The 135,600-nt window shown below is 64.4% G+C and overlaps 5 protein-coding genes, 1 non-coding gene and 1 pseudogene across 32 annotated transcripts; 4 read left to right on the top strand and 3 right to left on the bottom strand.

Moving 5' to 3' along the window:
• Positions 1 to 23,687: 23,687 nt before the first annotated feature.
• FAM53A (family with sequence similarity 53 member A) lies at positions 23,688 to 44,317 on the bottom strand. 13 transcript variants are annotated; one of them, XM_039838332.1, is made up of 7 exons: positions 44,162 to 44,309; positions 43,464 to 43,642; positions 43,016 to 43,149; positions 33,760 to 34,066; positions 30,916 to 30,970; positions 29,001 to 29,692; positions 23,688 to 24,493 (listed from the first exon to the last, which is right to left on the bottom strand). In XM_039838332.1, exons 4-7 carry the CDS (start codon positions 33,907 to 33,909, stop codon positions 24,179 to 24,181), a joined length of 1,212 nt encoding a protein of 403 aa, XP_039694266.1. In that variant the 5' UTR covers positions 33,910 to 34,066; positions 43,016 to 43,149; positions 43,464 to 43,642; positions 44,162 to 44,309; the 3' UTR covers positions 23,688 to 24,178. The 13 variants fall into 13 exon arrangements, with proteins under 13 accessions (XP_039694266.1, XP_039694267.1, XP_039694274.1 ...); XM_039838333.1 differs by lacking the exon at positions 44,162 to 44,309 and adding an exon at positions 43,857 to 44,086; XM_039838340.1 differs by lacking the exon at positions 44,162 to 44,309 and having other exon boundaries at positions 29,001 to 29,180; positions 29,442 to 29,692; positions 43,464 to 44,085.
• On the top strand, positions 36,976 to 37,048 carry TRNAV-GAC (transfer RNA valine (anticodon GAC)). The gene has a single exon. It is a non-coding gene; the product is annotated as a tRNA-Val (tRNA).
• LOC120582984 (uncharacterized) lies at positions 37,058 to 37,173 on the top strand (annotated as a pseudogene).
• Positions 44,318 to 49,004: 4,687 nt separating the features above from the next.
• Positions 49,005 to 59,762, bottom strand: SLBP (stem-loop histone mRNA binding protein). 2 transcript variants are annotated; one of them, XM_039838325.1, is made up of 8 exons: positions 59,618 to 59,762; positions 59,394 to 59,510; positions 56,971 to 57,075; positions 54,765 to 54,824; positions 54,331 to 54,468; positions 53,559 to 53,708; positions 52,470 to 52,551; positions 49,005 to 49,851 (listed from the first exon to the last, which is right to left on the bottom strand). In XM_039838325.1, the coding sequence occupies exons 1-8, from the start codon at positions 59,674 to 59,676 to the stop codon at positions 49,735 to 49,737; spliced, it is 828 nt and encodes a 275-aa protein (XP_039694259.1). In that variant the 5' UTR covers positions 59,677 to 59,762; the 3' UTR covers positions 49,005 to 49,734. The 2 variants fall into 2 exon arrangements, with proteins under 2 accessions (XP_039694259.1, XP_039694260.1); XM_039838326.1 differs by lacking the exon at positions 59,394 to 59,510 and having other exon boundaries at positions 59,618 to 59,731.
• Positions 59,763 to 60,888: 1,126 nt separating this feature from the next.
• Positions 60,889 to 66,099, bottom strand: TMEM129 (transmembrane protein 129, E3 ubiquitin ligase). The gene is made up of 4 exons (XM_039838324.1): positions 65,303 to 66,099; positions 63,348 to 63,822; positions 62,566 to 62,725; positions 60,889 to 62,431 (listed from the first exon to the last, which is right to left on the bottom strand). The coding sequence occupies exons 1-4, from the start codon at positions 65,787 to 65,789 to the stop codon at positions 62,183 to 62,185; spliced, it is 1,371 nt and encodes a 456-aa protein (XP_039694258.1). The 5' UTR covers positions 65,790 to 66,099; the 3' UTR covers positions 60,889 to 62,182.
• A 20-nt stretch (positions 66,100 to 66,119) lies between these two features.
• Positions 66,120 to 77,211, top strand: TACC3 (transforming acidic coiled-coil containing protein 3). 2 transcript variants are annotated; one of them, XM_039838323.1, is made up of 16 exons: positions 66,120 to 66,259; positions 67,967 to 68,129; positions 68,288 to 68,427; positions 69,639 to 70,535; positions 71,150 to 71,234; positions 71,444 to 71,600; positions 73,171 to 73,223; positions 73,586 to 73,689; positions 74,064 to 74,151; positions 74,330 to 74,434; positions 75,085 to 75,125; positions 75,237 to 75,280; positions 75,792 to 75,952; positions 76,539 to 76,645; positions 76,729 to 76,849; positions 76,989 to 77,211. In XM_039838323.1, the coding sequence occupies exons 2-16, from the start codon at positions 67,968 to 67,970 to the stop codon at positions 77,052 to 77,054; spliced, it is 2,331 nt and encodes a 776-aa protein (XP_039694257.1). In that variant the 5' UTR covers positions 66,120 to 66,259; position 67,967; the 3' UTR covers positions 77,055 to 77,211. The 2 variants fall into 2 exon arrangements, with proteins under 2 accessions (XP_039694257.1, XP_039694256.1); XM_039838322.1 differs by having other exon boundaries at positions 75,085 to 75,161.
• Positions 77,212 to 118,415: 41,204 nt separating this feature from the next.
• On the top strand, positions 118,416 to 133,389 carry FGFR3 (fibroblast growth factor receptor 3). 13 transcript variants are annotated; one of them, XM_039838308.1, is made up of 18 exons: positions 118,416 to 118,589; positions 118,963 to 119,173; positions 124,221 to 124,490; positions 124,662 to 124,715; positions 126,404 to 126,573; positions 126,690 to 126,813; positions 126,891 to 127,081; positions 128,018 to 128,168; positions 129,382 to 129,578; positions 129,885 to 130,030; positions 130,369 to 130,490; positions 130,579 to 130,689; positions 130,808 to 130,998; positions 131,125 to 131,247; positions 131,333 to 131,403; positions 131,554 to 131,691; positions 131,889 to 132,043; positions 132,082 to 133,389. In XM_039838308.1, the coding sequence occupies exons 2-18, from the start codon at positions 119,065 to 119,067 to the stop codon at positions 132,888 to 132,890; spliced, it is 3,132 nt and encodes a 1,043-aa protein (XP_039694242.1). In that variant the 5' UTR covers positions 118,416 to 118,589; positions 118,963 to 119,064; the 3' UTR covers positions 132,891 to 133,389. The 13 variants fall into 13 exon arrangements, with proteins under 13 accessions (XP_039694242.1, XP_039694241.1, XP_039694240.1 ...); XM_039838307.1 differs by having other exon boundaries at positions 126,401 to 126,573; positions 129,382 to 129,572; positions 129,882 to 130,030; XM_039838306.1 differs by having other exon boundaries at positions 126,401 to 126,573.
• The last annotated feature ends 2,211 nt before the right edge of the window (positions 133,390 to 135,600 follow it).

Raw genomic sequence — 135,600 nt, 5'->3', positions numbered from 1 at the left:
TCCCTCCCCTCTGGGCGTCCTGCGGCCAGGCTGCCGGGAGACGGTGGGGGACGCCAGCCCGAGGACCGAGGCCCAGAGGGAGGCTCAGACCGGGTCCAGCAGCAAGTCCTCGAGGCGACTTCCCGCCAGCGCGCGCAGCTCCCCAGGGCCAGCTCCGCCCCGCCCCCGCCGGCCGGGCTGGAGGGCAGCGGGCCACGGAGCCCAGCGCTGGAGCCTGGTGCCGGATTTGCCGCCGGGCTCCGTGAGAATTCGCTGGGGGAACCGGCCAGCGAGAAGCCTCTCCGCGCCTCGGTTTCCTCGTGTGACACGGCGACAGCATCCTGCCGGTGTGGGGCTGCGGAGAGGGCTGAGCGGACACCGGGTAGAGGACTCGAACCCAGGCCTGCCCACCAGCACCCTCCAGGCCTGCCACGTGACCCGAAAGAAAGGCCGCCGCCTCTGCCAGGGAGCAAAGGGCTCCCAGAGGCCAGGCGCCCTGGCCACACAAGGCTGAGCTGACCAGGTCTGTCGTCCTGGGCTCGGCCACCCGCACAGGCAGCCCAAACCTGGCCTCAGAGGGGTCCAGTCTGGCTTCCTCTGGTGCAGGCAGCCCCCACCACCTCCCGGGACCCCTAAGCTACAGACACGGCAGCCACAACCAGAGCCCCTTCCTCCTTTAGGTGACGCAGGTCACGCCCCCACAGCCTTTAGCTCCCCTGGAGGCCCCCCCCCGACCCTCCCTCCCTCCACGCCTCCTCCCAAACCCCTAGTTCCTGCAGATCAGGCCCCTGCCCCCAGGGAGCGGGCCCTGACTGGACACCCCAAGTCTGACGGCCCCACCAAGAGGGCCCCAACCCCTCAACCAGGCCTGGATGCAGGACTCCATGGGGACCCCCACGGCCCTCCCGCCCAAGCTGCTGGACAGAGACAGGCCCTATAGTGTCCCTGGGCTCGCGGGCCCTCTGCTCGCCCCCTGCCCCTCGGGAACTGCGTCTGGCCCAGCACCCCTCAGGGTCCTCTCCAGGGACGGGCCCCACCGCAGAGCCACTCAGGCACGAGGGGAGGTCTCGCCGTGGGCAAGGGCGGCAGGCAGGACTGCAAACCAGGGACCACTGCCTGCAGATCCCCGGGACCCCCAGGGCCAGACCTGGGCCAGCTTGTAGCACCCCACACCGCACCCCACACTGCTCCCCACGCTGCAGCGGCCCCCCTCACTCCACCTCCTGCCAGCCACAGATGAGCTTCTATCCCTCATTCTCAAGGTGCCATATTCTCGCCTCCAGACTAGCCCCGTCTCAGCCTGGGCTCCCCTGGCCCCACCTGCCCCGTCCACCTGGCCTTCCACCTGGCCCTGTCCACCTGCCAGCCTCTCCTGCCCCTGTGCCTCCCTGGAGCTGAGCCCGCCTCTCCCCCGCCTTGCTGGACCCCTCCTGCATGTGCGGACACCAGCACCAGGCCCCCCTTCCCCGTCCACACGCTCCCGAGAATTCCTTCATCTGTTGCGCTAACAAGCCGCCAATGCCCAGTGCACGCCACAGTCTCACGCTCATAGACACGTGCAGGGGTGGGGACAGGCCGGCTGGGCGGCTGGTGGCTCCGCACGGGGTCTGGGCCCCATGTCATGTGCATGACAGACCTGCGTCGACAGCTGTGCTGAGGCTGACTCGACACCAGGCGATTCGCCCCTTTAAACTACGCAATCGGTGGCTTTTGGTGGTTATTGTGGTAAACACACGTAATACAAAACTCACCATCGTAACTGCTTTTAACTGCAGCTCTGTGGCATTATGTACATTCAGCCACCGGCACCATCTCCCCAAACCGACCCTCCGTCCCCAGCAGACGCTCACTCCCCGTGTCCCGCCCTCCACTTTCTGTCTCTGCGGCCGTGATGACCGGTGAGCGGGCTCACACAGCGCTCGTCCTGTGTGGCCGGCTTACTGCCCTGGGCCAGTGTCCCCCAGGCCCGTCCATGTCGCAGGCCTGCCAGGGTTTCCTTCCTCTCTGAGGCCGAGTCGCCTTCCCCCGCGGGGACGGCCCACGATGGCTCACCCTCGTGCGTTCACGGACACTCGGGTCGCGTCCACATTCGGGCAGCGAACACGCTGCTGTGAGCACGGCGTGCAGCCCCCTCCCCGAGACCCCGCGCTCGCTCCTGTGGGCGGGCGCCAGGAGTGGGTCGCGGGGCGCGTGGCAGGCAGTCCGTGTTTCATTGTTCGAGGAGCCCGCACCCTGCTCCCGCAGCGGCTGCCCCGCCTCGCATTCCCCGACGGCACGAGGCTGCCATTGCCCCGCATCCCGCCAGCCCTCCCGGCCCCTGCCTCACGGTGGCCTTGCCTCGCGGTCTGGGTCCCACTCGCTCGGGTCTCGCCGTGACAGAGAGTGGCCTGGGCAGCCGTGCAGCCATCGCGTCGGTCCGGCCGTTTGTGCCCGGGTTTCTGACAGGCCCCCAGCTCCAGGGCGCATTCCTAACCCGTAAGGGGTGTGAGGCCTGCACCGTCCATCGGAAGTGACCGCTGGCACCTCGGGGAGTGAGGCCCGGGCGACCCGCGGGAGGCGGCCACCGGGACCGAGTCGCCCAGGCCCAGCTAGCACCCTCCCTGCCGGAGAGAGGGCCCCCGCCCTTCAGCGCCCGCATCTGGCCCGAGGGGAGCATTCGAGCTGCCCAAGCCGAACGGCGCAATCTCTCTGTGGAGCTGTGGAGCTGATTAATAATTTGGAAATGAAATCAATATGACTCTGCTTTTCCGGCCTGGACCGTCCCTGTGCACCCAGACATGGCCGGGGCGCTGGCCTGCTCGGACACGGGGATGGGGTGGGGGGCACGGACGGGGGAAGGGTGCCTGCTGACCTGGCCCAGCCTTACCTTACACCGGCTGCAGGGCTGCAGACCCTGGCTCTTGACCTTGGGCTCACCACTTCCAAACGCCCTTTGCATCTCAGTGAGAGGCGGCCGTCCAGCCCTCACATGGCCTTGGCGACAGGAGGCCTTCACCTCGGGGTCCTCGCAGGGACTGCCTGTCCACTGCCCAGGGCCCACCCGCCCCAGGAGGCAGAGCCTGGGTTGTGGGGCTCCCACACCATCAGCCCCAGTGAGCCAGGTCCATGTCCCGAGTCCCCACAGGCTGCTCCCACAGCTCTCACAGACAGCCCAGGTCTGCACCCGCCCCAGGCCGCTCCCGAAGCCTGGGCCATCATTGGAGCCACTGAGCCGGTGGCCACCCACGACGCCCGGCCCTCGCTTCTGAGCCCCCACGAGCTCACTCGTGACCTTCCTCACCAGGTGTCAGGGCCGGGGCCTCACCCACACTGGCCCCCTGCCCTGCCAGGACCCCTGCCAGCCTCCCTGCCACTGGCTTGGCCGTCAGGAGGCACGCGACAGAGGCCGACGTCGCTGCCCTGGCTCAGGCAGCAGCACCCCCTCCACTCCTGTTGTTCAGCCTGGGCCAGCGTGTGGGGACCATGGGGTTCAGGGCTCTGCACCCTCAGAGGCCCTCTCATCGGCCAATCCCAGGCCAGGCCACCCCCATCTGGTGCCTTGATGGCAACGGCCAGTGTACCCCCTACCTCTGTCTGTCCCTGGAAACAGGGCCGCGGGGGCTGCTGTGGCCAGGTCCCCCGTGCCCACCCGCTTGCCCCCAGGCCGCGCCCTGCTGGCCCTGACTGGCGGGGCGTCTCCTGGGGCCGGGCAGCATCCCTGGCTGAACACAGCCTCCTGTGTCCCCCCTGAGCCCTGACAGAGCCGGGCGCCGAGGCCCCGGTGGGCAGCACCGCGAGTCGGCGGCAGAGGCCTGGCTCTCGAGTCCAGGGTCTCGTCCCCGGTGGACGCCGAGGGCCCCGCCGCCCCTGTCGGCCCCAGGTGGGCAGGATGCGGCCGCGGGCACACGTCGAGGCGGTGGCTCTGGCCCAGAAGCTCCCAGAGCCGGAGTTCCTTGACCCGCGTCGGGCGGGGCCGGCGGCTTTATAGGGGCCATTGACCGGCGGCATTGATCCCCGAGAATGTATCGCACAAATCATTTTGCACTAAACTGCGGGATCGATGGAGAAATCTCCCGGAAAATTTATATTAAAGTCTCTGTTTGCCTAAATGAGTTCCCTGCGCCCCATATTGAATATTTGGCTGATGAATTGAATGGGTTTAAATTTGAACATTGCAGACCCATTAAAGAATGAATTCTTAAATCAAACCCTGCCATTTATGATTGAAATGAGATTTCCTCCGCAGTGGACCAGCCACCATATAAATCAGCTGCGCGTTTTATACAGAACCATAAACAAGATATAATTCTTTTAAATACACAACAGGTGCCTTAAATCTTTTGATGCATCTGGTATTTATCTGAAGTGAGGATTGCTGTATTTACACCAGGTCGCATGAGAGCCTCTGACGGCACCGCCCGGTGAAGGTTAAGGCCACGTGGGTCTTGCTGCAAGGACCCTCCAGAGGAGCCACGAGTGGCCGAGCGAGGCCGAGCCCAGGTGCCGCCAGACCCCACGTGTGCTCGGCGCCCCGACACTCATGCACAGACACACAAACACATGTTCACATGTGCCTCACGCAGGCCACACGTACACACACATGCGCACTCCCACACCACCCTTGAGCGTGCACACGTGCAAATGTACACAAGCACACGTGTTCCGAGTGTGCTCAAGTGACCCTCGTGTGCGCACAAGCATGTATGAGTACAGGTGTGAGTGTGTGAACAAGCGTGCATACACTGTAGGTTCATACACGCACATACGTACAGACCTGCACAAATGAGGGCGCAAGCAAGTCACTCAAGCGTATGCCTATATATGTGCTCACACACTCATGTGTACAACTCACACACACGAGCACACGGTGCGGACACACACGCGCTGTCCTGCAACACACGCACGAAGCATGTACAAGGCCAGTGGCCAGAACATGCATGTGCACAGCTGTGCAGACACAGGAACACACCCACGCACGCTCGCCCACGTACAGCACGGTGCTCACGCATGCGCATCTCGCAGCTCTCCCCACACCCAGCCAGCCTGGCCTCAGCACGGCACCTTCTCAGCGCTGTGGGCTCCAACGCTCCCAGCCTGGGCACCCTGGAGCTGCCCGGGGCCCCCCATGGTGGCGCTGTGCCCCCAACCTCCCATGCCGGGTGGGACCTGCACACAGGGCCCTCCTTCTCCCTGTGGCCCCTCCCTCCAGCAGACCAGCCTGTCCTCCTAGAAGAGGCCGCCCGGCACCAGAACCTCCAAGTCCTTAGACACGCCAGCAGGGCACCAAGGAAGGCTTCCTGGAGGAGGTGACTCCAGTGCCAAGCCCAAGGAATGAGCTCAGTCTCCCTCCCTCATTTGGGTCCGGGGAGGGGTTCCAGGCCAGCAAGCACCTCTCGGTGAACCATCCCTATGAGAAGCTCTCTCGGGCCTGTCCATCTGATGGGCCTCTGTTCATGCCCATGGGCAAGCCTCAGGGGTTCCCAGCACTCAGCTCACCATTTGGGCTTGAGTGGGCTTGCTGCCCACCAGCAACAGTGGGGTCCCCTAAGGAGGGACCCGAACCCCTGTCCCGCCAGGTGGTGTGTCTGGGAACATCGGACGGGGAAACTGAGGCTGGAGGGGTGGGTGGGTGGGGACATGGCTCCAGACACTTATCCGGAGGCTGGACCGTCTACCAGAAGGGACAATGACTCAGGGTCTCTCCCATCAGCCCTACTGTCCGCAAGCCCTTCACCAATCCCATCCGGAGCCCACTCCTTCCAGCTCTCCAAATCCCGGAGGACAGTCCCACCGCGGTCCACAGGCAGGGGTGACGCTGATGCCAAGATAAAGCACACGCAGACAGCACGGAAGGAGTCTTGTATGTGGGTGAGATGTGTGCAGGTGTGTGTGTATGTACAGGTACGTTTGTATATGTACCGGTGCATCTGTATGTATGTGTATAGGTATATATATGTACAGGCGTGTGTGTACAGGTGTATGTGTAGATAAGTGTATATGCAGATGCTTGTGTATACAGATGTGGGCGTGTATATGTACAGGTACGTGTGTATATGTACAGGTATATATGTATCTATGTATGTATACAGGTGTGTATGTATAGGTGTGTTTGTACAGGTGTGTGTGCATGTGCAGGTGTGTGTATACAGGTGTGTTTGTACAGGTGTGTGTATGCACAGGTTATGTGCATGTGTTCAGGTGTTTATATGTACATGTATGTACAGGTGTCTGTGTGCACACACGTTTCTGTATATATCACAAGTACAGATGCGCACGTTTTAATGAAATGCTTCTAACTGAATCCACGGTGTTCTCTGAATGGCATCTGGTGACCAAGAAGGTCACAGAAAATCGGTCTTGTGATTCAGCCCCATCAAGAGCCTCAAAGAGAAAACCACGTGATCCCCTCGACAGACGCAGGGAGGGCATTCGGCGAAGTCCAACCTCCATTTGTGGTTTTCGGTTAATTTTTCCAAAACTAGGAGTGAAAGAGGTTGGGTCATTACGTGGAGAAACGCGGTTGCATCTGTGCCTCCGGCCACTTAGAGACCTAGGGAGCGGGGAGGTGGGAGAACCAGAGGGTAAGTGAGCAGGCCGTCTGCATCGGGCTCGCTCACGCAGAGGTCGGCCGACAGGAGCCGCCGAGTGCAAAGCAGACGGTCCCGCCCTGCGTGGTGGCGGACCGCAGAGGGCCAGGCCATCGTCAGCAATTGCTGGCAAAGCCGCGCTGACGGCCACGTGCAATAGAGCCCAGAGCTTGGGGAAACGCCGTGCGTGCGTGCAGCCCCGGGCCCCGCGGGGTCACAGCACCATCTGCGGAGGCAGGGGGCCGCCCAGGGGTCTGCCACCCGGGGACCGGATGAGGGAGACAGCCACGTGGCAGATGCTAATCACGACGTAGGGCAGAGTGGCCCACGCCACAGACGTGAACTTGACGGACACCTGTCCTCGTCATTCGAGGTCGTTGTATTCTGTAACGTCACTGAGCATGGAGTGAGCGGACACTGGCCCCTGCTCCTGGGGGAGCGCAGGGCCGGGTCCCTGAGCCCCTGGCCACCGCCTGCTGGGCAGTGGCCGAGCACAGCCTGTTGAATGAGCGCTTCTGTTTACAGACGCTTCAACACACGCTGCTGGTTCGTGAACACCAGGCTCAGCCGGCAGCGTTGTCACTCAGCCTGAGGACGCTCGGCTGACACACGCATTTTCTCCCAAAGGCACGTCCCAGCCTCCCGCACGTGGGAACACCAGGCAAACTTTGGGACCAGGTTCCGGGGCTGTAAGCAGCGAAATCACCAAGAAAAAGCACAGAAATGCAGGAAACGTGGCACTAAGTAGATGGCTAACAGGACAGGTGTTTACTGTCGGAGCTGAAACAGGGCCGGGGGCCACGGCCCACCCGAGGGGATTTTCACCACGCTGCACACGTCCCAGTGGCCTCGCAAGTGCTGCGAGCAGCCACCGTGGATTACAGATAAAGCCGAGTGAGTAGGGGAACTCGCAGACACAGAGAGTGCCACGCAGTTCGAAAGCCATCGACGCAGAGCAGACAGACCAGGGGAGAGCAAGCGAGGGGGAGGCGCCGGTGCGCTGCCCTTGGGACGCTGGTTTGGGGTTTGGACAGAGCCCCGCTGACTCGGGCTGTGGGCCCAGGGTCCCCCCACCCTCGCCCCGCAGTTGCCCGGGAAGAGGGGGACATCAGAGGCATACGTCGCGGTCACGCGCCTGACTCACACCCACAGCCGAGGCCAGTATTGCTCACGTGGCCACCAGGCGGGCACAGCCTCGTCTGGGGTGTTCCGTTATCACAGGGAAGATGGGAGAACGGATATGGCCGACGGTGACACAAAAGGAAACAAAACACAACACAACAGCAGGAGAAGCCACTGCGCCCACCGGGGAGGAAGCGCCCTGAGCCACGAGCGCAACTCGGCCCCGTGTCTGAGGCGAGTGCCGCCGCCAGGTGGGGCCCGCAGGGCCGGCGGTGCGGGGTGCCCGGCGGTGCGGGGTGCCTGGCGGTGCGGGGTCCCGGGTCCAGTGGCAGGGATGGCATCTGTGAGGCGTGGTTCAAAGGCAGTTCATTATTTCCTTTTTTTAATTTAATTTAACATCCAAATGCAACACCAGAGCCCGTGAGTTTTGATGTGCAACATTCTCAAAAATCACTATTTTCTAAATCGCCCTTAATGATCGGGCTTTTGTTTCCTCTTTGAATCAATGGTTATTTAGGGAAGAAAGAAAGATTAAACTTCCTACGGGCGGCGAAGATGCTCGGCCCGTCAGCTGTCCTCATCGATCCCCACGTGGCTGCGCCGCGGCCGAGGCAGGGCCGGCGTCACGCCTCGCCAGGGAACTGTCTTCGTGGACCATTAGACAAACCTTTTTAATAAATGTTCCTTGAACACGTAGGATCAGGGTCTTCTCGGCGTGGAGTGCGGCGCGCGATGCACACGTGCACATCTGCGGTGAGCGGCCTCTGAGTCACTATTCGAACCCTGTGCACAGACAGCGTGAATGTTTACACCCTCGACCTGGCCCCGGAGCCGTTCGTTATGCTGCGTCCTGGTGGGTGTTTCCCTTTGCTGGCGTCAGCTTTTCTCTAAAACACTTTGACGCTGTACTGTTCAGCACACGAAAGTCGAGACCTCTCCTCTCGTGGATTTTACCTCTGATCGACATACATTTACTTTCCCGCCGTGGTGGGAAATTGTGGGCATTGTTGGCTGCCCACAGACGCTTCGATGCCCTTCTGTTTGGGCCACGGACCTGAATGCGGGCCGGACGTGGAGACCTGCTGCTCCCAACAGAACGAAAGAGACGGGACAATGCGTGGCATCGAGGCCACACGGGCCCCGCGGCTTCTGGCCCGCGAGAGGTTCCCGTGGGAAGGGACGGCCCGTGAGCGAGGCGTCCCAGCACCAGCCCAGCCCCGGGCGAGCCTTCGGCCTCCAGAAGACGGGGCCGGGCTGACAACTTGACTCTGACCTTGTGGGAGCAGAGGTTCCCACATCCCTGCCCCCTAGCAGCTGTGAGATCATCAATGTCCGTCTTTGAAGTCTTTGAAGCTGTTACATTTGGGGTGACTCTCTACCAGCAAAGGGAAACTCCCCCGGCTGAGGACAGTTTGTACTGCACGTCCCTGTGGCTGAGACGCACCGGACAAGCTCCACAAGCTCCCACGGCCTTTATTGGCTCCCGGGCAATCAGGATCCCAGCAGGAGGCAGATGGTGACCCAAGCATCGGGGTGCCGATGGGTGGAGGATCACGTACGGACGTGGGCAGCCCGGGAGGCCCGCAGGCGTGGCTGCGGTGCCTGGGGGCAGGTGGACGAGCTCAGGGCGCATCAGCAGCAGCTGTGTCCCGTGCAGCCGCAGACGGTCACGGCTTCGGAAGCAGACTCAGCCGCTCTGATTTCGCGGGCTGTTTTGCTGGTTGACACTCACTGTCGTGACACTCTGCTCTCACTTCTGGAACATCCCTGCACGCTGTTTCTTATGCCTCCTCCCCGCCCGGCTTCCCTCATTGGCTTAAGAGTTACGTCTTCATTGCTTTCTTATTAGCAGCTTTAAAAGTAAGCGCGCGTCCTGTGTCTTTAAATTTAAATATCGGTTCCATCTGCATTAAAAACATGAACTGGAACCAGATCTTCTGTTTTGCTTCGGTTCTCAGGAGGGCACGTGGCGGGGGGGCCCGGAGCGCATGCGTACTGGGGGATGCCTCTCGGTGTCTCCACGATTTCATCATAATCCTGTCTCCAAATCTTAGGGCTTCTTCACGGATGAAATCGCTGTTTATGCAGAAGACCCTAACCTGGCAGAGAGCTTCTGAGATGGCCCCCCGATGCCGCTCGCACCTCCCTGTCGCTTCCCCCTCTGATGTGGGCGGGACCTAGTGGCTCACTGCTAAGGAGCGGAGCAGAGAGACGGCTGTCACTGTCGCGTCTGGGATGCGGCCATGAAGATGTGGCTTCCATCCCGGGCCTTCCCTCGCTCTGGGATCACTCACCATGGGAAAGAGTTGCCGCGTCAGGAGTGGCCCGGGGGACCGTCCCAGGGGAGCGAGTGCGCAAGCCGATCCTCGCCCACGCAGTGCAGCCATCGGGCGAGCCCACGGCCCAACTGACGGCTGGACCACAGCCCCACGAGACCTGGACTAGCGGCCCCACTGAGCCACGTGCGGATCACCGGCCCCCAGAAAGTGTGAGGTCACGAGTAGCTATAACTTCCGGGGGTAGTTTGCTACGCGGCAGTAGATAACTGACAAACGGAGGGATCCACGAAGCCGCCCCCGAACCAGCTGACGAGCAGGTGGACGCGGGTGTGAGGCCGATGCACGGAAATCCATTCTTTGCTTGTAAGCGAATGGTTAGAACGCGATGTTTTAAAATCTATTTACATTAGCATCAAAAACAAAAGCACGTGGGGCTAAATTTGACAAAACCCATGCAAGACCTCCACAGGGATGACCTAGAGGCACGGAGGCAGATGAGTGGGGGCGCGGACCCCGATGGTGCTCGGGAGACCCGGTCTCGGGGAGACGGGGGCGTAGACTGAATGCAATGCCGATCGCGATACCAACAGCCTGTGTGTGAAACGCGCTGAGCTCTGTGGAAACGCAGGAAGGCTAGAGTGGCCTAAAGCTCTGGAAAGAAAGGGAAACAGTTGGACTTGCTGACACTCTCGGATTCGAAGGCTCCCTGTGCAGCTGCAGTGATCCCGGCGGCGAGGGCCGGACCCGCGGCCCCGCGGGCCGGGACTGGATGCGGACACGGAGCGAGTCTGGATGCGGTCAGTCCACGCCTCCCGGGACACCGGGGCTCTTCCAAAACTGGTGCGGGGACAGCTGGCCCTCACCTCCTGCCTTGCGACACCAAGTACAGAGAGATCCCGCAGCCACACCGAGGAGCCGGAGCTAGAAATCTTCCAGAAAGAAGGGCCACGGGAGGCTCTCTTCACGATTTCGGGGAGCGTTTCAGGGACTTGGCCACAGCGGCCGCGGCCCCGTTGCCGAGCGTCGGGCCATCGCTTAGAAGAGCCGTCCACTTAGGAGTGGCGTCCGCGCGGAGCCCGTGCGGGTGGGGCGCACGCCTGTCTCCCTGAGCCCCCCCCCCGTCACTGAGCATCGCACGGACCGCATTGCGACTCTTGCCACCGCAGCCCTGGCGCAGAACGAGGAGACCCCGAGGAGACACCTGCGTGTCACGCGTCCTCGTCGCGGCGCCCGTCCTCCCGCAGGCTCCCGGACCCTCCTGCTGGCTTCTAGCCCTGGGGGGCCGCTCCCCGGGGCACTGGCTGTACGCTCAGCCCCCGCCCCCCGCGGGCTGAGCAAAGGGGATCAGGGAAGAGAGGGGGGCCCGTGGCAGGAGGGGCTGTGAGCTCCAGGGCCTAGGCCGAGTGTAGGTAAGGGGATGGCCATGCCGGGGCTGGCTGACACTTCCCACGGTGTCCCTGGCCCTCCCGTGACCTCCGGCCTGTGGACATGGGCCGTCTCCGCCCGCGTCGACGCTAGTGGCTGCGGTGGTTCTTCTGCTCGCCCCTCCGGCCATCTGACCTGTGTCAGAGGTCGTGGCCCTGGACTGTGGTGGCCGCCCCACCCGCACCCTCGTGTCTCTGACTCAGGCGTGTGTGTCCCCCGCCCCACACGCTGGGGCCCAGCAGGAACGGCACAAAGCAGGGTCTCTAAGAGCCCTCCCCAGGCAAGGGGAGCAGGGCTGGGAGGGTGCCGGCGAGCAGAGGGCCCGGAGCCGGACGAGCCCAGACGGGCGAGCTGTGGGGAGGAGGCCGCAGCGGGCCCTGGTGCGGAGGACAGTGTCGGCCGGTCCCGGTGGCATCGGAGCCCTTTTCCCCGAGCTGGCTTCTGGTCAGCTGCGCCTCACTGCCTTCTCTCCCACGACCGTCTCGGCTCAGGCCCCCACACCCTCTGCACATATTAGACCCGTCAGCCCCTCATGAAACATCTTTAGTGTCCCACAGCAGACCTTTCCCAAGGGGGCCCGGCCGCGGCCGCTGGACGACACGGCCCTCCCGTGCAGGCCGTCCCGCGGGTCCAGCCTGGGCTCCCACCCTTCAGTGCCCTGGGACAGGGGAGGCCTCTGCAGGGAGCCGTCTCCACGGGGCGGGTTCCCCCTGGCTCCCCACGTGGTGCGGAATTGCACTGGCTGCTCTGCCACCGGACACACCGCCAGCAGCGGGCGAGGCCTCGGTGACAGGACGACCTTTTCTCTGTCAGGGCATGTCCCGGTGTCGGAGTCACCAGAGACCCAGGCACCTCTTCCGGCTCCACCTCCCTGCACGTGGCTTCCTGTGTCAAGGCCGCCTCCCGGTGCGGATGGATGCCGGGGCCCTGGCCATCGCACCTCTGCCCAGGAACAAAACGAAAGACGTGCAAAGGGTAGACGGGGCTTTTCCCAGGTGAGTCGGCTACTTGTTTTCCTCATTTACATCGTCTCTTCGGCTGCAGTCGACATTCAGTATTATTTTATATGAGTTCCAGGAGCATAGCACCGCGGTCAGACGTTTACATAATTTACGGGGCGGCCCCCGACGAACCCCGCGCCCGCCCGGCACTGCCCTTATTGTGCTGCAACTGACTACGTCCCCTGTGCTGGACACTGCAGGTGGCTCTTAAGGAGGCTCCCAAAAGTTCTGCCAGCACGTCATTGGCCAGAATTTAGTCACATGGCCACACCCCGCTGCAGGGAAGGTCGGTGAGCTGGAGGACATCTGTCTTGGCCCAGACCAGCAACAGGCCCAGCAGCTTGGGCAGGGGGCTCTGTGGGGCGAGTCTGCCCCCACGCAGCAGACGACGAGGCAAGGAGCCAGCCCCCTGCCAGACGTGGGCAGCGCCCTCTCCCTGGCTGGCCTGAGGCCTGTGCAGCCTGGAGACACCATGCCAGCTCTGCAGGGACCAGGGGGTGTGGCCTGGGGGATGCCTGTCGCAGCGTCCAGGGGCGATGCCCAAGCCTGTGGTTTGGTGCCCTGGCCGTGAGCTCAGGACACAAGCTTGGCCTCAGGTCACACTGTTTGGACCATGTGACAGTCAGTGCCCAGACCTGGGCGCCTGGGCTGCAGACAGATCTGGCCGGAGTGGCCCCTTCAGCAGGGGAAAACTTCTCAGCCCTGCCACCTTCTTCCGCTGGGCCTCTCTGCATCCTGGCCCTGCAGCCCTCCCCACTGAGCCCAGGGGACGTCCATATAGACCCCATCCACAGGCCTGTGACTCGCCGCAGCTCGGCTCAGCCGCCAGCCCTCCGGGTCCCCACTGGCGGCCACCGCCTTTGCAGGCACTTCAAGCCCCGGCACTCCGACCAGGCTCAAGGTCAACGCGGGCCCATGTGGGGGCCCAGACAGGCCATCACACTCTGCCTGCACTGGCTCCTCTACCCCTCACCCGAAGCCGAAGAGGAGGCACCGGGTTACCCCACGATGCAGGCACAGACACCGAGGCAGCCGTCACGGTCACGCAGCTGGACGGCCCCCCACAGGGGCGCCAGCCTGACGTCCTGTCCCCACGCTGGGAGGCATGGGGTAAGGCGAGTCCCGCCCTTAGAACCAGCCGTCACCAGGCCCCCAGGACAGGGACACAGCTGCAGCAGGTCACAGACCCCCCCACCTCTGGCTCCCAGGACTGGCCGTGGCTCTCGGGAAGGGGGCAGCGGCTCCACTGGCCCGAGGGATGAGGCCCCTCCGCCCCCGCAGTGGCGGGGTCCCTAATTCCCCAGCGGGGACACCGGCGGTGAGGCTGGGCCGCGGGCTCGCCCTCATGTCACTGCGGACGGCTCTGTCCCGTCGGCCACCAGCGGGCGGTTCTGGGGAGTCCGCTGGGTCACCCACCGTCCCCCGCGCCACACGCCTGTCCGGCCCCTCCCGCAGCGGGCGGCGGCCGCGCCGGTGACCTTGTGATAACCCGAGTGCCATCCGTCAGCGGCCGGCCGCCAGGCTCCGGAACACTGCAGCAGCTCATCTGAATTCAAATTACCCCGAGCGGCGCGCGGCGGCGGCGGCCATAACTCAGCCGGGAGGAGGAGCGCGGCCGCCCGCGGGCGGACATCGCCATACATTCCTGGGGCGTCGGACAGGGCTGCTAATGAAAATATCAATCAAAACCGCGGCTGACTTAATGGTCAATTTAAATTAATTAATTGGGGAGGAGAAGGAAGTCGAGGGGGGCAGCAGTGACGGGCTCCGTCCCTGGCGCGCGGTGAGAAGCGTCGTGCCCTGCGGGGCGAAGCCCCTGGCCTGAGACACGGGGCATCCCCTCCCCGGGGACCCCCGGACGCCGAGGGCCCGGGGCCGGCCCCGGCCAGCTGCGGGCGGCGTGCCTGCCGGTCGACCTAGTCACCGTCCGCCAGGCCCCTCCCCGCGCTGAGGCAGGACCAGGGCGGCGCTGGCCGGCGAGGCTGGGCCCAGGACAGAGTGAGGTCGGGTGCGCCGCCCTCCGCCCAGGGCTCTGCTGGGTGCCTGCCACCCTGCCAGGCCTCGCCTCCTCCACCATGAACGGCTGAGGGCCGAGGGCCACAGCAGGGCTCACGCAGTGACCTCCGAGGTCAGGCGCCCTGAGGCCCCTCGGTAGGGTGATGGCCTTCAGCATGCACAGAGCGGCCAGGCCCCCAGCGCGCTGAGGCCCCAGGCTGTCCAGTGTCCCTCTCAGCCATGTGGCTGGGTGAAAAGCTTTGACTGGCCCCTGGCAACAGGACAGCAGGGCTCCAGCGAGACGAGGACACGAGCTCAGGGGCGGTGACGTGACCCCTCTGAGCCCCAGATGTGAGGACCCAGGAGCCGCCCAGTGAACCTCCAGGTGCCAGAGAGGCGTCGGGCTGCAGCAGGATGCGGGTGAACCCGCGTACGTGTTCCCACTGCAGGCCCAGTGGGAGACGGCTTCTGTCCTCAGCATCGGTGACAGAGCCCTACGCACTGGAGGGGAGACGAGGTGGCCGGGGGGAAGGCCAGCAGGATCCGGTTCCCGTGACACTGCCGTTCACGTCACATGACGGCAGAAATCCGTCCTGGGTTTCACCCAGCACCGCCGCCCCCTGCCCAGAAGGAACCCTCATGGACGTCATCCACCCCCCGGGAGGCATCCAGTGTCCAGCCTGTGCAGTCAGGGCCAGTGGAGGCTCAGGTTCAGACAGCGGGGGAGGTTGACTCTGCCCCCAAGACAGGACCCCTATGGCCACACGCCTGGCCTCTGACTGACCAGCGGCATGCGAGGGTGGGCCTGCTTCTCCCACCGGTCCCTGCTGGAGAAGAGCTGGGCCTGCCTGCCCCAGGGCAGAGCTGGAGGCCCTGCCCCTCCTGTGTTGTGTCCAGTCCTGAGGCTGCATGGCAGGCTCCTGACAGAACCAGGAGGCAGACACGCGAGCCCCCAGGCAGACACCAGAGGGCACCCCGGAGCTCAAGAGCCAGACAGGAGCCCCCCGGGGTCTAGCAGTGAGGCCTGCCCAGGACTCACAGCGGCCCACGCTGGGCCTTGGACCCCCAGAGTATAACTCGCCCACCAGCTGTGCTCACCTTGCCAGCACCCACTGCCGAGGTCTCTGCACCTGTCTGTGGGGTGTGCCAGCCCCTGACCCAGGCCCCTACATGCCAGGGTCACCTCTCCAATAATCACGGGGCCAGGGCCTCAGATGAGGGGCACTGAGGGGCCCACCAAGCCCGTCACTCCCAAGTCCACAGTCTGGGTCCGATCCTACCTGTCCTTCAGCTACCTTGAGCCAGGGCAGGTGTTCATGCCGGGCCAAGGGCTGGGAGCTGCAGCAAGGCCTGGGGTGGGGACTGGGGGGTGTGGAGCCCAGGAGAGGGATCTTGGTGGGCCCTCGCCCGCCGCCTCCTCCTCCAGGGCCCCTGAGACCCTCACCCTCCAGCTCCCATCTCAGAAGCAGCCTCTCCTGGGGTCTCATTCAGGGGCTGGCCCTCCCGAGGTTACGCAGCGAGCGAGTCAGCGTGGGACCCAGGGTCCCCGCCCACGGTGAAGTGACCCCAGGGATGCCGACTCTGCTCTGCCGTGTGTGGCACGTCCCCAGACCTCTCCGGGCTCAGGGTCCCAGGAGGGGAGGAGCATTCCGCAGCCCCTGGGTGGGAGGAGGGGTGGCACGGGTGAGGACCACTGTGTCCGTGCAGACCCAGCAGCCCCTGCCACTGGGCAGCCCGCTGCGGGGTGGGGATCCGGGCCCCCACCCCCAGCACCCCAGAGTCAGCGGTGCTGGCCCCGCCCTCTCCCCGCTCCCCAGGATGACAAGCCCCTGCAAGGCCAGGTCTCTTGGGGGGGCCATCTCCACCCCAACCATGCCTCTGGGGTGCCCAGCACCTTTCTGGGGATGGCCCCCGGACGGGCCCCAAGACCCGGCCCGGGCTGGGACGTGGCAGGAGCCACCAGAGGTACTGGGGTGGTGGGCCTGATGGGGGACCCCACCACCACCACGGTCCCTGGGCTGCTGCCCACCCGCCCCCCACCATCAGGCAAGCTGACACCTCAGCCACCCCAGGGGCGATCTTTGCTGCCACCCAGTGGCCTGCGGGGGCAGTGCAGGTGGAGCTTCCCCACGCAGGCCCTGTCATTGGCCTGTCCAAAGCAGGCGAATCTGCAGCAGTGGACTGGTGGCCGTGAGAGGCTGAGAGGGTGGCAGGGTGCACGGGGTGGGCTCCTTCGGAAAAGAGACAATTAGATAGTTTGGATGTCGAGTAATATGTAAAAGTAACATCCAAATCAACAATCCTCTGTACCCAAACTACAGAAAAGACGCTTCCAACGAATGGTAACGCTTAAAATAGCACTAACGATGGAGAAAGCACAGCACGGCCTTCGTCCCCTGGCTGTGGGTCGGCTCTCGCTTGTACCCCAGGGGCTCCTGGTAGCCCGGGGCACCGGCCGTGTGCCGCACCCCCCCCCCGCCCACCTGGCCGTGCCCAGCCCTGTAGTGCCCAGTGAGAGTCTCGTCAGCCCCACCTGGTAGATGTGGACATGACCCCTTGGCCTCATGCTGGGAGTGGCGGGGCCAGTGCTCACACAGGCACCTAAGACAAGCTATCACCCTCTGCAGGTCTGGAGACAGTGCCACGGGGCTTACTTACCAGGTGGCATTGTGGCTTTCTATTCCCAGCTAAACGGGCAGCTCATCAGGGAGGGGCCCGCAAGAAAGGCCCTCTGACCTGGAGGCATCAACCTCAGAGGGGACTCTGTGTCCAGGGGGTACAGGTGGCCCGAGACGCCCTGACCCCCACCTCCTGGCGCTGACGCCAAGTGTGGGCTGCACATGGTGGCTCACTTCCAGCGAATAGAAAGTGGCAGAGGGAACGAATGTCATTCCCCAACCAGGCTCCACAGAAGAGGCTTCAGTCCAGGCCGCACCCTCTTTGCTGCCACGTGTAAGCTTCCGCAGACCGGCCCACGCGGCCAGGGCCAAGCTCAACGACCCCAGAGGAAACATGCACGTCGGGGGGCGAGGAAAAGTCAGTCATCGAAGTGCGAGACGTGGGGACCCCGGACGGCCACGGACAGCGCACGGCAGCAGTGACGTCTCGCGGGGTCGTGGAAACGAAGCTGCCGGCACACGACAGGACGGCAGGACCAAGAGGGGAGGGGCCGGGCTGTCCACGGAGGAAGAGGCCTGGGTGAGCGTCAGACTTCGTGAGGCCGAGTGCCCATCTCAGTGTCTAGGGCGTCACTTATGCAACAGAAACAGGACTAATAGCCTCACAAATGGGAGGAGACAAAAGGGACGGAAATAGTTACACCGGCTGGAAACACAGGAAACGCTCCAGGTAAAAGCTGGAGGTGGGATTCAGAAAACGCTGTGTCTGCTCACCAAACACGGGAGGCCACAGCGAGGTCACATAAAGGGACACAGACGATGGGCCTGTGACATCTGCTCCCGCTTAGAGTGCAGGAGACGTCAGAGCCCCAGCTCCTGCCCTCATGATCGATCGGGAGCCACGAAGAGCGGGCCCCGCAGAGACACCTCAAAGAGCCGAAGTGCAGAGAGAGACCCGGCGGGCGGGGCGGGGCTCAGCCACACCTGCTGGGCGCCTGGCGGCTGCACAGGACACAGGCCACAGGCGCTGGGGGAGCCGCCACGCCCGGCCAACGGCCTGAACTATCGAGTGGCCTAAAGTGCAAAACCAGAGTCCCAAGGGGAGAAAGATGCAGCAGGAAAAACACCTAGCGACCCACTGACCACAGAAGCTACCAAATGGCAACCACCACGCGAGATAAATGAAAACAAAAATCACCCCTGGATGTGTCATGGGCAACGTGTCAAAAAAACAAACATAGAGGAAACCTTCAAGGCCTCCAGGAAAAACAAAAACAAACAAAGAAACAAAAAAAAGGGCGCAGTCGCCAGGAAGCAAGAGCGGCACTTGTGACTTCTCCTCGAGGACAACACGGGCAGAAGATGGAACTGTCTCCTTAAAGACGGACTAGAATTCTGTCTCTGGAGAAACCACCCTTCCAAAATCAAGGCAAAAGGAAGGTATTTTCAGGTAAATGAAAGCTGAACGTTAACTACGTACATAACTACGTACGTAACCACGGTAAATGATAAAGAAGTTTTTCAGGCTGAAGGCAAACGATACCCAATGGAAACTCGTCTACAAGGAGGAAGAAAGGGCATCAAAATTCCTGAACATGGCAACCAAAAGAAAGATGCTGTCCCCCCGACACTATGAGACTAAATAGAATCGAAGCAAAAAGTATCACTAGAGACAAAAAGGGTCAGTTTGTAACTATAAAAGTTTCAGTTCAACAGAAATATATAATAATTTCAAACTTGTGCCGTGCACACCCACGAAACGACAAGAGAACTAGGTAACCGGCCGTCATAGAATCTGACACACTGATCAGTACTTGATCCGTCAGACAGAAAAGTTCAGTAAGGACACGGAGATCCGTACAATGAATGCAGACCCTGCCGACACGTGGAACGCTACGACCACCTCGGAATGCGTGTTCTTTTCAAGCACAGGTGGAACCGGCCACCTGCTGGGCCATGAAGTTTCCACAAATTTCCTACTGCAATACAGGTGAGTTAGACGTCGGCGACAAGACAGAAAACGTAGTCCACCGGCAGACCTCACTCACATCCACGAGGATGGCGGCTCTCAAAACAACGGACACCGCTCCAGGCGACGGAATGTGGAGAAGTCGGAGCCTCGTGCCGTCGGGGAATGCGAGGCGGGGCAGCCGCTGCGGGAGCAGGGTGCGGGCTCCTCGAACAATGAAACACGGACTGCCTGCCACGCGCCCCGCGCCCCACTCCTGGCGCCCGCCCACGGGAGCGAGCGCGGGGTCTCGGGGAGGGGGCTGCACGCCGTGCTCACAGCAGCGTGTTCGCTGCCCGAACGTGGACGCGACCCGAGCGTCCGTGAACGCACGAGGGTGAGCCATCGTGGGGCGTCCCCGCGGTGGAAGGCGACTCGGCCTCAGAGACAGAAAGTAGAGGGAGGGACACGGGGACTGAGTGTCTGGTGGGGACGGAGTGTCGGTTTGGGGAGACGGTGGTCGTGGCTGCACGGCAATGTGAATGCATTTAACACCGCAGAACTAGACACTTTAAAATGGTTACGATAGGACATTTTGTGTTACGTGTATTTTGCCACGATAAAAAAAAAAATGAAGACGGGTCCTTAGAGAGGCAGTTAAGTCGAACAAGCTCACCGGGGTGGCCTGGTCTGACGGCGTGTCCTTCTAAGAGGAAGAAATTAGGACAGAGACAGGCGCAGGGGACAACCACGTGAGGACACAGGGACAGGGCAGTGTCTACACGCCCAGGACAGAGGCCCCGTGAGAAACCAGCCCGCCGCACCTGTGTCTCGGGCGCCCAGCCCCTGGGACGGGAGAGAGCTGTCGGCCGCCTGAGCCCCGTCTGGTGCTCATCACAGCGCCTTGAACATGAGCACAGAGTAAAGGAGAAATACCACACGATCACCCTGGTGGATGAATAACTATAACACAGTTCAACATCCACTCATGACTTTTTATAACGGGCTGACTAGGATTAAAACTGAACTTCCTGTGTTTAGACATGTGGCGGTCACCAGCTGGGCTCCTCATTTTCCAGGTGAAGCAAGGACCCGGAGCCACAGGACCAGCCCCACCAAGGCCACCCCATGGGCTTAAAGGTGTCTCCCTGCCCTGTTAACGAGCCGTCTTGGCCATGCAGACCCAAACAAGGGATGTAAGGTCAGGAGCATCGGTCCCCTCTGGGGACCCAGGCCCACATCGGGGAGCTGGGCCTGGCCCTTCCCAGAGACCCAGGATCAGGGGGATAGACCTGGAATGAAGACAAGAGCCTCTCACCGCCGTGCTGGACCAGGCAGCATTCACTAGAACATTCCACACACATGTGCACACACGCATGTACATGTGCGCACAGAAGACACGTGCATGCACACGCCTCCACTGCCATGTGAGCACACATGCACGTGCACAATCACATGTGGGCACATAGACACGTGTGGGCGTGCGTGCGCTGTGCTCGTGGGCACATGCACGTGTACACACACATGCACACATGCGCGTGTGCCTTGCTACGTTCCAAACGGCAAGACATTGACAGGCCTCCTCATTTAAAGCAATACGGGGAACCGAGAAATTAACAGAAGGACCTAAGAGAGAAGCCATGTGGTTCGCAAGCCCAAAGACCCTCTCCTAAGTGACTTCTTGTCAGAGAGCAAACAATAGTGGCTCATTCACAGCCACACATAAAAAGAGGCCGCACGTCCGCGGAGCCCACGTCAGCGGGAGTTGGCGGAGGATTCACGGCCTTAAATGTTTTTATCATCGAGCAAGAGACTGAAAATAAATGAATTAGACGTTCGACACAGGAGGGGAAACAGAACCATAAAGTAAACGCACGGGAGGCCGGAGAGAATGGAGATAAAGGCGAATTAATGAATTGGAAACAAGAGGAATGGGAGCGGCAGTCAGTAAATCCGAGAGCTGCTCCCCGAAGTCAATGAGATGCGCCAGCCTCCGGCCGGCCAGCGCCAGAGACGCCAGGCGCCAGCGAGGGCCGCGGCCGGCGGCAGAGCCGCCGAGACGGGAAGCGACGAGTCAATACGCTGGGTATTCCTGATGAAACCGAAGATTTCCTACGACGATATAAATTACCCAAACTAGAGAGGTGCGAAGCGCTAGCCGTAACCGCAGGAAAACAGAATGAGGGGGGCGGCTGGGCATCGGGCACCGTCGGGAGGGCCACGCTGCCGCAGCAAGGGGCAGCGAGGTCAGCAGCCAGGGAGAGTGGGGCAGGGGCTCGGCACCCATGGGCCGGTGGCCTCGTGAGGGGACCAGGGTCTTGTCCTCGGCCATCCAGAGCGCTGGGGTGAGGGAAGCCAGGCGGGGCTTGCCCGTGACTCTCCTTCATGCGAACAGGACCCCCGTGTGGGGTCAGGTGGAGCAGAGGCGGGCAGGGACGGGCGGGCAGAGGCCGGCCCGGGGCTCCCCCACAGCTCGGCGGCGGCAGCGCCCGGGCCGGTGTCCCGCCCGCGAGTGTCCCGCTGCCGCTGTGTCTCCTTCGGTGACCCGGTCACCGCCTGCCCCGCGCTCTCCTCTCCGGTCGGCTCACGCGCTGTTTTCCCAGGAGCTTGTCATTTCCCCAAGTTCCTCACGCTGTCCCTCGGTCGTCATGGTCTCCGCGGCAGCCTGGGCTTTGTCCCTGTGCCAGCCGTACAGGTCGGTCGAGGACGAGGCGGTGGGTGTCCTCGCCCCGGCTGCCGCCCGCGCCTCTGCTGTCCGCAGGCCTCTTCCCATGGCTCTGCTCTCGCCGCAGTCAGGGCTCAGCAGAGGACGTGTCTGTGCCGGGATGAGGAGGGGGTGGGAGAGGGGACTACCTGGCAGAGGCCACGGTGGCCCTCGGGACCCACTTACCACCTGGCCCTTCCCGAGAGTCTGCTGGCCTCTGCCCAATGTCCCACGTTGGACGCCCAGGTCACGAATTTCTCACTTTTATTTGTCCTAATGTGGCCGTTCAGGGATGCGAACGCCCCGCCCGTGACCGCTGCGGATGCCTGACTGGCTTTAACGTTCATTTTTCCCATCACTCAGTTCCAAGTAGGTTCTGACTGGCATTTCCTCCTTGACCCGGGAGCTATACAAAAACTCTCCAAACTTCTAAACACAGGAGGCTTCATTTGCCATCTTTTAGTTACTGATTTGTGCTGACAAAACATGGTCTATACGAAACCAAGCTCTTGAGAATTCCCGGCACACCCGTTCTGGCCTGTGGCGGCCGGTGTGACGCCTCCGCGTGCTCCTGAGCGGGTGCGACCCCCCAGCCGACAGCAGCCGCGCCCAGACCGCCGCGCGGCCTGCTCCACGTCGCTTGCTTTCAGGTTGACCTGACCAGCTAAGCGTGGAGAGAGGACCGTCCGAGGCCCCCACTGGACGGCAGGCGAGGGGACTTCTGCCCATGTTGCTGTCCGTTTCTGCGGCAGAGTGTAACTTCCAAGCGTCCCTTCTGCAGCCTGGGGAGTTCGCTTCCCGCCTGCACCCCCACCTCCCGCCACCTCCTGGCCTGCCCACCGCCCTCTGGGCCCCTACGCCATGACACAGGCCCTGCTACCAGAATGGCCGTCCCAGGAGGCTCTCCAGAGGGCCCGACACCACCATGACGCCCTCCGGGCCCCCGTCCCAGCTCCCCGCTGTCCCAGAGGCCACAGGTGGGCAGTGCCCTGCAGGCCCCCACAGCTCTGCAGCCTGCCATCTCAAGCACTACTGGCCCCCACCCCGCAGCCCAGAGCAAATCGCTGGGTGGTGACCATTAGTGACACAGGCACCTGCATGGAGCCCATCTCCAAAAAGTAACCCAAATACAAGCTGCCAGTGCAGAGCCTGGCACTTTGTTGAAGGTCCTGTGCAGGGTCCCAGAAGGGAACCACCCCGCCCCCCACCAAGGACCCCCAGGTGGTGGCTCTGCGGTACAGGTGACAGGTTCAGGTTCGGCACGACCCCAAAGGGCCCTCTGCTTCTCAGGTGCCCACAGGCTCCTGTCCCGCTCGAGGCCCACGATGGACCGCTCGCGATGCCACAGGGCTGAGGACGGGGGCAGCTGCGCCCGGTCCGGGGCCCTCGGCACCTCCCATCTTTCCTCCGTGAATGAAACCGCCATCCAGGCGGCGCCCGAGTGGGCCCGCACCAGTGACTTTAACTCCCGCTGACTGACGGGACCCCAGAATGCTCTGCGGCAGGAGGGAGGCGCCCAGCACACCCGGCCTTGTGCCTGGTGCTGCCCCACACGGACACGGCTCCCTGCCCCGGGAGCCCGCCAGGCTCTGAGCCACCCAGCCCTGGGAACACCAGGGCCCCAGGACGATAGCCTGAATTTTAACTTCAGTTCTGCGGGATGTGCCACACCAGGCACTGCTGAATTTTGCCCTGGGGCACAGGGGTGGCCTCAGGGCCACCAGGCGGCTGTGCAGGGCGGGCCTGGCAGGGTGGGGGCCAGGGGCTGGGCCTCAGGAGGACCCATCTGGGAAACCATGACAGTGGTTTATGCAAATTTTCTCAGGGAAAAAAAAAAATCAAGAGAATTTCTCCAAAGATTACTAATGTTTCCTGTTGCTGTCACAAATGCTTTCCTCTCACCCAAAGCTCCTAGGTCGAAGTCTTTAGCAGAAACCCCTGTGGTGTCACTGAAACGAGCAAGGAAAAGCAGGGGAGCCGTCCGTCCGCGCGACGCCAAGGCCAGCGGGCTGGCTTTACACCTGGAGACGGAACTGACGCGCAGAGGTCACACGTGCAAAGCAAATGCCTTTTATTGAAGCCACAGAATGGATGCTTCCAGGACCGCTGTCCTCACGGCCCGGCCGGAAGCCCCAGGTCCTGCACGCCCTCCTCGGCCAAAGAGCGCCAGCCGGCGGCCCCGCGGCTCGGCCCCGCTCCACACAGCAGGCAGGAAAACAGGTGGCAGGCTGGCCGGGCAGCGCACGGGATGGCCGCGGCTGCGGAGGGCTCGGGCCTCCGGCGCCCGAGGCCGTGTTCTGAGCAGCTGAACAGTGCGCGGCGCCCACCCCGCACGCAGGCGTTCCCCAAGGGACTGACCCGCACCACGGCCTGTGCGCGCTCCTGGCCGACACGGCGCCTTCTGAAAATCCATCTCCAAACAGATGCTTCGACCAGAACTGTAAAAGCCGTGGGAACGCAAGGACTTCTTTAGGGACGACCGAACCCAAATCACACTGACATTTAAGATGACACGTCTGCACCCGACGGCCGCTGCCCCCCTCAGTTGTTCTCGATCTGCTCCAGGTCCAGCTCGCTGCGGTCCAGAGGGAAGACGCCCTCCTCCCCGGCACTGTCCCAGTCACTCAGGTCCCCGCTGCTCCCGCCCTCGCCAGCCACCGGCCCCCCAGAGGCCCACGGGCCGGGGCTGGTGGGATGGGGCCCGGGACACGTGCTCAGGGAGCTAGAGCCAGAGGTGACAAGACCCGTGAGGCCATGTGGGTCACGTGGGGAGGACACAGCCGTCTTCACTCCGGTGTCATCCTCATCTTCATCTTCGTAATCGAGGGAGCAAAGGCTTTTCGAGTTTTTTAAAGTCTGCAACAGAAAAGACACAGGCTTCAAGCACCCCAGGAGGGTTCACGGGCGGGGGCGTCCTGCCGGCCCTGACAGGTCTCCGAGTCACATAAAGCGCCCCCTGTGCCCTGAGCCTCAGCCAATGCCTTCCCTCAGGAAGGCCATCTCAGAACCCTGGGCGTCTGCATCCTGGGCCTTTCCCCAGGTGGCCAACAGGCCCTGCCACTACCTGTTGGGCACCCACGGGAGACCCGTGTCCTGGCCCCACCCGGACCACCGCGCCAGGCCGTGGGTGCCCAAACCCAGAGCAGAGACGCCAGGGACTAGAGTGTGGCGGGTGCTCGGGAAAGGTGGGCCGGGAGGGTGCCAGGTCCAGCTCCAGCTCCCGCTAGGTGAGTCCCGTGTCCCCCACCTGTGTCCAGGGCCCACCTCACCCAGCTCTGTACCCTTCCCTCCCCAGCCCCCTCTCCCAGCAGCTATTCACACACGAACATGCTCGAATCTTTCTCATCTCAAAACACCCGAGGCAGACGCCACACACGGGGCCTCCTCTCCCCCTCGGAACAGCCTCCCCGCTGCGACCGGCTCCCCAGATGGGCCACGGCCACCCCAGGACCCCAGCCAACCTCCCCCGCACCGGTGAAGACATGGGTCCCCAGGCTCGGCTCCAGCCCTGCTCCCCCAGACCGGAGCTCACCCCTCAGCTGCAGTCAAGGCCCACCTCTCGGTGACACCTCTCCCTGGCTGTCCCACAGGGGCTGAGGCCTGGAAGACCACCCAACCCACCTTTGGGGTGGCTCGTCCCAGGCCGTGCGGCGGGAGTGGGCCCCGGCCACAGCCCCTCATCACAACCAGGGCCATCGCCCCCCACGCCACCCACAGCGGGCTCCGCACTCCTGGTCCCCACTGCCACGCCTCTGCCGCAGCAGCCTCCCACCTGGCTCCGCCTGTCCAGGTGTCACCTCGGCCTCCGGCCCTGGGTCACACACACCCTGCCCCAGTCACATCGCCACCTTGCTCGGACCTTCTACAGGGAGCGTGCTGACCAGGGGTGTGGCGATGCACGTGGTGACACCAGCCATGGGGACGGCCACCCCAATGCCCAGGCTTCAGTTCGGTGCCCACACACGGACACACCTGCGCTAACAACCGCGCAGCCGCCAGCCCCCGACCACCTTCATCTGGAGCACGGGACGCCCCTTCTGGCTGGAAAACTGCCTAGAAACAGTCCCACAGGGCGCCACGGCCAGCCCACGCCCCCGGGGGACAGCGATGCTCCCGGCCGGCTGTGTGGCTCTGCGACAGACGGCGTGGCCTCGTTCCCACCGCTCTGCTTCTTTACTCTAGCAAGTGAGACTCTTTGAAAAGTAAAACACTAAAGAATCACATCTTTAAAGATCCTCCTGGCCACCCGTTTTGGCCACAAAGTGAGGGTTCACGAGATCATTTCTTCTTCATTCAAATCCACGTGGGTTTGGCACGGCCGGGCCTAAGGTCAGGGCTGTGCCCGCCGCCTGCTGGAAGAGCCCAGGCAGACCCGTGGCCCCGCGGGCCGCCCCATCACTCCGCGGGCTGCGGCCGCCACCTGGGTCCACATGTGGATGGCGATGAGCCCACAGCACAGAGGGCCCAGGTCCGCACACGCGGGCTAACAGGGCGTTGCGTGTCCTTTCTTAACCACTGCCTGTGATGTCTCCTTGTGATTCACACAAGTCGAACCTTCTAAGCCAACGGCGGTCACCTGACAGGTGAGGGCAGAACCACTGAGGACAGGTCACCTACAGGCCACGGCTGTGTGGCCTGTGTGTGACAACAGCAAGCTCAGGCCGTCTGTGAAGGACACAGCCGCGCCGGGAAGCGCGCACGCAGAGCCCCAACCTGCAAACGCGGCCCAGACGGGCGTCTCGCCGCCTCCCACGGACACGCGCCTCCCGCCGCAGGAAGCTACGATGACCTGCCCTGGGGCCCAACCTGACATGGTGGCCCCTGTCACTGGACACTACTGGCTTCTGCTACCGTCTCTCTGGTTTGATAATGACCTGCATGTAAGCAAATGTATGGGAAATAATTTTTCCAAAATCAAAGATCAAGACTTGAGTTCTTAATGGTAGAGGATCTTTCAACTCGTGTGCAAACGGCTGTCCCATGGGATGCTGGGTAAGAGCACCGCTGACCATCCCCACCACCCAAAGCCAAGTTAACACAGAGACACCCGAGCCAGCAGATCCTGAAAACACTACGCAAACCCTCCCATGAGCCACCCTGAGTCCCCTCCAACAGCGTCCAGGCCTGGCCGGCCGCCTGCATCCGCCTCTAGCCAAGGCGTCCACTCTCTCCCACGAGCTGCACAGCCTGCTCTCAAGGAGCACAGCTTCGGCCGGTTCCGAGACCATGCGAGAGGCTCGCGCAGCATCTGTGCTCGACCGGAGCTGGCCAGCTGCCATCAGCAGCCGCTCCCAAAGGCCAGGGCTGAGCAGGAGCCCAGAGCGGGGCCCCCAACTGCCCACGAGCACCCGCCATCCAGCACACGTGTGCACTTGACCAACAGGGCTCCAGATCCACCGGCCATAAGCGGCTCCATGGAGCCAGCCTGGCTGACCCCAGAGCACCTTCCTCGCCCAGCCAAAGGGAGAGGACCGGGCCACAGAGGCCTGAAGGGCTCGGTGGACCCACCCTGCAGTGGGACAGAGATGGCCAGAAGCGAGGGCACCTGTGTGCATCCAGTGGACTCGTATGCAGGCAGATACACCAAGACTCTCCCAGGTCCTCCCTGCCTCCTGCAGGAGGGCCAACGGCCCCACCAGGCCCCCTCCTGAAGCCTGGCTACGCCCCCGTGTCACTGGATGACGGAGGAGCGAGGCGGTGCCCGGCACCCCTCACACGCACGCACTTCCAGGGCCACCTCGCTGCAGCGGGCGACTGGGCTCCCGCAACACCCTGCTGGCTGTGCCTCCCAGAAAGAAGGTGGAGAAGACAAGTGGGAGGTGTGACCGTGGCGGATGCTCCCGCGGCCCTTTCTGCTGAGCCGTTTCTGCCCAGAGGGAGGAGGAACCCGCGGCCGGCGTTCCGTTCCGGAAAGTCCCCGAGCCAGCCTTGGCCTTGGCACGGAGGGCAGGGGCCGCGGACCGACAGTTCTGGGCTTCTGACAGCCATGTGCCCGCAGGCCTGCCCTCCGTTAACTAGCACGGGGGTCCCCGAACCCAGTCGGCACTGACCAGGAACTGCCTACCGCCTGAGAGACACCTCGCGGCCCCCTCCCACCCCAGCGTGCCCCCGCGGTCACAAAGGCCGGGGCCCGGAGCCCAGGCCACCCGCTCCCCGCCAGCCCCACCTCTGGCTGCAGCCTGACCCCACACATGGGTGCAGTAGACGAGCGGGACGGGGTCTCCCTCCTCCACGGTCCAGGTGGCCACGGAAAGGCCGCAACCTGTCCGACCCCAGCCTGACCCCTCTCGGGAGCCAAGGTCCTCTTTTACATCACAACTGTCGCATTCACCCAGCCACATGACGACTCTGGGATGAGACGCCCAGAGTCAGGTGGCTCTCAGGACAGCCGTGTCCACCATAACAGGTCAGGACATCCCTCTGTCCGCCCAGCGCCCCCGCCAGGAAGCCTAGGCTTGGGGGCCCTGCCCAGCTACCGGGAGGATGCTTCAGAAAACCCAGCATTCAAGAGAGGCAAGGTGACAGTGATGTCCAGGGCCACACTGCTGTGGAAGGCCTGGGTTCCGTCTGGGTTCTGACCGTGGAGAGCCGCCCCAGGCCATGCTCTGGAGCCACACGCCCCACGTGGCCCACGGAGCATGGCCGGGCCCAGCAGGCAGCCCCCTCCATCCTCACCCCAGCAGGCCCCATTTTCGCTTCCTCAGCCCCCTCCCCCCACAGCAGGTCCCCAGGAAACGAGATCGTGCCGCACGCCTGGGCTCCGTCTTGCTCCCCACGATGGCCCTGCAGTGACGGTGCGGTGACGTCGCCCTCCAGACACATGGAGGTGCCGCACTCTGGGCTGTTTCTTCCCTCTAGCGCTGCTCGGAACGGCACGAGCAGAAAACAGGGTGGAAGAGACTGGTGGGCCCGCCTGCCTTCAGTCTGGCCCACACCCCAAAACTCACAGCACACGCTGTCCCCAAAGAGGTGTCAGCAGAGGCCGTGGCAAAGACCCCAAGGAGAAGTCTGGATCAGAGCGGAGCTGGCTCAGCCCTGGACGGCCTAGGACGGCCCCCACATCCCAAACTGTCGCCCAAAGAGCAGCTCAGGGCCCTGCTCCCCGCTGCGCCCCCTGCAAGCCAGACCCAGACGCAGGGCCAGCGTGGACGGAAGGGGGCGAGGAGCGGGCAGCGGGCGGGAGGCGTGGCCGCAGTGCTGCTGCTGGAGACGCTCTGGCCTCGGACTCGCCGAGCACGCAGCACGCCCCTGAAGCTGCGCAGAGAACACAGCCCCGTGCCAGCCAGCCTGTCCCCAGACCCGCCCACGGGGAGGAGCAGCGTCGAGAGGTCTGCACGGGACAGGACGCAGGAGGAAGCCTCACCCGCGTCATCTTCAGAAAGTCCAGGGACGGGCGCGGCCACCGAGCGTCCCCCTCTCGCCGGCGCTTGAGCCGGCCCCTCCTCCCAGGGAGCACGCAGGGCTGCGAGCGGCTCCGGGGCAGGCCCAGCCGCCGGCCCGGTTCGGGCGTGCATGGTGGGCTGCCCACGTCCGCCAGGTGCTCCTGCGACAGGGACAGGCGGCGACGTGAGGACAGTGCACAGGGACCAGCAGGACACCAGGGTGGGCCCGTGCCACCCCTGCTGCCATCCGCAAAGCCACTACTGGCAGAGGCAGGCCGGGGAGCTGGGGGTGGGGTGGGGCTGGCCTCAGGGAAGGCCCCGCCTGGTGACTCGGTGCTCCCCAGCAGGCTGGGGCCCGGGCCCCCCTGCAGCGTGGCGCTCCCGCCACTGTGACACCGTCTCTTGGAGACCGGAGTCCAGACCTTGGAGCCGCCAGGGCGCCACGGGGACCGGCAGCGGGCCAGCTCGTCTGGCTCGGATAGGGACCGGCAGTGTCGCTTGGTGGGTGGTGCCAGGGGCGGCCCCGAACTCTCCCTGAGGTCCACGGAGCTGACCGCACCGAGGCCCCCGCTTGGCCCGCAGGGGCCTGGAGGGAAGGGGAGAGCAGGGCCCGTGGCCACCTGGCTTCCGACAGGCTGTCCTCCACTTAAGACCGTCCAAGGGCGCCTGTCTCCTGGGGAAACAGGAAGGAGAGACTGGTGAGCAGCAGGCACGCACACCCCCCGCCACGCCATGGGGAACAGGAAGGAGACAGGTAAGGAGACAGGTGAGCAGCAGGCACGCACACCCCCCGCCACACCTCGCACCCACCAGCCTCAGGGCAGGGCCACGCCGCCAACGGACACACAGCCATGGGTCCCAGGGGCACTGAGGGACCGAGTACATTGGGTGTGGGGCGTCCCCACCACCGAGGGTGCCAGCCACTCCTGCCTGCCCGGCCACTCGGTCGTGGCACCCCGCACTTCTCCAAGGGTGTGGTCAGAGGGCAAGGGGCCGGCCCCGCAGCCAGGAGCCCCAGGGGCTCTGGGCAGGGACGGGCCACGGGCTGGGCGCCGGGCCACCTCCTACTTCCATCGGTCCTCGGGGCATCTGGGAAAAACCTGCACGTGAGGAGTCTGGGGCGCCACCTAACACGAGATCGCCGCCAACGGCCGTGGTGACCGGAGGGAAGGCAGGCCTCAACTCACCTACAAGTCACACAGCCAACACGCTTCACTGTGACCACTGACACCAAGCGCAGGCTTGTCAGAAGCACACGTGCCATCGAGCTTCTCACACTCGAACACTCACACCCACATACTCCGTGTACCCTCGTTTTCACACTCACGCTCTGCTCACTCGTACTAGCTTACACACATTCACACTCAGTCATGCTTGCACACAGGCACTCACTCGTGCACCTGTACACTGATGCTCACGTGGTCATTCACACTCATTCACACTCGCATGTACACACACACGCGGGGTGGCTGGGCCACCTGCCCCACTCAGGTCACAGGGCACGTGTGGGGGCCGTGCCCTGGAGGGGGTGAGCCAGTCCCACACACTACAGGGCATGACCGTCCCCGACACACACCGCTGGCCCAGCATGCGCCACACCAGAGCTGCAGCAAACACCGCGTGCCTCGCCTGCCCTGGCCACAGGATCCCGGGGGGCAGCCTTTCCCTAACAGCGTCAGCCCCAGGTCCCGCGGGCCTGGCCTCTCAGACTGGCACGGGGAGAGGCCATGTGCGCCGACCTTCTCGGCGTAGACCGTAGACCGCTGTTCGTGGCTTTGGCTCCAGATGTCAGTCTCCCGCTCGATGCAGCTCCCGGCCCAGGAGCGCGGCCCAGCCCTGCTCACAGCCTGCGGCCACCGCAGCCCAGGAAAACCCGCCGGGCTTACAAACACTTACCATGGGTCTCAAGAGGGAACAGACAGCCACTTTTGCTCAGTTTCTCAGCAGAATACTGAAAGTGATAAGAAAGAAGTTCCACGTGAGACTTCAGAACAGGACTAAGAACCAGGCCTATGTTTCCATCACTGCGATAAACCCCTCCCCAACACTGTCTTCTTGGTGACTGAAGAGCAAAACAGTGACCCATGGAACACATCTTTTTCTTAAGGTCTTAAAAGCCCAACAACATCGAACTGAGTAAAGGGAACACTGAGCCACGAGCCTGCGCCTGGAGCGGGCCAGCCCTCCGTCCACCACCAGCAGCTGCGGCCATGCCATGGATGGCGGCCTACAGAGAAGGCGCTGCCCCTCTGGGACAAAACTGTCTCTTTCAGCCGCGGCTGCCAGTGACGTCAGGGCCTGCTCGGCAAGCTCCAGGCCCTGGCTCGGGCATGGCACCCTGGGGGACTAAGCCCCACCAGAACCCAGAGGCCACATGCAGGAGGTGCGTGTCCTGCCGAGGTCACGCAGCTGTCACTAACCAACTGGCCACTGCGGGACCCCTAGAAACTGGGCAAGACCCCCCATGCTGTGAGAACACGGAGCCCCTGGGAGACACTGCCACGCATGCAGCAGCCTTTCTACTCAAGAGAAGCGGGGCACATGACCACGAAGACTGGCACATGCGAGCAGCGAGCAGCAGCATCCTCAGCCAGAGACTGGAGACCACCCGTCGTCCTCCGACGGGGCGGCCGCCTATGCGCACCGGCGCCTTTAAAACCCAGATTTAAAAACCCGCGGGGACCAGGGGCTACTGCACAGGACAGCATCGCGAGTTCCGATCAGCAACGTGCAGAACGAGCTGGGGAGGGGGACACGTGAAGAGACATCTCTTAGAGACACGCACTGAAACGTCTACCGAGGACAGACGCCTAGCGGGTGCTGCGAAGCAGCAGGACGGGCTGGGCCAGGGCGCACGGCGCTGGGCTGGGCTGGCGCAGCCGTGCTGGCCCGGTGCGTGGGGTCTGCGGCGTTTCTAACTCCCCACTCGCGCCCACATTTAGACGTAGCCACGAAAACACTATTTTAAGTTGCCTTTGAAAACTTCGGTTTCTATTTTTATACAACAAATTGGCTTTTCAACTGATTTGTTTCAGTGGATGTTAAAAGGAACCCGTGTTGAGCCAATTGCCAGTAACGGAAAGAGCTGGTCTCATGTACGAGTGTCACTGACCACCAGAGACAGGGTTCGAGAGTTCTCCCAGAGCTGAGCAACTGTCCTAATTGTAAACGGTATCAAAGAACCACATAAACTAAAAGTCAAAAATCAAATGGGTGATACAGACAGCAGAGACTTTTTTCTCAAAAAGATATGACAATTTGCGTATTTCACTGCACGCAAATTATCTCATTTTTTAAAAAGTGGATGTTAGAAAAAGCAGGTGCTAGAAACAAAGTCCATGGACCAAGTCTATGAAACCACACAGATGCATCAGCGGCGCCCGCTGGGGAGCTGGTGAGACGCATCCGGTGATAAGGGGACCTTTTTCCAAACTATTCACGTCCTGCACAGACAGACCACGAGGCAGACACACGAAGCAAAGAGATTTGTGTGACGTGGGAAGAATTATGCATAGGCCTTTTCTTGTCACCTCTTGTCTTTACAGGGAAAATCTGCTTGTCCCTCTCCCCTGCGGAATGTCACCTGACCGGCAGTGGGGAGGGGCAGAGCCCGGCCTCCCCCAGGCCATTGTCCTCTCCTCAACACACACCAGAACTATGCTTCAAACATCCAAACGGCTCCTCTTAACACTGAAAATGTTAAAACTGGGGTAAAGGAAAAGTCTGTTCTCCCATTTCAGGAAGAAAAAAGTACTATGAAATAGGCCTTAAAAAAGTCAAGTCTTGAAAAAAAAACCAGTCAACAGCAACAGCACTCAAGAACTGACCTGCGGGGCCAGCAGAGGCTGGAGAGAGCAGCTGCCCCTGAGCCCCTGGCGACACTCGCTGGGCCTGCTGCTCAGGGTGCTCTCAAGCGGCCGCTGACAACTGGCCACACGGCCTGCTCTCCAACACGGGGACAAGGCGTTCCCTCAACAGGATGAGAACGACAGCTGGCACTGAGACTCAGGCCACCTAGGTGGCTCCCAGGGGACCCTGCAGGCACGGTACGGTCCTCAGCCCATCTTCCTGGAAAAGCCACCTGGCACCTGGCTGCCGGCTCCCTGCACGTGGCGTCCGCTGACGCACGTGCGGCGTATGCCTTTGGTCTTGGTTAGAGTCTCGTTTCATGGGAAGCGAAGACGGGAGCCTGGGCACGGCGTGTGTGCCGCAGGAGCCCCCTCGGGGCAGGCTCGGGGCACCGGGCTAGGTGGGCGGCACTCTGCAAAGGCCCCGCCAGCCCCCCGGCCACCCTGGGCAGTGGACACCACGGCCCAGCACCTGTGCGCAGCCACACCCCACGCCAGGCACCCCCACTCCGTGGCACTGACCCTGAGACCCGCCGCTCTCTCATCACGAAGGCCCGGGGCGGAGACAGGACTGCTCAGGCTCAGCCCCACACCCACAGGGGCCGGACACCCAGCCACCTCCTCTGGACCTAAGCTAACCAGGCCAGAGGTGATGTCCTGAAATTCGCATTAAAATGACCCTAAAAAACAGCCCCCCTTACACGAAGCTGAAACCCAGAAACCAACTGACGGGGACAGATTCAAGACAGGCTCTCGGGGGCGGGCGTGCAGCTGCCGCATTAGGGCGCTGGCCGCCAGGCGTGCCAACTCGCAGGCTGCGCACCGAGGGTTTGCACACACTCTGCACAGGTCAGACTCTCATTAAAACTCGTCACTGATGCTGAACACGCACCACTACGGCGCGGACGGGCTCTGGGGCTGCGCGCCGGGTGTGGGGCCAGTGCGCCCGAGGCCTCTGGCTCACCGGGCCGGCGTCACAGCTGCTGCGGGCCAGGTCGTCCAGGCTCTGGTTCTGCAGCTTCTCGGTGATGAGTGTGACCATGGTCGGGGCCGTGCCCTCCGTCCGCACCGGCGGGCACCGGGGCTCCGGCACGTCGGGCTCAGCGGGCCCAGGCGTCGCTGGGTGCGCGTGGACGCTCACTGCACTTCCGTCTCACAGATGAGCGACCCATCGCCAAAGGCTCTTCCCAGCTTCACGTCTGTGTTTTGGCAAAGAGACATCATCACCTGTGACTCGCGTAAATCCAGTCAGAGTTTGTTCCGTGCTGAGAACCAGCTGTGCAAAGTGCTCCTGCCCGCTCCACCCGACAAAGCCCACCCCCCCAAAAGGACCACACACATTCTCTCCCGGAAAACGCAATAAAAGCGGTGTTCTGGTTTAAGGATGGTGGGCTGAACACACCTGAGAACCCACTCCTCCCAAAGCCCCAGCCGAAGCAACAAGGACAGCCACCCCCACCTCCGCTCCAAAGACAAGAACGCAGGACAGGAGGCACAGCAACGACATTTGAGAAGCTAGAAAGCTGCTGGAAAGCCGAGTCTAAGCCAACAGTGGAGAGACCCAAGAAACACCCCACCTGTGACCTGCTGCTGGATGCCCCGACCACTGACCACCGCCCGAACACTCCCCTAACTGCTGACCACACCAGAATGCCCACCTCGCCGCTGACCCCTGTCCAAAGCAGTTAACCGCCCCTCCCCCACTCCACCCAACTGAAGCTCTGGGGCGGGGCGGGGGCGGGGCGGGGGCCTGGCGGTGATGCAGGAGATCCGCTCCAGCTCCAGCTCCAGCGCTGAGCCCCTGGCACCAGGAGCGGGAGCTCAGGCCACACCCCGGCAGAACGGAGGAGCCTGCGCAGGGGCCCGGCTCCGTGGACAGTGACGGGGAGAGAGCCGCACTCATCAGCCACCAGCCGCCAACCCTTCTTGGTGGCAGACTGCTGAGTGTGAGCAGCTGCCAAGGGAGCCAGACGGAGCCAGACAGAAAGACCCCAGCGACCTGGGGCAGACAGACGGGAGAGGGCGACACCTTGACAGTGCCATCGACCCCGCCTTCAGAGAGACAAGGCGCCATGCCCACGATGGCAGAACAGAAAACCAGTGAAAAGAGCATTTAGAGAAAAAGACAAGCACACTCAGAAACTGAAGCACCAGCGCAGTGACGCCACCGCCAGCATCTCTGGAACTCGGGCTCCTAACCGCCGCCAGGCCTCGCGGCTCCCCCTTCCCAGGGGCCTCCTGGGCCCGGCAGGCCATAGACGGGGTGAGGGCCAGATGGGCCCCAGGCTCCACCTCAAACCAACTCGGTCACCCTCTGGGCCAGCATCACTCATCACGTCGCCCCAGACCTCAGGGTGTCTGAGGAGCATGACCCGCCCGCGGGGGGAGCAGCCCACACACCCTGACGGGGCCGCCAGGAACACAGGGGCCCCTCTCTCATGAGACCTGCTAGCAAAACACACCAGCTGGTCTCAGGAGAAACCGTGGAACGTTTCCGGGGACACCGAGATGTCAACAAACTAAACACTCACTGCTTATTCTTACACACGCACGTGTGCACACTCTTAAATCAACTGACACTCTCGATGTGGCTTTAAACCCCAGGCCCAGAGCCAGCTGCTCACGGGGCGAACGCAGGCCTCCGGCAAGCACGACGACAGACAGACGTGCCACCATCGCACTGCACGTGTGCACACGCTGAGGCCACCGCAAGACAGCGGGAGCGTGTGGACGGGGCTCACCGAGCCGAGGGGACCCAGATGTCACGAGCCACACTCGGGCTCACTGCAGGAGAGGCACGCACCGTCAGCACCGTCCACGGTCCTCACATCCTAGCCACGCGCGTAGCACCTGGCGGCCTGGCACGGACAGCTCTCTGGGCAGGGACAGCCACCTTCTGCAGCACGGCCGGGGATCCCGAGGCCTAAAGAGGGCCAGCCCATTCTCCAGAGGGATGTGTCTCTACACAAGGAGTGGCTGCACTTGAATGTGTTTGGCACCGGGGAGCAGAGTCAGAGCCAGCCACAGCACGCTTACACCGCAGGCCCCGTCACCTGGGCAGGACCAGGTGGGCCCCAGGATGGCATCTGCCACTTGGCCAGTTTTTGCTGCCACTCCACGTAAATCGTCCCCGGGCCCCAGCCTAACCTGGCACCTCCCTCGCAGGACGCCCCGTCAGGCCAGCCAGCTTTGCTGCGACCCCACCAGCCCATGACAGCCACAGAACTGGCCTCTGACGCAGGGCCGAGGGGCGGCTTTCTCCTCTGCCCACAGTGCCCACCCCTTGGGGGCCTCTCAAATCCCCATCAAAGACTCTTGGTGGCACGCAGCACGCACAAACCCTAGCATAGTTACAGCGGCCACCACAAAACTTGAAAAATGATAAAATTAAAAAATAAAATTAAAAAAAATTTAAATTAAAAAAGAAAAAAATGATAAAATGACTAGCATTTTACTTTATAAACAGGCCACACATCCTTGGAGAGATGGCTGGGCAAGACGAGGCTGGAGCACCCCACGCCAGGACACACGTGGGGAGTGCTGCCAGGCCTCCGGGCAGCCCGCCGGTAGGGAGGGGCAGGGGGTGTGTGCCTGGAACAAAACAAGAATCCGCGAATCCACGTGGCCCCAAATAAATGAAAAGTAAGGAGATGGGCAGGGGAAGCTCCACATCTCAGGGAGTGACCCCTGAGAAATGCAGGGGGACGGTCACCATCCAACGAACACTCCGCGATGATTCAGGCAGGACTCATTAAGCACTGCTGACATCAGTGGGAAAAGCTGCCGAGGAACAGGACATTTCCATGGTCTCAAAGAATCTCCTGCAAGACACAGGTTAATCACAAAGGGGAAACAACCACTCTATGCCAGGGGTCCCCAACCCCTACTGGGCCACGGACCAGGACCACCTGTGGCCTGTGAGGAACCAGGCCGCCCAGCAGGAGGTGAACGGCGGGCAAGGGACTGAAGTGTCATCTGTGCCTCCAGCTGCTCCCCAGCACGAGAATCGCCACCTCAGATCATCAGGCACTAGATTCTCATAAGTGCACCGGTCCCTGGGACTACAAAGGCCGGGGACCGCTGCTCTCTGCAGAAGCCTGCAGAGCGTGGCTCCGTAGTGTAGCGGTGAGCACGTCTGCGTGACAAGCAGAAGGCCCTGGGTTCGCGCCCCAGTGGAGCCACGGTCCATGGTCTACGGCCACGCCACCCTGAACAAGCCCGATGTCTGACCTCGGAAGCTAAGCAGGGTCGGGCCTGGTTAGTACTTGGATGGGAGACCACCTAGGAAGACCAGATGCTGTAGGTGTAAATAATAAAATTTTTTTTTTAAAAGCCTGGCAGACACCGACTCGAGCAAGTGATCAAAGCAGGTACAGCCGGTCACAGGACACACACACCATGTGCCGCGCTGGGCAGGACACGGCGTCCTGCCTGCACCCCACAAATGCCCGACCTGACTTGAATCATGAGGAAACACCCCGTGAACCCGAGCAAAGCGAGCCTCACGACGGGCCCGTGTCCTCTGGGAGCACGCGGTCGCGATGGAGAGGCAGACGTGATGACTAAGGCAACACCGACCCTAGCTCAGGAGAAGGGCTGACTCCGGGGGGCCGTCCCGAAACCTGAGCGAGCACCAGGCTCAGACGCCAGCACCGCGCCACACCACACGTCCTGCGGACCCCCGCGCTCCACACGTCCTCTATGAACACTGGGGACCGATGAGCCCCACATGGGCTTGGCCAACTCCAACGTGGAATGGTCATCCTGTGACGAGTCACAGTTTTAAAAAATAAAGCAGAGCGTGCTCAGTGTAAACGTGACCTCGGTCACATGGTGCTACGCAGAGCGCCAGTCACGGCCACAGCAGCAGACGCACGTGAGGCAAGCACAGCCGTGGAGGACATCCCAGGTGGCCACCACAGTGACCTTCCAGTAGCCAAGATGGGGATCGGGTGCCGGGCAGGAGAGAAGGGACCCCAGCATGTGACATCTCAACCTCCGAGGAGCAGGACATGTTACTCGGGTGTTCTAATACACACGTTCGAATCCCAGCACGCTGGCTTCCGGTGCCACCATTGCAAGGTGCCCCACGCGGGGGCGTGAAACAGAAATCTGTCCCCACAGCACTGCAGGCCAAGTCGAGGTGTCGGCCAGTGGTCCCCTCTGGGGGCCTCTCCCGGTCTGCATCCTCACAGGGCCTTCTCTCTGGGTGTCAACCCTAATCCAGAGTGACCTCACCTTAATTTCTATCTTAATTACATCTGCAAAGACCCTCTTCCCAAACAAAGTCACGTTCACAGGTCTTGGGGGTTAGGACTTGACCCTGTCTTTTAGGGAGGACACGATTCAATCCACAATGCGGAGCCAGGTTCCCTTCATAAGAAACCAAACAATCAGGAGGGACTGTCACGGTCACAGAGCATTAGGCACAGGGCGTCCGTCCTCCACAGTCAGCTGACGAGGCTGCGAGGGGCAGCTCAGCGCCCAGGGGAAGCGCGGGCTCGCGTAAGCAAGCTCAAACAGGGCCGGCTGGGGGCAGGTGCCAGGAAGGACGCAGGACCCCATCAGCGGCAGAGCGGCCTGTAGGGGGCACTCAGGGAAGCCCTTCTGAGGGGCTGGCAGCTGAGCGGGCAGTGCCAGAAGCGGGGCAGAGCAGGGCATCCGGTGCTGAGGTGGACGCAGGGGCCAGGTGTGGGCAGGCTGGACAACAGGCGCGGGAAGAGAGGGCGCCCTAGCCTTGCCGCCCGCTGGCCTGGGAGAGGCGAGGGCAGGAAGGGGGGCCTGCACACTGCACAGGACCCCAGTGACGCTGAGCTTGTGGGCGCCTCCGGAAGCACGGCCGACCTCCGACGTCCCCCCCGTGGCTCTGGCACTTCGGTCCTTCACCCCCACGCACACATAGCAGGGCGTCACTTGGGCCCAGGGGACACCCTCTCCTGCGCGTCCAGTGAACTCAGACCAGAGGAGGCACGGTTAACAGCCTCGTGTCTACTCTCCCTCCAATGAGAAGTTCAAAGCCACCTGCCTCGCCTCCAAATGTACGGGTCCTTCGACCAAAGCAGAGACTCAGCTGACAACTCGCAGGGTCCCCCTCTGCCCCTCTGGCCCGCTCCTCCACCACCGCGCCCCGCTCAGGCGCCGCTCTGTGAACCCGGGCAGCGTGGCGGTCTAAACTGTCCCTTCCCGTCCTCTAGGCACCCCAACCAGCCTCGGCAGGGAGTAACCACAGAGCCCCACCTCAGAAACGCCAGCCCCGGAGCCCTCCGGGGCCTGGGCTGCAGGGGGACGGGCCCTTGCCACAGAACTCACCGCGGCCAGCAGGACCAGGGCCTCTGAACTGGTGCTCTGGCCGCCGGTGCTGGCGTCCCCAAGGACACCTGCTCTTCCTTTCGTTTGAGTCAGTGCAGCATTTGTAAAGCCACGACTGCAAGTCCTGAGCGGTCCTCCCAGAAGACCGCCCACCTGCCCGGGCTCAGATGGGACCCGAAGTCGGGGCCAAGGTGTCGGCGGCCCAGGCCCCCTCTGAAAGCACCGGCGGGGCAGGGGGGGCGCAGTTCCAGGCCCTGGGGCTTCCGGCAGCACCTCACCCTGTGGCAGCATCTCTCCCGTGTCCCCAGGCCACTCTCTGCGTCCATAACTCCCCTTTCCATAAGGACACCAATCATTCGGACTAGGGCCCCCCCCCCACCCCAGCATGACCTCATCTTAACTATCACAGTGCCAAGGACCTCGTTTCTGGTAAGGTCGCATGCTGAGGTACTGGGGTTAGGACCTCGCGTTTTCAGGGGACACAACTCAGCCTGTGACAAGCCACATGTGCTTCCCATGGCCATGCACACGGTCTCAGAGAGCAGCGGCGTCGTGTCCCCGTCCCAGGCAGAGGCTCTGCAGCACCGTCCCCCGCCCCCCCGCCCGGGGCCCTCGGCTCCGGGTCTGCGCTGGCCATTTCTTTACGCCGCACGGGACGCACCGCTGCTCACTGACCGGTCCACTCTCCACGACGCCGCCCCCATGCCGCACCTCCCAAGATGGCTGACGAACTGTCATTAAGTCACCACGGACACTATCACGTCACTACAGAGTGTTCCCAGCTAAGCCACACAGTGGTGTCTGTTCCCCAGAGTTAATAATTTCCTCCTTTTTCTCATGTGCAAACTTTGTGCCCAATATAAATTCTTCCCCCAAAATCCCCAAAATCATAGAACTTGACAAACGAGCTTCATTTTGTAAAAACCATCGGGACGCCCTCAGCCCTTCTGCACCTGGCTCCCCAGCCTCCACTCAGGCTGATGTTGTCACCCTGCCCTCATCCTGTGGCTTCCTGAGCAGGGTGCCCTAGGCAGGCGGGTGGGTGACAATCACGTCCCTTCCCCCGGATGCCTGCTGGGCTCGCAGGAACTCCTCCCTCCCCATGCTGGAAGATGTGCCCGGGGCCTTGGGACAGTTGCCCCGGCCTGGAAACCAGCCAGTGGGGCCTCAGGGATTTGCTGGCGTCACTGCCAAGTCCCTCCCCACCTTGCCCCATGCATTCCTGGAGCGGCCGGTGGTCTGACTCTGTGCCCCCAGGCTGGCCCCTGACCCCTGCCACTCTCTCTGCAGCTGCTGCTGAGCAACTTCCAGGACGGGCTCTGACTTCATCGTCCAAGCGTGCCTACGACACGTCATTCCTGCTGTGTGCCTAACTGGCACAGGCCTCCTCGACCGCAAGTGGTCCTGTGACAGCCTCTCTGAGGCCACACGTCCTACCACGGGCTCTTCTCGCTGACAACCACTCCGTACCTGCACTGCGCTGCCCCACTTCCTTCGGTCCCTCTGCATTCATGCTTGAGGTCCCCACTCACGGGACCCACCGTCCACGCCACCCCCCCTGCCACGCAACCCCCCTGCATCTCCCCGTGAGCCGCCCGACGCCGGGAGAGGTCAGCAAGGACCTGCAGGGTGAACAAACGTGCGTGGACGACCAGCTCCGGGGCAGCAGGCGCGTGGGCAAGCCACACGCAGGCGGCCGCGGCCGAGTCCCCGCCGGCACGCAACCCAGACCCTCACTGGCTGCAGGTCAGACGCGGAGCTCCAATGAGGGCCGTGGGCTGGCCCCTCGTGCCTCTCCACGCCGGCTCCCGAAGCACGAAGTGGGGGACACCTTGGCACCTGCTGAGTCTGCTGTGCCCAGAGCCTGGCCCCGGAGCTCACCATCCACGGGAGCCGGGATCCGAGGGCCGCTCCAGCCCGTGTAGCGGCACGAGAGCACCGTGGTCCCTGGGAGAATTGTCACAGCAGATGGCAGTGGGGTCCGCCACACTGCTGGACAGAGCACAGTGAACGGAAGCAGCGCCGTGCAAAGGCCAACCCCGCGGCACCAGATCCCAGGTCCGGGGGGCTTGCTTTCTTTCTAGCTCTCTCTCAGAGGACACAGAGACAATTCCTTATACCTGCTCACACGTTAGTTATTAACTAGCGACTGTGAGCGCGGTGCCGGCAGCACATGACGGCGATGCTTTGGCACTGCTCCCACGGGAAGGCAGGGTTTAACTGCCCCTTGAACGTGACAGAGGCTAGGTGACTCCCCAGACTGCAGCAGCACAAGCGCTACAATCACCTGGCTACACACCCCGAAGCCCCCATGCCCGGAGACCACGTGGGGTGACCACAGAGCCCCCGCTGTTGAAGACTTCCCAGCCCCGGTACCAGACACGGAGTAGGAGGCTGGAGGGGACGCTCCAGCCCAGCCTGCATCTGACCAGCCTGAACAAGACCCCAAGCCAAGACTGCCAGCTGAGCTGCTCCGGAATTCTGGACCCCTGAAACCAGGAGCAATAATGAATGATTAATCATGTTTAAAGCCACCAATTTTGGAGATAATTTGTTATGCTGCCATAGTAACCAAAGCAGTGACACTTAACAAGGCAAATGGGGCCAAACACCACTCTCCCCCTGTTGGAAACAGCCACTCCTGCATCACACAGAGGCTAGGAAGACAAAGGACATGGCCATGTCCCCATACTCAGTACAAGACATGCAAGCAAAGTTACCGCAGACCACCAAAATCAGAGAGCGGACTGCACCACAATGAAGAAAAACCATGGCAAGTATTTCCAAGAGGACATAAGGTGGGCTCTGGTCGGCTGGACAGAGGACCCAGGTTCAGGCTGGCCTGCTCACAGGCTGAGCTCTCACAGGCAAGTGGCTTCACCTCTCTGAGCCTGCGTTTCCTTGACTGAAACGAGTAAGAACCACCCACTACGTGAGGCCACAGAGAATCAAATTAAATAACATGCACGAAAATGTCCAAGGTCTTGGTGCACGTGTTTAAATTATGACCACTTATAACACATGTGAAAGTCAATTTTCCTTTAAGAAATATTACTGCAGAAAAAGCTGAAACGGTTTATGTAAAAATGTGGGTTTTTTAAAAAAACTGTTCTAAAGTTTTTTTTTTCCAAATGTTTGCAATGCACCTGTGAAAACTACCTAAACATTCTAGTTCTTTCATCCACCAGTAAAAACAGATGAGCCTCTTTGCATGCCTGTCCCCTGCGCACATGAGCGCACGTGAGCAAATGTCTCTGTAACTAGGAAAGGTCCCAATGAATCCACTTTAAATAAACACAGTAACTGGCACGTTCTCCATTACATATTTCTAGGAGCAACAAGGGACTCATTACGTATTTCCCTGCTGTGGCCCCCAAATCCAGTGTAAGTCAAGAAAACGTAAGGACCCATCCTCAGGGCAGAGCCATGACGATGGCTCCCCTCCACGCCACACACTGCCGCCCTAGCAGTGTGACCCTCGAAGTGGCACCACAGAGTGCACCAGAGGAACAGAGCTCCAGAACCAAGCTCTAAGTTCACGGACATCGAGGGAAAGGAGGGAATCACCTACCAAGTCATGGGAGGGGGCCAGGGCTGCCACCACCACTGCCCACAGCACAAAGGAGACACCAAAGCAGGAAACGGCCCCCCCAGGAAATTCCCGAGGAGGTGAAATAAAATGAAGACTTGAAACAGAGACTTGTCTGAATCGCTATCTAGAAGCCCTGTATGAACCAACTCAATTTAAAGAAAACCCACTGTTCCTGAACAATTCTGATTTCAATATCTATTTCAGGGTTATAGTCAAGAACTTCAAAATAATCACAGTGTCTCCCCACCTTCTACCATCAGAGCGAGGATGCACTTCCCTTCCGGCCCTGCTGTGATCCGGGGCACATTCAAGAGACAGTGAGGTGACAGCTGACTTGTTTGAAGAAGCAGAATCTATATGCTCAGGTTAATTTCTTAAGTACTGTGAAACGGAAGCACACTCAAGAAGTCTAACGCATCTTAAAAACTTCTCAGCGCTGACAGTCATAAACTAAGTAATGAGTCGACTTGAGGTTTTTGTATTTAAGTATTTTAAAGTTATGGAAGCTCAGACTCAAAGTAGAGGTACCCCACGATAAAATGCAAACACTAGAGTCCACTTAAAACGGACTGAGGAATAAACCTCGGATCTGCCGGTGCCCTTGGATTCAGGGGGAAACCAAGTAGGAAGAGCGCAGCTATCCACCCAGCGCGCCCTTCCTCCCCGGTCACAGCGAAAGTCCGAGGGAGACTTACGCCCCTCCAGTCCATGCAGAGGACGCAGCGCGGGATCCACTTCCAAGTCCCCGTCCGTCCACAGGTTGCTGGGCGCGGGGGTGGGGTGGGGGAGGCTAGCCGCCCCACGCCGTCCGGGTCCACTTTTGGGGTTCCCTTAACGCACAGCTTGTCACGCCAAACTTCCTGCTTCTCTCTCGCTACAAAATGACAAGCACGTGAGCCCCAGGAACGACAAGAGCTCGAATGGGCGACACCAAAGTCGGTTCAACAAGTGGCAGCGCGGCCCAGGCGCGGCCCCTTCCAGCCAGAGTGCGTGGAGGGCACCGGGGCGCGGGCGGCGCGGGGGTGCCCTGGATGCGGGCGGGGTCTCTGGGCGCGAGGTTCCGGGGGCGCGGGGGTGTCGGGGCCAACCGAAGGAGTCCCGTGAGCGGCGGCGGCCACGACCCCGGGTCTCGAGCCCGTGGGCCCCGCGCCCTCGGCGACCCGCCCGCCGCGCTCTCGGGGCCCAGCGGCGAACACGCTGGGCACCGACGCGGGCGGAAAAGCATCGGGCCGCGCGGGCCGGGCTCGGCGCGCTGACAGCAGCCGGACCGTCCGGCCCAAGTTCACGCGCGGCTCCGCGCCGGGGCGCGCACGCACCGCCCCGAAGGGCGCGCACGCACGGGCGGAGGACGCGCTCCCGGCCGCCGCCTCGCGGGCCGACGCCGGGCCGGTACCTGAGCGCGGCCAGGCGGCGGGGGCCACGGCCGGCCCGAAGGAGCGACTCAGGCGCCGGCCCCGCAGGCTGCGCTCCTCCCGCAACGGCCGACGCGCCTCAGCCGCGGGGGAGCACACCGCGCGGCCCCGCCCCCTCCGGCCGCCCTCATTGGCCGCCAGCCCGCAGCGGCCGTCCGCCCGCCCGCGCCGCGCCGCGCCGCCGCGCCGCCCCTCAGCCGCGCCGCGCGCACGGGCACGGAGCCTGCGCCGATGGGGGCGGGGCCTACGCCGACGAAGGTCTGCGCCGGCGAGGGGGCGGGCCCTGCGCCTGAGAGGCGGGGCCTGCGCCGGCGAGGGGGCGGGGCCGTACCGACGGGGGCGGAGCCTGCGCCGACGGAGGTCTGCGCCGAGGGGGCGGGCCCTGCGCCTGAGAGGCGGAACCTGCACCGACGGGGGCGGGGCCTGCGCCGACGAGGGGGTGGAGCCCGCACCCACGTGAGCATGCTCTGGACGCGAAGGCGATGGCGACATAAGGCGGCGGGAGTGGCCTCTGGGCCGGGGAAACCCTGTGGCTCAGGCTGGAGCGAAGGGCTGGGCCCTGCCCGCAGCCTGGGCTCGGAGCCCCCATCTTCCGACACCAGGGTCCCTATTGCACGGGCAGTCCCCACCCTGCCTGTGAGCTGCTTGGTGACCTTGGGCAAGTCCCTGGCTCTTAAAAATTTAAGAGTATACTATAGAGCATCACCAGCACAATATAAGAAACAAATACAGGTTATAAGGGCTGGGAAGGAAAAACTGAACCTGCCATTATTTATTCTAAACATGGTTTTCTACAAAGACCAAGAAAAGATATGGTCAACATACAACAAATCTGTTACGATGTCAGCAAGGGAGCAGGACACATGAATATACAACAGTGATGATGCTTTTCACATGCAACACACAGAACATGGAACGTTTAGAAAGTACCAAGCTAACGATCAGGTTCCTATGAGGTTTTACGAGACCTTTACGGGGAAGGCGACAAAGCGTTACAGAAGGCGGTTCAAGAACTTACGAGTGACACGGAGACCCACATCCATGGACAGGGAGACGGTACCGCAGAGAGGGCCTTTCCCCCCCAGTAACCCAAATGTCCCCTCTCGCCCTTCTGCTCACGCCCCAGTTGCGTCTGTTTCTCACTCTCGAATTTTGAGAGTTCTTTATAACAAAAACACGTCCTATGTCGGATATGTGGTTCACAAGGATTCCTCCGAGTCCGCAGTTTGTCTTTTCAACCTCTTAACAGAGTCTTTCACAGAGCAAACGCTGGAAACTCACAAGTTCTGTCTTTTCCCTAAGAACACAGCGAATGCGCTGACGCCGTCTCACCGGGAAACCCCCTTCAAAATTGCATTCAGGGCCACTGGGCGGCCTGCCACCTGCCCCTTGCGTGGCTCGGTGTTCACGGGGGTAGGGAAGACAGCATACACGGAACTGGTTCCAGGAGCCCTCCCGAGGCAGAGCCAACCCCGCCCTGGGCCTCCACGTGGCGGCTGGGAGCCTGTCCCCGACATCCCCGTGCCTGGTTGCCAGCGGTCGTCAGTCCCGCCGAGAACCATCCCTGCCCTGCCCATTATTAATGCAAGCGCAGGGCTTTGTCAACACGTCCAGGGAGGCCCTCTGCAACCGAACGGCTGCCGTCACCGAGCACTGGGAAGCGTGTGGCATGCACCTTCTCCTCTCCTCCTTAGAGCCAGCCTGCGAGGTGGACACGATGCAGATGTGGACATGAGGGCTCCGTCTCACAGCGGGGACTAGATGGCAGGTCTGTGCTCCTCACTGAACACAAAGTGCCCCTGAGGCGCCGGGCCAGGAGGCGCCCTCTGGGGCACCTACGCAGTTGGTGTCCGTGTTGGAACGCCAGTCACCGAGCCCCAAGTGGCAATATCTGGAGCCTTCCCTTCCTACACACCTACACTAAGTATTTTTCCAGAAAATTTTACATGCCTCTTTGAAGTGTGAGTTTCACAGTGGCTTAGGTGAAATTAAAGCATAAGTAAATCCACTCCTCAAGATGCGTAAACATAAAATACGTAACCTGACGATCAAAAGGCCCACTCCTCCTCACCCCCCCCGACACACACACACGGAGCCAACTAACACGTTCGTTTGCAAGGCACTTGCAGTTTGTCAAGTACAGTAACATGACCTTACCCAACAGTCCTTTCAAATTTGCCTACATGGGGGGAAAAAAACGCTGTACACCCTACCTTAATCGGAAGAGCCACTCACACGGGTCCAGAGTGCAGGCTTCCGGTCCAGGCGGAGGCTGCTGACTCACCTGGGAGGCCCCATCTCGTCTTCCCACCAAAGGGACAGAGGAATCAGCAACTCGATGGCCGAGTTGCTGAGAAGAGCACCTGGAGGACAGAATTCCGATGGACCGGCAAAAAACGAGAATGGCTTCATGATACATTAAAAAATAAGTCGGAGAATGTAGGATGACAACCCTGATAAGCTGGCCATGTCCATCTAGACACGGGAAGATAGGAAAATGAACCACCAACGGGAGCGAGATAGCCATCAGCCTGGGATCGTGAAGAATTAATCATGCCGGACAAACTTAATTTAGTTCTGACACTGCCTGGTTCGATGTACAAGTCAAGAATAAAGCAACTCGCCCCCAGCCTGCTGGTTATTTGGAACGCTCACGGAGAATACTAGATTACGTCAGCATTAAAGGCAAGCACCAGAGCCTGGAGACTTTCTCCGTGCTTAAGAGAATTCTAAGAACCTAAATGTCAAGCAAACGCTAGTAGCCAGGGTAGATTCTTCTAGGAGCTGAGTCAGATGTCATGCCCATCTCAGGGCCTCCCCGCTGCCCTGAGAGGACAGCCAGGCCCCCCCAGGCGGCACCCCAACCCGACCTCATCTCTCATTCACTCCCGCCCCGCCTCCTGCTGGCCTCCTCTGCCACAAGTCAGTCACCGGCCTGCCCAGGCCTCCAATCTCACCCGCTGCAGCATCAGCCTGAAGCCCGGTCTCATCACCGAGATTTCCTGGTGTGGCTTCCTCTCAGCCCGGAGACCTCTGGACTAAAGGGACAACTTGTCTGCCCTGTGTCCCCGGCCTGCCACTCACACACCCAGCAGACTGGGGTAACTGTTATAGACACTCCTGCGCAGAGCGGGAAGGACACAGGGGTCACTGGCCATGGCAGGTCCTTGACGAGGCCTCGGTCTCGCTCCGTGGGACACCTTCCACGCCCTGGCTCTGCCCGTGGGCTCCTGGCCCCATGCCCGTCTCCCACTTTGCCATGAAAGGGGCCCGAATCTGCAGCTCAGTAGTTTCTCGGCCCGTGGAATCTCAAGGGTCCAAGGGCCTTTCATGTCATAGTGCCTGTGCCTTTCGACCCAAACTGGCAGTGTTTTTGCCAATATAATTCTTTTGAAGTGTTTTGAGTGTCTTGTGAATCTTATTAGGGTTCATGAGACAAGAGCCACGTGCACAGGTGTCAATCAAGCCTTCTGTCCCAGGTTTCTGCTGAGATGAGCTCTGGAGTTTCTCAGGAGCCCTGCTATTTGGTGGCGTGCTCGTTCCCAGGGCCCTAGCAAGCCACGTCGGCATGGCCCAGCTCCTGACCCCCACCTCCCTCCGACCAGACCATCTCTGCCTGGGGGCCCTCTGCGCAGCAGCCTCATCCGCCATCCAGAAAGGCGGAGAAGCCGAGCCCGCCGGGTGCTGCTCCTTGCCGCTGGAAATCCCGCATCAGCTTCTCTCGACTGACACCCTTCAGTGTGAGCAGTGGGGAGCCAGCAGTCCCTTAGGTGCTGCCTAGAAACCTGACCAGAGTCACCCAGCGCATGTCACACCCCACCACACTGCACGCTGCGGTGCTGCTAAGCTGGCCGGACCCAGCAAGGACGCCCACTGCTCCAGTCCCTGAAACCCCAGGGCCCACCCGCCCTCACCGCCATCTCCGGGGACCCTCAGGGTCCACCACCCCACGTTCCTCACAACGCCTCGAAGTCCCTCCACACCGGCCTGCGGTCCTCCCACGTCTGAGGATTCTGGCGGCAGCCCACACCCCCACCCAGACTGTCCCTGTGGAAACACCACAGAAGAGACATGTCGCCACCACCTGGCACTGCCCACGCCCTCTGCCCTCTACTGTCCCTGAACCTCACAGCGTATCTATGGCCTCCCGTCCCCATTACGGCCTGAGTGCAGACCTGAGCGTCCTGTCTTCTGCATGTTCCCAGCGTCTGCTTGACTACGCCTGACACGAAGTATGGGATCAACACATGTGTTAAATGAACAAGGACAGCCTTCCGCCCTTCGGAAACCCCGAACAAAGCTGCTGGAGCCTGTCGCTTGCTTGAGGCGAGCTCGGCGCTTCCTGGGGTGTCTGTGGGCTGGTGGCAGCAGCCAGGGTCCGAGCGGTGGCTGGAAGACGTGCCATGGGCAGTGCAGCCCACCAAAGACCCAAGTCCAACGCCCGCTCAGCTCTTGGGTAGACCGCACCGCCCTGATGTCACCCCAGCTGCCCAGCAGCACCGCGCCCGGGGCCCTGGCTTCCTTGGTGCACGAGAGACGTCTGCCGGACACGCACGTCCCTCGAGCAGGAGGCCTGGGGTCTGAGGGAAGCGCACACTGAGTGTGTGACTGGGCCCCAGCTCCCGCCATAAGACAGGGTCGTCCTCACCAGGCGCAGTGAGGTTAACGAGACCGGGCAGGACACTGCCGCCACCCCGTGCGTCCTCCCGTCCTCCCGCGTGCCCGAGGCGGACAGGCGCTCACCTGGGTCTTCCACACGCAGGTGCTGCCGTGGCAGCTAGCCGCCCTGGCAGTACTCCATACAAAAGCATTAGAAACTTAACAGTCTTAACAAGAAGCTTACAATTGAATATTTGAACAGAAAACCTGTATACATTACACATTATCATTTACAGCACTTTTACATGGTGAATTAACTGTGTAAAAAACGTCCCTTCCAAACCCCTCTGCAGCCCAGACCGCCAGGCACGCCTGGGACAAGACCTGCCCGTGCTACTGACAAGGACCAAGCTAAGACCGTAATTTACATGAAATCTATGAATTCAACAGCTCGATCTAATATCCGACTATTCAGTGCTCTATGTGAGGGGAAAAGCCACTTCGATGCATTGACAGAAGGCCAAAAATTAAGTTTCCGTAAAGACATTAAAGGCCTGATTCCAAGAACACGTAGATGCCAGTAAAGAAAGCTGCAGCCAGGCTGGTCCTGTGAACATACGGTCAAAGCCATACCAGCTGCGTGACGAGTGGCAACCCACCGTCGAAAATGCCACGGGAACAGGCCATGTGCGCTTGGCGGTCGGCTTGGAGTTTGTTGCAACATAGCTCTAAGTTCAATTTTCACTGCACTTAGTTCCATTTACTATTTAAAACATGCAAAATACACTCACTATACATAAAATCGTTTCTTGAGAAAATAAGGCAAGAATAACAATTCACCATGAGATAACAAACTATTAACAGAAACCACCCCGTTACAAATGCATGAGCACGCCCGGCTGGCCCTCCACCTGCCCGGTAGTGACAACGTGCTCAGTGGCCTCACGCAGTACAGTTAGCTCATGGCCGAGAAGTCCTTCAAGGGTTCAGTTAAACAAGCTTCCAAGTCGAACTCGTCCTCTGCTTGGCAGTCCACGTGTCTAACTTTGGTGGGTGTGCCAGAGAACACATCCTGGAAAACAGAAGCAGGAGTCAGGGCTAGCTGCTCAGATGAACGGGACTTGCCGCCGGTGGCAGCACAAGGCCGCCGACCCCACCGAGGGAGTGCGTGCCTGGCCCTCTGCCCGCGGCACTACAGGCCTGAGACTGCGATCACCAGCTAAGGCCTGGGGACACTGGAACACGTGTCAGTGAACCCAAAGCAGTCAGCGATTAAGACCCGTGGAAACGTCGCCAAACTCTAGTTTAGCCGGATATGTCAAATGACTACCCCCCACCCCCAGATTAGAGGCCAACGGACCCTTGAAGGCCTCTGAGCTGCAGCCACCCTGCTCGGACGGGAGCCGCCGCGTGGCCTGGTGAGTGCTGTCACCGCGAGACATGTGAGGCAGAATGCCACGGAATCGCTGACCGGTTCGCCTCAACTCCAGCCACGGGCGCAGTGCGGGAGGGCGGCCCCTCCCCACGCCCACCCCCGAAACTTCTGGGAACCACAGTGGGAGGGACCCAAAGGGACAGGATGAGCCATTCACAGGGCACTGCGCAGACCCACGCACACTTTCACAAGCAGAGAGAGTGCTTAAAAGCTGGACAGAACTGGACGGTGGCTGTCAGAACAGGAAGTGACAGTTTAACAAGTCTCTGAATCGTTTTAATGGAGAGGTTTTGCCTTTTCCATTAAAAATGTTTAACTGAAGGGTCATATATTCAAGCGCTAGAGTTTACAATTTAGTGCGTTTAAACTAGTTGGAGCCCAATGGTTATACCGACTAAACCCAAAGTTTCAAGTGACTATTAAAAAAAGTTTGTTTTTATAGTGGAGAAGCCTGGCTGCCAGCACCTGCATCGCCTCACTCCACCCCACTGTCACAGTCTTTCCCGAGGCGCTACCTGGGTCTGACTCGTAAGGAGCGTGTGACAGCGACACCCTCGCCCCCAACGGCGAGGAACGCCCTGCTTCACTAGCCTGAACCCTGAGAAAGGTCAAAGTCAGGGGGGAAGGCCAGACAACGATTCTAGGTTAAAAAGAATTTAAGACACCTGGCGATTTAAACGCTCAGTCCTTGATTAAATTCCGGACCGAAAAAGAGACGAGACTCGCAGGAAGGTCACCAGGACAGCGGGAACCTGAGCGAGGACGCTTGCTGGCCGTGCAGCCCCCGCGCCGCGGCTCCCGAGCACGCGACCCGCTGTGGTTACGCCAACGTTCGTCGCAAAGCCCCACCCCCTGCCGCCGGCCTGGGCGGCTGGGGACACCAGCAGTCAGTCGCCCGGGTGTCCTCGTCCTCAGTACCTATCCTGGCCCGGCTCTTCCCTCCGTACACCCAGCCACGTCTGAGCCACCTGCCCTTGGAAGCCCCTAGGGACCCGTCAGAACCCCGGCCTCTCGCCCTCGCGGGCCGGCTCCCCACACGCACCTCCACCTGACTGGGGGCTGCATGTGGCGCATGCACAATGTTTCTTGAGCCGGGACACGGGGTACTCTTAACCCAAACCAAAGATGCCACGTGAGGCCTTCCTGAGCACGCTCCTAGTCCTGCCTCCGTGTGACCGTCACACAGCTGGGGCCGTCCTAGCGTGAAACACCCTGGTTTTATTCATCCCAACAATTTCCCTGCATCGTCCGTCTTCAGAATCAACCTGTGGCAGCCGTCCCTGTGACACAAACACGATTTTGCCTTTCCTCCACTGTCAGACATTTGTGTGACCTCTAACCTGTCACAGACCGTCAGTCGCAGACAGTGCACGGTTGCAGATGGCCCTCAAAACTGGGGCGCAGGCGCGGTGCGGGGCGGGCTTACAGGGCGTGAACCTGTCACAGACGTGTGTTCTAGTTTCCAATCTTTCGTTTACACTTAATACGCGGGACATTTCCACATACAGACACTGGGGAGGTCTCCTTCGTGGGAAGGAGGGGCCCGCTCCGTCGTGGGCGGCGGGCGTGCCCTCGCTCACACCTGACCGGTAGCCACGAACTAAAGGTGAGGCGCTTCTGTGCATCGCTTTGCTTACCCCCTTTGACGCCCCCCGCACCCACTTCCACGCCTGAGCCATGGCTGTTGCCGCTTCCCCTTTTCCTAAGAGCTGGATCTCTGAAGGCGGGGGGTCCCCTCCCACACGCTCGCGGCGTGTAGCCGGGGCCCGGCGCACCCCGGGCATGGTCCGCGGCTCCACTGGGGCGCGAACCCGGGACCTTCTGTGTGTAAGGCAGACGTGCTCATGGCTGCACGATGGAGCCGCCCCCTGCACACTGCTTTTAACCTTTGAATTTCTTTCCTGGAAAACGTGATTTTTTTAAATTGGCAAATGCGGGAAGCCCCTTGGCTGACAGCACCGCTTTGCTTGCTGTACCCACCGGCACATGGCTCCGGCGCCCACAGAGCCGGAACCGCAGGGAAAGGCCTTCGCTTCCGAATGGAAACGGTCGGACCGAACCGCAAACCTGCTGAGGCCGCTGCCCAGGCATCTGTCACGGCCGGCATTTGACGGCACCAAGACAGGGGTGAGGAGCCCCTTCCTCGGAAGCATCGAAACCCAACTGCAGCGGAGAGCAGCTCATCAGGCGGCACGGACTGCCCGCAGGTAGCCGCCACCACCACGCTGGGGGCGACGCCAAGGGGGGGCACTTACAAGGTTTTCCTGGGAGCTGCTCTGGGACCCGGAGCTGCTCTCTGCGGCCTCGGTCTCCATCTCCCCGAGGTCCACGGGGTGTCTGCAAGAGCAAACAAGCGTGTCAGGCACCGCCCCTCACAGCCAGCAGACGCACGAGGCAGGCTGTTCCCTAACAACACACACCCGCAACAGGTCGCTGCCAGCGAGGACGCTGACAAGTCTCCTCCGCCCCCGGTGGACCCGACAGCGTTCAGGGACTCCCATGCGCCAGTCGACCCAGGGGAAAGCTGGCAGAACCCCCGGGCTGGGGGCCCACCGCGCTCTGCCAGTTCTCGGCCCGGAGCAGCGACCCAGGCCCACGGGCTCCCCGAAGAGAAGGGTCGACACCGAGCCCCGTTCTGCTGAGACGGACACTGTGAGCTGCCGCCACACAGCTCCGCTCCTTCCCATTTTGTCCTCGTAAAGAGATTAGGACAACAGCGTCAACTAGAAAGAAATCGGTAGGACAACTGCAAGGCCAAATTTGTAAAGCCACGTTAGGATCATTCCAAACGTGACAGTTTCTAATAAATTTTCCCAGCATGAAGCAAACGCTCCAATATTTGCCGAATAGGTAAATGTGTCTAGGGGTGGGGGGGCTCAGGCTGAGAAGGGCCGAGGAGAGGAACTGGACAGCGGGAGGCCACGGCCCCCCGACCACGTGGCAAGTCGGCCCGCGGCCTCGCCCACCAGGCACGAGTTCAAGAGCCAACGGGGAAAGACGAAAGCCTTCTTCAGCTTAAAAAAAAGACCTTTTATTTTCACAATTCAAAATAAATGACTCAACTAATTTTTGGAATGTTTATCTTAAAAGTAAGTAAAACCCCACGTAGTTTCAGGTTTACTCAGCTCCGCTCTTTCTAGCTACGAAGGTAACTTTGGTCCAGGAAGCACGCTCCTCCCTCCAGCCACCCCCGGCGCCCCCCGCCCAGCTCCGCACACTCGCGCTCAGAGAGCGGACGTGCAGCCACGTCAGGCGGCTGCTCTGTTCTCCCCCTGGAACTTCGGGGGGTTTCGCATCATGATGACCCGCCTGCCACACAAGGGACACAGCGAGTTCAGACATACATTTCTTGGAAATCACATCCTTCTTCAGCTGGAGGATCCCAAAAATGCAGAGCCACCTTCCAGAGTTTGATCTGCTGGTCCCACGACCGTCGGCTGTACTTCTTGAATTTGTTGGGGGTCTTGGGATGAATGCCAGGTTGTCGAAGGTGTCTGCAGGAGAGGGACATTACCCTAGCACACACCACGCACGTCTGCACAGCCTGAAGGTCAAGCGCTCTGAGATTACCATTCTCTACAAAGCACAGGTCGCCTGACAGTCTGCAAGATGGGCCGTGACGGAGGGGAAGCACGCACGACTCCCTGCTCCTCTGCGGTCTGTGCTGCGGCAAAGTACACCCGCATCTCAGTCCTGCAACGTGACACGCTACCTAGAGCCCCCGGTGTCCCCGTGCGGGGGCAGGGGGGCAAGAGCACACGGCCTGGACCACACGGGGCACTGCACGTTTTTGTCCCCAGTCAGGTCTCTATAATCTACGAGTTAAAACCGCACCTTCCCCATCGTGTATTTTAATAAACTTCACACACGAAGACTGCTGGGGCCTGGAAAATGAAATGTCGTCCAATATTCTAAACAGTGAAAGTGTTATTTTTTAAATCTTCCTGTCCTCGATTCTTTAGTCACCAAGTCACTCTTATTTCTATAAGCGCCTGAAAGTCACTAATAGTTCGTAGTAGGTGACCTATTCCTAGACTCGGGTCTGCCATCTACGCGGTCCTTCCGACCGGACTGTCACTGTGACTGGGTGGGGGCATCCCGAAGGGGCGAGACGACCTCGGGACGGCTTTGATGTAGCGGTCGTAGGCGAGGGTGTTCTTCCCGTAGCTGATCTGCTTCTGCCTCCTCATCAGGACGCCCTCGTCCGTCTCCAGGTCGGCGGGCACTGCAGACGCAGACTCCTTCGAGTCAGAACTGAAGAAACCAAAATCAACAACACAACGAGCCTCGCGGCTAAGATCGCCGTGCGGGAAACAGACACACAAGACCAAGGGCTTCTGTCCTCTGGGCTCCAAACCCTACCCACCCCGGGCAGGCCGGAACCGTGCTACGGGTGGGGCAGCTGAGTGCACAGCAGACGCACGGTCTGTCAGTGAGCAACGGACTAATCCGGAAGTGCTAGCGAGACCATCGGCATCGCGTCCACGACTTTTTCCATTAATAAATTACAGGTCTATCCAATTAGAAAAGAAACATTTACGTGGCATTACCTTCCTGATGATGATTTTCTCTCTCTTCCAAAGTCGTTTATGAGGAGTTTTCTTTTATATCTAGGAGCAAAATAAACGTTGCTGTTTTAAAAAAGGTAGAAGAGTCAACGCCCACAGAACTAAAAGGTAACACGGGACGCAGAGCCCTCTTCCTGAGCGGGGTCACACAAATGGAGCGGGGTGAGAGCATGTGGTTTCTCTTATTTTCAACCTCCCTCAGGTGCCTTCTCTGTAAGACAAAAGCTACCTGCCGAGCGCGGTGAGGTGCTCAGGGCATCGGGCTGAGCCCTGTGTCCCTAACCCTGTGTCCGCGGGCAGCACAGCTCATAATGCAGGTTTCTCTAGGCCAAAGAAAGCCCACAGCCCCAGCTCCAAATCCAGCAGTGAGGTCCGCGCTTAGACATTTACATCCCCACACTCTGTCGCCTTCAAACAAACCTAGGCTAAAATAAGGGGTTATTTCTCATCCCACAATTAGCAGCGAAGGGGCGGTGTGCCTGCCCCGCTCTCTGGGTCGGAGGAGGCTGACCACCAGCCCTGACCGGGGACAACTTCACAAGCCATCTGCTTCCCGTCACCGCAGCGACCAAGACCCGGCTTTGCAAAGGGATGTCCCGGAAAGAAGCGAAACGCAGGCACAGAAACGAGGAACCACCTCTGGGAGTTCACACACGTGTCAGGATGCTCGGAACCACTGCGTCTCCTTCCGAAATCTAAAATCCTTGCCCCGACCCCAAGTTTGCCGTGGCGTCCCGTGCAGTCTCAGACACCGGGAGGTGGGCAACTAATTCATCTCCTGTGTGTCCAGGACACCGATTATGGAGCACGCTGTGATCACCGGGACTAGTCTCTCAAGACTTCATTTTTTCCAGGACCCCTTGAAAAGAGCAGCCGCAGGTGTAACTAAAACCCGTTTTCAAATTCCCAGACAGCTGGAGTGCAGTGTGCATCCTCCTTGCAGCGGAGCGAGCTGGATTCTCAGCGCTTCCTGGCAGAGTACGGCAGACCGCCACCATCGGCATCCCAGCAGGTCGCACCACCTGGGCGTGACTGAGCAGCTTTCCCTCGGAAAGGGTGTGGTCAGCACAGTGGCCACACACAGAGCAGGCCTGTCTGGCAAACGAGGACCATTTCAGAGACGGGCCTGTGGGACAGCCGAGGAACACAGAGGGGTCCACCAGCAGGAGGGCTGAGACGGACAGGGTCTCCCTGCACAGGGCAAGGGCTGCGGACGGTCCCCAGCGAGGGGTGGACACAGGTACGGGGCAGGAGCTGGTGTAAGCCTTGGGGGCAGAAAAGAGAAACCACACGGATCCGGTCAAAGACTCTAACTTCACAGATGACTGAATTGAGACCGATCTGAGCAGACGGCTCGCGCAGAGCATGGGCCGTGTCTTCCAATCCCGGGCACAGGCTGTACACCCCACACGCCTCCTGAAGCCTCAAAGAAACGAAGTGGCCCCTGGACGAGCACGATCCACCCCGTGTGTGCCATGCCTTTCCAAAGGAGGCAGCGACAAACCCCGGCCAGCACGGCAGCGGCGGGTGGCAGGCTGGCCCTGCCTCCCCGCCGACACCCAGGACACTCCGTCATCGGAATGGAGAACCGACAGACTCGGTTCAACATACTTCGACTGACTCTGAGCCCAGCCACCACATTTGAACCCGAGTCCAACCGGCTGGACAGGCCAGGTGGCACACGCCTGAGGCAGCAAGGCCCACAACACCAGGGAGGGTGTCACCCAGGAAGGCAGCACCCGAACCGCGAGTCCAGGGAGAGGCGGCTGATACACACGGCTCTGGGAACAACTGCACGGGGGTCGCGGCCTCCAAGTTAGGGACCCCTCCCTGCGCTCTGGCCATCTCCAGGTGTCACCTGAGCCCGGTGCCAGGTATGTACTCCCTACGTGAAGAGAGCATGTCCGTGGCTCTGCCGGGAGCGGCACCAAGTGTGCCAGGCGAGAGCAAATCACGGTGGTCAGTGTCGCCCGCAATTCAGCAGGCCGCCCCCGACATGGAGGAGCCAGCCCCGGCACACATCCTCGGACGCAGTGAGCACCCTCACCCGGAGCGCTTGAGACACGGCGGACCCCGGCAGCCGCAGGCCTGGGGCCAGGCTCGCGTGAACCACCGCCCCAAGCATGACCCAAACTCGACACGGCGTCACAACAGCAGGGACCCCGTCCCGAGCGGCCCGGACGCCTACCTGGCGATTTCCTTGTTAACGCGGCTCCGCATCTCGTCCTCCTCGACCGCGCTCGCCCAGTCCGCACATCGGGAGCGGGGCTTCGGGCCTTCGGGCGTGGTGAAGCTGCAATCGGGAGAAGGTGCGCTTGGACCCTGGCGCGAGCGCGGTGTCCTCGCACACGGGACCTCGGGAAGTGCACAGAGGTGGTCTGGAGGGTGCCGAGGGAGTGGGCCCGGGTCTTCCCTGCCCCACAACCTCCTGGCTCAGAGCTTGGGCGGCTCATTTACAGCCCGTCCGGGCTTCGTTCAGGCAGCTTCGCTGTGCACCCGGCGTGAGAGCCTGGCGAGACCACGGGGACAAAGTCCGCTGGGGGGAAAAGGCCGATAAAGCCAAGGGCCACCCTCGGCTCTGAGAAACGCGTCTAACACGACCTGCTCTGTTATTTGCAAAACGACAGGCGATTTTTTTTTTCAGGACTTCAAAAGGTTTCAAATACACTGAACGCTAAGCAGAGTGACTGGCGCACTGGAAGGCGCCTAATAGACAAGGGCTCCTGTTCACTCTTAGATGCACGCAAGTCACGACTCAGGACATGTCACGTTGTCATCAAAACTGAGCGTGTAAGGCTGTACGGCGGAGTCCCTGCCGTAGCAGGACTTGGGAGACTGGGGCGGGCACCCTCGGGTCGGGTTCAACTTAATCTGGCTCAGCCGCACCTAGAACTCGAGGAGACCTTCAGCCGAGACCAGGCAACGTGACACAAGGCTTGGTGCCAAGGACTCTGGCAGTTAGAATTATTGGTACGTCTGCGCCTCACAGATTAGACGTGAACGTACACTTTCACACTTCCTCAATTCTCCGTCGGCCATCACCGCTGTATCAAAACTAGACAGATGTCAGCTGCGACAGCGAGCAACCTCCCGTTCTCGCTGCGGCCCAGCGGCATGCTGGGAAGGCACGGCTGCAATAAAGAACCATTAGTCCCCGTGTCACTATCGTTTCTCCCCAGTTACGCCACCCAGAACTCGGGCTGGATTTCTAAAGTCAGCCTCTGGAGTGTAGAAAGGGATGGCGGGGTTTAAAACGAGCCTCCACTCCAGTCACCACAGGGGACTGCGGGGATGTGCAGAGCGGACGGCAGGTGAAAGGGCCCAGGCCAGGGGCAGGCCCACCGAGGCAGAGGAAGGAGGAGGCCCGTGCAGCCGGTGAGCTAGAGGGTGCCATGTGAGTGTAAGGCCTTCCAAGCCAACGTCAGGGCTCCCCACTGTCCCTTCGGGTACATGGGAGCCCCCGGGAGGCTTCAGAGCGGGATCTTGATGGCAGGTTTGGTGACCCTCTGTACACCTGCCCCAGGGCTGGCTACAGCCTGGCTACACTCCCGCCCTCCTCTAGTTCCAACCCGCAAAAAGTCACACACGTGCGCTAACAGCTCCTATGTCTGCCTAAGGCGAGTGGCCTCCCCTCCGGGCTCTTAGATTACTGTCCCAACCCCATCTTGTTCATCAGAGACACATCTGAGCCTAACCCCGATACCTTCTCCAGGCCACATCTGTCCCGCCCCGTCCTCTTCCCCTTGACAAACGGCCCCGCAATCCACCAAGTCACCTGCCCCCCACTCATCAGCAAGTATCCTGAGTCCTGCCTTAAAGAATCCATCCTGAGCCACGTTTCCCACATCTCTGCTCAACCCTCACCACCCACCTTCTCTTGAACTTGGCAGTGGCCCACCCACACCGTCCTCTAGTCAGTTCTCAAACAGGCCAAATCGTCCCTACCTGAGGGTCTTGGCACATGAGTCGCCAGAGGGATGACGTCCCATTTAGTCCCAGTCATCACCCAAGGCCTCACCTGGCCCCGAGCTCTGAACAGCGAAGCGGGCCTTCGCGGCCACCACCCCCACCAACCCCCCATTGAATTCCTACTCTGACCTTCTGACCCACCCACGGCAGGGCACAGGAACAACAAAAATAGCAATCCTGGCGCCCTGACCGCTGCAGCACACCGCCTGGCCTGGGAAACTCAAATAAATATGCAAATGCTGCTGCCCCAGAGGACAGACGCGGAGCCTCAGGATGGAAAGGTCCACCCGGGCTTAATTCCTCACGGTCTGCAGGAAACGGCATGCAAATCTGAACGGTCTGCACCCTGGCAGCCCCTTGGGTGCCTCTGGTTCGACACCTAACGTCAGAACTGCCTCTCACCAGTGCGAACCCGACTAGCCGCGGCGGCCCTGACACTGTCCTTGGAACATAATGGGGCTCGGTGGCTGATGAGGTCCCTTTTTGTTGACATCTATCCCTGGGGCACCTCGTAGGATCTTCGGGTGCCTGGAAGTCATGCGGACCCACCAACACCTTCGCCAGTCGGGCTGGTGAGCCACGGGCGCCGCCCGCGTCCCCTGCCCCGGGGCGGGCGGCCCCGAGCACGCGCGCCGGGCCCACCTGTCGGGTCTGCGGTCGCTGGGCGGCTTCGCGGGGCCCTCGGCGTCCTCGGCCGTCCTGCGCCTGCCGTCGGCTCTGCGCTTGCGCCCGAGGCTCCATCTCGCGGGGGACGGCGGGCTGCGGAGAGCCGCGTCAGGCGGGCCGGGCGGGCCGCGACCCGGGCCCCGGGCCCCGGCGCCCGCCCCCGGCCCGCCCGGCCCGCCCGCGGCGCGCGGCCCGCTCACCTGGCGTCGCGGTCGCGGCGGCTCCCGTCCCGGGGGGGGCTTCGCGGGCGGCAGGCCATGTCCAGCGCAGCAGCCCGCGCGTCCTCCGGCGGCGCTGACAGACTGCGCGCCCCCGCCCCCAACCGCCTTTATCGGCCGCCGCCCCGCCCCGCGCCGCTCCCGCGCCCGGCCGGGCGCCACCACCGGGCCCCGCGCGCGGGGGGGAACCCGCTCGGCCGAGCGCGCGGCGCAGGCGGCCCGGGACCGGGGCGGGCGCGAGGCCGCCGCCCGGGGGCCGCCGGCTGCGAGGCGGACCGCTGCCCTGGGCTCGCCCGCGGACGGGCGCAGGACGGAGGTGGCCCCCGGCACGGCGGCGCGGGCGGCCCCTCTGGTGCGCTTTGGACGCGCCCTCGCGGGCGCGGGGAGGGGCCCTGGCGGGACATCCGGCCGCGCGCTGCGCGGGCGCCGGGAGGGGGGCCCCGCGGCCCGTCCCCGGTGGCTCGGCCCTCCGATTGGTCCCGGCCTGGGAGGGGCGGCCTCCGATTGGTGGCCCGGCGGCGACCGTCTCCGCGCTGGCGGGAACAGGAACCCGGAAGCGGCGGCAGCCGAGCGACAGTCACCCGGGGCCCGTTGCGTCACGCCTCCCCGCCCTGCGCGGCTCCTCTGCCGCTGCCAGTGACGCCTCCCGGGCCTTCCGCGATCCCCCGCCCCGCGGAGCCCTGGGCCGGTCTCCGTGCTGTACAAGCTGACACACGTGTGCACAAGGACAGTGACGAGAAGGCCCCAGGCGGAAAGAAAACCATTCAGGACGCAGAAAACCCGACTCCGGCCACCTTTTGCATCTCTACGGGTTGTGTGTACCCGTTTACCAAAAATGTTTGGGTTCCAGCAGCGATGAGAGCAGCAAGAACGTTGGGGCTGTCGCCCCACCTGAGAGCCTGGGCAGCAGAGCCTGGCTGCCCTCGTGGGCCACCCAGGCCACCCCACACCCCACAGGACATAGCTGCAAGCACAGGGATGCAGGCCCTGGGCCACGGGCGTGTCCCACATGGGCCCGAGGTCCTGCAAGGCTGACCGCAGCCTCCGAGAGCCCTGGCCACCACCTTTCACCAGAACCAGGCCCAGGAACTCTGGGCCTGCTCCCAGATGCCCTAGAAATGGGCTTCTAGAGACCCCCTCCGACAACCACCACCTGCCAGCTAAGAAATGGGAGGGGAAGGTTTCTACAGCACCTGCCTCCCCCGCCCCATTCCGAAGAGAACAAGCATGTTGAAGCACTTAGAGAAAGCAGGTAAATCTCAGACTAATGTTTATTAAATGCTGTATCACTTAGCTACAATAGACTTATCTTTACAAAACTAACTTTTGTAGTAAAAACTCTGCCCTGGCCCTCCCTTGGCAGCACCTGAAACTCCAGGCGGAGGCTGGGCGAGGCTCCCGGTGCCCCCTCTACAGCCTTCATCTGCTGAGCACCCCAGGGGCCCACCAGTCCTCTACTGCAAATCCCTGGGGTTCGGCATGGCCTTGGCTGAGGTGGGCTCCATCATCCCTGCTTAAAATAGCCAGTTTCAGGGGGCTTGGGGTCACGCTTGTGAGGGCTCCAGCAGCCACACCTGTCAGAGCTGGGCCCTGGGGTCCGGCACTGCCCGCCAGCTCGACCAGGACAGTCAGACCTCCATCAGTGCGACCCGCGTGGACCGCAGTCAGGCTGGCGAGCCATTGCTTCCTCAGTCAACACCGAGTCTGGCGGATCAAGTTTGCCATGGGGGCATGTCCCCTTCTGAACCAGGTGGGCCCTGTGACCGGGGCTGTGACCGGCCCTGTGCTACATCCTGACAGATTTGTGGTGTGGATGTCACTGTGGAGCTTGGTCTTCAGCTCGGTGCCCCGCCCCTTCCCTGGCCTCTTGGAAGCAGCAGAAGGCACATAGGTGCATGCTCCTCCAGAGAATGGATGTCCCCCACAAGCACACAGCTAAGGGAACAAGGCTGAGCAGCCAGTCTCTTGCCCAGCCCCTGATGGGAAGCTCAGGGTCTCCCTGGGCAGGGAGCAGGCAGGGGCCAGAAAAACCCGGGGTGTGCTGTCACCCTGGAGTGGCACAAGATCTTCCCTCAACTGTGTGGCTCTGCCCAGGTCCCCTCCGTGGGGCCAGCAGCAGGCTCAGGGACAGGAGCAGGGCTGATGGCAGCCGGGCTTGGATGAGTTTGGGTCTGGCGTATAACCAAAGGGCAGGTGTGCTCCGTAAAATTAAGGCAAGTGGCCCAGATTAGGGCCATCTGGGGCAGACCCCAGGGTCTCCCACAAGACAGCTCAGGGGGCTCCAGAATCCTCTGGAGATGGGCTCAAGACTGTGCTCTCTGTGACCAGCAGCCACCCAGACCCGGGGGAGGAGAAGGCGAAGGGGGCAGAGGTGCTGAAGACCACCCCACTGCCCCGGGGACTTCAGCGGAGAACTTCCTTTCTGAACAAAAGCCCGTGCCCTTCTACAGCTGGCTAGGAAGCCCCGGCCTGGAGGCAGCAGTGGGGGTCCTGGCAGGGCTGGCTAGACGCCCCCCAAGGTCACTCCCTCGCCCTGGCCCAGCCAGCTCAGCGCACAGCGCACACATCCAGAATGCAGAAACGTGCACGGCAGGTAGGGCAGGGCACACGGCTGGCCAGCCAGGTGTCCGGGCGCTGCTGGTCCTGGCGGCTGGCGAACCACTTGCCCATGCAGGTGAGACACCACATGGGGCGGCAGTAGCACCGCTGGCACTCGCTTTCCGCCACCTCCTGGCAAGTCTTCACCAGCTTCACGCTGGCCCGTGTCTGCATGCAGCCGATGCATGCCTCCAGCTCCTGCAGGCGGCATAAGGTGGGTCACAGGAGCCCGAATGGACACCCCCATGGGGCCTCCTGCCCCCCCACTCCGGGGATCCTGGCCCATGGGGGCCCGGCTGTGGGAACCCACCCGTCCCCGCCTAGCCCCTCACCTGGCTGCTGGGGACAGAGTAGACCGGGTTCTCCTCCACCATGGAGGCAAACGTCTCCAGGAACAGGTCGCCCAGGCTCTGGCGGATGACCACGTTGGCCGCGCTGCGGATGGGGGCCCGCAGCTTCTCACACAGCTCGCCGTACTCCGTGGAGTTCAGCCTGCATGAGGCAGGGGCTGCTGGGCTGAGGCCGCTGAAGCGAGGCCCCTCCATAGGGCAAGCCCGGGGAGGCCGAGGTGACTGGGGTGCCCATAACCACACAGCATAGGAGCCCAGCCCAGCTGCCCTATGAACACCAGCCCACAAAGAGGGCGCTGAGGACAGAGCCCAGACCCGGCACTGCCACTCGCCCCCACGGGACACAGGAAGGCGGGAGGACTGCAGGTGAGACACGGAGCGCCTGGCCCTTGGCAGGTTCAGACAAGGCACGTCCCAGGAGGGGCTCGGCAGGCCAGGCATGGCGCGAGCAGTATGGAGGACCTCAGAGGCGAGGCGGCCACCAAGCCCGTCTCGTCCGGCCCCCAGACATCCCGGTGTGCTCCCCCGAGGAGCAGAAGGCAGCTCAGGGGACTGTGGGTGAAGGGGTGATGGAGAGTACCTGCAGGGTGTGAGGGGGGAAGGGGGCCCGTGGGGGGGCCTGGGGGAGGGTCACACTAGGGAAGCCACCCCCACCCATCACCACCTCTCATAGGAACACAAAGACCAGCACGGGGCACAGGATGGACACGTGCCCTTCAGCGAGCCCATGCCCCGCCACCCCCGGCCACTGTAGGCACACCTACCGGATGTCAAAGGCCTGCACGGCAGGGCTGGCGCCGGCCACGCGGATGGTGAGGAGCTGCACGGGCAGGTTTGAGTCTGGCGAGAGCTCGTGCTGCTGTGACTCCGTCACGGTCAGGTGCACGTCCTGCTGCTGAGCCACATGCACCCGGTACGTGGTCACCTTCATCACCCACGTGTCCGTCACGATCACACGGGCACCTGGTGCCCCTGTGGCAAACTTGTCGATCCGCCGGAACTCGGTGTTGACTGAGGAAGCGACAGCCCGCCAGCCCGACTGCGGGAGGGCATAGAGGGCCAGGGTGCGGGCCAGCGGGTGGCGGGCCCACCGGTCCCGGGACCAGTAGTAGATCAGGGTGCAGGCAATGGTGGGCAGCGTCACCGCCAGCAGGAGGAAGAGCCGCCAGGCCTCCGGGGCCTGGCTGGGGGAGTAGAGCCGCTTTTCCGAGGCTGCAAAGCACATGCCCACGTAGTAGCCTGCAAGGACAGGGCGGCCTCAGCGGGGCTCGGGCTGCCAGGCCCTTGTCCTCCCCTGGTGGTGCCCACCGAGAGCTACAGTACTGTCTCTGCCCCTCTCAGGGGACCACTTCCTCTTGTTCCCCAGCCCTGGGCCTAGCATTCTACCCTGATCAGCTCCCAGGGCAAGGCTGTGGAACCCCAGGCCAGGTGGGTCTCACCCACTTCCACACTGGCCAGGCTCAGACCCTGCCCACAGCAATGAAACAATAAATGAAGGAAAAGTGTTTATAACTTGCCACTTAAATTTCATACAACATGAGTACAGAAAAACCAGGAAGACCTAGAAAAGCAAAATAAATACAAGGATCTGATGTCACCCAACACAAAGCTGCCCACTGGCCCCTCTCCTTGGCCCTGACCCCACCCCCTCTGAGGAGGCAGATCAGAGCATGGCCCATCCTGAGCTGGGTCACGTGGCAAAAAGTAAGCAAAGAAGGATGGGGGCATGTCCCAGGAACAGGGTAGCCAGTGCCCAGGCCCCTGCAGGCCAGATCCAGGCCAATTTGCATGTCAACATGACCATTTTAAAATAACTGTCATATTGCAATAGATGTTATGTCTATAGTTTCAAGTTTTTCGAAGTAAATTGAAAAAAAAAAGGCGTGTGTCTGGCCACAGACCAAGCTTCACTAACTTCTCCAGGTGTGGCCTCCTCCAATCACTCTGCTCCCTAAGTTCTGGTTTCCTGCAGACAGCCCTGCCGCGATTCCAGCCTCACTCAGCCCAGGCGCCTCCCCACTGCTCTCCACACAACAGGGCTGCTGCACCTGGCTGCCAGCTGAAAACCCCTCCCTGTGTCCACAGGGCTATGGGTGGGGCAGCCACCAGCCACTTGCTGTCCCAGGCCTGCTTCTGCCCCCATGTCCTCCAGAGAGCCCCTGACTGGTAGCCCCCACTTCAGCCAGACCCCAACCAACCAGCCTCCCAAAGGCCCGCTAGCACCTGGGTCAGTGCCAGGCGTCTATCCGTCCTGGCCACACACAAGCTTTCCCATCTCTGCACCTGTGACACCGCAAGGTGGTGTGACCCATACCTGCCTGCCCTTCTCACACCCACTTTCCATGGCCTGGGCAAGGCCACCACCCCCACCCTGCGTTGGAATCAGTTAACTTATGCCCCATGCCGGGAACTGCCGCTCACGTGACAACTCAAGACCTGTGCCACCTAGGCGAAGCATCCTCTCTCCAGGGCTCTTGGTCTACGTTTCTGCCACCTGCAAACGGCCAGCTGCCACCAGCTGGGACACACGGGCGGTTGGCCCACAGCCTCTACCCTCGAGGCAACTGGGAGACCCGGCACCTTCCTCCGACTCTTTCCCAGAGAAAAGTGACCCCGCGACCCAGCCACCTCAGGGGCCCCAGAGCTCGGCTGCGAGCCTCCGACTCGGCTGGCCACCTCTGCCCACCAGGACACTGGCCAGGAGGGTCGGGCGCCTCACCTAGCGGCAGCAGCGAGTGGCACAGCAGCGTGGCGGCTGTGCGGCGCAGGTGATAGGGCACGAAGGCGGCGTCCTCGCTGCCCAGCCAGCCGGACAGCAGGTTCTGTACCGTGAGCCCGGCCGAGTGGAACTCGGTGGGCGTGAACACGAAGCACACGGCGAACACCAGGTAGGCCAGCGTGAAGGTGACCTCGGGGCTGTCCATCGCGGCGCTGCCGGCACAACCACCAAGCCGTCCGGACGAGGACGCCGCCAACGGCGCAGCCGACAGGCCCGAGAGTCCCGGTACTGCAGACGCGGGGGCCACAGCCGCCGGCCCAGCGCGAGGTACTCTGGGAAATTGAGTCCCAGCCCGCGGGGCGCACCGGGAGTTGTAGTCCGGCCACTGGGCAGACACGGGGCGCACTGGGAGATGGAGTCCGGCCACCGGGCCGCCCGCAGAGCACTCCGGGAAATGAAGTTCCCGCGCCCCTCCAGTCTTCCGCATATTTGGCTCCTCCTCAAGGCCCGCCTTGAGGGCGGTGCTGCACCTGGTCTCATTTTTACAGGTAGGGAAACTGAGACCTGAGTGGCTCTCAGGCCTCAGCCTTTACGCGCATCCCAGGCGCGTCCGCAGAAGAGCCGGAGAGCCCCAGTCAACGGCGAGCCCGCTATCACCGCCTATCCACAAGCAGCCAGCCCCCCGCCTTCGTCTGCTGAGCGAGCCGCAGTTCTCAAGGACTTCCGGCTCCCACCACGCCCAGTGTGTCCCTCACCCCGGAAGCACAACCGCCGGTGTGCTGGGGGCGTGGCCGAAGGCGCTGCCTCCCATTGGCCATCGGCGCCCCGTGCGTAACGCCCCGGGCCGCTCGCTGATTGGCCGCGCGGGCCAACCGTCGGTATTTGAATCGGCGGCGGGCGGACAGGATCCCGGACTCCGCGCCTCCTGTGTCCTCTGCTCCGTTTCGTGGCCGGCAGGTAAGGCGGCGGGGTCCCGGGCTCGGGGCTCCGTCCCATCCTCCGGTCACTATGGCGGCGGGTGGACGCCAGCCGACGTCTACTCTTGATGAAACCTCCCTCTCCCGCCTTTTCTGCGGCTCCTCTTCCGGGGCCGCTGCTCGAACGGCCCCTTCTTCCCCGAGCCCGCCGCGGATTCTTGTCGCTGCCCTTCTAGGGACACCTCGCCGGTTCTCATCCTGCCGGCCCGGCTGCAGCCGGGGGCGGAGACACTGGGGGCTCCGGCCTCCCCGGCTTCTCTGTCTCTTCGGTCGCCCTCCAGGAGGGTCGTCCGTGGGACGCTGCCCATGGGCCTCCTCCCTCCCGCGGGGACCTCGTCCAGCCTCAAATTCCACCTGTAGCTGCGTCTTACAAGGGCCCGTCCCCGCCCCACCCCAGACCCCTGCTGGCGCCTCCAGCCCCGACTCCTCGCCGGCCCTCGCAGCTCTGCGTGGCCCGCCCCCTTCCTCGGGCAGCCCCACCTGGGGGCCATCCCCCATCGCCGGCCCCAGTTCACCTGCTGCGACACCTGGGCCCGCGCCTTCCCCACCGCAGCTCTTAGCACGCAGGCACACCCTGCTCGGGAGCCCCTCCCTGGACCCCCATCGTTAGTAGAAGCCAAACCTGACAGGCCGCCAGCGCTGTGCTGCCCTCCCCTCGCCCCAGCGCCAGGCAAGGACTGCCAGAAAGGTGGCTTCTAGGCTCCTCCGTTTTACCCAGTTGTTCAGGCCCAAATCCTGAGTCACCCTTCACTTCTACTTATCTCTCCTGCTTCCGCACAGTGACTTGGGCCTGCTGCCCCAGGGTCCTGGACCCCCGGTTCTAGCCGGCTGGTGGAACCCCCTTCTCATTTCCTTCCTGTCCCTCCACAGGCAGCACCCTGCCCCACCTTTTCAGAGGCATCTCATCGTGCCTCCCTCCCACTCTGACCTTTCCAGACTGCCTCTGCTCCCCCTGCCCCAGCCCGCCCCCGCCCCTACTTTGATATTCCACCACCAGCAAGTTCCCATGGTGCCCCGGGGCAGGCGGGGCAGGCCAAGGCTCAGCCCTCTGGCGGCGCCTAGATTTGTGTGTCAAGTCCGGGACCACCACCAGGACTGGAAAGGAAGAGTGGGCTGTTCTAGGACCTTCTGGGCTTGATTGGAGGCCCCTGGTGTGTTTCCGAGACTCCTCCAGGCCCCAATGTGGGAGCTCCTGGACCCTCCATGGAATGATTTCACCCTCACTGCTCGTTCCTTCTCCAGCTCCTTCCTGGGCCTTGGTCCTCTCTTGGTCTCCACTCTCTAGTCCCGTGAGGGGAGAGCGAGGCTCGGCGCCCTCCTGCTTCTCAGTCCTCTGCTGACTGGGCCACCTGCTCCAGCCCTGAGGAGGCCTCGGCGCCTTGAGCGGAGGCCTGTGGGGAGACTGAGGCTTCCTCTGTTTGCCCTGTTTTCTCCCAAGCCAGCACTCAACTGACTTGTCCCTAAAGCCTGAGTTAGTGTGAGGACGCTGTCCTTCCTCCACCCACGCGAGTCGAAGGCCCCTCCAGCTCGTGGTCCTGGGAGCTGGTGGTTCAGAGTACATTTGAAGAGTCATAGTTCCCTGAAGCAGGACAGGGACTGTCCGACAAAGCAGGGTCAGCTCTTGGTGTCACGTCCTGCATCTGGGCAACACGGCCCTCACGCTGACACAAACTGTCCGCTTTCCCAGAATGAATCTGCAGATCTTCAATGATGAAAACGTCACTTGTGACAGAAGTACAGAAAACTGCGACTTCCTGTTTTCACCACCGGAACTTACCGGAAGATCGTCTGTTCTCCGTCTGTCACAGAAAGAAAATGTGCCCCCCAAGAGCATAGCCAGAGCGATGAAGGTGAGCACGTTTTAGCCTGAGTAAGGCCGGTGGTGTCGGGTCACCCCAGGACCCGCTGTCCTGGCGACACGCTGAGCTGGCAGGGCGCGGTGTTGCCGACGTGGTGGCTGAAGACTTGAATCACTGAGTGGGTGCTGGCCCTCTTCCCTCCCCGCCAGGTGACTTTCCAGACACCTCTGCGGGATCCACAGACGCACAGGATTTTAAGCCCTAGCATGAGCAGCAACCTCGAGGCTTATTTGGCCCTGGGCGACACCGACGGATTGGAAAGCTCTCACCTGGGCTGGACCCCCAAGAAGTAAGTGCTGGTGCTGCCGGCGTGCCGCACTTTGCGGCGTCTCCGAGGGGCCTGGCGGGGGCGCAGCAGGGCCTCTCCCGCCCTCTGCACTGCGTGGTCCGGAGCGCCAGCCCTGGCCGCGTGTCTGGGAAGGTGGGCCACGGACTGCGTAGAGTAGGTTCACGTTTCAGGATCCACGCCCCCGTCATGCCCTTGCCAACAGACTGGCCTCAGGTTTCGCTCCCTGAGCTCATGCGGTGTCCTGACCACGTCTCCGAGGAGGGACGCAACTGCGGCTCTGTCTGTTTTGCATTTCACTGGGGTCTCCCTTCCGCCCACCAGTCGGCCCTGGGCTCTTAAGGTCGGGCCTTGGAGGAAGTTAGGGGTAGGCGTTGCTGTCAGAGGCAGAGGAGTCTGTTGTGCAGTGTGGTCAGTACAAGTGGCCGAAGGGGCAGGTCCTGAACACCTGACTTGAACCGGAAGCTTCCTGGCAGCCCGACCAGGCGCTGGGTGGGTGTCTGGGGCGGCTGCGGTGATGGACTCGGCCCGGGCGGGCTTTTCCCGCTGCTGCGGAGAGGCCCACTGCCGCTCTTTGCTCCCGGTCAGGCTGGGCTGCCGGCTGTGCCGGGGCCTCCGCGTCCCCGTGCGGGGGGCTCGCCAGCATGTTTCTGTTCTGACGTTCACTGACTTCGACCGCTTAAATTGCTTTTTTTCTAAATAAATTTTAGACATACAGAGAAGGTAAGCAAGCCAGACGCCTCTAGTACACCCTCCACTTGAGTAAAACACCCTCCTGGCCTCTCTCCCCGGGTTTCCTTGCTACTTGTCAATTTCTTTGTATTTTCACCTCCTTCGGTGGAAGGTCAGCAGGAGGAGCGACTCCAGCACTGTTCCTTCATGACAACCCCGAGAAGGGAGGGGACTCTGGCCGAAGGCCAGCCGCTCGCTCTTGCCTGCCTCTCTCTGGTGAAGAATGGACCCCGTGCGTCCTGACTGCGTAGCTGGGGGCAGCCAGCCAAAGGGGAAAACGGGCCACACAGAACACTTCACTTTGGTCCTTTGGTACCTCTCTGCCCTGTCTCACTCAGTAACCTGCATCTCCAGCTGGCCCAAGGAGAAGGTTGACTGAATGTTATTCTTTCCTGTCTTTAGCTAATGTTCAACGTGGAGTAAAACCTACTTAAAAAACTAAAGCAGGTCCCTTAGTGTTAACTAAGTCTGTTTCTAAAAAGCCAACAGTTCACTAAGGAAGCGGATGCCCAGACGAGCAACGGGAGTCTTCGGGAGCCGGCGGCTGGCGCAGATCCCCCGCCGGAGGACTCGAGACCAGCCTCCACCGACCAGCATTCCAGCGGGTCTGCCTCCACTCCCCAGGCCAGCCGGGACCCGTCCAGCTCTCCCCAGACCCCAGCAAGTCTTGAAAAGCGACTGGCATCTGCAGGACAAGTGCCTGACAGCCCTGGGCAGGGCGTGGAGGAACACGCCGGTTCTTATTCTCTAGAGAAAACTGTTGCATCCTCCTCTGAGATCCCAGAAGACACCCCCAGGATGGTACCCCAAGACAGAGCAGAGGACCCTCACAGAGTCACAGGAGACGGCTCGAGCAAAGTCCCCACTTCCTCGGCCATGGTCACGTCCCCCGCTGGTACTCAGCCCGAAGGCCCCCGCAGAGAAAGCCCCTGTGCAGACCTGCCTGGGGCCCGAGCCGGCCCTCCAGAGGCTGGGGATGCCACGGCCCCAAGTCCTCGGGAGGAAGTGGCCGGCGGCCAAGTGACCGACTCTTCAGGGAGTGGGCCCATCACGCTAGAGTTGGACCTCTGTGACGACGCCACAAGCAAAAAACCACCTTCGCCAAGGAGTCTGGGGCAGAGGCCCGGCCCCCCGCCTCCCTTGAGGAGCCCCGAGGCCGGGCAGGAAAAGGCCCCCGCAGACGCAGGCCAGAGCCCTGCTCTCCCTCCTCGGGGGTCCTACAACTTGGACTGGGACAAGCTGGATGACCCCAACTTTAACCCGTTTGGAGGCAGTGGAGAAGCCCTGCCCTCAGAGCACCCCCAGAGCAGGCCAGCTGGTCTGGTGACTGAGCAGCTGAGCACTGGGCCTGCAGCCTCAGGGGCCTCACCTCAGAGCCAGTGAGTCGGGGGTGGCGGGCGGCGCTGGGGCGGCTGGTCTGCAGCCGCAGGCTGCTGGGGAATAGCGAGAGCTGGAAGGCCCCTCCCGCGGTGGGGCTGCCAGTGGCTTCCTGAGAGTTGTCTGTAACGTGCCTGAGACCGAGAGGGTTACCTGGAGCAGGGCAGTGCTGGGGCCCAGGTGCCTCTGCTCCCCCGGGCCCGAGCCGCCCGTGTGCACCTCGTCATATGGCTCGCTGCTCTCTGGGGACAGCTGCTCCGTGGCTGCCAGGCGTTAGGGCCTAGGAGCAGCTTGGCCAGTGCCCGACCACCCAACAGTCACACTTGACACAGCCCCTGGCTGTGCCCAGGCTGCCCTCCCTCCCACCCGCTTCTTGGCCAATTTTCAGGGAATAAGGACATCTCTTGGGGTGCTCCCCAGTGAGCTGGGGCGGCTCAGCTCCCGCCTGCTGCCCAGGCCTCTTCTGAGGCTCAGGTTCTCTTGCAGGTGAGGCAAGGGTGGGGGGATTTGCCAGCACCCAGCATAGCCCCCGCTCCTGGCTTTCCAGGTGAGGGTTCACAGGGCAGGTGGCAGCTCAGGGCTGGGGTGCAGGCCTCACTGACTCTCATCTCCTCAGGCAGGTTCCGTCAGCCTCAGCAGATGGCACACCTGTGATACCTGTGATGCAGACCACGGCAGGGAGCTCAGGGGCGGTGGGCAAGGTACGGAGTGTGTGCGCCCGACCAAGCGGGAGCACATGCCAGCGCAGTAGCCCCCATCTGCCTGTGGCGACAGGATGGGACCCAGTGCTGCCCCTCCCCCCAGAGCGGGGGAGCGGGGCAAGACTGGGCAGGGCAGAGGCCCACCTGGGACCCCTGACCGCTCGGCGTGCCCCAATGAGCCACCCAGGCGACCCTCACCTCTCTTCCAGGAGGAGAGCACAGATTCTCCAGGGACAGCAGCGGCCACCAGCAGGCCAGACAGTGAGCCCACAGGCGTGCCCACTGACCCAGCGCTCCCTGCTCCTCAGTGGGGGCCAGGGCCGGCCTCAGACCTGAGTGAGGAGCACTTCCGAGACCCAGCGGACGGTGCGTTGTCCCTGCGTCCAGCTTGCTTGAAATGAGTGCGTGTGTCGAGTGGCTTTTGCAGGCGGTCATTCTGCAGGCGCGTCAGTCCCTGAACTCAAAGTGTGTTCATGCACGGCCAGCTCACCAGAGGAGGGCCCTCTGACACGGAGGGCTCTGGGGACCCCATAGGAACCATAGGAACACGTGCAATGGGTGGGGAGGCCGTGCCCAGTGACGAGTTCACAGGGACACCCAGAGCCTCGGATCGTCGAAGAGACACTGAGCCGAAACCCCACAGTGCCGAGCAGAGCTCACCCCCGCTGGGCAGCGGAAGTGGGTGGTGGGCGGAGATGCCTGCTGGGAGCCAGAGGGGCTGGGTCGCTCCTAAGCCACCAGGCGACTCGGCGGGTCTCAGCGGGTCTCAGCCCAAGTGACACAAAAGCCACAGCACAGAGGACGAGATGGGCGTATCGGCCGGGGTAAGCGCAGGGTCCTCATGCAGGTGGAGCCAGGAGCTGTGGAGAGACTATTATAGGGTGGCCTGCTGCCCCCACGGGACCCAGGAACGCCTTAAGGTGCGGGCTTTGTGGGGTGCCGGCACAGTGCCCTGTCTGGGGCCAGGCGCTCTGTGGCAAGTGTGTCCCAGCCGTCATGGCGAGGCCGCCGGCATCCTGGGGCTCGCCTCTGTGTGCTCGCACGGCCTCTCTCCCTTGAGTGCAAACCTGGAGGGGGCTCCTGGTCCGACACCACCCTGCCTGTGACTTTCTGGGGTGCCGTGGACAATCTCCCACGGGCCCGTACCCCCCTCCCGCCCCCACCCACGGGCACTTGCTGCTCCGACTCCTGGTTTGGTGTCCTGGCGTGCGGAGTGCGACCTCCATGTGCTCACTGGCTGTCCGTGCGTGCTGTCCGTGTGTTGCCCCGACTGGCAGGGCCTCCCATGCAGTGCGTGGGGTCCCTAGCCAGACGCGGTCTGCGGCGTCGCCTCCCGTCCTGCGGGTTGACGCGTCCGACGAAGCGCAGATGTGAACTCTGAAGTCCAACTTGTGTTTTTCCTTTTGTTTGTGACTTTGGTGTCAGACCTAAGAAACCGTTGCCAGAGCCCACGGCAGGGAGGTTTGCTCTTCGGTTTTCTTCTAAGAACTTTAGTTTTGGTTCTTATGTTTAGGTCTCTGATCCATGTTGAGTTAATTTTTACTTACGGCTTGAGGCTTCCTTAGGTTTTTAAAGCAAAAGTCACATTATCAGAAATCAGACTTTTCTGGGGTCGTTTCAAACGGCGGTTCTCAAGCAGGGCGATCTAGCCCCAGGGGGTGCTTTTGCCTGTCACCCCAGGGGGTGCTTCTCAACTCACGGCCCACAAAACCATCGGGCCAGGGTGTCGGGGACAGGCCGGAAACGCCACTGAAAGCAAAGGCCCTGGGACCCCAGGTCCAGGGTGGGTGGTGGGCGGTGTTCGCAGGGCCTGGGTCGGGGGTTCTGGGGACCCCCTGCTCGGGCGAGGCCACCACTGAGCTGGCCCTTGTCTCGTGGGAGCGCGGTGGCCCGCTGCGTGGGGATGGTGTCCACAGCGTGCCCCGCTCCCTCTCAGTTCTAGGCACGGGGGCCGACGTGGACTACTTGGAGCAGTTCGGGGCGTCCTCGGTGAGTGCACCGCCTCGGGGCGTGTCTTGAGCAGCGCCATGCCACTGTCACATGGAGGCGAGCCCGACGCTTCCTGAGCCCCAACATCAGCCATGTCCACGTGTGGCCAGGAGGTGCTCCGCCGGGCAGCGCCATGGCTGGCCGAGTCTCTCCAGGGCCCCTGTTCTGCAGCCTCTTCTCCACTGCACCCCTGGTCCCAACACAGTCCTATCCCGGGGTTCACACTGCTTTGTGCGGGGGACAGTCGCGCCTTGGTGTCTCACCGTGTGCCATGACCTCCCCTGGCCCTGCGCTGGCCCTGTGCTCTCAGGGTTGTCTGTCGGGGATACCGGGGGCCCTGCTGACTTGCCTGCCTCCCTCAGTTTAAGGAGTCGGCGCTGAGGAAGCAGTCCTTGTACCTCAAGTTCGACCCGCTCTTGAATGGCAGTCCTCAGAGACTGGTGCCCGCGGCCCCTGAGGCCCCCAGGTACCTGCCTCCCCCACCTCCCCGTCATGGGTTTGGTCGCCCCAGGCAGAGACTTCTGGACAAGGAGACGTTCTGGACTCACCCTCTGGGACGCAGGCCCCGTGAGGCTCTGAGGAGGAGGAGTCGGTGGAGACCGGGGCCAGGATGGCTGCGGGCACGGGGGCAGGACAGCCGGCCCGTTGCCTGTCTGAGGATTTGCAGGCATGGCCCCACGTCCCTCTGGCAGCTGCACAGCCACGCTCGCACTGCGACCACAGGTTGCCAGTCGAGACAGGCCACGTGGCCCGCACACCCTTGTGCTCACTCTGGGCCCTGGGGAGGGCCTGGGCAGAGCCCGTCCGGGGGAAACAGCTGTCTCCCTGTCCCCACCACAGCATGCAGGCTGCAGACGCGCCCTCCTGCGGGGGCCCGCTCGAGGCAACGCTAGTGGACCTCGACTTGCCCGCAGCCCCGGCCGGCCCCGTGAGTGCTGCGGCCCCACGTGCCTGGTTGGGTGGGGAGTTCGTGGGACCGCTCCTTGTCACCGGTCACGGCTATGCTGTCCCAGGAGCCTCCCGCCTCCAAGGACCCATCCCCCCTGGTAGCAGGGTGGGGTGAATGCCAGAGGCGCTTGTGGCCCAGCTGCCCTGCCACTCCGCAGGTGCTGGGCCCGCCTCCGTGTGTCCTCGGGCCTGGGGGCCCGCTGCTGCCCGTGGGGCCCATTGTGGACGTGCTTCAGTACAGCCAGAAGGACCTGGACGCAGCGGTGAGGACGAGGCGTGGGGAGCGCGGGGTCATGGTGCACTGTCCCGCGTGTTGGCCGCAGCCCAGGCACGGCGCCGGGGGCTGCTCAGGGGACTCGCCGCGCGCTGAGGGAGGATGGTCCAGTGCTGGTCACCCTCGTGCTGCCACAGGCGGAGCCGGAGGCGTCCACGTGCTCGGCCCCAGCCCGTGTCCAGTTAGTGGAGGAGCGTGTGCTCCTTCCTCCCCAAGGGGTTGGGCCTCAGGCCCCACTGACCCCTCAGTGTCCAGCTAGGCCCTTCGGGGACAGACTCCGACCAAACACGTAAAGGCTGCGCCTGCCAGCAGCTGCATTATCCGATGGCCGCCTGCCCTGCTCAGCAGCTCACGACGTGGGGCCCTCTGCCTTCCAGCGTGGTGTTCTCAGCTGCTGGGTCCCCCCTCCCCTCCACGGGCTGCTCTCCCGGCCCCCACACCCACCCGCACACAGGCACAGGCCCCTGGGGGCCGGCGGGGACCCGGCTCTTGCTGGGCCACCTGCTGGCCCAGCCCGGTGACATCCAGCAGGTGAGGCACGAGGCCTGTGCCTGACCGCCAGGCTCCTCAAAGCCCATCCTGCAGCTCGGCCCCCGGGCGTGGGGGGCGCCCAGCTCCAGCTGCGTGTGCTTCGTGCAGGTGGCGGCGACGCAGAAGGAGAACCTGCAGCTGCGGAGCAGGTGTGAGGTGCTGCACGCCAAGAACCTGGAGATGGGGTAAGGCCTGCGGCGGGGCCGGCTCCACCTGTGGCGGCCTCCACGGGCTCTCACGGCACTGCCCTCCTCCCGCAGGAAGGTCATGGACGGCTTCGAGCGAGTCGTGTACCAGTCGCTGGGTGAGCACCAGGAGCCAGGGCCCCTTCCTAGTGGCGGTCCCCGCAGGAGAGCTGCGCGTGGGTGGGGAGGCCGTGTGGCGGGCGTTCTTTGCCCCCAAAATGGGCAGACCCTGAGCCGGCAGCTGGGGGACACCTGGGGTTCGTGCCATGGCCGCCTGTCACAATCTGTCCCCCAGGTGGCTGCACGTCCAGCTTTGGTCTCTGTGAGTATCGGGTCCCAGGTGTGCCCAGGGCTGCGGGAAGGGTAGTACCGGGCGTCTCCCGGACAAGGACTTGGGTTTCTGGAGGTCCCCAAAGGTGGGAACAGGTGTCGCCGTGACTCCCTTCCTCGGGGACCTCTGCTGCCGGGCCCCGGGTTCACAGTGCGCCTGGCGGTGAGGGGAATGGCTGCTCCGGGCCCCTCCCTCCAGCGGCCTCAGGCACGCCACAGTGCCCGCTCGCCCCCCGCCCTCGGCCACGCGGGCATCGGCATGGCTGCCCCGGTCCCACGTGTTTGCTTTTCTTCCTCAAGAGGAGGCTCAGAAACAGAAGGAACGTGCCGAAGCTGAGATCCAGAAGGTTCTGAAGGAAAAAGACCAGCTGGCTGCAGACCTGAGCGCCATGGGGAAGTCGTTCTCCGGCCTCCTGAAGCGGTTTGAGAAGCAGAAGGAAGTGATCGAAGGCTACCGCACGGTAGGCGGGACCTGGCGCCCAAGCCCGGCCGGCCTGGGCCTGAACCTTGTCTGGGCTTAGAGCTGGAGCGCCCACCATGCTGGGGGGACATGGACATGGGCACACGCACACACCACCCCCCAGCCCTGCCCCTCCCAGTTCCTCAGACTCAGCACCTGGCCACACCTTTCCCTGGGGCTGTGCAGGGTGCTTGAGCAGGGGAGCTAGAGACAGGGCCACGGCGGCCGACAGAGTGCCGAGGTGACAGTAGGCATGAGGAGCTAGCATCTGCCTTGCTGAGGAGGGCCTGGGCCCCGCTAGACCTCAGTGGCACCCTGGGTAGGGTGTGCAGCAGTCAGAGCCTGGCCTGCAGGTGGTGACGGCAGCAGAGAGGGGCCAGGGCCAGGCCCAGCGTCCAGGGCTGTGTGTGTGGAGGGACCTTTTCAAAAAAACAGGAAGTGCCGTTTTCCTGGGGCCTTCCTGTCTGAGCTTCTGTGCTGAAGTCCCACGCTGGGGCCCTGTCCACCTGACCACGGGGCCCCCGAAAGCCAAGCCCAGACACAGAAGAGCAGGCTGCTCACAGCTAACGCCCACCCGTCCCCTAAAGAATGAGGAGTCGCTGAAGAAGTGCGTGGAGGACTACATCGTCAGGATCGAGGCGGAGGGCCAGCGCTACCAGGCGCTGAAGGCCCACGCGGAGGAGAAGCTCCAGCAGTGAGTAGGGCGCGCCGCGGGCCGGGGGCGGGTGCCGGCGGCGGGTGCCGGCGGCCTGGCTCAGCCTGCCCTCTGCTTTCCAGGGCAAACGAGGAGATCGCCCAGGTCCGCAGCAAGGCCCAAGCGGAGGCCTTGGCCTTCCAGGCGAGCCTGCGGAAGGAGCAGATGCGCGTCCACTCGCTGGAGAAGGCGGTGGAGCAGAAGGTGGGCGCGGGCAGCGGGGCGGGCAGCGGGGCCACTCCCAGGCTGGGCCAGCCACACTCCCTCCCGGCCTTTGAGTCCGGAGCCACGCACTCACCTTGGCCGTTGTGAGAAATCCAGGTGTGTGACGTTTCTCCTTCAGACTAAAGAAAACGACGAACTGACCAGAATCTGTGACGACCTCATTTCCAAGATGGAGAAGATCTGACAGGGTCCTCGCCCTGCCCCCTACCCCGCCCCTGTCTGTCTGTGTGTCTGTCTGTCTGTTGGAAGATGTCATATTCTCTCCTAACCTCAGCTCATTTTTAAACTAGATTACTTAAAAAAAAAACTAAATAAAGTTTTCCTTAAGTTTAAGCACTGAACCTGCCCTGGTCTCGATTCAGTTGAAAGCTTCCAGCTGTGGCCGAAGCCACCACAGCTGCCCACTGTGCCTTCAGCCCTGCACTGCCCGCACCTCGGCACTGCCGAGAGGTGGGCAGCCTTGCTTGAGGCGCAGCCGTGTGGCCCTTGGGGAGTGTCTGCCTCGTGACCACAGATCAAAATCTAAGTGGACTGAGTTTTCGTGTAAAAAAGCCAATAGGCAGGCAAGGTGATGGCTGGCCCCATGGCGAGGCCCTCGCCCACCAAAGTGTCACTGAGGGACTAGGCGGTGTGGCTGGCTGACACTTAGTGCCCGCAGTGTCTTCATAACTGTGGTGGCTGCTTCCAGCCCCGTGAAGCCTAGGAGCGAAGGCTGCCCCAAGGAAGAGCCTCCAGCCCCTCAGCCCCAGCAGAAGTTGGCTGCCCCACAGACCCCTGGCCACTTCTCAAGGGGCTTCCCTGACACCCCCAACTGAAATGTGTGGTGGGACCCTCCCACCAGCTCCGTCCAGGCCAGCCCCAGCATGTGGCCCTCGGTAAAGCAGCGCTGCGGCCCTTGAGGCCTAAGCATAAGTGTGTCTCAGATGTACAGACCCCACCTCGGCCTCCCCTCGGCAGGCAGGCCCAGACCCCACGCTGACCAAGCAGCCCCATGCTCAGGGCTCTGCAGCCCTCCATGCCACTGCCCCGCTCCGTGGGTTGTTTGGTTTAGGGGACTTGGCCCCCGGAAGGCAGCCCCCCAAGAGCAGACATAATGTCTCAGAGTTTATGCGCCTCCCAAACAGGGCTCTGGGCCCCTCCCTCCCCTCACCCTTGCCCCAACCAGGTAACCCCTTCCCTGCTCCCACCCCACATCAGCCCCACTCTGCTGGAACCCCCTATCCCACCCCTCACCCCAACAAAATGGAGTGCATTCCTACCCAGGAGGACCCTAGGAGCCGAGGGGCCTTTACGAGCCTGCGAGGCCCACTCCATAGACAAGGAAACAGGCCTGGGACCAGCAACCGTTGGCTGGGGAGAAGCTGGGCGGGCACAGGGTGTCTCTGGGGGTGCGGGCTGAGAAGCCAGTGGGCCTGGCGCCTCAGGGCTCAGCTGCCCCGTGGCTCGGAGGGGCAGGCACAGCAGCCCTGCTCTGGCCTCCTCGCCTTCCCTGGGCACGTGTGGCTGAGGGCCCCAGGCCCCCTCTCTTCAGGGGCCAGGGCTGCTGTGGAGGGGCCTGGGGGGACCTCCTCGAGCCACTCTGGGAGCTGCCCAGTGCCCTGTCCCCCCGCTGGGCCTCTGAGCCAGGCCAGGACTCTGCCTAGAGAAGGCCATGTCAGGCGGCCGGCCGTGCCGAGGCCACAGGCCTCCGGGCAGCGTCCTGGGCCCGGAGCCTCTCAGGGACAAAGGGTCCTTGTGCGGCTGAAGGGGTGTTTATCCTGGAGCCCGAGTTAACTCAGGCCACGGGGCTGGCTGGTGGCCCTGGCCCTTCACGGGTAAACAAGACCCAAGCTGAGCACAGAGCAGCAGGCCTGGTCCCCCGCACCCTGCATTTCCTGCGCACCGGACACCGCCAGCACTGGGGGCCTCCTGCCAAAATGGGGAGCTGGGGAAATGGAGCTGTCCTCGGGGCCACCTCAGGGTGCTGTGACTGAGCAGTGAGCCTCCCTCCCGGAGCCCCCAGGGGCTGCCTCCCAGGCTCAGGGCCCCCCACTGACCGCCCCCCAGGCACAGTTCCTCACCCTCCTACCTCCCACCCCTCTCCCCACCCTCCCAAGACCACACCCTCCAGCACCTCACGGTGGCCTGGGCCCAGGCCCTCAGGGACCTGGACCAAGACCTCTGGCCTTGACGACCTTGTGTTTGAGGACTTCACCCCGCGATGGGGCCCTTGGGAGGGGAGTAGACAAGGTCACGAGTGTGGGGCCCTGTGCTGGGATCAGTGCCCTTGTGGGGAGACCACGGGACAGGGCGCCCTCGCTCTGCTGTGTAAGGACAGAGAAAAGGCCGGAGGCACCAGCGTAGGCCTGGAGGGACGTGGGCCCCCACCCCGAAGCAAATTCACTGCCACCCCATCCCCGCCTTCCGGCCTCCAGCACTGTGAGAAATAGACGTGCGCTGTCTAAGGCCCCGTCTGCAGCTGTGTCACAGTGGCCTGTGCTGACCAAGACAGTCCCCGACTGCCACATCTTGGCCACCCACCGCCCACTTGTCCCCCTGCAGCTGTGCCCGCCGCCGCCCCTCTGGGGGTCTACCCGGGACTGAGCATGGGGGGGGCGGGGGGGGCTCCCCCTCATGTCTCCCTTCAGCCAGGGGCTTCCTGCACGTGGCTGAGCCTCCACGGGGGACTGGGGCTCCGAGCTCCCTCACTGGCCCCTCAGGCTGCCCTGGAGTGAGGGGCTCCTGCCCGGTGTCCTGTGGGGGAGGCCCCGGGAGGGGGTGGGAGAAGGCCAGGCCACTCAGGAACCAGGAGCATGCTCAGAACCACCAGCCTGTCGCCACAGCACCTGGGGCCGGAAGAGGCCGGAGAAGGGGGCCGGGACTCAGCCGAGGCTTTCTCTGGGGGCCGTGTTGAGGACAGGCACGCACATCCTGGCCCTGGCTCCCAGCGACCTCCACTCCCCAGACCCCAGATCCCAGGACCCCTGTGGCCCCACCCCCGAACTCTCAGGCCCCAGGCTGCTGGGGCCCGGCTGGAGTCGTTGCACGGGGAGGCCTGCAGGGGGCGCCGTGGGGCCGGCCTGAGCCTCTGGCCAGAACCGACTGGCCCAGACTGCCCGGCCCCGCCTCCTGTGCCAGGGTCTCCCAGACCCCCACGCTGGGGCACCACCCCCACGCGCCTGGAGGGCAGGCCCCGCCCCTGTGGGTGCGCGCCTCCGCCCCCCGAGGGGCTGGGCAAGCCTGGGGTGGGGCTGCGCGACAGGGTCCACGGCAGGGCCCAGCCCCCTCCCTCCCAGGGCCGGCCCCGGGTGGGGTGGACGCTTCACCCTGGCTCCTTGAGCCACCAGCCAGGCACGGCGTGTGAAGGGCTCATGCCCCCACCTCTGTAATTCTTCAGGAGTGGGGAGGACGCCTCCGAGAACCCCCCTGCCCCAGCCTGGCACTGGGTGTTTGTAGAGCGAATGGACGTGTGGGTGCATGTGCGGGCACCGGGAGCGCCCCCAGGCCCCCTCGCTCTGGGGCGGAGGGAAGGGGAGGGCGTCATGCGCCCTGCAGACCGCGGGCGGGGTGGCGGGAGGTAATGGAGGAATGAATGAATGAATGAATGAATGAGCGAGGCTGTGCCCAGCACGGGAGTGGCCGTGTTCCCACAGGCGGGTCCTCTGCGCCCCCGCCGTGACAGAGGATTGTCCCTCTCCTGCGTGCCCTTCCTCCCGCACTGACTGCCCGTCTGTCCACTCCCTGCCACCCGCTCATCAGCCCGCGGCACCGATGGGCCCGCTGGGCTGCGCTCCCGGGGGCGCCGAGCCCAGTCTGCAGGGGCAGCTATGGGAGGCGGATGAGACTGGGCGGTGGGGTGCATGTTTATTTTTGACACGAAAGCGTGTGAGCACAAGGCCCCGCAAGGAAGGGCTCCTGTGCGGGCGGCGGGGGCCACCTGGGCTGCCGATGGGCAGTGGGGAATGCGTGACACTGGCCCGGCCGGCTGTCAGCCTTCCGGTCTGCAAACACTCCGCGCTTCCGCTTGTGGGGGCAGGCAGGGTCCGCTCGGGGGCTGAAGCGGGGTGCTGCCGAGCGGCGGAACTGACAGTCATGGCCAGCCCCAGGGGCCACCAGAGGGCGCTCCTTCGCCAGTGTGCCCAGCCTGGTCAGCCAAGGACAGTGCCAACCCCTGAACGCACCGCAGGTGGTGTCTCACCTGTGGCCTGTGAGGCCAGGGCAGCAAAGGGGCCGAGGAAAGCCTGAGGGGCTGGGGCTCTGCCGGGGCTGCCTCATCCCCGCCCACTGCCCCCCCTTCCCCGCTGAGCCCCTCCTCGGCCCAGCCCCGAGGGCCGGCTGGAAGCAGAGCTGGCTCCAGCAGGCAGAGGTGCGGCTGGGGTAGTGTTGGGGAGGGTTGTTAGCTCTGGGTAGACCCCCACCCAGAACCCTACTGAGCCCCAAGCCGTGTCCCCATCAGTCAGCGAGGGACCCTGAGACGCATGTTGCTTCTCACACTTGGTCATTCATTCATTCACGTGACAAACGTGCTGAGAGCCTTCTGCGCCAGGCTCTGGGGGTCGGCAGGGACAGAGGCCCAGGCCCTGCCCCATGGAGCCGACCTGGCTGGGGGAGGGGGAGGGGAGCAGACGATGAAAGAATAAATTGTCAAGTGCATGGACCTGTGGGGGTGACAGCACTGTTGGGGGGGCATGAGCCGGGAGGAAGTTGGCTCAGGGGCATCTCCGGGGGCCCAGGTGCCCCTCCAACCAGTAAGATCCTCTACCTTCCCCAGCGTCCCCACCCCCCACCCTCCACACCAAGGAGGCTCCCCCACCTCTGCCAAGCTTCCGGGGCTGGGGTGCTCACTCCGCAGCTGTGCCAGCCAGCAGGGACTCCGGGGGCCCTGACATGCTTGAGGCCAGAGCAGTAGGGAGCACAGGAGACAGACCGGGGTGCTCACACGACTGCCCAAGGAGGGGCCAGCCCTGGACCCTGCAAGCCCACTCCCACGGAGCGTAGACAGCCCCCCCCCGACGAACCCAGCACCCAGCGGGCAGGTAGGTGGGGTGGCCCCCACCCTGGGGAGTGCACTGCACAGATGGTCTGGGGCCACAGCATGGGTCATCCTGCACCAGGCCAGGCAGACAAGGCAGCCTGAGCACTGGGTAGGCCCGTGAAGGTGCCTCGTGCACAATCCCCACCCTGGGGAGGTCTCAAGGAATCAGAAACACATGGCCAGGCCGGCCTGGCGTCCCTGTGTCCCTGCGTCCAGCCCGCGGGCAGCTCACCCGCAGAGAGGAGAGGGGGGACCCGGGTGGCAGGGTGTGCCGGGCCTTCCTGTCCCCTCCCCTCACCGGGGACAGCCTCGGTCTCCGCCTGCACCATCCGGCCTGGCTTGCTGCTTCCTACACCCAAAGGCGCATGCTTTTGCCAGGGGAAGGCGCACCCTCGGAGCTGACACCGCTCACAGGGGGGACCCTCCTGCCTCAGCCTGAGCTGGAGGACCGGCCCAGGCTCCAGGGGGCGGAGGGAAGACCCCTGGCCAGCCACAACGGGCCACACCGCCCCCGAGCTCTGCCCAGCTGCTGCACACCAGCCAGGAGGAGGCCCCGCATCTCCCCTTCACCTTGACGACACCCAGCCCCTAAATGGCAAAGGGGCCGACCCCACGGCCTGCCTCCAGAGACTGGTCAGCCCACGCTGCTGACCAGGCCCAGCTCTCCAGACCGGGCCATGCCGCTCACCCCTGCTCTCCATGGGGGACCCCCTGTGGGCCGGCCTGGCTTTGTGGGGCTTCCTGGAGGAAGGGGCTCCTGAGCTGGGCTGAAGGACATGGGCAGTGCCTGGCAGGGGCCTCTTCCCCAGAGGCGCAGCAGATGCTGTTCAGTGCCCGACGAACTGAGTCTCCGTGGGGAGACCCCACCCTGCCGAGGGCCACACCACACGGGCCGGGCAAGTGCCGGCGGGATCCGCACCGCCCGGACCTGCTGTGCTGCTGGCCTCCAGGTGCTGGCTCGCCTGCCAGGAGCGTGACTTCACCTCCCCTTGGCAGGGTGGGCCTGGCGACACCCCACCCCACAGGCGATGTGACTTGCCCCAGGTCCCACAGCCATCCCAGCGGCTCCCCACCTGGCCCCATCACCTGCCCTTCTCTGCTTCCCAGAAGAGCCGCATGTTCTCGCATGCATGGTGACAACCCAGAGCGGGGCCCTGGCGGGGGGTGGGGGCAAACATAACTGGTTTCCAGCAGGCTGGCGGGCAGGGGCCCGGCACAGGCTCAGTGGCACCAAAGGAAGAATCTAGTGATGGGATGCCATTGTGCCAGGGGCAGGGGACACTGGGAGCTGGGCCTCCTGTGGTCAGGATTCCTGGGAGGGGTGGCCACCAGGCACTGGGCAGAGAGAGGGCCCCCGAGGGTGGGCCACGATGGTTAGTTACTGTCGTCCAGTTTCTCCCAGCTCCCAAGCCCGCCTGTCGCCAAGCAGGAAGTGCCGGGGGCCACCGGCCAGACCTCCTCGCGCTTCTGGGAACCCCCTCCCCGCATGCTCAGAGGGAAGGAATGTGCCCTTGCCCCGAGCCCAGGCTTGTCTGCCCCAGGGGCCCCACCAACCCAGCCTGACACACCCCTCTCCCTGGCCAAGAACAGCTGGGTGAGGTGGACTTCTTGGAGGAGGCGTCTTGAGCTTCCTAGAGGCCAGACCAGAGGGGAGGATGGCGGTGAGGACTCTGGGCAGGGGCTTTCCCCAGCAAAGTAGGAGGCAGGGGAGACATGGGCCAGGTGGCGGCTTGGGGGGCCCAGGTTGGGCGTCTCTCTCTAGCTGTCCCCTCCTTTACAGATGGGCTCTGAACCCCATCTCCACACTGAAGTCCCTAGACCCCAAAACCAAGGCTCCTGACCCTCACCTGCAGGGACAATAACATGACAGGGACAATAGCTTGTGAAGCCAAGCCCTCCTGCAGGTCAGGCCAGCTGCGCCCCTGTCCCTGCCTCCAGCCTGTGCACATAGGACCTGTGCCCACCACCCCACCCCACACCCCGCCCGCTGAGCCCAGGGCCTCACCTGCTGGTGCCTGGGGCCTCAGAGAGGCCCCCGCCCCTGCAGACGCACAGACTAGAGCTCGGGGACGGTCCCACAGCTGGGGACTCAGAGGGATACTGGGGGCAGGAGGAGGTCAGGGCTGCACCTGGGTGGACATCTGGCCTGGAGACCCAAGTCCAGAGATGCCTGGCAGGTCTCAGGGAGGGCCATGTGTGGAGCGAGGTGGGCTCTTAGAGGGCAGATGGCCAGGACGATGACCTTTGGGGCCTGGCCTGCAAGAGATGCTGAGGGGTGGGGGGACATCGGATCTGGCCGTGGGCGCCAGGGCCGGGCTTGGGGGCGTGGTGGGAGCCTCCGTACACTCGGGCGGCTACGTGGCTACACTGTGGCTAGCTGCCCCAGTGAGAAGCAGCAGTAGGAGGGTTGTCCTGGCCACGCCCAGCTGGCCCCACTGGCCCCCAGGCCCTCCCAGAAGGGAGAGCCCAAGGTCCTGCTGCCAGGGGCAAGTGGGGGGCATGCCAGGCCAGGGCTCTCGTCCATTCTGAGGCTGGACGGGCAGCAAGGAGGGGGTGAGCTGCCCATCCTGGGGGCCGACACTGAAGGTCCCTGATCCAGGCCCCTGGGAACTGCTCGGCAGGGCGCATAGCGGTGTCGGCAGACCGGTGTCTCCGGGCCCTTATGCCGTGGAGCCCGGCAGTACCAGGACACAGCAGAGCTTTGAGTGGACGCTCCTGGCAGTCTCGGGGCGACCCGCATCCCCCCCACACCCACCAATGCCAGCCCTGAGCCAGAGAGAGGCCAACAGACATCCCCCAGCTGGGACGCGAGGAAGTCGGTGGGGAAATGGGGCCTGTGGCCACCTCGGACCACTCAGGGGAACTCGAGTTCAGGGTGGGATGAGGGGCCCAGAATTGCAGGCTAAGGAAGGGAGGGGCACGGAGGGCTTCCTGGAGGAGGAGACGGCCTGCTCAGCACTCCCACCCCCAACGCTGGCCTCTTGGGCCACCAGTTCCCACAGCTTGAGCAGTTCTTATCGGAACCTGGAGCCTGACATTTGTTGGGAGTTTCTGGCCTGGGGGAGGGGCTGGCCCAGCCAGGCAGGCACCCCTCCCAGGTCCCCTCACACCCCAAGTCTGTCTTGGGCCCATACACTCCTTGGGGGACCAGGATGACCGTTGGATCTCACAGGGCATACGGGAGAGGGGGGCTTCCTGGGAGAGGAAGGCCTCCCTGCCCACCACTCAGGCGAGTGACCCTGGCTGGGGCAGGGCAGGCTTAGCTGGGGGCAGGACCCTCGCCCAAGGCCAGGGAGCAGGGCCGCTCGGGGTGCGGGGCAGTGGGCACAGCGAAGCCGCGGGCTTTGCTGCAGCCCGGGAGCAGTGGGCGGGGGTCGGTGGCTCCCATGCCAGCTCAGCACGATCCGGTTTCATAACCAGCCTGGATCCCGCCCCAGCCGAGAAGAAGCATAAAAACCCAATATATTTTAATTATATCTTTGAGGGCCACGGGCACAATCGTTTCCAGATGGGGTCCTGTGGACGGCCGCTCTGTGCTTGGCCTGGGGAGGGGAGTGAGGGCGCAGGGGCGGTGGTGGCCCTGCGCCCAGGGCTCACTGCCCGGCTCACAGCCCAGACAAGAGTGGCCGTATGGGCTCTGATGCCGGCTGTGCGATGGGGAACCGAGCTCGGACCTGCGGGGCCACCCAGCACAAAGCACAGGGAGCGGGGTGCCTCCCTGGGGTGCGCCAGCCCAGAGAGTCGGGGGCGTGGGTCACTCGTCCAGGCTCTGAGTCAGGAGAGGGGCCGGACCACACTGCCCAGAAAAGCCACCTCCACGGGCGTGGGCTGAGCCCGAGCTGGCCGCAACCTGGCCTGGAGCACCGACAGGAGCCAGAGGCTCTACCTGCTGGGGAGGCCTGGCCCGGGGGAGATGCCGCACGGGGCAGGCGGCAGAGGAAGGTCACTGGGCGGTCAGCGACAGGGCTTCGGAAGTCAGCCAGCTAATAAGATCTGCCTGTCAGCCTTCCCACTCTTCCCGTGGAGGTGCTGGCGGTGTCTGCCCGGAACCTTCCCTTTTGCTGCCTGGCTTTGTCTCCTGCCCCAGCTCAGCCCAGCCTGAGTGGGCAGGACAGACACAGGCCCTGGCCCCCCGCATGGTGCTCAGGGGACGGGTGGGATGGCTAAGAGCTGAGACTCCATTTCTGCTTCTGCACGGGCCTGAGGACCTTCATCCCTTGGGCCAGTGGACATGATGGCAGAGGGTGTGGGGACAGAGCTGTAAGGGTCTGCAAGTAGGACTGCCCTCACCCCCCAGGGTGTGGACAGCAGTGGGCCAGGGTGGACCTTGGTCAGCCTGGCCCTCACCTGGCCCTGCCAATGCTGGCCTGGACTGGGGGACACTACCCCATCATTTCGGGGAGGTTCCATCATGACTCCCCACATTCTGCCATAGCCAGTGCCCTCAGAGGTGACCCAGCCTGGCCTGATTCCTTGAAAGACTCCAGGGGCCTGCAGAGGGAGACAGGCCGAGAAGCTGGAAGGCTCCTTCCTCCTCATAGCCCACCCGCTTGGTGACCCCAGGATGACCCTGAGTGAGGCGAGGCTGGCAGGGTCACGGAGGGCCCTGGCCCAGGGTGGCTCTGGGCTCGATGCCTGCCACCAGGCCCCGGGGCACCCGCAGCAGACATGACGTCAACACACGGGGCCCATGGAGGCAGGTGTGGGTGCTGGTTCATGCCGGCTCCCCAGGGCTGATGACTCAGCCCCCACCCTGCCCATTGCGGCCCCCTCCCACTCCGCTCTGGGAAGGGGCGGGGGAGGCAGGCCGAGGCCAGGACTTCCTGGGCAGGACATGTGGCTGGCCCCAGGGGGATCCCGGGCACCCCACGCTGCTCACGCCAGCAGCTGCCTCCCACCCCGAGGCCGCCCAGCATCGGCCAGCCCCTCCGGTCTCTCAGACACGTGGGACTGGACAGGCCACGCCCATCTGGACTTCCACCGCCTTCCCAGAATCCTACACCAGGCCCACTCCAGGCGCCGGCTCCCAGGATTCTGGGGGACGCTGACTTCCGTTTCCATGTTGCATCCTCCACAGTCACCCCTGCATCCCCGCCCCCCGACTCACCTGACTTCCCCGCCGTATGCCCAGAGACCATCCCCACCCCCTCGCCCTGCAGCGAGCCCTCGGCCGCCGGGCACCTCTGGCCGTCCACAGATGACCAAGTCACCAGGCACCTGCGTCCACTCCCCTGGCCACCGCTCCGTCACGCTGCGTCCTCTCGCTCGTCCGCGGGGCCATCCATCCGGCCGACCACCGTTTACTGACCGTGCTCGCGGCCCCAGGCACTGCTGGGGTGAGGCCGGGGGACGGTGATGAATAAACGGAGTGGGTGTGATGTGGGGAGGTGGGCCGCTCCGCCCCACAGGCCCCCACCAAGGAAGGCCTGAGCAGGCACGGCAGCGGCCGCTGCAGCCTCGGGCCCACCGCCTGGAGGGCGTGCGGACCCCCCTCCCATCCTGTTCTACAACCAGGGCGGAGGATGACGGCTGGAATCCTCAGGGGACCTCGACGCCTCCCTGCTGCCGACCCACTGGTCTCAGGCCCCCCTTCAGCCATCACTGCCCGGCCAGAACCCTGTCTGGAATTCCACCTGGGGAGGGGCCGGAGGGTGCCCGCCCGCCCTGTGCCCAAGCCTATCCAGAGCTGCCTTTCACGCCGGGGGTGGAGAGACTTGGTTTGAGGGTGCCCCGCTCCAACGTGGATCTCAAAGGCGCTAGTCCAGGACCCTCCCCAGGTGTCAGCCCTACCCGTCCTCCCTGGCCCGGGCACCAGGCCCTTGGACAGCTCGGTGAGGCTTCAGGGGTCAGGGTGGTCTGGCTGGCCTGCAGAGCCTGCTGTCCGCTGGGCACATCTGCACCTGGGCCAGCCTCGTGCCCTCCTTAACGGGGGTCTGCGGGCAGCGGACCATGGCCACAGCACCCGAGGGCTGTGACAGCCCCTCTCGCTGCCAGCAGGTGGGCAGGAGTCTCTGTGGCCCCTGCCAGACCTGGAGGTGGTTCTGTCTTGTCATGCCACGTTCCCTGGGCTGGCACGGTACCTGGCCTATGCAGGTGGCTTTTCACACCTGAGAACTCGGAGACCAGGCCCCCACTGGCTTTCAGTCTGAGGGGTGTCAATGGCCTTGGCCCCTGACAGCCAAGGTCAAAGCTGCCCCAGGTGTGGGGTGAGCCGAGGTGAAGGGAAGGCCCCCAGCATCGTGATCGAGGACGGCGCTGACGGAGGAGTCGGTGCTCGCCAGGCAGAGACGAGAGGGCGCGGCCGACGGGAGCTGGGAGAGAGAGGCCGGGGCGAGCGTGCCGGGCAGTGCGGGGCAGGGCTGGCCTGGGACAGGGGCCGGGCGTGGACACCAGGGCCCTCCCAGGGTGCTCCCGGACCCGCTGCTGACTCCTGCGTCCTCGGGGGCCACCGGGGGCGTGAGGCCCGAGGCCGACGGGCCGACGAGGGCCTCCGCTAGGCCTTTCTGTAATTGGGCCGGCTCAGTGGGGACGAAGCTGGGAAAAGAGGTGTCCGCCAAGGACAGCAACGCCACCCTTTGCCAGCGCTGGGACGTGCCCGAGGAGCCCAGGAGGGCTGAGGGGCCGCCAGCCCCCGGGAAGACCCCAGGCCCGAATCCCAGCCGCAGCCCGCAGCCTGCAGCCCGCGGCGAGCTCACAGGAGGGCAGGGAGGGCCCTTCCTCACTGGCACCCTCTCCGTGTCCATGTGGCCCCTAGGTCACAGAGCATCTCCCTTGGGAGAAGGGGCCCCAAGATCTCCTGGCTGGCCGGCCCTCCAGGGGCTTCTGGGCCTTTTCGGCTCTGGCCGGGCCCGCGAAAAAAAGCAGGTTCGCACCAGGTCCCACAGGCAGGCTCCTGGTGTCCCCTGCCCCTGCCTCGGCTGGGCTCGGCTCCACCCTGCCCCCTGCCCGGGCAGAGGTAACAGCCAGAGGCAGAGATAAACTACCCCCGCACCAGGCCCCCGGTTACTGGTTACCGCAAATCCCAGGAAGTCCCCGCCTCCTCCTGAAACCCCAGCTGGAGCCTGGCTCAGGACGGGCAGGGATCCCCCATCCGGGCAGGCCAGCCCCGGAGCCACCACCGCAGCAGCCGCGGCCGCCCCTCCCAAGGCCCCGGCCTTCCTGTCTCAGCTGCGTTGCACCCATTCAGGACCGAGGCGACCGAGGGGTCCAGGGTCTGACCCCCACGCGCCTCCCCCACTCAGTATTGGCTCTAACTCAAGTGAGAGGCCCCTGGGGATACCCGCTCTTCAGCGGCCAAAGTGGCAACCGGCTCCTGCTGTGCCAGGGTCTCCAACAGCCCAGCGGTGCCAGCAGGGGCCGTGCTGAGGGGTCAGTGAGGAAGCCCGTGTTTCTAGTACCCCCAGACTCATCCCCAGGGACCCCCAAGGCTAGACTCTTCCTTTGAAGTGTCGGGGGGCGATGAAGGGAGGTCCCATGCAGCCCTGTCATGGAGACAGGTGAGACTGGCAGAGATCAGCCCATCCAGGGTCCGCAGGAGGGGTGGGGAGGCCCTTGGGAGACTGGAGGGGACACTGGGCACAGCAGGAAGGCAGCGGGGGACACGGGTATTTCCCCGCTTCCTTCCCTTGAGCAAGGCGACACCTGCCTGGCCACCCCCTGGGGCCCCGAGGCGGGACCCGCCAGCCCGGACTAGAGCTCGGGCAGCAGGGTGGGGGCAGGGGGGTCACTCGCCCGGGCTGAGTGGAGACAGCGAGGCTCTGGGACCGGTGTCTGCAGATGCCTGTGCAGCCTCTAGGCCAGACGGGTACACTGAGGGAGCGGGGCCCTGGCTGTGTCACCGGCAGGTCAGCAGCAGAGCAGGGCACCGGGGCAGTCGAGACCCCGGGGTGGGGGGGGGCACGGTAGACACCCCTGAGCCTGTCGGGGTGCGTCAGGCCTGCCCGGGGGGCAGGAGGCTGGCTGGGATGCAGGGCGGGGGTGTGGGCAGGAGTGGCCCTCGCCTGGCCAGGGGACATGTGTGGCGCCATCGGGCAGATGACTTAATCACAGGCGGGCTTTGTCCCCGGTCCGCCCGCACGCCCGGATCCTCCGCCAGGGCTGCAATTGCAGGAGCCCCTCCCCAGCTCCTAGCAACCGGCAGCCAAGCGTGGGCAAATGCAGGCGGGCGGGGGGCTGCACCCCAGGCCTGGGAACAGCGCTGGGGTGGCCGTGGGGCGCGGCCGGGTGGGTCGCCCCAGCCTAAACTTGGGGGGCCCCTGCCCGGCAGGGCCATGCCAGCCCCCCTGGGAGGGCATCCTGGGAGTGGCTCCAGGCTGGCATCCTGGCAGAGGAGGCGCGGGGGCCGGGGGCCGGGGGCTTTGTACGCTGCGGGCCCCTCTCTCTTCCTGGGCCCCCACCCGGCAATCCTGTCAGAGCCTTAGAAAGGGAGACAAAGGCCCGGAGGCCCCGGGAGGCCCGGACACAGGCAGGAGATGGGGTTTTAATGACCCAGCTCTAACGTGGCAGCCCAGGCAGCTCGTTAACCCTGTCGGGCCCTCTAACTGGGGCTGCCCTCTGTCCGCCAGGCCCCCCATCGCCGACCCCACCAGACTGGGAACGAATCTCAGCTCCACAGAGACAGGGCCGGGGGGCCCGAGTCCCCGATGTCCCCACCCGGGCAACGTGCGCCCCAGGCCCCTGCCAGCGCACCAGGTCCGATGAAGGCCCAGATAGCAGCTGGGCACAAGCGGGGACCCCCGTCTGTCGTCCGCGCCCTGCGCACTAGTGACTTTCCTGCCTCCTGACCTCTGACGAGGAAGTGATCTCCTGACCAGTGCCACCTGCCCTGTGGGAACCTGTCCTCCCGACCGCTGGGGGCTCTGCCTCCCTCCTCATGTCCCCACACGGCTCCTCCTCACGCAGGTGGAGCAAACGGGGCCCCGCGTGGGCCGCAGAGCAGTGACACGCAGCGGGACACCAGCCGCGGCTCACACGCCAGCTGCACCCCATCCAGAAGCCTCCCGGCCCTTCCTGCCTCGGTTTCCCCACCTCTAAGGCGAGCACGTGGGCGAGGAGCAGGCCAGGTGTGGGTGGCTGTCCCCGAGGCTCCTTGGCGTGCGATGAAAGGGGCCTTCCCCAGGCCCCGGGAAGGAGCCCTGTGGATGGGCGCCCCGACCGCCCCCCAGATTCAGTCCTTTCCTGCCCCAGCCCCTCAAGTCCCCAGAGGCACTGCTACGCCCACTGCCCCCCACCCCACTGCCCCCACCTCCACCCCTGCCTTAAAGGGCAGAACTGGACCCGGGCCTGTCACCAGCTGTGCCCTTGGCAAAGCTCCTGGCACCCTGAGCCGTATTTTTCTGGAGGGGAAGGGTCCCAGGGTGGAAGTGGGGAGCAGACAGAAGTTCCCAGACCACGCCACACTGGACGGTCCACAAGAGCACCAAGGCTGGGGTTTGGAGGGGGCGCCCCCAGGAGGTGGGCAGGCCAGGACGGCTCATGGGGCTGCGGCGGGCGGAGGTGCCCTTAGAAGCGCTGAGCCCCCCGCACTGCACCCAGCAGCCCCTGTCCCTGAAGCAGAGCCCAAGGCCCGGACAGGGCGCGTGTCCGGTGCCAGCCCCCCATGCAGGAGGACCCACTTCGTGAGCGGGCACAGTGCTGGCCCTTCCCAGGGCCCCCCGAGTTCCGCTCACCACAGTGTGATGCCCCTTCCTCAGGGCCTGAATCTTTAGCCTGTCTCTAGGGTCCCCACTCCCCGGTATGGGCATCCCCTTCCTCCCTGGGGAGGGGTCCTGGGAGGGGGTCCTGCAGGCGCTGGCCTGTCAGTGAGCACAGGCGATGTCCTGGCCTCGGGCAAGCAGGCCTCCAGCCAGGTGCCTCAGAACAGGACGTTTCCTGGACGTGATTGAATCTGTCAACCCACACTCCTGGGCGAAACTTGAGTCCCGCTGGACGGATAAGAAATGAAACTGCCCTGCAGTGGCCGCCAGGTCCACTCACCTATGGCACTGCCGGCCGAGGGGGCCTTGCTGTCCGGGGGTGGAAGGGGGGGACAGTGGGCACCAGGTCAGGGGCGGCTGCGTGCTGCCAAGGCACAAACAGCCGGCCTGTTTTCACCCACGGGGTTCCGCAGGGTCTCCAAACGTCTTAATAAGGAACGTGGCCTGGGCAGGAGCGTGGCGGCCGTGAATGGCGCCTGTGAGCGCCGGAGAAAGGCGGTCCTCTGCGGCCGGCCGGGGGGGCCCGGGATAAATGGCCCCAGTCATGCTGCTGGCTGGCCCAGCGCGAGTGCGCTAAGTTGAAGCTATAAATTACCCGGCTGAGGCCAGCGCCACCGCAGGGCGGGCGGGCGGCCCGGAGGGGCTCGGGGCTGCGTAAATCGGCCCTTTCACCACTGGAGGCCGCGCACGAAAGAAAAACTTTGTTTTATTAAAGCAACATCAGGGCTGTGGCCGCCCGGCCGGGAGGCGCCAGCAGCAGGGCAGGGCACCAGGCAGGGGGCTCCCGCCGCACCCCAGGCCCGGGAGAAAGGCTCCTTCAGTGGGGACCGGCTCCAGCCAGTGGGGCGGGGGCCGCTCCTGAACCCTGCCCAGCAGGCCCGTGGCTGTGGGCCTCGCGCTGGCCCCCCAGGTCCCATCCCGAGACGGGGTCGGGCCAGTAGGGGACCCCTGTGCCAGCCTGTGCCCAGCCAGAGGGGCCTGTGTGCAGAGGGGGGTCTCCGGTGAGCTGCCTCCACCCCTCGCTGGGTCTTCCCCGCAGGGCCTGGGCTGGACCAGAGCGGTCTGGGGGGCTCAGGCCCTGTGCTCGGCGCCCAGCGGGATCAGGCCCTGTGCAGCCCTGGCCGAGGCTTCCGCTCATCACCCGCCGCCCCAGCTCCAGGGCCAGGGGGGCGGGGGCTCTGGGAGCTTCTAGGGTAATATTTAGACAACTTAAGTGGAAATAAGTGAAAACTAAGGGGCTTATCTCCGCTCTTCCCATGGCCAGCAGGGCCCTGGGGTCGTGCAGGCTCCGGTGTGGCAGACGGGTGGGGAGCCAGGCGGCAGTGTAGGCTTCTGCCACGCACGCACCACCCGCCCCGACCCTCCTGTGCTTGCCCTCACAGGGGCTCCCCTGAGCGGGGTCCCCAGCCCATTACCTTCTGGGCCCCTAGCCTCTCCCAGAGCCTCTCCCAAGGCACCCTGGCCCAACAAGCCACGGTGGGGGCTGCAGCCTGGCCCGAGGCCCCCTCCCTGCCTCCTCCTGCTGCACTGCGGGCGGACAGGGCCAAGCTGCTTCTGCACCCCAGGCGCTGGCAGGATGGGTGCCTGGTGGCAGCTGGGGCCAGCAGGACACCAACCCTGGTGGGGGGCCCTAGGCACCACGTCAGGCCAGTGAAGGCTTGTTTGGGGCAGGGAGTTGTCGGGCGTGTCTGCCTGTGGAGGTGCAGCGCCCTCTGGCCTTCCCAGACCCCCGGGCTTTTCTGTGAGCCAGCCCCCCGCCCCAGAGCCCCTCTGCCCACACTGCACCCATCCTGGCTACCCGGCCCCAGCTCTCGGGGGGAGCAGGTTTCCAGGGCCACAGTGAGCTGCTAGGAGCCACGGCCCAGTGGAAGCAGAGGCTGCAAGACCGAATACGACGTGCCCAGGCGGCTCCTTGTCCCCAGGGTCCCCAGCCTGGGCAAAGTCCTAGGGGAGCCTAGAGTCCCGAAGCCCAGGCCCACCTGCCTGGCCCGGTTCACGCTGCCACCTCCTCTTGTGTCTCCCCTCACGCCAGAGGAAACCCTTGACCTGACCAGGCTCCTCCCAGGGTCACACAGCCATTCACAGATGCCAACCCCCTGGGGCACGGACCTCGTGGGGTGGAGGCCGGTGGGGGTGGGGCCGCCCCTCCAGTGGGGACAGACCACAGCCTGGGACCCACGGAGTCCCTGCGTGTGAGGTGGACGGAGCCGCCAGGCAGGGAGGGGTGAGGGAGGGCGCCCCGGGGGCGTGTTCTAGGGTTAAGACCTGGATGATAAGGAGGAGGCAGGCCTGAGCAGCCCTGTAGCTGGAGCAGAGAGCCAGGGGTCAGGTGGGGGCAGGCACTGGGGCCATAGGGCGCGGGACAGCAGGGACTGTGGCTTTGCCTACGTCTGCAGAGTGGCACAGGGATGGAGGGCAGCTCAGGCCTGCGGGGGCACTGGGGCCTGGGTCAGATGGGGCGGGGGGCAGGACGCCAGGCCCCTGCGCTCCGGCCCTGGGCCAGGGGATGTGGGCGGCAGATGCAGGCTGGGCCATGGTGCCAGGTCCTGCCAGGGTGCTGGGAGACCTTGGAGGTGACCGCTCAGGGGATCATCCAGCCCCCCGCCCACCCCCCCAGAGATGGAAGTCACCCCACCCCGTGCAGGGCCTTTGGAGGCTGTCGCAGGGCAGAGGGCTGCCGGGCACTGGGAAGGGGCTGCTGTGGTGGTGGCTGGGACCCAAACAGCCTCCTGGAGGGGTCCTGGCAACCCTCTTGAGGCCACACTGTCCAGCCCCTGCCCTGAGATGCCGGGGGCCACCACCTTCCTCGACCCAGGCATGAGAAGAACAGCCCTATGGCTAGTGCCTCAGTCTCCCCATCTGGACTGCTGTATAGACAGAGCTTCCGGGAGGGGGAAGGGAGGGCCCAAGAGAGGCAGGCCCCAAGGCCCCTCTCTAATGTCCACTCCAGGGTCCAGGGTCCACCACTTAGTGGTCAGCACAGAAGCCCGAGCCAGAACTGGGGTGCGGAGCCTGGAGCCCGGTCCCTGCCCTCCCCAAGCAAGGCGACATGACTAGGGGTCAGGATCCTGTGCCCACAGCGGGTGGACACCCTCCCCCATCCCCCTGCTCTGGCCGGGGGTGCCTGATGGCTTGACTGGGATGGGGGTGCCGACTCTGGGGACCTGCGGACCTGGGGACAGGGGCGGGGCCTGTTGCTGCCCAGGGCTGGTCTGGGGCTGGAATGTTTGCACTCACTATTTGCCAGAAAGGGGGGGGTGCCCCTGGCCTCTCCTGGGGAGCCCCTCCCCTCGCCCTGGGGCCCAGGCCCAGCTGAGTCCACAGCTCCAAGCAGCTGGGGAGGAAGAGGGATCCTCCGGGCCTCTGGGGAATTCCAGGTCTGGCTGCGACACAAAGGGGTCCTTCCTGCGTCCGGCCTGTCTGCTGGCCTCGTCCTGGCCCCTTCTGTCCCCTGCGCTGGGAGACCCCAGCCCAAATAGTTGCCGAGCCGGCTCCTCCCCCGCCCAGCACTCCTGTCCGTCAGGGCTTCCCAGCCCGGCTCAGAGATTATGCAAATCCCTGCGGCTCCTTAATTAAATCCCTAACGAGGCGCTTGGGGCCGGGCCAGGGGCGGCGCTGGGGTCACGCTCCGGAGGGGCCCGGCCCGTCTGCGACGTGAGCCTCAGCGCCCCTCCCGGGCCTGGGAACCGCCGCCAACCTAGGGGGCCCAGACCGTCCCATCCCTGCCGCTCCCGCCCCCCGGACCCCGCCGCCGAGGGGCGCCGTCCCCCGCCCCGTCCCCCACCCCCAGCACCCACGGGGCAGCGCGCTCGCCTCCACCTGGGGCGCGCACGAGCGGGCGCCCGCGGCACCTGCGCCCCGTCCCGCGCGCGGCTCGGGGTCCAGGCGGGGGCCGCGAGGTCGGAGGCGGGGCGGCGGGGGCAGCGGCCCCCCGCGCCCCGCGCTCCGCTTTCAGACGCCTGTTGTTGGGCCAACAGCCCGGCCGGGCCGCCTGAAAGGCCGGGATTAGCGAACATTAGCGGCCCTTTGAGCGGCGCCCGGGGCGCCCCTTCCGCGCCGCCCAGCCCCGCCCGCCCGCCGGACGGTCCGCTGCCCCGCGCTGCCCCGCGCGCCGGATCTCCCGGCAGGGTCAGGCCTGGGGCGGGGCGCGGTGGACCTGGACACTTACCCCGCGGAGCAAGCGCCGCTGATGGGGCGACCCCTCACTGTCCTCCGCTTCTAGGGGCTGGTCTGGGGAGCGTCCCAGAGCCTTCGAGTCCCAGGTGGGAGAGGGGCTGCTGCTCACTAGGCCCTTCTGGCCTGGCCGGGACCCCTCGGTCCCCACACAGCCCCAAGTGCAGGGTCGTCCCCACGCTCACCTCCCGGGCCTCGCTTCCAACCTCCCAGCTCCCCGAGCAGCAGCCTGCTGGCTTTTCCCAAGCTGAGCTCCAAGCCCTCGGCCCCCCGAAACCACCCTCTTCTTCTGGCACCCCTAGCTCCAAGATCACACGGGGGGGGGGCGCCCCTCCCGGGCACCCAGAGAGGGGGAGCTCCCACCCTTCTTTCTCTCATGAGCTTCTGGGCCCTGGGGGCGGTCACTCCCAAGGGAGCAGAGAGGAGGCTGCAGAAGGGAGGTGACCCTGTCCCCGGGTGGAACTCAGCTGACAGTGACCAAGTGCTGTCTGCGTGCCGGACCCCTTCCCAGACACCTTGCTTGGGTTCAGTTACAAAAAGGTGTCACTATTACCCCATTTCATAGATGGGGAAACTGAGGTCAGCGTGGGGAGAGCCGAGGTCACTGCCGGTGGGTGTGGAGTGGGGACTCGCCCTTGGCCTTCACTCAGGGACTTCTTTCCACTCCTGCCCAGCCAGCCGCCTGTGTGGGGCAGCCGTGGGCCCAGGGGCCCTCAGCATCTGCAGGCTGGAGCCCGGGGCTGGGGATCTCCGCTCCACTGTGCACTGGCCTGGGCTGGGCCTCCTATCCTCAGCCTCCACTCCCCGATTTCTGGTGCTGGCTCAAACCCCACCTGCCTCTTGGGATACACGCAGGGGGCACACACATGTACACAGGCACATGCATGCACACGCACCACAGCAAGGCGCCCCACCCTGGGAAGAGTAAACACCTTCTCCAGGGGAAGCTACAAGCCCGTCTCCCAAGAGAAAAAATGTGGTCAAACCAGACCCAGGCAGCCTGTGGGCCCCACTCTCGCTGGCACCCCAGAGTCCCGATGGCCTCTCAAGTCTAGTGGTGAAACATCGACAGCTACCCCCACGGCCTGGCACCCACATGGCAGCTGCTGGGGAGCATGGGGGCCAGACAGGCAGGCCCGTGGGAGTCACGGGGCATGGCGGATGCTGCTGCCCAAGCAGGCGCACGAGGGCAGCCGCCGCGAGTGGCCCAGCCCCCTCAGGACTGATCCTCGGGCCCGTCGGCCCCCAGGATCTCTGAGAGAGAACCAGGCTGCCTGCTCACGGGCTCACGGCCCTGCTGCTGTGTCTCCTCGCTTGCTGACCCTGTCCCTAGGCGGCTCAGCACCGGCTTCGGGCAGGTGTGGGTCCTGGCTGCGGGAGGTCCAAGACAGATTCCCCGTCCTGGGTCCCCAGGGATGACACTGAGTCCAGCAGTCCTGTCTCTGCGTCTGCAGGAGGTTTGGACCAACTCTGACCCCGTGGCCTCTGGAAAGGCAGGAGAGAGACAGGCCCAGACACCCCCGCTCCCCGGGGGCCCCCAGCCCCCTGGCCAGGACAAGACAAGCCTGGCCAGATCCTATGACTGTGGAGAAAGCACGCGGAGCCTGGGGTTTGCAGTGGGAAACCCGATCGAGTAATGACAGGGTTGGCGTGGGGGTGACGGGCTGAGGGAGCCCCCCCGCGCCTGTCGGTGGTGGAGAGCCCCGTGTCCCCTTCGCCCCCTCTGACGGCAGCCAGAGCCAAGCCCCCGGCTCCTCGCCGCCCCCTGCCTATCCTGTCCTGGGCCGTGAGCCTCTCACTCACCCTAGCCACACTCCCCGCTCAGCCACCCCATGCCAGGGCCCCTTCCAAAGCCTTCTGAATCAGGGACTACTCTCCAGAAGTCACCCCCGGAGTCTGTCAGGCCAGGAGATGCTGTGCCTCTGGCACTGTCACCTGCACCCCTCCTCGGGCCAGTCTCGGCCCTCCAGGCCCCAAGGCTCCAAGGCACGGACCTGGGACAGCAGAGAACTCATGTGAAGCCAGAGAAAGAAGGGGCCACACGTGTCCCACCTCCAGTAGCCCCCCTAGAGCCGCCCCGCGGCCCAGCCCCATAGACGTGCACACACGTGGGCTCAGCCCGGGCCCCCCGCAGCTCCCCGGGGACTGCCCCTCTGTTAGAGTCTGGAGTCTGGGCTAGACCCCTCGGGCCTGGTGTCCGGCGGCCCAGGCAGGCTTTCGGGCAGCTCCTGGGAGGCTGGAGGCAAAGGCAGGCCCACCCCCTGCTCCGAAGCCGGACCCACTCGTGAGCCATATCCTACCCCCCACACGGAACACCCCGTAATCGATGAGCCATGTCAGCCCAGCTCTCAAAAGGGGAAACTGACTGCCGTGGTCACTCGAGAAAGCAGGGTGGCGGGCTGGCCGGGACGGGCAGATGTGGCCCCCAGGACTCACGGGCACGGGGTCACCTACTGCGGGGCGGACGCCAGAGCCCCCTCCGCTGCAGCCAGGCGGGCAGCTTTAATTACCGCTGGCTGGGCCCATTGAGCCGCACTAATCCCGGCCGCCACCACGGGCGGCTCAGGCAGGGGCCCCCTCCCCCTGCAGCCCGGGCACGGGGTCCCCAGGTTCTCACGTCCCGCAGGCCCCAATTAAAGCGAGCTCGGCGGGGCTGCCGCTACGCTAATGAGCTCCGCGGGCCACTGGGCTCCAGGCCAGGGGGGTGCAGGGGCGGGGGTGGGTTGGCTCGGGTGGGTGACTTGGGACTATTCCCGAAGAGAGGCCCAAGGGACTCCCCCAATCTGTGCCCACCTGCTGGGTGGAGTTCTGTGACCACGACCCCGCCCCAGGAGAAACACCTGACTGGGAAGCCGCCCGCAGTGCGAAGGCCCCAGTGCAAAGCCCCCCGACAGCCGGCAGGAGAGATGCTCAGACAGGATGCCCAAGTTCAGGGCAGGGGCTGGGGGCCGGAGGCTGGCGGTGGGATTGGCGGGGGGGGTCAGTGGCCTGGCCAGGGCCTTCCTCATACCTGGGCAGTGGCCTGGGGACGGCACTTACAGGCGGCGCATGTCCTGGTGTCCGGCTGGTGCCCGACACCTGGTGGGGCTTAGACACAGGGGGTACACCCTCTTTGCATTTCACTCAAAGGGACAGGCTGTAGCCTGGGGCCGGGGGCTGAGGGGCCGGAGGCTTCAAGGCCCGGCACGCCAGGCTCTGCAGCCCTGGTTAGCTAGAGAGCAGGGTGGCAGGATAAAAGGAATTTGCCAGAAACTTCTGAGGCCCGCCAGGGGTGCCACTCAGACTAGGAAGGGTGGCCTCGGAGGTCGGGGGGAGGTGTGGGGGGCTCGGTGGGCTTTGCAGACCCCCCCATCCCAGGGCCTCAGGTCACTCAGGAGCCAAGCAGGCCTCTGGCTCATGGAGTCGGAGGCCTGGTGCAGACTGGCCCAGCCGGGAGCAGGCTGGAGAGCTCTTAGCCAGACTGGGTGCTGGTGGGCAGCAATGAGTGGCTTGTAGGGCTAGGATGGAGGGGTTGCCGGGGACTGCCCCCACTGTTGGCCCTGCCTGGGGTGCTCAGCGGCCTTGGAGCAGCCATCCCTCTCTGCAAGCAGGGCTGGGTGTGTGGGGACTCTGAGGGGCTCGGACTGCAGGCCCGGAGCCGTCCCCCACCCGGCCTGCCTGGCGGGGGCTCAGTGCCGGCCTTGCGGTTTCTCTGGGGCCTCCAGGTCTGGCTTGCGGTGCAGCCCCCACTCCCACCCCCACCCTCTCCAGCTGTGGACTGCCGCTGTGGGCCCCAGCCTCCGCAGGGGGGTGAACGGGGCCTTGGCAGGCAGAGGCCCCGACTCAGCCCACAGAGGCCCGGAGGGGAGCGACCAGCATGTGGGCTGGGAGGACAGGCCTCAGCCTCGTGGGCTGGCAACGTGCACGGGGACCCTGACTGGGCCGACCCGACAGGACCGCCGAGGGGCCTGGGGCCCGGGGCCTGGTCAGCAAGCCCCCCAAGGACTCTGTCCAGCCCCAGCCGACCCTGTGCCCGCGGACGTGCAGGCACACGCGTGAGCACTGGCCCCTGGGCAGCCACAGGCCCGGGCCCGGGAGGGGTCGTGGGCCCGGCCGGCCCGCCGCAGGCTCAGGCGCAGGCGCAGTGAATATTTGTGGTGTGCGGCTGTGGAGGAAGCTCGGGGTTCGTGCAGAGGGATCCGTAGGCCGTGCGATGACCCCATTTGCTGGGACGGCCAGAGCCAGGCAGAACCCCGACGGGGGAGGGCACCAGTGCCCTGGCCAGAGCCAGCTCCAGGCCATGCAGAGGCGTGGGCATCCAGGCATGTCAGAGGCCCAGCAAAGGCGGGGGACCCGGGGGCCGGGCAGTCCACCGGGCAGGGTGGAAACAGAGGCTGTGGGAGGGGGTCGCAGCTACAACAGATGCCCCTGGTCGCCCGCTCACAGGGTGGCCAGGAGCCACACACAGAGCCGGACGGGGAGCAGGCTCCGCCGTGTGCCCCCTGCCAGGCCAGCCACCCCCCGCCCCCTGCCACCTCCCTTCCGGTCACTTCATCGAACCAGGGGTTTGTGTTCTGGAGAGGAGGGAGCCCCTTGGACCTCCAAGTCTGGTCCCCATCCCCACGCCCTCCAAGAAGACTTCTCTGCAGGCCCCCGGGGCCCTGGGTGTCAGGGGGCGGCCACTAGCAAGCTGGGAGAGGCTTGAGCCCCTGGGAGGAGCAGGCTTTTCCCTTCCAACTGCCCCTCCCTTGGGCCCTGGCCCTCGGCACCCACCTCCCTGCCCAGCCGGAGCCTGGTGCCAGGCCTTGTTCCCTGGACAGCCGGTGAGCGCTGGAGGTGCTATCTGTGACAGCAGCAGAATGAGCCGGTCGCACCCAGGGCAGGTGTCGGCGCCTGGGAAGGGGCCAGCTGGAAACCCAACCCTGCCCGCCACCCCCCACCCGCCTCAAACCTGGCAGGCCCTCCCCAGAGACAGATTAGCAGGACCTTGTCCTGGCCCCGCCCAGGTCGATCTGCCCCAGATAGGGGCCCCGCCGGCCCAGGGGGCCTGCAGCCACTTCCAGCGGGAGGAGGCCTGGGGTGGGCAGGAGGAGGGACAGGTTCTCAAGCCCAAGCTGGGGGGTGCCAAGCTGGATCCCACACCTTTCCCTTCCTGCTCAGATGGCAGCGAGATCTGGGTCGGGCGGGGGGGGACAGCGGTGCACGGGATGTGGGCTTCCTGCTCTCACACGGCCCCCTCCCGCACCTGGGCGCAGACGGCCCTGGGCGCGAGCACGGGGGCCAGCTCGCACACTGCCCGCCCACTGGGCCTTTACCCGGCTGTGGCCTCCACCTGGGGCCACCCCTGCTGCCCACCCAGGCAGCGCCCCTTCACCAGCCACACGTGTCCTGGTTGCTCAGGCCCCAGCCTCACTGTGGCTACTCTGGGGAACCCCTTTTGAGCCCAACTCCAAGCTCTGCCCCCTGGTCCCACCCCCAGCCGTCTCTGCTTGTGATGCGGGGCTTCCGGGGAGCACGTCACCTTGCGGCCCGGCGCATGGTGTGCTCATCCCGGCACAGACTGCTGGCGCTCTGACACCCACGGCCTGGGGAAGGGGTGCGGTGGGCTCAGGGAGGGTCCCCAAAGCCCGTGGGGGCCGGCCTTTTCTCCGTCCTTTGGAACGGCTCACCCTGCCACCGGCTGCCAGGCCCAGCCATCTTGCCGCTCACGTGGACAGCACGCCAGAATCCAGCCCTGCGTCCGTGTCCCTTGCCGCCCAGACTTGTTTGCTGCACCCCACAGCGGACAGTGTCCACCCTCCCCCCCAGAAGGCCGCTTTGGAGCCATGGCAGGCCGCTGAACTCACAGCGGGTCCTCGCCCCAGCCCTGCCTCCTGCCCGGGGGCCTCCCCGGGCCTCTTCCCCATCCCTACCTGCCATCCGCCCACCTGCTCCCCTACTGAGGCCACACACACAGGGGGGCCTTAGGGACACCACCCCCAGGCCAACCGAAGGCCTGTGCTGGGCTTGCTCTGCTCCTCGCGACCTGCCCCTCGGCCGCCCCAAGGCCCGGGCCCGCCTGTGGGTCCCATTAGCTGTTGTCAGCCATTTCCAGGCCCGGGGACACCTGTGCCCCAGAAGAGGGGCAGCGTGGCCGCACCATGTCCCATGGTCCAGTTCTAGCACCCTTGAAACGCCGTACTGCCATGGAGGGCAGAGATCACGGCGGGGCGGGGCTGCTGGGCCCTGCACAGATCACCCAAGGGACAGTGCTCGCCTTCCCTGCAAGGCCCCTACAGCCTGGGGTCCGAGTCAGAGGCTTCTGGGCTGTGCCCTGGCGGGCAGCCAGGGGCCAGCGCGGACACTGCAATGAACAGCTGGTGCACATGACCGTGTCAGATTAAAGCGCGTGTCCTCCGACGGGGGCCGCCTGCCGGACGCTCAGACTCAGAGGATGCTGGTGCGCGAGGGCCCGAGCGGGGCTCCCACAGCCCCCGGGCTCACCCCCGAGGTCAGCCTTAGCTTCTTGGTCTGGCAATGGGTGTGGGGACCCTGCCTCAGCATCAGGAGGTGTTGCCAGCGGGAGCGGACCTTTGGGACCTAACAGGGTTCCTGCCCGCTAGCAGGCCAGCCCAGGGGGCGTGAGTCCTGGGCGGTGCCCATGCCTGGGGCAGTCGGCCCTCCCTGTGAGACAGGTCCCTCTACAGGAGCAGGGCCTGTGGGGTCTGAGTAGGGGGCTCTTCCCTGTCCTCTCTGTCTCTCTTCCCATGGGCTTCCTGCCTGGCCTCCCCCTCCCGGCTCCAGAGACCATGGTCACGGCAGCTGAGGTCACAGCTGGGCGTCTAGCCACTCTGAACCTGATGTGGACAAGACCGACGGGAGACATTGGACAGACAGCCCAGGCCGAGCCCCACCAGGCCAGTGGCTGATGCCAGTGCCTCCGGACCCCAGCCTGTGCCGCCGTGAGCGACCGAGTTTGTCAGGCCAGACTCTGGAGTGAGGAGGCCAGTGCTGGGTCAGCACTGCTCACAGCCCCAGGGCTGGCGGGGAGCCCCTCCCACCCTCCCCACCCCCCACCAGGCCCGCCCTCGCCTGTCAGCCGAGCTCTGCTGCTTCTTCCTCCAGCCACGGACACTTCCACCAGGAAGCCCTCTGGGAAGAAGATGGCCTCAGTGTCCCAGCTTGTCCAGGGGCCTCCAAGGTCCCCATCCAACATCAGCCTTGAGCCAGTGGGCAGGCCCTGACCCCAAGGGGCTCCACTCCGTGGGGTGGCTGGGAAGGCCGGCAGCGAGGGCACAGCCAGTCCAAGCCCCAATCCCCGGGGGCCCGGCTCTGCCGCCCACGGCCAAGCCATCCGCAAACCTACTTCGCTCTCCCTTCCGGACAAGCAACGTCTAACTCTCGGCCTCAGTCCCTCCTGCTGGCCCTCTGCGCTCTCCTCGCTGGCCTGGCGCAAAGCCCCCTCCTCCCCACACGACCTTTTAAGAGCCTTCATCTGCCTTGGCCGCCCCCACCCCAGCTCTATAACGGTCTTTATAGTAAACTAAGGCCTGGCCTCCTCCCCCCCCCTCCATCTGCCCCAGCTCCAGGGGCCTTGCAGGGCTGTCCCCTGGGCCTGGACCGCTGTGCCCTGCATATCAGGGCTGTGCAGCCCCGTGGTCAGGAGCCAGGCCTCGGGCCACTTACTCAGTGTGTCCTCTCCCGCCCTCGGCTCAGCCACTGCGAAGACGCAGTCGGGGAGCTGGCCAGGTGCGCACAGTGGGCCTGGTTCGAGGGCTTCGCTCTGGGGACCCCTCGGAGGATGGCCCCATCCCCCACTCCAGCCACGGGGCTTATAGGACCGGGAATGGAGGCCTGGGTCCCTGCACTCCCGGAGGGCTCATGGCCGGGCCCGGGGCGAGAGTCCTCCGGGCCCTCTCAGCAGGCTCCGTGCCGGCCGTGCGCTCCGCCCCCGGCCCAGGCCACGGCCCCCGCCCCGCAAACACACGCACTAGACTTTCCTCAAACAACTCCGTCCTGTTGTGCCGTCGATTGTCTGCAGAGACAAAGGCCCCTTTCAGGGCGTCAGAAGTTCAGCAAATAAATGAATGGATGAACTCGGTGCAGGAAGAGGTGGCGGGAGTCCAGGCCCGACGGGGCCGGGGTCCAGGCCCACGTCCTCCATCGGTGGGGCCGGGAGGATGGCGAGGGCACCAGGGTGCATGCCCACCCAGTCTGGGCCCCTGAGCTGCGCTCGGGAGGGCTTGGGGGCCTGAGGCCTGGGACTCGGGGTGTCCCACGCAGAGGGTTCCCATGGAGGCTTGGTCTGGAGTTCGATGTGTCCTGCGACACACCTGGGTGCTCTGGGGAGGACAAGATTGGAAGCCCGGGCCCAGGTGACAGTCCCCTGTGTGTCCCCATAAACCAGATGTCACCCTTAACTCTACCTTCTTGGTCCTAGAGACCACACTTATCCCAGGTGAGTCACCCTCCTGGGAGTCTGAGCTCTGTGATGCGTGGGCAGGATTTGAGGGTCTCCATGTGCTGCCTTGCAGGGTGGGAGGCCTGAGCTGTGTCCCCGGTCCTGGAACCCCCCACTGTGAATGCGGAGGTCAGGGACACTGTGCACCAGGAAGCCGGCCTGCGTGCTGCACCCACAGCTGCCGTGCCCGAGTCGGGAGCCCGGCACTGCCCAGCCCAGGCCAGAGACCCCGTGGAGGATGGCCCCATCTCCAGCCTCCTTTGCCGCCACCACTGGACTCAAGCGTGCACAAAACCCACACCGAACCCCGAGAGCGTGGTCTGCCTCCACCTGTCTGCCTGGGCCCTGGGAAGGTGGTGCCAAGAAAGCTCAGGGCTGCGTCTCACAGAGGGGCCCGGCCCAGCCAGTCTGGGGCAGAGCAGGTGGGGGTGAGGCTCCCCAAGGAAAGCAGATGCTGTAGTCAGCCCCCAGCCCCGGCAGACACGCTCCAGGACAGACGGACAGGAGGCAGGCAGCCAGCGGAGTGGCAGAGGGGTCCAGGAAGCCTGCCTGGAGGAGGGAGGTGGGGGAAAGGCCGGCAGGAGAGAAGGGCTGGCCTGGTCCAGGCCTGGTCCAGCCGCAGGGCAGCGGTGACTCCGGACCATTCTGGGACAACAATGGCCGGCATTTAAATTCCAATTGAGTCGGCCTGAGTGGCCAGCGGGCGTGAGAACAGGAGCCCCCACCCCCAGCCGGAGCCCCGCCTGCCACATTCTTGCCTCCCCGGAGATGGCCACGGCCAGCCTGTCGCCAGGGGGCCGGGAATGCGGTGCTCAATGGCCAGGGACAACGGCCCATTGAGCAGTGACGGGCGGGATTGAGCCGTCAGCGCCCCTCCACTGGGGATCCCCCTCCTCTGCCCCACCCCCTTCCCCGAGCTGGACGTCAGCTGCTCACACCCTCCTGGACCCGAGCTGGCCAGGTCCCCTGACTGACTGCACCGCCTTGGTCCTCTTGGCCCTGCCCCCGAAGTCAGAGAGACCAGCATCTTAATTGGATCATGTCACACTCCTGCCTGGAGCCCTTGCGGCTGCCCGATGCCCTCAGGGACGGAAGGCCGGGCCCCTCCTCCAGCCACAGGGCCGGCTGACCGTGGCCTCCCCTTGCCCACCCTGGTCCCTGCCTCCCTCACCCTGCCCTGTGGCACCGGGAGGCCTGCCCTGACCGGCTCCCCCCGCCCCGCCCTGTTCCCTTCCCGCCTGACCTTCTCCCCGCTGTGCCCTCCTTGCTTGCTCATCACCCCTGCAGAGGCTCTGCGTCCAGCCCCCGTCCTGAGCCCAGCACTCGGGCACCTGCGTGGGTTTGAGGAATTGAGGACGGCATGGCCGGCACCTGGCGGCCGCGTCCCCTGGGAACCCATCGGGGCAGAGGGCCCTCACGCAGCCCCGTGGGAAGAGCATGAGGTCGTCCTCGTCCTCCTGGACCTGCCCTCTGCCCCTGGAGCCTCAGCAGTACCCACCAGCGCCCACCCCCACCCAGACTGGCTGGGCGCAGCACCCTCCCCAGCCGAGTCAGCGTCCTTGTCCCAGGCCAGGTGGGGGATGTTGGACAGGATGCCAGGGAACCTGAGCCCACAGGGGTAGTCCCAGGGGGCGGTGGGTGACCAGGAAGGACAAAGCCCCGGCTGCTGGGGCCCCCACCTGGGATGCACGGGGGCTGGAAGGAGGTTGGCACAGTGCCCACGGGTGGCAGGGTGTCCCTATGCAGACACCTCCTTCCGCCTTGCATGGGAAAGTGAGCTCACCAGCCTGTCTCCTGGGTGCACGGGGTGGGCGGCTGGCTGGGGCGGCACACAGTCAGAGCGAGCACGGCAGCCCATCTTCACCAGACAGGTGTCTGTGAGCCCCAGACGTGCATCAGGTGATGGTGTGGGGATGGAGTTGGGCTGTGTGGGGCCTCCAGGGGCATGTAAGGGCGAGGGCTCCAGGCAGGCAGGCCTCCAGGCCCTGGCCACCCCGCCACAAGGACTGCCACCCCAGGGTCTCCCCAGAGGGCCTGCCCATGCCGTCCTCAAGCTCACGTCCACACAGCTGAAGATGAGGGCGGGGACCACCGCGCCAGGTCACCGCCAGCCCTTTGCACAAAGCATCCAGAACCCAGCCAGCTCGTCGCTCCACGAGCCCCCCCAGCCTCCCCCCAACACCGAGACCCTCGGGCAGATCAGCGGCTCCAGTGCCCCCAGGGCTGCCAGCTCACAGGCTGCCCAGGCCGCCACTGCCCTGTACCCCACACACCCCCAGCCCGCCGAGCCCTCGGCCCCCGGGTCCCGGGCCCAGCTGGCAGTGCCTCTGCCTAGGGTTCTGCCTCCTCACCTCTGTGCATCAGTGGTCAGCAAGGTGTGGCCGCCGTCCCTGTGTGCTGCAGACAGAGCCCACGCTGCCCTCACCGGCAGCCTGTCCATCTGGAGAGCAGGCCTGTGACGCTCAGTGACCCCCGGTGTCGTGAGCAGGGCCAGGCAGACGTGGGATGAAGGGACAAGCAAACAGACAACGACTCCTAACTCACGGGGCGGCGCGGAGGCGGCGGGCACGGCGGCCGGTGGCCAGCGCGGGCCCACGGAGCCTGCAGCCGGCCACCCTGGCCCTCGCCCTGAACAGACAGCCGGGGGCTGAAGCCCTCGAGCGGCCGTCCTTGCTGGCCTTGCCGGTGTGGGGACCCCGCGCCCGCTTCGCTTCTGAGGGGAAGCCCTGGGCCAGCTGGGCCAGTGGCTGGTTCCGTGCAGCTGCAGGAGTTTGGCCCCTGAGGACCGCCCTGCCTAGGGTCCCCGCAGGCCCCCACCCCGACACCGGTGGGAGCAGGGCAGGTTGCCCGGCCTCGGCCGCAGAGCAGCCACAGGTGTCCCCCAGGACGGCCCCACCTCATGGGCCTCGTCCTCACGCCCCAAGGCCCGTCCACAGCTCAGCTGCCTCGGGGTCGGTCCTGCCCCGTCCTCGCCCCGGCACAGGGCCTCTGCTCTCGTAGGCCGTCCTGAAGAGCTCGTGCCTGTAGCCAGGAGTGAACAGGGACAGCCTTGCGAACAGGTGGCACCCAAAGCGCCCTCGTGGGCGAGGCGGGGTGGTGGGGAGCTGGAGCAGCACGAGCTCCGGGGAGCGCAGCCGTGCAAAGGCCCCGGGGCGCAGGACTGTCCACTCTCTTGTCAGGTGCCTGAGTTGGCCGCACGGTCCCCTCCCGGGCACGCCAGCACTGTGGGGGCCGTGGACTCGGCCTTCAGGGGAAATGTGGCCGCAGAGTGCCAAGGGCCCCTCCATGTGCCAGCGCGCTGCCCTTTCCTGGCCGGCGAGGGCCTCAGCATCTTCTTTCTCGCTTTGTCCTGGCTGCCAGGGAGCTCAGGGTCAAGCCAAAGGCTCAGGAGCGCCGACCCCCGCTCCCTGGGTTCTGGAGTGTTTCTTCTCTTAACCCAAATAAATTCAGTGAAAAAGCTGTATTTTTTCAGCACTTAAAGCTAAACTTACACGGCAGACCTGCCCGTCTCTGCTTCCCCAGGAAGCACGTCCCTTCTACCCCAGCCCCAAGGCCCAGATGGGCCAGGAACCCGACCTCCGCCGGCCACAGCAGAGCCAGCCCTGGCCCTGCAGCGCTGGCCCTGGTCTGGGAGGCCATGGAGAGTAGGGCGGGGGGCAGGGCAGCTCTGAGCCTGGCCTGCGTTCCTGCAAAGCCTGTCCTCAGGCCCCAGAGTCCACCCTGTCCCCAACACACCAACGCACACCAGCACACAGGTCATCTACCTGCTCAGGTGACCGCCCTCATCAAGGACCTAGGGACTTACCTGAGCCCCAGCTGCCTCCCAGGGCAAAGGGTGTCTGAGCAGGGGCGAGCACCCCGCTCCCCAAGGGTTTGAGCTGAGGCCACCCATGTCCGAGACACTGGCAGAGCTGCCATAGCAGGTGCTGTGCTGCGTACAGCGTCATGCCCTGAGCAGGGAGTGGCCAGATGGCAAAGGCGCTGACACCTGGCGTCCTATGAGTCTAGCTGAGGCCCGCCCCGCCTGGGCGCCTGGACGCCTCCAGAGGGCAGGACCACGTTGGGAGGCCTGACTGGGGTTTGGTGGCCCGGGAACGGGCAGGGGTCCTGGGCGAAGGTGGCTGTGCTCAGGCCACAATCGACAGGCCGTTGTGCTCCTCCAGGGCTGACAGAGCCCTTGCTGGCAGGCCCTGGCTCCGGCTGGCAGCAGCTGGCAGCCACACGCGCCCCGGATGTGGGGCCCTTGGCCAAGGACTGGCATGCGTTCTGGGGGCTCTGGGAGCCTCCCTGTGCATAGAGCGAGCCCTGCACTCTGCCGCTCCTGCGCCAGTCAGCCGTCCTGGAGGCCCCGGCGGGCGGGAGGACAGGTGGGAGACTGACGACAGCCTGGCAGAGAAGTCCCCTCCTGCTCAGCTGTGGTCCTTGCCTGAGGACATGGGCTTGATTCCTAGGATGCAAATCCCCCTATCCCAGCCTGAAACCCCTGCCCCCAGCCCAGGCCACCTCCTCAAACACTGGACCGGGCAGGGCTGCGGGGTTCAGCAGGCCCCTTTGGCCCTCTAGCGCCCATGGCCCTCTTTGGATACGGGGGGCCCAGTGGTCTGGGGCAGAGGGCAGAAACCTTGGGAGCAGCACTGGAAATCTGGGGGTAGGCTGCGGTGGGGGAACTGGCTGGGACCCCCACAGCAGAGCAGACGCCCTTGCACAGCTGGCTCTGCTGGGCTGAAGACAGGGACGCAGACGGCCCAGTCCCTGACCACACGGGGCCGGCGCATGCAGAGGCATGGTGGCCAGGACCCAGCCCAGAGGGGCAGACGTGCTGCAGCCGGCGGCGCCAGCAGCCTCGGCCCAGGCAGGTGGCACATGGTGGCACACAGGCCACGTAGCCGCCACCGAGTGTCTCCTTACCGCCAGCTCTGACCCTCTGGGGTCACAGGCACACTCGAGCCCTCGGACACCCAGCCCCGGAGGCCCTGGCCCGGGTCAGAGTCCCCCAGGCCGTTGGTCTGAGCTGAGGAACCTCAGGTCACCCAGGCCGAGGACAGTGGGCGGGGCTGACCTCACGACCTCACGGGGTGGTCCTTCCAGGGAGAGAGAGAGAGAGAGAGAGAGAGAGAGAGAGAGAGAGAGAGAGAGAGAGAGAGAGAGCGAGCAGAGTGAGCTGCAGGGGTGGGGGTGGGCGGGGTCTGAGCACAGCCCTCTGCTGCACGTCCCTGGCTCTCCCATAGGGACCCAAGTCCCAGTCACCTCACCCCATGGAGTGTCACCGCCACTGTCCCTGTTTCACAAACAGGCCCGAGACGCTTAGCAGCGCCAGCAGAGCTGGGACCCGCGTGTCAGCGCCTTCTGTGCGGGGACTCCCTCCGGACAGGCAGGGATGGGGTGTCCTTCCTGCCCTTCTCTGAGGGTCATCTACGGGGTGGAGTGCGGGCAGGGCCGTCTGGGGGGAGCCTGAGCAGGAGGCCCCGGGAGGGGCACGGGCTGGCCCTGTGAGTCGAGTCCCCACCTGCCCAGCGAGCGGGGGTTCTGGCACTACCAGTTCTGTGAGCTCAACAGTAGCAAACAGCCTAGAATCCTTTAAGCTCTTTACAAGAACACGGTGTCTGGGCTGGGCGTGTGCACACGCGTGCGCACTCCACGTGCACGCAAGCACGCCTTGGGGGAAGGAGCGGGGGTGTCGCTCTGACCCCCCCCCAGGTGGCCCACGGGACTCCCAGGAGTGGGAGGGGCCTGCGATGCGGCAGGGATCCTGGACAGGTCGGCCTGAGAGCTGGGCTAGGTGATAGGCCTGCCCTCAGCCTGGCAGAGCTGCCTTGTCTTGGGGGCTGAACTAAGGGTCTCCTGGCAGTGAGGTGGGTGGAGGAGGGCAGGACAGGGCCGGGGGCCGGGGGTGAGGGGATCTTTAAGCCTCCACCAACTCTCGGTTTTGGAAATTTGCTGCTTCCCCCTCCCCCCGTGGAGACAGATGCAGCAAGGGGCCTGAGCTGCAGACCCCCGCCCCGGCCTCGGGGAGCTGGGTCCAGGCTGGGCTGTTTGGGCCTCTCTTGGCCTTCCTGGGACTGACTGAGCCCAGCCTCCAGGCTCCTGCGACCCACCGCTAGCAGGATAAACACTGAGCACTCATGAACTGGCTGGGACCCCCACAGCAGAGCAGAGGTGGTCCCAAGGCTGTAGGGGACGGCCTTCCTGAACCTCTGGAGATCTCTCTCTCCCATGAGGTGTGGGAGCGAGGGCAAGCGTCGCAGGGCACGTGGCCACCCCGAGGTGCCTGGAAGGCAGGCCACAGGCCTGCAGCGGGGGTTAGTCCTCCCAGATTCACGGCACACCCCCAGGCAGGTCGCTGCTCTCTCTGAACCTAAGTAGATTCCGCATATGTCCACTTGAGACCCTTTGCTTCCTTAGCCCCATTCATCCCCAGGGAAGGAGCCCTTTTCTGAGCTGGCCAGGGTTGGCCAAGGGCCCCGGGCCACTCAGCTTTTGTGGGCTAGGCTGGGAGCTGGGCTGGCCTGGAGTCTGCACTGGCCGACGTTGCCGTCGGCCAGGTCAGGGGCCTGTGGGGACCACCAGAGCCCTAGTCGAAGGCTGTCAGCTGCAAACATGCTCGTGCCTCCGAGACACGCACATGCGGACATGTGTGCACGTCGACTCGGCCCAGGCCCAGGGTGAGCTGGGATCCGAAGCCCCTGCCCTGCCCGGCACGTGCCCGGGCGGCTATGGGGAGCCTGCCCAGCCTTGCTCTGACCCAGTTTCCAGGCCTGGCTCCCTGTGCCCGGGCGGCGGGCCCTGGGCCTGTGGCAGTTTTCTGGGGGTGCCCGGCTGGCTTGACGCGCTGAGGGCTTGGCTGCTCCCTGTGGACACGCGAGGCCAGCATGCAGACACACGTGCATGTGCACACACACAGACATGGGTGTGTGCGAGTGCTCAGAGGCATGCCCCGTGTGCCCTCTGAGGGACCCAGGCCCGCACCACGTGCCACTTGCCGGCCCACCTGTATCTTGTGCCTTCTGTCACGGTGCCCACGCTGTCCAGTCCGCCCCCACTCGCCGCCTCCGGGTGAGCGAGCACGTCACCAGAAACTGAGCCCCACGGCCCTCCACCTGCCACCCGGTGCTTCTGGGTCACCTCCTCTGGAGGCCGGTCACGGCCTACCTGGAGACCAGGGGCCCGGGCTGTCCTGGATCTGGGCCTGAGCCTCAGAGCCACAGGGGCTGGGAAGGCCTCTGACGACGTCCCGGGGGGAGCAGTGAGGGGCCCGCAGCTGGGAGGCAGCAGCGGGGCAAAGACCGCCCGGGGGGCCGGGGGGGGCCGGGGAGGTGGCCGTGACAAGCCCCTTTGATCCTCACTGAGGCAGCACAGGCCCATCCAGAGATAACGGGGCCTGGGAGAGCAGCTCTGGCCAAAGCCCCTCCCCGAGCCCCCCCACCCCCTACCCTGGGCAGACTCCAGGCCCAGAGAACAGAGCGACTAGTCCTCGGGGCAGTATGCTGGGAGCTGGGGCAGGGGACGCTTGAGAGGGGCAGGGACCCCACGGAGCGAGCCTGGCTACAGGGAGGGGACCTGGTGTGCCCCATGGCTGTAGCCTGCTAGGCGGCCCCTGTGATCTGGTGGGGGTGCATGCTGCCTGGGCACCCTCTGCCCGGCCAGTGTCTCCATGCCCTAGAGAGATACGCTCAGGCCCTTGGTCCCGAGGGGTCGGCCAGCTGTTCAATAGAGCCGTCAGCAGCCTCGAGCCACACTGAAGGCAGGTAGGCGAGGCCCAGATGTCTCTATTAGGAGCCACAGACCCTGCCCGCCCCAGGGCCAGAGAGACGTGGGAGGACCGGGCCAGTATGGACAGAGGTGGCCCTCAGACTAGGGACAGGGAGGGGACTCCCTGCCCGTCAGGGCCGCCCAGTGGCCCCTGGACTCGACTCCTGGGGAGCAGGCCCATGAGGCAGAGGAGTGCACTGGGGCTGGAGGCCGCAGGGTGGCCGGGTGGGGGGCGCACCGGCACCCCCAGACCTCTGGAACCACAGCCTCTGTCTCCCTCTGAGTGAGAGTGCCCTGGAGGCCACACCGCCCCCGTGCTTAGCAGAACCCCAATAAGCAGCCGAAGAGGCAGCCAGACCTCTGTATGCGATTCAGCACACTGTGCCTCGGTTTCCCCATCTGTGAACTGGGGCAATGGGGCGGCTCTTCTCGCCTCCGCTGGTGCCCCCTGAGTGTCCGGCAGGGGCTGCATGGCCGTGAGCCCACCCTGCCTTCAGGCCTCCACGGCTTCGGCATTTAGAGAAGCTTGGGGTCTGGGGGACCCACGGAAGCACCCAGCTCCCGGAGGGTCTGACCGGAGCCCTGGCTTCGGCCATCACTCCGCCCACCAGGGGTGGCCAAGACCCCAGGAGAACTGCAGCCCCTCTCTGACAGGCCCGGGGCTGGGCAGGGGACGGGGACGGGGCGCCATGTGGTCCCGTTAGCAGAGCGCAGCCAAAGCCTCCTCTTCTGGAGCCCTGGGGGCCCGCCTTCTCCTGGAGCCCAGGTTCACACTTCCTCCGTGACCCCTCCGAGCGCTTTCTCGGGCTGCCTCCTCCCTCCCCACTCTGCGAGCAGGCAAGGCCGGAGCCCCTTCACAGGCAGGAGACTGAGGCCTGGGCCAGTGGCCACTTGCTGAGACCACAGAACTGGGCCACGGTGGCCCTGGGCCCGCTCCAGGACTCCGCCTCGGACACTAGGCTTTGACCTTTCACCCGCTAGCCCACTGCCATAGTGTCACCGGGACGGCCAGAGCGCTGGGAGGGAGCCGGCCGCTGGGGCAGCCTGCAGTGGGGGCAGATGGTGGCTCAGGGCGGGCCGGCCGGGGCGCACGTGGCGGGGGGCTCCTGACAGCTCTGCTCACTGCGGTGAGCCAGCAGCCTCTGCCTGGCCTCGGCAGGTCAAACAGCTGCGTCCTCCGATTAGCCGGGTGCAGCCCCGCGGGCGGGGCAGGGGCGGCCCCCCTCCGCTGCTGGGTGACAGCCTGAGGCTGGGAGTCCAGCCTGCTTCTGAGATCCCTGAATACTGCAGGGGACGGCCTCCCCTCCCAGGCTTGGCACAAACCTCCCCGGACTGTGCCACTCAAGGCTCTGTGCCTCAGTTTCCCCACCTGTGAAGCAGGGCTGGTGATGGGGACCCGGCCCCAGGCACCCTGTGTGGGGAGCCTCTACCACTGCCCACCCAGTCCTCCGGTTCCCAGCCCCACCGGGCGGGAGTCGCCCCAACCGGAGTCCAATGGGGCTGCGTGGTGTCTGTAGCCTCCGCTTGCTGGAGCTCGAGGCGCCCATTACTTGCTGGACCCAGCCAGCCACCCCGAACTCGTGGGCCGTGGCTGGAAGCGTGGCTGGAGTTTGTCCACGAGTGACCTGTGGAGGGACCAGCAGGCGCAAAGGAGCCCGGGCTCTGGCTGAGGCTTCCAGGAGCAGGTGACGCCCCCCGGAAGGGCCGGGGAGAGGACGGGGCATTCCCAGGAGGGCGAGGCCGCCTCTGCAGGGAGGAGGCTGGGGCTGGGGCTGGGGCTGGCCCGAGGGCCCGGGGCCTAGATTCCTAATTCAGCTGGAGCCTGCGAGTTGGGCTTGTTTATTCTTGGCAGGAAGGCTGGTGCTGGGGGTGCAGAGGTGGGGGGTGAAGCCTTTTCAAAAAATAATAATAATAAAAACGCTCATTTAGAAGGCTCCCAAGACGTGCTGAACTCCAAAAGGGTCTTGGAAAAAATGCTGAGAAGGTTTAAGTGTAAATGGACCCAAAACATCATAATTAAATTTCCTTTAAATTTACCAGAGTTTGGGGTCAAAGAAAAAATAAAACTTAGGGAAAATACACTTGAGGTTTCAGGCAAATGCCAAGTGCTTAGGAAAATAGATTTCTGAGCTGCTCAGCGGCTACCGGCCTGGCCCCCACCGGCCCAGCCCCAGGAGCTGTGGCGGCCTTAACTCCTCCCTGGCCGGCTCAGGCCACCTCCGCACTGCCCTCATTTGGGGACCCGCCCCCCTGGGGGCCTTCCCAGCCTGACTCCCCACCCCCGCACTGCAGGGCAGCCCTGCATGCCAGGCTCTGGCGGGAGCTGCGGGCCCCTCGCCCCCAGCCTGGGCCGGAGCCTAGGGGAAGCCCAAGTCCTCGTCCCCCCGGCCCCGCCTCCGGCCACCACTCTCCTGTGTCCTGGACAGCCCTGCTCTCCTTTTTGTGCTCATCTGGGAGCAACCACATTTTCCAAACCAGAAGTCAGGATTTGAGGTCTAGCGGTCTGAGTGAACCAAGGGTCAACAAGGCCAGACTGTTTGGAAAACCGGGGCTGTCACGGTGCATCTAAGAAGACAGCGCTGAGCAGCACACGATTCACGGGGCCGCCCTTTTCGCTTGTCTGCCGGGAAGCTCAGGGCTAAGATCAAGGGTCTCGCTCAGTAGCTAGTGTTGGCAAATGGATTTTGGAATATTTTCTATTCTCCTTGTGCTTTAAAATTTTGTGTCTATTATAATAAACAAATCAATTGTGCTTTCTATGTTAACCTTCCTCAAATTTTCTGAGAATAAATTTAAAGGGCAGAAATTACCCATAATGCACAATAGCCACAGCTTTTCTCAAATGTGTCCTTTCTTTTTTGGGGCTGGGGGTCAGCCCAGCCCAGCTCAGTGGGTCATGGGGAGTCCCCTTCTCTACCAGGCAGGCAGCGGTGGTTTCCAGCAGGCAGGAGTGTGCATTTGGAGATGGTGGACAGCCAGGGGAGACCCAGCAGCCCCCGGGGGTCCCCAAAACCTCCTGGAAGAAGTGAACTGGGCAGAAGGGACTTGAAGTACTCTTAGGGCCTCAGTGTCCCTTGTCCCTCCTCTCAGCCTGGAGGCAAGGCCAGGAGGGCCGTCGCTGGGCCAGGCACTCATCTGGAGTGGAGCTGACGAGGGGCTCCCTGCCTTGGCCCCGGCCTCGACGGGCGCCCATCGGGCACGGCGGCAGCCGCTGCTGTGGGCTGTGGATTTCAGGCCACTCCAGGAATGTCCCCGACGCTGAGAGCACCTCACTGAGAGCCACGTCCCCAGCATCAGCCCAGGCCTGGCATGGGTAGGTGCAGGGCCGGCTGCACCCAGCACACGGCACCCGGCTCCCCTCCCACGGCAGCCCCTGGAACTCACTGCACAGGTCCCGGCAAGCCGCCTGCTCTGAGTCACGGACCGGGTTGGGCTGGGCTGGGCTGCCCTCAGCGCCCCGACCCTCATCCTGCTCCTGGCCTCCCACTCACCTGCTCTCAGGAACCCTGTGGGTGTGGGCCTTGGGGGACAAGGGTGGGCGTGCAGGGGGAGTGGGCAGGGAGCTGCGACCACTGAGGGGGGCTGGCAGTGTGGGGGGGTCTCCTGGGCCATAGGCAGCCGCCCCTTCGACCTCGGCACCACCACGCCGGCCCTCAGCGGGCTCCCCACTCTCCAGCCTTGCTCAGCTGTCCAGTGGGCCCGGGGAGGGCCTACCACATCGGGGTGCCAGGAGGACTCAGCCGGGCAACACCGCAAAGGGTCTCAGGGTACTTGCTGCGTCAAGCGGGCTACGATGAACTGGTGGCTACTAACGGCTCATTCATGGAAAGCGTCCCCGGGAACGAGGACACACGGCAAAGACAGTGCCGTGAACAGGCCGGGCGGGGATGTCACAGGAAGCCCCGCGAACATCAGCTGCTCCCGGTGAACGCACTGGCCTGGGAACGATAATTGGGAATAATACCGCCATTTGTCAATAAGAGCGATGCCTCGGAGAGCGTCCTCCTGCAGGGCGAGGGGGGGCGGATGGGCAGCGACTCCCTAGGTGGTAGCAATCGCCAGTGGACCTTCTGGCAGCAATCTGGCCAAATTAGCCCAGGCCACGAAGATGTTCCTAACCTTTGATCTAAAGGCCACCTGGCGGTGCCAGAGGAGAGGCCCAATGGGCTACCTCAGTTTGTGGGCAGCAGCTCCAAAGGGACCAGCCAAGGCAGGGTGTGTGGCGGGCGCAACGGAGCCCTCCCGAGGCCCAGCCTGCGTCCTGACCCCGGAGACCAGCAATGTGACCCCACTGGCAGGTGTCATTAAGTTGAGCTTTTGCAATGAGATCACCTTGGACTATGTGAGTGGGCCTCACATCCAATGACAAGTGTCCTTATAAGCCATGGAAGGCCATGTGACTGGAGGCAGAGGTTGGAGCCAGGAGGCCACCAGACCAGAAACACCTGGAGCCCCCAGAGGCTGGACCCTCCCCAGAGCCGGCCCTGTGACACCTGGGCCTGACTTCTGGCCTCCACAACTGTGAGGGACACCATTTCAGCCAAGTGGTTTGTGGTAATTTGTCGCAGCAGCCCTGGGCGTGAAGTGCTGAGGTCCACCCAGGCCTGTTCCTGGAGGAAGATGGGGCTTGCCACCCCCGTGGGCCCTGTGGGCCCTGTCTCCTGTCTCCCTCTCCTGATACTGGGCCCATCGGCCACACCCGCACACAGACTGGAGGGCAAGGGGGCCTGTGATGCCACGTGGGGGGGCGGCTTGTGGGCACTGAGCGAGTGGGAAGGGTGGAGGGGGCGGGGGCGTGGAGAACAGCTGGCACAGGCCCACAGCTGTGTCGCAGAGACGGATGGCTGCTCACCCCTCAGAGACGGGGGGTGCAGGACACCCTCGGGGGGCCAGGGAGGGTTTGTGGACATGGTCCTGCGAGGGGACCTACAGAAGACAATGCAGAGCTCTTCCTGGGCCTCAGAAGGGTCCTGTGGAAGGCCAGCCCTGAGGGGCCAGCAGCTGGACCCTCCTCTCTGCCCCACCCCAGCCGACTCCTACCCTGCCTGTTGGCTCTTCCCACAATGGGCGGAGGCAAGCCCACTGAAGCCCCCCCAGAGAAAGAGGGCCAAGGGGGCCAGCAATGGCTTAGTAAGCCATTCTGGCTTACTAAGTAACTGATTAAGTAAGTAACTGGCTCATAGATTAGAGCAGAATGTGTCACTGCGCTCCTGGAATGGCACCCTGGGGGAGCACATGAATGGGAGTGGCCTGGGGCTGGACCGCCCACTTGCACTTCGGCAGGCCGGGCCTGGGCCTGTCTGGGGGACACGGGCACGACCAGGGTAGGCAATAAGAACAGCATACGGCCGAGGTGGGCATCAGAGCTCCTAGGGGTGGGTCCCTTCCAGGCCCCTGAAGTGTGGCCTTAGAAGCTGTTGGGTCTCCTGGCTGGCCTCTCACAGCACCTGGGGCCAGTCACAGAGGAGCAGTCATCACCATCTTCCCGAAGGGCAAACCGAGTCCCCGAAGCCACAGCCAGGCAGGCCAGAGGCACTTGGTTGGGGCTACCGCCGAGCCATGCCTAGGTGACATAGTCTCCCCTCTTTGGCTCCTGTGGGCCCCAATCCTCCCGGGCTTGCCTGAGCGAGAGAGGAGAGCCCTCTTTCTGTGAAGCTGGCCACGGAAGCCCTTCCCCCCCGCATCCTCCGGCTAGCGCTGGCCCAGGACCTGTCACGTCTCAGGCCAGCTCGGCCTCTGCCACCAGCTTGTCTCCTGGTCCTTCCTCAGAGCCCTAGGTTTGGGTCCCTGACTGGGGACCCCAGGTCTTGCTCTGCACTCCGATGCCTGGCAAGCACCCAGTCTCCAAACTTGTGTCTCCTGGGGGAGCAGGGAACTCAGGCAGGCCAGCCACATGTGTGCCACAGGCGCAGAACCAATGGGGCAGACCACCAAGCGACCATGGTGCAGTGCCCTCGCATTTCAGGCCCAGGCAGACAGGCAAAGCTGTCCTCACCCTCAGGACTTTGCACACACCACCGGCCCCCGGCGTCGCCAGGCCCTTCTGCACCTGAGGACTGGCCAAGCACACCCCTGGGGTCTGCTCCAGCAGCTCCTTGTCCGGGAAGCCTCTCGGACGCGCTTCACCCACCGGGAACCCCCGAGCCCCTGACCGGCGGTCGGACGGAAACCGAGACTGGGCGCTGTGCAAATAGAGGCCTGTGCTCAGCCTCCCCGAGCGCCCAGAGGTGCCATGGGGACCTCACCAGCCTAGCCCCGGATCCCACGCCCTCCGAGACCGCCCGGCGCCCCCGCCCGGCCCCGCCCCCTCCCCCTCTAATCCCCTCCGCCGGCAGGGCGAGGCGAGCCCGGGTCCCGCCTCCGGACCGCCCCAGGGGAGGGGCGTGTCCCCGCGCCCGAACACGTCGGGGCGGGCGGGGCCGGGGCGGGGCCGGGGGCGGGGCGGGCGCGGGCCGGCCCCCCCTGGCTGCCGCGCGCCGGGCCGCCAGGGCTCAGTGCGCGGCGGCGGCGGCGGCGGCGGCGGCGCGGGCATCTGGCGCCGTGCGGTCCTGCTCGGCCGGACGCACCGGCGAGCTGACGGCCGGAGTGACCGGGCGCAGGCGCTGGACCGGCGGACAGCGAGCCGAAGCAAGGGTCATACGCAACGAGTTGGGCGCCGGCGGCCGCCAGGTCGGTGCGCGGGGGCCGGGCAGGCGTGGAGGGGTCCAGGCGGGCGCGCGGCGGGGCCGGAGCGCGCGGCGGGCTCGGATCCCGAGCGGTCTGTGCGGCGAGACCCGGCCGGGGCGCGGGCTTCCCGCTCTGGAAAGTTTGCCGCCGCCGCCGCCCTGGGAGGGCTCAGCAGCAGCCAGGGAGGGAAGGGGGAGGAGGGAGGGACCGCGGCGGGAGGAGGCGGCCGGCGCCAGGCGGCCCGGGCGCCCTGGGCGGCGGCGGCAGGCGGGGCAGCCGGGGGTCGGAGGGACCGGGGCGCCGGACCCGCCACCGCCGCTGCCGACCCTGCGAGCCCGGCCCGCTCGCGTAACGAGCCCCCCGCCTCCTCCTGCAGACTCCCGAGCGGCGCCCTCCTCCCGCCGGTGCCACAGCCGGGCCATGGGGGGCAGCATGCCCGCGCGCGCCGCCTGAGGACGCCGTAGCCCCCGCCCCCGCCATGGGCGCCCCGGCTTGCGCCCTCGCGTTCTGCGTGGCCGTGGCGGTCGTGACCGGAGCTGCCTCGGGGCCCCCGGACGCAGAGCAGAGCGTCGTGCGGAGAGCGGCAGGTAAGGAAGGACGTGACGGGTACAGGAGAGGGGCCTAGGGCCGCGGCAGGCAGAGGTGTCGCAGCCGTGAAGGGGCGCCTGGGTGGGTGGAGGCGCCGACCTGAGTGGGCCCTGGGCCGGCACCGCGGGGCCAGTGTCCGGGTTTCTGTCGCCATCCCTCCCTGGGAATCGCAACCAGAGCTGGCGCGGCAGTTTGTGGGGCTCCTGGAGCGCAGGGCTACCACCCAAGAGCGAGGCTGCGGCGGAGGGCCGGGCACAGCGGTGGCACCCGCAGCCCCCGCCCCCGCGCCCCCCCTATGGGGCTTGGTCTGCCCCCAGGCGCCTTCTGGAGGGCGTGGGGACTGCGTTTCCACGATTCCTATTGTTATTCTGCGGGTTCTGCACTGGCGGAAAGTTCCTGTTTTCGGTGCTGCTCCCCCAGCCCTTCTGCGGGCCCCAGTTCGCGGCCGGCTTCGGCCAAAGCGGGAGACCGGACTTTGGAGGGAGAGTTTGCGAGCGCGTCGGCTCGTGTCCGGCCCTGGCTGCCAGTGGCCTGCATGACGACGCGATACCCCCTAGTGCCTCCGTCCCCCCGCCCTGCTCTCGTGCCCTATGCGTGAAGGTGTCTGTCCCCGAGGGATGCGCGCAGGACTCCAGGAGGGGAGAGGGCTGACGTGTGAGGGACGTGGAGCCACGGACCCCACCTGGTGATCAAGGTCCGGCGGGACGACCGGAGCCTCGAGGAGGGCCGGGCCCGCGGGCCCAGGGCATTGGAGGGGCGGGAGCGGGTCTTTGCGCCAGGCCCCGCCCCGCACACGCGCCGCGGCCCTCGAGGCGCAGCGCGCGGCCCCAGTCCGGCCCGGCGCTCCCGGTGCCGTGCGGGGCCCCGCACGCGCGTCGCCAGGCTCCCGGCGGCGGGGCAGAGACGCGTGGCCCGGCGGGCGGCCGCAGGGAGCCCGCCCCTCGGGGACAGCCAACTTGCGGGCGCGGGCGAGGGGGCTGCGCGCACCCTGCGCCCAGCACGGCGGCCGCGCGGAAGGAGGCCTTGGCCCGGTGAGCTCACGCCCCACCCGGGCGGACCCGAACAGCCGCTCCTTTGTACCTCGGCGCGGCCACAGACGCGCATTGATGGCGGGCGCCGCGGCAGCCTCGCGGGGAGGTGTGAGCGCCGCGGCCCCGGGCGCGCCGTGCCAGCGAGGCGGCGGCCGCAGGCAAGACGCAGGCAGATGGCGGCCCGCCCCGCCCTGCGCCCCCCGCGCCCCTTTCTCCGGCGGCGGCTGCAGCCTCCCGGAACAATGTCATTTTTTTATGAATGAAAGTGGGCCCGGCGCTTGAATGTGCGTGTCATTCAGCGGCGTGACAGAGGCCGTCGGGAGGTCAGCGCGCGCTTTTAGCGCTTGCTCGGGCGGCCCCCGCTTGCAGGGGCGCCGAATAGGCGGCCGCGGGGGGAGCCCCGCATTAGCATTCTGAATTCGCATTCAGATAAAGATATTACTCCCTACGGCCGGAGAATGTCAACTAGCCCCGGGGGAGGGGGCGGCGCGCGGGGCTCCAGACCCCCTCCTGGACCCCCTGCCGTGCGCAGGGGCTGCGGCCTCCATTCTTCCGCGAGCTGGCAGTGCCTGCTGGGACGCAAAGCCAGTGATGCCCCCACGGGATGCGGGCCTGGGGCAGAGCTATAGGAGGGACCCCCCAGGGATGCGAGAAGGGGGGCGCAGGGCCTCCTCTCTCTGCTGGAGCGTGGGCGTGCCCCCTCCCCCGCCGCAGAGCTGGCGAAGCTGGTTGGGAGTTGATAGGTCAATAAACTTAATCCGGTTCCTTAAAGAGATGGGCTGGGCAGTGAGAACACAAAGACCTGTGAAATTGCGGAGTTCTTGGCTGGCACTTTCTTGAGAACATAAATTGTGGAGCCAGAACTGTCTGGGGGTCAAGGACGGTGGGGACTGGGCGTCGTGTCAGCCACGGGGCTGCCCTGGCCACCTCAGGCCCCACCAAAGCAGCTTCAAGTCTCCACGTGGGGCACGTTCTTGGTGAGGGGTCTGGGCAGGGCGCCCCACCAGGAAGGGAGGTCAGTGGGAGCAGCAGGAGGCGACCCCCTGCAGCCTGACCCCACCCAGCCCGCAGGGGTCTTTGCTGCGAGCAGCCTCTCCCTGGAGGGCCCTGGCTGCAGCCTCTCCACCTCCTCCCCTTGCTTGGGCTGGACTTTGAGCCTCCAGGGCCTCTGGGTGGTTCATTAACCTGGGCCGAGCCCCAGGCTGGACTTGTGGCCTCTGAGCCCCTGCACTGAGCCCACGAGTGCCCCCTCTCCCAGGGCCTCAGGTCCCACTTGGGGCCAGTTGAGGAAAGAATGTTATGAGTTTACTTGAGTCAAACTGTAAATTACTGGGAAGCAAAATCTCAACAGATTGAGAAAAAGCTCCAGAGAATGGCAGTTTTGCAGCTTATACATTAGAATCAAAGGAGACATAATCGGGGTTCGTAACATCTGCTGGTGGTAGACGGGGTGGGAGAAAGCAATGCGAGGAAGGCTCTGGGGCTGGAGACGAAGGAAAACAGAGATGCGTGGTTTCGTGCGGGTGGGCAGCGGGGTTCACGTGCACAGCACAGAGACGCTCTGTGGGGAACAGCGTGGTCTCGGGGCTCCGGTGCCTGTGGCGGTGCCTGGGAGGGGTCTGCAGAAGGGAGCGCTCTGACATGTCGAAGGTATGTTGTCTTAGATGCACAAGACTAAAATAGACAGTCTCGAGGTTAAAGATTGACGTTTGTCAGGGAAGCTCAGTCAGGTGACTACCCACCAGGACCTGCTCTTAGGTAGGAATTTTTAGGTTCAGACCACCCTGTGTGGCTGCTTTGGTCCCTGGGTTTGTGGGGCCTCCCATGGGGCCTCCCCTGAGCTCCTCAGGTTCAGTGTGTGTCACCTTTTCTGTCCATAGGAGCAATCTGGAGCCTGGGGCGCCCCATTTTATAGCTGAACCTAGAGAGGAAAGTAGAGTCTTCTTGAGGAGGTGGGGCCAGAGTCTGTCCAGGCAAGGGTTTGGGTGAGGGCCCCCCACTTCACCCCACCCCCACCCCACCGGCCACACAGAGGCCTGAGTGATTTACAAGTGAATGAGCTGTGAGTGGGGCCTCTTCTGGCCGGGAGGAAGGGGCCAGGCTACCAGCCCCTCGGTTTCCTCACCGGTCCAGGCAGACCGGTAATGGGGGGGCTGATGGAGGATTAGGCCGGATTAGCCTGTGAGCCCTCATTAGCCCACCCAGCCATGATGCCCCCTTTTCTACTTTGTTACGAAACTTGGAGGAACTTGGAGGTGGGAACCTTCCCAGAGACTTCGGGGTCCCTTTGGGGCACCTCCTCCCTGGGGCAGCACGTCGCAGACTCCGCAGAGCTGCGAGGGGCTTCCTGAACTACAGAACCAGAAGCTTCGTTCCTCACCCGACCCCGAAACCCACAGCCCTCGGGGCGCCAGCGCCAGCGGGATGCTTGTTTCCTGGCCGTGTGGCTCCTGGTCAGGCACAGCCCCGTGTGGGGGTGAGTGCCGAGGTGGGCCAGGAGCTGTGGGACCCGCGGGGGTATGTGCTGCCTGTGCCCACCCTCCTATGGCATGTGGTTGCCTGCTGTGGCACACAAGACTTTTGTCCTCTGTGGGTACCCAGTGCCTGTGTGGGTGTGGACAGCCCCCCTTTGTTGATCAAGAAAGACTCCTTCCTGGGGCCACTCTAGGGGTGGGGCTGCGGGCCCCGCCTCTCCCCAGGTAGAGCCAGACACTGGCTGTCTCAGTGCCTCTGCATGCCATCTCCATGTCCCCTGCCTGACACCACCCAGTCAGCCGCTGCTGGTCTCTGCCCCCATCTGGGAGTCCCCGGCCTTTGCAGGCACCTAGCGGGCCAGGCTGGCGGATGGGGTGGGGGTCGGTCCCCTTCCCCCACCCTGGCAGATGGCTGCCCGAGGAGGCTGGCCTGGGGGGCTGCTCTGTGTCCTCCCAGCCCTGTGCTGGACCAGGCTGAAGCGAATGCTCATGCACATGGCTTGACCAGCCATGCGGCTGCCCAGACCAAACCGGAACCAACTGCTGTTGCCCTTGGGCCAGGGCCGGGGCCTGAGGCTGCCATGCTGCCTGCTCTCGGCCTTCTGGGGGGCCTCGGTCGGCTCCTGGTGCTGGGTGGTCCCCACAGGACGTGGTGGCCAGGATGGGGCTGCAAGTCAGGCCAGGCGCCTCACACGGTGGGCTCCCCAGGGACACAGACCCTATGGACACTCCGGAGACCTTTCTGGTGGGCACGGGGCGTCTGGGGATGCCTGAGGTGGGTGGGTGGAATCAGGCCTTTCTGGGGAGCCAAGGACTGGCGTGGCCAGGGTGGGCAGCTGGGCCCTCGAATCTAGGCCATGCGTCGGCAGAATGACAAGTAACGGTGAGGCTGACCCAGCCCTGTGGTGGGACCACCCACCCCTGTCCCGGGCCCCGAGCCCGGGCTGCCCGCCTGCACTGGGCATTGTCTGGCCCTGGCAGGGAGGCCGGGGGGGGTGGTCAGCCCCACCGGCGGTGTGTCTACGGGTCTCAGGCCTTGTTCACCCCTTGGGAGCTGGGCAGCCATTGGCAAGGCCAGGGGCCCAGGGGTGGATGTCACCCTTGGCAAGGACCCTCCACCCCAGGTTCACAGCGCCTGTAGGGCGAGATGGGCCAGGCTCCTTCTCTGACATCTTCCTCCCCTCGGCCTGTGTCCTCGTCCGTAACGTGGGGGTCCTGGGCCTCCTGGCCCCAAATGCAGAATGGGTTTCACGTGTCTGTGTGGCTGGAAGAAATCAAAGGGAGAGCCGTGCTCCATGACGCCTCGGAACGGCCTCGCCGGTGCCTGTCGATGAAGTCGCGGCCGCCGCGGCGGAGCTGGGCCGGGCGGAGGCGCGGGCTCCGGGCGCAGACCCACCGCCCTCAGGGCCCCGAGGCCTCCTGCTGCAGCCCCCGCCAGCCTGTCTGTAAAGTGGGGTGCCACGGGCTCTCCCGAGGGTGTCAAACACCCAGTGTTCTCGGTTCGGGGACACCTGCCTCACGGTCACCCATCTTGCCCGCAGAGGTCCCGGGACCTGAGCCGGGCCAGCAGGAGCAGCTGGTCTTCGGCAGTGGTGACACTGTGGAGCTGAGCTGCCACAGGCCCGCCGGCGGTCCCTCGGGGCCTACCGTCTGGGTTAAGGATGGGGCAGGGCTGGCACCCTCCGACCGCATCCTGGTGGGACCCCAGCGGCTGCAGGTGCTGAATGCCTCCCACGAGGACGCCGGGGCCTACAGCTGCCAGCTGGGGCTCACCCGGCGTGTTCTGTGCCGCTTCAGCGTGCGTGTGACAGGTAAGTGCCGGAGGCACCTCTGTCGGCCGCTGCTCTGAGGGCCCGTGTGGTTGCTGGTGGCAGGGGCACCCCCAGGTGGCGCTGCGAGGGGCGGGCAGGCCAGAGGCAGGCCAGGGAAGGACGTGGAGGAGTGGCAGGCACTGGATCTCTGCCCCTCTCACCTGCTCGCAGACGCCCCGTCCTCGGGAGATGACGAAGATGGGGAGGACGAAGCGGAAGACACAGGTGAGACCAGGTTCCCGACACGCAGGGCTGGGGGGACTGGGGGGGCTGGGGGCCTGCTCCCCACCCCACCCCGACATGCCCCGCCCTCCCCAGGTCTGGGGCCTCCTGCTCATCAGGCAGGCCAGAGACTGAAGCCTCGGGGCCACCTCCCCTCAGCGAGGTGGCAGGGCAGCCCGTGTGGCCGGGCTGGCGGGGCACGGCCTGTGTTGGGGGTGGTTCGTCTTAGGTGTGAGGACCCCTGGGCTGTGAGTCCGTCAGGTGGCTGCTGTGGGGCCCGTGGCCTGAGGGATTTGGGGCAGTGGGAGGAGACTGAGTCCAGATAGAAGAGGAGATGGCCGTGGAGTGTCAGGGACCCCGGATCTGTGCACACTTGCTGTAAATGGGGTGGTGCCAGTGTTCCCGGTGAGAGACCGGCTGGGGTGATGACACCCAGATATTTTGGCCTGAGACAGTGGCAGGTGGACTTGGCTCAGCTATGGAGGGGCCGGTTAGGGGCGTGGGGGCATCTGGTGTTGGGGGAGCCCGGTTTGAGATGCCAAGAGATGGGGACAGGGCCTGTGGGTGGAACCTGGGCCTCGGCTCTAGCGGGCAGCGGAGGTGCGGAGGGCCAGCCAGGGTCTGGGGAGAGGCAGGCGCCAGGCTCCCATCACTGCGGCTCCTCGGGCTGGGCCCCAGGACGAGCCAGCAAGGCTCCCAGGAGCTGCTGGGCATCTCCCGTTGGCTGGCAGGAGGCTCAGAGTCTAGCTCCCTGCCGGCCGTCCCCTCCACGCCTCTGCCCACCACGCACTCCTGGAGCCCTCGGCTGCCCTGGCTGTGTGGGGCGGGTTCCTGGTGTTTCTGTCTGTGGGCTCAGGGATGCGTGAGCCATCGAAGTCTCCGTCCCAGGGAACAGCCCTTGCCACCAAACGGCCGATTCCTGGGTCGCCTCTGGGTCTCTGTCCCCGGCTCCGGGGGCGCTGGGAGGCACCTCTTCCCAGCATCTGTCCACACAGCGCCCTCCCCGCCCCCAGGGCCTCAGCGCCCTCTGTGAAGTGGTTTTGTGGATGAACAAGGTCAGGGCAGGAGCTGTCTCCCTCCTGGGGGTTGCCGGCCCAGCCCCCACCCCAGCCCCAGAAAAGGAGAAAAACCAGTTGGGCTCTGAGGGAGGGGTGGGGCAGGATGGGAGGGGGACCTCCTAGTCATCATGTCCCCACTCTCTGCCCGTTAGGCCCTGGAGCACCGCAGAGGGTGGCTCAGGATCTCGCAGACCTTAGCGCGTGCCCGGCCGCCTGCGTGGCTCCTGGTTCTGTGGGTGGCTGGGCCAGGCCTCCTCCTAAGCTGCTTCCAAGGCCTGGCCCTGCTCACCCATCCAGCTGGGCGGAACTGGCCCCTCTGCCCGCTGGGTCTGCCCCAGGAGAAAGCTTTTGTCCTGAAGGCTCCCGGGCCAGTGTGTCGCAACCTGGACCCTGGGCTGGAGTGGGCACTTGGGAGACATGGAGAGGAAGAGTAGGGGACATGTAGGGGACATGTGACCTGGCTTTGAGAATGCCGGAAGGTGGTGTCGAGGCTGCTGGGCGTCTCGCCCAGCTCAGGGAGGGGTCCTCAAAAGGCCAGCGCTCCCTACAGAAGGGAAACTGAGCCTGGAGTGGCGGGGAGGGAGCCTCTGCCTCCCACCCCGGTGATGGCCGTTACACGCTCCTTGCCAGCAGGGGCCCCTTACTGGACACGGCCCGAGCGGATGGACAAGCAGCTGCTGGCTGTGCCGGCCGCCAACACCGTCCGCTTCCGCTGCCCGGCGGCCGGCAACCCCGCCCCATCTATCTCCTGGCTGAAGGACGGCAAGGAGTTCCGGGGCGAGCACCGCATCGGGGGCATCAAGGTGGGCCTGGCGGGCGCTGGCCTGGTGGGCAAGGTGGGCGGCGGGGGCGGCAGGGAGGGGGGCAGGGCGCGCCTCCGCCCCGCGCCTGCTCAGCCGCTGGCCCGTGTGCTCCGCAGCTGCGTCACCAGCAGTGGAGCCTGGTCATGGAGAGCGTGGTGCCCTCCGACCGCGGCAACTACACGTGCGTCGTGGAGAACAAGTTCGGCAGCATCCGGCAGACGTACACCCTGGACGTGCTGGGTGAGGCGCGGGGTGCACGCCGCGCACGCGGGTGGGCGGGCGGGCGCGGCGGCCTCTAAGCCCCGCTCTGCCCCCAGAGCGCTCCCCGCACCGGCCCATCCTCCAGGCGGGGCTGCCGGCCAACCAGACGGCGGTGCTGGGCAGCGACGTGGAGTTCCACTGCAAGGTGTACAGCGACGCGCAGCCCCACATCCAGTGGCTCAAGCATGTCGAGGTGAATGGCAGCAAAGTCGGGCCCGACGGCACGCCCTACGTCACTGTGCTCAAGGTGGGGGCCGCTCTGGGCTGGGCCACCGCAGGCGGGTGATCTGGGGATTCCTGTGTGGAGCGGGGGTGGGGAGGGCGTCCTAGGCAGGGAGGCCCATTGGGTTAAAGGGACAGGGGGTCCGGCCCACCAGGCCCTGCAGTGAGTTCTATTTCCCTGTCTGCTCTCGGTCGGCCTCGGCGCTGGAGGAGGGCTTGCAGAGGGCCCTCTGAGGTGGGCCCAAGCTCAAGGGCCCCATCCAGGCAGGTGACAGCTGAGCCTGCCCAGACCCTCTGGGTCTGGGAGACGGGGTGGCGCTCCTTGAGATGGCCGGATGGGGCGCCGTCGGCATGTGCGGAGTCGCTGGCCACCCCTGCCCGGCCTGGCCCCTGCGGCCTCGGGGCAGGACAGCCTCAGCCTTGTTCCCAGGCCCCAGAGTGGAGGCCACCGGAGTCGGGATGGTTGCGACACTCGCAGCCCAAAGAGAAACATCTGTTTAGAGACAAGATGGGCCGACCGGGGTGGGGAGCGGGCACGCGTCCAGACCCGGCCCAGAGAGGCCGCCAGGCTCGCTGGGCGGTGTGCTGGGCCTGGTCGGCATGTGTGCTCAGCCGGCGGCATCGCGGCCGGCCCCGCCGAGACTCCAGGGGCGGGTGGGCCGAGCGCCAGCCCAGAACGCCTCTTTTAGGAGTGCCCGCCAGGGCCACGCTCCAGGGTGTGGAAGGTGGGCGCAGAGGGCGCATCCTGTGAAACCACAGTCCTCTGCCGTGAGGTGCCTCCACGCCTCCTCCAGGCAGCCTTCCTGGCTGGCGCCGCCCTGTTCGTTCCTTGGGGGTCTCCCGCTTCCTGTCTTGGAGCCGGGACCTGGGGCCACCCTCGCTGCAGGGTCTGCGCTGGGGCCACTCCGCGCCCGGCAGGGCTGCCACGGGCACGCCTGAGCCGGGTCTCTTGTCCCCGCAGTCCTGGATCAGTGAGAGTGCGGAGGCCGACGCGCGCCTCCGCCTGGCCAATGTGTCCGAGCGTGACGGGGGCGAGTACCTCTGTCGAGCCTCCAATTTCATAGGCGTGTCTGAGAAGGCCTTTTGGCTGCGCGTTCACGGGCCCCGAGCAGGTAACGACTCTGTCCCACGCCTGCCTGGCACGCCGAGCTCCAGCTCTGACACCCCGGCCACGTGCCGTCCCGCACGCCCCGTCCTGCTCGCTCCCCGCCCCTCAGCTCGCGCTCCGCTCCGTGCGTGGTCGCCTCTGCCGTGCCGGCACCTCCGGCCTGCACTGCGACCGCCAGCTTCGGGCCCTGTGGCCTGTGCTGACCCTGCCTGCATCCCACGTCACCCCTAAAAGGCCCTCAGCACGGCAGGGGCCACGCCCCGCTGTGGGCGTCCGCCCTCCGCGCTCCCCGAGCCCGGCCCGCTGCCTCGTCACTTCCCGCCCGCCTGCCTGTCCGCCCGTCCGCCTGCCTGCCTCCCCCCTGTGTTTACGATGACCCTGCATGCTGCGTATGTGCCGCACGCTGCTGGCCGCACGCCGCTGGCCGCACGCTGCTGGCCGCACGCCTGGCGCTCACCTGGGACAGAGGACTCGCCGGTGGAGGGACTGGCTTCGGGCTCAGTGTGGACGCGCGAGGCGGAGGACCCCGGCCGCCGTGGCGGTGGTGGCGGTGGTGGCGGCGTTTTCTTTGCAGCCTGGCTGGACCGGCACCACGTGGACTCGGGCCCTGGCGCCTGCGGGCGGTGCTGGCGCCCGCCTACCGCGCTCTGTCCTCTCTCGTAGACGGCGGGCGCCAACACCACGGACAAGGAGCTAGAGGTTCTGTCCTTGCGCAATGTCACCTTTGAGGACGCGGGGGAGTACACGTGTCTGGCGGGCAATTCTATCGGGTTTTCCCATCACTCTGCGTGGCTGGTGGTGCTGCCAGGTACTGGCTCCTGCTGCTGCTTGCTGTGCACCTGTCCTCGGGGCTGCTGGCTGGGGACACGCCAAAGCCGCCAGGGACACGGCCGCCCTGTTCCAGACCCCTCACGCCAGCCCCTGTGCCTGGTATGGGAGCAAAGTCAACCCGGCCCTGTCGTGGCCCAAAGGGGCCTCCCTTGACTCCTGCCCCTCTCCCAGCTGGGCCCCCACCGGCCTGTGCGGGGCTTTGGCGTCTTCCCAGGTGGCGGGTGCGGGTGCTGCTGACTGTGCTGGGCTCCTTCTCTCCTGGGTCTGCCTTGGGCATTTCTGACCACAGGACCATCACCGAGTGACCGAGTGGGGCTCTGAGCCCCCTTCCCTACCCCCACTGCATGTGCAGCCAGGCCAGGCCCCCAACGCCCATGTCTTTGCAGCTGAGGAGGAGCTGGTGGCGGCTGGTGAGGCTGGCAGCGTGTACGCAGGCGTCCTCAGCTACGGGGTGGGGTTCCTGCTCTTCATCCTGGTGGTGGCCGCCGTGACGCTCTGCCGCCTGCGGAGCCCCCCCAAGAAGGGCCTGGGCTCGCCCACCGTGCACAAGGTCTCCCGCTTCCCGCTCAAGCGACAGGTAACAGAAAGTAGATACCAGGTTCCGAGCTGCCCGTCCGCCTGCCCCGGCCTCCCGGGCCCCCCGTGACCCACTCCGGGCTGCCTGGCTCAGGGACCCTGCTAGGAGGCCTGGGGCCTTCCCCGGAACACGTATCTCTGCAGTGGGTGGGCCGACCCCTCCCCAGCCCTTGTGGTGACCACGTGGAGCAGAAAACACTTATGAAATCTCCACTGAGTGCTCTGCGGAGGTCTGGTCCCGCCGCAGGCACAGCCTCTGCCCTGCCGCCCCCTTCACCGTGCGGCACCAACCTGCCCCTGCCGACCCAAGCAGGTGTCCTTGGAGTCCAACTCGTCCATGAACTCCAACACGCCGCTGGTGCGCATCGCCAGGCTGTCCTCGGGGGAGGGCCCTGCGCTGGCCAACGTCTCGGAGCTGGAGCTGCCCGCCGACCCCAAGTGGGAGCTGCCCCGGGCCCGGTCAGTGGTGGCGATGGACGCAGCGTGCCGGGGCTGGGCACATACAGGGGGGAGGGCGGCTGCCGCTCAGACACCCCGATCCGGTTCTGGTGAGAATCAGGCAGGAATTGGGCCGCTGGCGGAGGCTGGGCCTCGGGTGGCTGCTCCTGAGGTGGGGACAGAGCACTCTCCTCCAAGTGCTCTGTCTGGAGGGCACAGTAGAGACCAGAAATCCTCCGCATCAAGGTGTGGGGCGAGCGCGCGGAGGGCTTCTTGGAGGCAGTGGCACTGGGCCACCAAGGCTGCCCGGGGCAGAGCTGAGTGGTGGAAATGCTCATTGGCTCTGCTTCTGCCCCCAGGCTGACCCTAGGCAAGCCTCTCGGCGAGGGCTGCTTCGGCCAGGTGGTCATGGCAGAGGCCATCGGCATCGACAAGGACCGGGCCACTAAGCCCGTCACGGTGGCTGTGAAGATGCTGAAAGGTGAGGGAGGCAGGTGGCAAGGGGAAGCCTGGGCCGGGCCGGGCAGGGCCGGGGGACGCACCGCCTGACGCAGCCCCGTCCCGCACAGACGACGCCACCGACAAAGACCTCTCGGACCTGGTGTCAGAGATGGAGATGATGAAGATGATCGGGAAGCATAAGAACATCATCAACCTGCTGGGCGCCTGCACGCAGGGCGGTAGGCGGGGCCGTGGCGGCGGGGCGGGGCGGGGCGGAGCCAGGGCGGCGGGGACAGGCGGGGCTGTGGGGCGGCGGGGCGGGGCCGGGCGGCCCCTCTGAGGCGCATGTGCCTGCAGGGCCCCTGTATGTGCTGGTGGAATACGCGGCCAAGGGCAACCTGCGGGAGTACCTGCGGGCCCGGCGGCCCCCGGGCATGGACTACTCCTTCGACACCTGTAAGCTGCCGGAGGAGCAGCTCACCTTCAAGGACCTGGTGTCCTGTGCCTACCAGGTGGCGCGGGGCATGGAGTACCTGGCCTCGAAAAAGGTAAGCGGGCGTAGAAGGCGGGGCGCCAGCACGGCAGCATTGGGCAGTGGGCAGAGCAGGGGCCCCCGGCGGGAGCGGACAGTGGGGCTGGCGGGGTGGATCTCAGCCCTGGCCCCTGCCCCCTAGTGCATCCACAGGGACCTGGCGGCCCGCAACGTACTGGTGACCGAGGACAACGTGATGAAGATCGCGGACTTTGGCCTGGCCCGTGACGTGCACAACCTCGATTACTACAAAAAGACCACCAACGTGAGCCCCGCTGGAGTGGCAGGGAGGGGTGGGGGGAGGGGCGTGCCCGAGGGCGCCTGGTGCCAACACACCCCTACGTCCCCAGGGGCGGCTGCCTGTGAAGTGGATGGCACCCGAGGCCTTGTTTGACCGCGTCTACACCCACCAGAGCGACGTGTAGGTGCCACCCCCGCCCCTGCCCCCCCATGCATCCGATGCCTTGGGAGGGGGTGAGAGTAGGGAGCTGTGAGGCCCCTCAGCCCTGGTGCCTGCATCCCACCGGGTCTGTTACGAGGTGGGCTGCTGCTAATGGCACTGTCCCCACAGCTGGTCCTTCGGGGTCCTGCTGTGGGAGACCTTCACCCTGGGCGGCTCCCCGTATCCCGGCATCCCCGTGGAGGAGCTTTTCAAGCTGCTGAAGGAAGGCCACCGCATGGACAAGCCAGCCAACTGCACTCACGACCTGTGAGTGGACACGCCCGCGGCCACCCTCCCAGGGCCGGCTGGCAGTGACCCCAACGGGGCGCCCCAGCCCCCGAGAGCTTAGCTTACCTCTCCCCCTGCGGCCTCTGCCCCGGGACGGTTCCCGAGAGCAGTGGGGACACTGGCAGGCTGGGCGTGGCAGGCACGGCACGGGTGCCTCACCTGAGCCTCACCGCTAGGTACATGGTCATGCGGGAGTGTTGGCACGCTGTGCCCTCGCAGAGGCCCACCTTCAAGCAGCTGGTGGAGGACCTGGACCGAATCCTTACTGTGACATCCACCGACGTAAGTGCTGGCCGTGCCACACCCTGCCGTGGGCCGGGCCCTGGGGGAGGGCCAGCCCGAGGTCAGGTGCGGCAGGGACCACAGCAGGGCACAGCCCTGACTGCCACCCACCTGCCCGCAGGAGTACCTGGATCTGTCGGTGCCCTTTGAGCAGTACTCACCCGGCGGCCAGGACACCCCTAGCTCCAGCTCCTCGGGCGATGACTCCGTGTTTGCCCACGACCTGCTGCCCCCTGCTCCCCCCAGCAGCGGGGGCCTGCAGACGTGAAGGGCCACCAGCCTGCAGGCTGAGCCCCCAGCAATGTGAGCGTGGACCCCAGCCTACCGTGCTGCTGTGGGTGTGCTGTCGACCACTGGGGCCCAGGAGCCCAGGCCCGAGACCTGGCATGGATGGACAGATGGACAGACGACGTTGCTTCTGTGTGTGCATGTTTGTGTGCGTGCGTGCGTGCGTGCATGCGTGTGTGTGTGTCTCGAGGCCCCCGGTGCAGGGGTCCCCGAGGTGCCCGCCCTGCTGTACAATGACCTCCTGGCCACCTGTGCCAGCAGCACCAGGGGGACCAAATATAGAATGTAAGGGGGCTGCTCCAGTGGGGCTCCTCGCCCAGGCTCCCTTGCCCCTCACTGCCACCCCACAGGGAGCATTGGGGACAGGCTGGGCTCTGGTGTCCTCCGAGTGCCCCAGCCGAGCCTGCAGGGAAAGCCCCCTGTGGCGTGCCTGCCACCTGAGCAGCACCTTGCGCCTGGGGGTGAGTCTCACACAGCCCCCACCTCCAGGCCTTCCCCCTGCCCACCCTGTCCCTCAGAGACTGAAATTACGGGTACCTGAAGGCGGGAGCCTTTACCTTCTATCGGAGAGGTTTATTCCAGAGATGAGTGTACATTTATATAAATAGATGCTGTGTACGACACACACACATATATAGAAATATCTATGTGGGGGGAAAAAAAGGCTGGGGCAGCTGAGGGTGGGGGGCCCCCCTGCGGGCCTTCCTGCTGAGACAACCGCAGAGACCGGCAGAGGGCAGAGGGGCTTTTCCGGCACCAGTTTTGTTTTAAAAATTGTACCTGGACCTGTATATTTGTAAAGCTATTTATGGACCCCCAGACCCTGTCCACGCCCTGCCCCCCCGCAAGCCGTAGTGTTTAGCCCGCTGCTCGGCAACGGTTTAAGTCTTAACTTATTAACAGCTGGGAAGGCCTAAGCTTCGTTTAGAGGGGTCCCCGAGGATGTGTGCCCCGGCGCCGGGCACGCCTGTGCCCCAAGGCCCGAGCGGCCTGTCGCATCCATTAACAGGGCGAGGTGGCTGTGGCGCAGATGTGTTCTGTCCTTTGGCCTTCGTTTCTCTAGGATTCTTCTTTAGGAGATTTTTTTTTTGGCGAAGTGGGTGGGGTGTGGGGGACCCTAAAGCAAGCTGTTATTTTCATACAGGTTCTTCTAACAGCTGTGTGACCCAGGCGGGGAGGCATATCCAGTGGGGACCAGCCCCGCGCGCAGGTTCCGATGTTATTAGATGTTACGAGTTTATATATATCTATATATATAATTTATTGCGTTTTTACAAGATGTGTTTGCTGTAGACTTAACACTTCTTACGCAACGATTCTAGACTTTTATAGCCCAGACTGCTGCCTTTCAGAGCTCAGAAGAGGAAGCCGTGAACTCGGTTTTGTCACTTTCCACACTGCCCGTGCCCAAGCTCAGGCGGCTGTTCTGTGCTCGCCAGCGGGCCGGCCTGGCCGCGGCTTGGGGCCATCTGTTCTCAGGGCCCCGCCTGGTGGGGGCCAAAGGTGCCGGCCCAAACTGGCAGACATGCTTTCCCCAAAATAAACTGATTTACTTCTGACCCCTGCTCCGTGCCTTCTTGTCTCCTGCTGGTCTGAGACCCCCAGAGCCACACCATGTCCTCACTGCCTACTGGATGGGTTCGTTCATCCGCCTGTCCTGAGGACAGGAGTCCCCAGCTATTGCTGGGTGGCCCTCAGACTGAGGCTGGCTGCCTAGGTCACCGTCTCTCCAAGGGTTTCCAGCCCTGGTCTCAGGCTTGGATGGGACCAGTGCTGGTCAAGGCCAGGGTGAGGGTCCTGTGTGTTCAGCTGCATGGAGGCCCAATGCTGGCAGGGCAGAACCTCAGGGTCACTGATGGGCTTCACTGCCTGGGTCTGGGGTCCCCGACAGCAGGGGATGCAGACCACCTGGTGTCTGTGGGAGAGGACAGTGAGACCACCATGGGGGTGGGCAGAATGAGGGGGTACTGTGGGCCTGCAGAGCCCCCTGGCTATCCCCCAGCTCATGGAGACCATGTGGGTCTGCGGGGTGTGTGCATACAGCTGTGACCGATTCTGAGACCTCAGCCCCTGGCATCTGCTTACCTCGTCCGTGGTGCAGGGGAGGGTTCTGGGTGGGTCCCCCATGGAACCACCTGTAAGCACCCATTCAAGCAGACTGGGAGACTGCTGTCTGCACCAGGAGCCACCCTGGGGCCGGCTTCCTGCCCTCTGCCAGGGCTGGCGCTCTCCCCTTGGGCTCCACCAGTCCCCCCTGCACTCCTCCCCCATGACTGGGTAGATGCTGCCTGCTGACCTGCTAGTTGGGGTGACAGCATCTGGTCCCCTCTGCTCCAGAATTCAGAGCCTGAGGGTGTGGGATGACAAAGCAGGGTGGGAGGGAACACAGCAGGGACCCCCTGGTGGCAATGGTGGGGAGTAAGTCTGGAAAGGCTTCCTGGAGGAGGCAGCAGTGCCCAGATCGAGTAGGGAGACAGGTGGGTTCAGGGATAGGTAGCACAGACCCTGGAACCCTGCACTGCCCAGAGCTGGCTGGCCCTCCCAGACACACCCCTGCCTTGCAACCCCGCTCCCACTCCCTGACCCTCATCCCTGGCTATCTCGAGGGGCGTATCTGGGGAGGCAGCCACTGGGCTGCGAACTTGCACTCTGGCTTCTAGGAAACTCACGCTCCTTCTGCTGTGTTCAACTCACCTTCCAGGTGAGGGGGCTTTCTGGGGCTTGTTTCCGGAGAGCAGGCAAGGCTGCTGGGCCTTGGTCCAGGTAACAGACGCGGTCCAATACCTTGACCCCACTCAGGCGCTCTGGCACTATGCCCCAAGCTTCTGACCCCCAAGCCCTCCCGCCTGCTAGAGACCCCGTGTTTGTGTCCAGAGCGCTGGGGACAGGCAGCGACAGGGACTGGCGCGGCGAGGGAGCCCCGCGAAGGCCTGAGCCTGGAGGGACCGCGAAGAGCTGCTTGGAGGCGGAACGCGAGCCAGGGGCGCCCTCTAGCGTCCGTCCCCCCAGCGCGCCGGCCTGCTGGCCGACTGGGCTCCCAGTGTCCACTCCGGACAGCGGGGGACCTGGCAGCTGCGGGGTGGACGGCCTCTACGGACGCCGGATGCAGACGTCGGCTGGGCGCTGGCCGGGTCTCGACATGCCCACGCCGACAGGTTGGGGCGCTGGCCAGACTGGCACCTTCGAGCCTCCCCACCTCCACTGCGCGGCTCCACCTCCTCCCGCGGCCCCGCCCCTCACCTGCCCGGCCTCACCTCAGGCCCCGCCCCTCACCTGCCCCGCGCTCCGCATTCCCTTGCAGGCCTGGGGTGGCTCAGC

Source organism: Pteropus medius, unplaced genomic scaffold (genome assembly GCF_902729225.1).
Source record: "Pteropus medius unplaced genomic scaffold, Ma_sr-lr_union100, whole genome shotgun sequence".
Classification (NCBI taxonomy): domain Eukaryota; kingdom Metazoa; phylum Chordata; class Mammalia; order Chiroptera; family Pteropodidae; genus Pteropus; species Pteropus medius.
Note: the sequence above shows the minus strand (reverse complement) of the source record. Positions and strands in the feature narration are given on the sequence as shown.

Bases quoted from the DNA above. Each gene is read 5' to 3' on its own strand.
- FGFR3 (XM_039838306.1), top strand. From the start codon at position 119,065: ATGGGCGCCCCGGCTTGCGCCCTCGCGTTCTGCGTGGCCGTGGCGGTC. The intron at 128,169-129,381 runs GTAACGACTCTG...ATGTCTTTGCAG, and splicing joins CGTTCACGGGCCCCGAGCAG to CTGAGGAGGAGCTGGTGGCG. The intron at 131,248-131,332 runs GTGAGCCCCGCT...CTACGTCCCCAG, and splicing joins ACTACAAAAAGACCACCAAC to GGGCGGCTGCCTGTGAAGTG.
- TACC3 (XM_039838322.1), top strand. From the start codon at position 67,968: ATGAATCTGCAGATCTTCAATGATGAAAACGTCACTTGTGACAGAAGT. The intron at 71,235-71,443 runs GTACGGAGTGTG...CCTCTCTTCCAG, and splicing joins GCTCAGGGGCGGTGGGCAAG to GAGGAGAGCACAGATTCTCC. The intron at 73,690-74,063 runs GTACCTGCCTCC...TCCCCACCACAG, and splicing joins GCGGCCCCTGAGGCCCCCAG to CATGCAGGCTGCAGACGCGC.
- SLBP (XM_039838325.1), bottom strand. From the start codon at position 59,676: ATGGCCTGCCGCCCGCGAAGCCCCCCCCGGGACGGGAGCCGCCGCGAC. The intron at 57,076-59,393 runs GTGGGCCCGGCG...TCCCGATTGCAG, and splicing joins AGCGACCGCAGACCCGACAG to CTTCACCACGCCCGAAGGCC. The intron at 53,709-54,330 runs GTCGTCTCGCCC...CCTCTCCTGCAG, and splicing joins TACATCAAAGCCGTCCCGAG to ACACCTTCGACAACCTGGCA.
- TMEM129 (XM_039838324.1), bottom strand. From the start codon at position 65,789: ATGCGGAAGACTGGAGGGGCGCGGGAACTTCATTTCCCGGAGTGCTCT. The intron at 63,823-65,302 runs GTGAGGCGCCCG...CTGTCCTTGCAG, and splicing joins CCACTCGCTGCTGCCGCTAG to GCTACTACGTGGGCATGTGC. The intron at 62,726-63,347 runs GTAGGTGTGCCT...TGCCTCATGCAG, and splicing joins GTGCAGGCCTTTGACATCCG to GCTGAACTCCACGGAGTACG.
- FAM53A (XM_039838334.1), bottom strand. From the start codon at position 33,909: ATGGTCACACTCATCACCGAGAAGCTGCAGAACCAGAGCCTGGACGAC. The intron at 29,693-30,915 runs GTAAGTGTTTGT...CTGTTTCCCCAG, and splicing joins GTTCCCTCTTGAGACCCATG to GAGACAGGCGCCCTTGGACG. The intron at 24,494-29,000 runs GTGAGGCTTCCT...TTTCTGTTGCAG, and splicing joins ACTTTCTGAAGATGACGCGG to ACTTTAAAAAACTCGAAAAG.